The 144,179-nt window shown below is 40.5% G+C and overlaps 2 protein-coding genes and 1 long non-coding RNA gene across 5 annotated transcripts; 2 read left to right on the forward strand and 1 right to left on the reverse strand.

The window, feature by feature from the left end:
- The first annotated feature begins 17,559 nt into the window (after positions 1–17,559).
- On the forward strand, positions 17,560–62,787 carry LOC132820847 (protein SON-like). 2 transcript variants are annotated; one of them, XM_060833195.1, is made up of 12 exons: positions 17,560–17,668; positions 24,303–24,457; positions 25,516–26,781; positions 27,408–27,565; positions 30,007–30,138; positions 39,726–39,902; positions 40,810–40,920; positions 42,429–42,545; positions 51,900–52,047; positions 54,055–54,123; positions 58,476–58,591; positions 62,526–62,787. In XM_060833195.1, the coding sequence occupies exons 1-12, from the start codon at positions 17,589–17,591 to the stop codon at positions 62,670–62,672; spliced, it is 2,676 nt and encodes an 891-aa protein (XP_060689178.1). In that variant the 5' UTR covers positions 17,560–17,588; the 3' UTR covers positions 62,673–62,787. The 2 variants fall into 2 exon arrangements, with proteins under 2 accessions (XP_060689178.1, XP_060689179.1); XM_060833196.1 differs by lacking the exons at positions 54,055–54,123; positions 58,476–58,591; positions 62,526–62,787 and adding exons at positions 44,497–44,579; positions 46,408–46,515 and having other exon boundaries at positions 51,900–52,001.
- Positions 62,788–63,652: 865 nt separating this feature from the next.
- Positions 63,653–98,765, reverse strand: LOC132821151 (protein downstream neighbor of son homolog). 2 transcript variants are annotated; one of them, XM_060833747.1, is made up of 10 exons: positions 98,177–98,765; positions 93,324–93,404; positions 87,490–87,690; positions 84,218–84,396; positions 82,974–83,152; positions 82,003–82,099; positions 79,305–79,412; positions 71,212–71,410; positions 68,061–68,273; positions 63,653–65,501 (listed from the first exon to the last, which is right to left on the reverse strand). In XM_060833747.1, the coding sequence occupies exons 1-10, from the start codon at positions 98,528–98,530 to the stop codon at positions 65,364–65,366; spliced, it is 1,749 nt and encodes a 582-aa protein (XP_060689730.1). In that variant the 5' UTR covers positions 98,531–98,765; the 3' UTR covers positions 63,653–65,363. The 2 variants fall into 2 exon arrangements, with proteins under 2 accessions (XP_060689730.1, XP_060689729.1); XM_060833746.1 differs by having other exon boundaries at positions 82,003–82,129.
- A 121-nt stretch (positions 98,766–98,886) lies between these two features.
- On the forward strand, positions 98,887–113,175 carry LOC132820848 (uncharacterized). Its single transcript, XR_009645247.1, has 3 exons — positions 98,887–98,935; positions 111,398–111,557; positions 111,660–113,175. It is a non-coding gene; the product is annotated as an uncharacterized LOC132820848 (long non-coding RNA).
- The last annotated feature ends 31,004 nt before the right edge of the window (positions 113,176–144,179 follow it).

Raw genomic sequence — 144,179 nt, forward strand, 5'->3', positions numbered from 1 at the left:
TGAAAACTTGGCTTTACTACATTCTATCCCTGCATCCAAGTCATTAATAGAGATTGTAAATAGTTTGGTTTCAAGGACTGAACCCTGTGGCACAAGACCTCTTGGCAGGAACCATTTATTTTTACAAAAAATTGAAGATATTTTATGTAAGCCATCTTGAATCAAATTTGAACTTAGAATGTGAGAGAAAACTGGCTGCTAATTTGATGCTAGCACAGACTGAAATTATTACCTTTCTACTATGTGTCAAATGAGTGTGAGACTGAATATGAACAATTCACCTTGTCAAGCTGGAATGATGGTGTGAACTTTGAAATCAACCCATGAGAAAAGCATAAATTTAAAATTATGTACAATACTGATCTCATCAATGGAATATGAGTGGGGTAGAGAAGGACTGTAAGAATCAGTATTTCCTTTATTTTAAACTAGTTATTTTATGGCCCAGCAGTGGATCCCACAAGGACACCTAGCACCTCATCTTGCCCATGTTTCCCATAACCCTCCCTGACATTGGTTGACTTTCACTTTGTAGCCCTGTCTCCTGGAGTAGTAAACCACTGACAACGCATCATTCTTCTAATCAGTCTCAATTTCCTCATTAAAATTAAAAATCACACAACACCAGGCTATACTCCCAATAGGTTTAATTGGAAGCACTGGTTTTTGGAGCGCCGCTCCTTCATCAGGTGCTTGTGAAGGACACCATTGTAAGACACAGAATTTATAGCAAAGGAAGAGTTGCAGAGTTATGTTCTCATAAAATAACTCATCACCTTTGGGTTTAGACAGGTGAATCTCACTGGACTCCCTCTCTCGTAAGTATGCCTTTTTGGTAAAAGGATAAAACCTGCGCATGATACTCCAGGTGATATCTCACCAGGTTCTATTCAACAGCAGCAACCATTATTATCAATTATTATGATACTCAAATTCAGTCCTGATAAAGGCTGATATACCATTTGCCTTCCTGAAAGCTATTGAAGTCTTACGTTCGCATTCAATGATTTATGTAGAAGGACACTCAAGTTCCTTTGGACATCAACACTTCACCATGTTTCACTTTTTAAGAAATACTCTGTACCTCAGTTCCTCTACTTACAGTCTATCCAAATCCTCTTGAAACATTTTTGTATCCTCCTCATGACTCCTTCCCACCAAGTTTTGTGTCATCAGCAAACATGAAGATATTGCATTTGGTCCCATTGATTATAGATTGTGAACAACTGGGGCTGAAGTACTGAACCTTGGAATACCCACAAGTCACAGCCAGCCAACCTGACAGTAACCTACTCCCTATTTTCTGTGTCAATCTCCCATGTGGGACCTTAAGGAAATTATACTGGAAAAAAGTCTAAATCCGCCCCATCCATTGGTTTCCCCCTTACCGACTCAGCTAGTAACGTCCTCAACATGCTGTAATAGGTTTATCAAATATAATTTCCCTTTTACTGATTTATCTTGGTTGAGCCCAATAATTTTTTTATTTTCTAAGTGTCCAGTCATCGCACCCCATTATAATAGACTCTAATATTTTCCCTACTATAAGATGTAAAACCATAAGTCAGAGGAGCAGAAGTAGGGCATTTAGCTCATCAAGTCTACTCTGCCACTCAATGACATCATGACTGATACAATAATCCTCAACTCCACTTTCCTGCCTTTTCCCCATGACCCTTGTTTCTCATACTAATTAAAAATTTGTATATCTCAGCTTTGAATATACTTAATGACCCAGCTTCAAAAGCCCTTGTAGTTCCCTCTTTTTTTTCTGTCCTTTGTTTCTGAAATAATGAGGGTACAATTTCAACATTCTAATCTACAGATTCTGCTATGGTGTCTATAGAATTGGGAAAGTTGATCATTCTCCATTATCTACACAACCACCTCTTTCAACACTCACAGATTGAGCTCTTCAGGTTCTGTGGCTCTGTCAATATTCAGTTACATTAATTATTCCAATTTTATTTTTACATATCATACTTCAGTTATTCATCTACATGAGAATGACTGACAGTAATTATTCAGTTTCTCTGCCATTTTTTATATATTCTGAAATTCTGCAATTGACCACATTTGTCTCTACTGATCTTTTCCTGTTTATATACCTTAGAGCTGTTTGCTGCCCATTTTTATGTTTGTATTCTATTCGCCAGATTTTTTTGTTACTTGATCCTTCTTTATTGAATTCTAAAATGCTCATAAACCTCAAAATTGCTACTCTTTTAGCATTTTTTTAAATAATTCTCCTCCTTTAATCCAATCTAACCTTTAACTTCCTTTGACAAGCTCAGCAGACTCACTTGTGTTGCGCTTTTGTGTCTGAAAAGAATATATGTTTGTTCCAAGTCATGTATTAATTGATAACATACTGGCTATTGCCTTTGATTCATCATACCTTTTAATATATTTTCCCTGCTTACCAAAGCCAACATGGCAATCATCCCTTTTTTTGTTTGTTCAGATTTACAACCCAAGATTTGGATTGAAACACATTGCTTTTAAACATGACTGAAGATTCCATTTTATTATGGTTACTCTTTGTTCTTAATCATTGCACAATACTAGATCCAAACAGCATGTTCCTTAGTTTCTGAATATACTGCTGTAGAAAACTGTCCTAAACACATCCCAGGAAAATGTCCCCACCCCGCCAACATACACACCAATGCAGCTCACCAGATTTACCCAGTCTGTTTGTAGATCAAAGTCACCCATGATTAATACACTATATAATACTGGGTACTGTTCCCTCATATCTCCAGCAACAGCCCATTTCTATTTAAAACCTAATTTCGGTTCCCAGTAATAATTCACTAGGTTTGGCAGCAGCTAAATTTCACGTGCAGAAAGGAGACTTGGGAATTAAAATTGGATGAGCCTTTTGAAATGACTGACACACAAATACCCCTGTTTGCTATCAACACTCACATCTGGGGGATTATGCCAAAATTGAGAGAGCTGTCTGAAAGATGAGTCAAGCAACAGCTGACATTCTGATGGAATCGTACCTAATAAACAATGTTCCCCAGATACCACCATTACCATAAGAGAAAATGCTGGAAAATCTCAGGGTCCTTTTTAGCTTTAACAAAGGATCAGTTAGACTTGAAACGTCAGCTCTTTTCTCTCCTTACAGATGCTGCCAGACCTACTGAGATTTTCCAGCATTTTCTCTTTTGGTTTCAGATTCCAGCATCTGCAGTAATTTGCTTTTAACTACCGTAACCATCTCTGGGTATGCCCTGTTCCACCAGGAAGTGGTGGTTCAGTGATATACAATCAAGAGGGAGTTGCCCTGGGAGTCTTCAACATTGACCAAAATGTTGTATCAAGCCTAACATGGGCAAGGAAGCTTTCTGCTGATTATCATGTATCACCTCCACCAAAACCTCCCTGACTATTGAATTAGTTCTCCATGTTGAATACCACTTTGATGGTGGTATGCGCGCAGGATGTATTTGGGTTGGGATATTTTGATGCTTATCACCAAGACCATGACTGACCAAACTCGCTGAAGCCTAAAGAACATAACATGACTGGGCCTCAGGCAGGTCATGAAAGGAGAAAAATTTAATTGATCTTAACCTCACTAATATACCAGTGCAACAAATGCATCTGTCCATAACAATATCAGTAAAAATGGCCAGTGTACAATCCTTGTAGAGATGGACTCTCACATTGAAGATACATCCTATGGGTGGCATGGTGGCACAGCAGTTAGCACTGCTGCCTCACAGCACCAGAGACCAAGGTTCAATTCCTGCCTCAGGCAACTGACTGTGTAGAGTTTGCACATTCTCCCCGTGTCTGCGTGGGTTTCCTCCGGATGCTCCGGTTTTCTCCCACAGTTCAAAAATGTGCAGGTTAGGTGAATTGGCCATGGTAAATTGCCTGTGGTGTTAGGCAAAGGCGTAGATGTAGGGGAATGGGTCTAGGTGAGTTGCGCTTCAGCGGGTCGGTGTGGACTTGTTGGGCCGAAGGGCCTGTTTCCACACTGTAAGTAATCTAATCTAACTTTTTAGTAGTAAACTACCATTATGCTCAACCGAATAGATCCAGCAGTCCATGAATGGCATCCATGGGGTACTGTGGCTCGTCCACAGTAGAATTCAACCAGAACTTGTAAATTGATGGGCCAGCATATCTCCTATTCGACCATAAACACCACGCCATTGCATTAACCCTGATTAAATGAAACTGTAGGAGGACATGCAGGTTAAGCTGTGAGAAGGGATTACATGCATGCCAAACAACATAAGATAGAGTTATTAATCTCGTAACTAATGAATCAAATCCAAATTTGAGAGTCTTATTAAATAATTTAGTATAGGAAGTGGTTCCCCATCCTCAGGATGAAGTATTTGCAACAGTTGTTAGCCAGAAATGACAAATTCATAAGTGGCAAATTTGACTTCATAAAAGAGATGCCAGACTTCAGCCAATTGAATTCACTCCATTTGATATGCAGAAACATCTGAAGGGATGAAATCCTGCAAAGGCTGTGGTCCTTGACAACATTCCAGCAATGTTTCTGTGCTCCAAACTAGTGTCCCTAGCCAAGCTGTTCCACCACAGCTACAACAAGGATCTACCTGACAATTCTCACCATTCGTGACTCATCAGATTCTGAAGCAGTCCATGTTCAAATGCATCAAGATCTGGACAATATCTAGGCTTGAGCTGACAAGTGGCAAGTGAGGCTTTCAAAGATAGGTTAAAGATAGTGCAGGATAGGCATGTCCCATTGAAGGCAAAGGATAGGAAGGGCAAGATTTGTGAACCATGGATGATAGGAGAAATTATATGACTAGCCAAGAGGAAAAGGGAAGCATGCATAAGGTCTAGGCAGCTAAGAACAGAACGGGCCTTGGAAGAGTATCGGAAGAGTAGGACAAGTCTTAAACAAGGAATCAAGCAGGCTAAAAGGGGTCATGAAATAGCTTTAGCGAACAGAATTAAGGAGAATCTCAAAGCATTTTATTCTTATATAAGAAGCAAGCAGGTAACTAGAGAAAGGATTGGTCCACTAAAGGATACCGAAGGAAAGCTGTGTGTCAAACCTGAGAGAATGGGTGAGATTCTGAACGATTACTTTGTATCAGTGTTCACTGAGGAGAGGAACATGATGAATGTTGAGATTCGAGATAGAGGTTTGATTAGTCTGGATCACATTGACATAAGTAGGGAAGATGTGTTGGGTATGCTAGAGGATATTAAGGTGGACAAATCCCCAGGACCGGATGGGATCTATCCCAGGTTGCTGAGGGAGGTGAGAGAGGAAATAGCTGAGGCCCTGACAGATATCTTTGTGGCATCCTTAAATACAGGTGAGGTGCCGGAGGACTGGAGGGTTGCTCATGTTGTCCTCTTGTACAAGAAGGGAAGTAGGGATATTCCGGATATCTATAGACCAGTGAGCCTGATGTCGGTGGTGGGAAAGTTGCTGGAGAAGGTACTGAAGGATAGGATCTATTTATGTTTAGAAAAGAATGGGCTTATCAGTGATAAGCAACATGGTTTTGTGCAGGGGAGATCATGCCTTACCAACTTAATAGAGTTCTTCGAGGAAGTGACCAAGTTGATAGATGAAGGAAGGGTTGTTGATGGCCTTCAGTAAGACGTTTGATAAGGTTCCCCATGGTAGACTAATGGAGAAAGTGAAGTCACATGGTGTGCAGGGTGTTAGATTAGATTACTTACAGTGTGGAAACAGGCCCTTCAGCCCAACAAGTCCACACCGACCCGCCGAAGTGCAATCCACCCATCCCCCAACATTTACCCCTTACCTAACACTACAGGCAATTTAGCATGGCCAATTCACCTGATCCGCACATCTTTGGACTGTGGGAGGAAACCGGAGCACCCAGAGGAAACCCACGCAGACACGGGGAGAACATGCAAACTCCACACAGTCAGTCGCCTGAGTCGGGAATTGAACCCGGGTCTCTGGCGCTGTGAGGCAGCAGTGCTAACCACTGTGCCACCGTGCCACCCACGAGCTAGGTGGATAAAGAACTGATTGAGCAACAGGAGACAGAGAGTAGTAGTTGAAGGGAGTTTCTCGAAATGGAGAAAGGTTACCAGTGGTGTTCCACAGGGGTCAGTATTGGGTCCACTGTTGTTTGTAATATACATAAATGATCTAGAAGAGGGCACTGTTGGTCTGATCAACAAGTTTGCAGATGACGCAAAAATTGGTGGAGTAGCAGAAAGCATAAAGGACTGACAGAGAATACAGGAGGATATAAACAGACTGGAGAGTTGGGCAGAAAAGTGGCAGATGGATTTCAATCCAGACAAATGTGAGGTGATGCATTTAGGCAAGCCTAATTCTAGAGCGAATTATACAATGAACGGAAGAGATTTGGGAAAAGTTGATGGGCAGAGAGATCTGGGAGTGCAGGTTCACTGTACCTTGAAGGTTGCTGCACAGGTGGATAGAGTGGTCAAGAAGGCATATAGTATGCTTACCTTCATCAGACGCATAAGAACTGGCAAGTTTAAGAGCTGGCAAGTCATGTTAACATTGTACAAGACATTGGTTCGGCTGCATTTAGAATACTGTGTACAGTTCTGGTCGCCACATTACCAAAAGGATGTGGACGCTTTGGAGAGGATGCAGAGAAGATTTACAAGGATGTTGCCCAGTATAGAAGGTGCTAGCTATGAAGAAAGGTTGAGTAGGCTACGTTTATTTTCATTAAAAAAAGGAGATTGAGGGGGAGACCTGATTGAGGTTTATAAAATCATGAAGGGTATAGACAGGGTGGATAGAGACAAGCTTTTTCCCCAGGGTGAAGGATTCAATAATGAGAGGTCATGCTTTCAAGGTGAGAGGTGGAAAGTTTTAGGGGAATACATGCAGCAAGTACTTCACACAGAGGATGGTGGGCGTTTGGAACGCGTTGCCAGCAGAGGTGGTAGAGGCAGGCACGGTAGATTCATTTAAGATGCATTAGGGTAAATGCATGAGTAGGTGGGGAGTAGAGGGATACGGATGCTTAGGAATTGACTGACAGGTTTAGACAGTACATTTGGATCAGCTCAGGCTTGGAGGGCCGAAGGGCCTGTTTCTGGGCTGTAAATTTTCTTTATTCTTTATTCTTTGTTCTAATCTGCACCACACAAATGCCAGGCAATGGCCAACACAAAAACTAGACAATCTAACTCCCGTCCCTTTACATTCGATTGTGTCATCATCATTGAATCCCCAACTATCAACATCTTTGGGATTACCATTGATCAGAAACTCAACTGGACTCACCAAAATAACACAATGGCTATAAGATGCACTGCAGAAGTTCACCAAAGATCCTCAGACAGCAACTTCCAAACCCACAACCATTTCCAACTAGAAGGACCAGGAGTAGCAGATAGATGGGAACATCACCACCTACAAGTTCCCCTTTAAGCCACTCACCACCCTGACTTGGAAATATATCACAATTCCTTCATTGTCACTGGGTCAAAATCCTGGAATTCCCTCCCGAATGGCATTGTAGGTCAACCCACAGCAGGTGCATTGCAGTGGTTCAAGAAGGCACCTAGGGATGGACAATAAATGCCCACATCCCACAAATGAATAAAAGAAAACAATATGGAAAATTGCTAAGGTATGTCCAGTCCCCAAGTAGCAGGACAAATCCAACTCAATTGCTGCCCCATCAGTGTATTCTCCATTATTATTAAAGTGATGAAAAGTACTGTCATCAAAAGTGCTATGAAGCAGCACCTATTCAGCAATAACCTGCTCAGTGACACCAAGTTTGGGTTCTGTTACAGCTACTCAGCTCCTGGTTTCATTACTGCCTTGGTCCAAACATGGACAAAAAACAAAGCTGAAAGTAAGAGGAAACGTGGGGATGATTGCCTTTGACTTTAAGAGAGGATGCAGAAAGTGGGGCTTCAGTGATGGTAATACCATTGAATGTCAAGCTATGATGGTTACTTTCTCTCTTATTAGAGATTATTAACTGGCATTTGAGTGGCAAGAATATTGTCCATATCTTACTGAATTTGGATATCATAAAATCATAGAATCCTTACAGTGCCATTTTGCCCAACAAGTCCACACCAACCTTCCAAAGAGTAACCCATCCAGACCTATTCCCCTACCCTATTACCCTAAATTTATCCCTGACTAATGTACCTAACCTACACATCCCTGAACATTATGGGCAATTCAATTAACCTGAACATCTTTGGATTGCAGGAGGAAACCAGAGCACCGGGAGGAAACCCCCACAGACATGGGGAGAATGCAAACTTTTCACCCAAGCCACCAGAAGGTAGAAAAGACATAGATATTACAGAATGTGAACAGCAACTGATATTGCTGAACGTTGTGAAATCCTTATGTTTGACCTTATGATGAAGGTAGATCATTGATGAAGCAGTTGAAGACGTTTTGGCCTAGAACACTGCCTTGAAGTATTTCACTGAATGTAGTATCAGGTCCTTGCAAAACCTGAGTCAATATGAGTCAGGGAAAAGCTGCCTATTGTGTCGAGTCATATCTGGCACAAGGTTTATGGTTATTGTAAGTGAATCATCTCAACTCCAAGACATCAACGCAGGAGTTCCACGACTGCAGGTAGTGTTCTTTATTCAGCCAAAAGCCAACATTAAACTCGGTAACAAATTTTCATTCAACCTTTATTTACTTGACTCCCTCATGGGATTTGCGTCTTACTGACAAATTGAGAATTGGTTGCTCTCAAGATGCTGTTGAACTATCTTGTCAATATTGGCTTGTCATATGGTTTAAGAGTCAACTGCATTGTTTGGGTCTGGAGTCACATATAGGCCAGAGAATAGATTTTCCTTCCTAAAGGACATCAGTGAACCAGATGTGTTCTTACATCAATCTTGTAGTTTCATGATCATCTTTAACACAAAAGTCAAAAGTCATTGAGGATCAGTTGAAAATGTGGAGTTGAAGACGCAGTCACCTCAGGCATGAATTTATTGAAAGGCAGAGCAGGCTCCTGGGGCTGAATGGCCTATTCCTATTCCTAATTCCTATTAATGATGACAGTAGCTTTTGATTTCATGAATACTTAATTAAGTGAATTTAAATTCCCCAAGTGCCAATTGAACAGAAGCGTGTAGAGTATTCACTCCCCCTCTGGATTACTAGTCTTATAGCACAATACAGCCTTTTCTGACAGCCTTTATAAAAACATGAGATTTTGGTATAAATATAATAATTTACTCCAGAACATGCCATCTCTTTACACTGGAAATGGAACAACCACTTGCTCAGTACAGGAAATACCCATATGGTTAGGAAAAAAACAAAGTAGCTATTAGAATGTGTGAGACTTAGTGATATCTATTGTAATCATATTTCATGGTTTATTCCTTCTATGCATTTTAAATATTTGTCTTGAAGTAATCCTGTTTTAGCAATGTTATTGCTACCTTTTCTTATGGATTACTGCTTTTCTTGGGGGGGAAGGAATGTAAAATGTATCCCAGTCAATACGCAGATAATCGTAAGCATAGGTGCACTACGGGTCCGATGTCAATGTATACTACGCATTTTGACTGTGGCTTGGCTAACTTGAACTGGTTTCAACAAAATCTTTTGCAAACCCGTGACTTCAGTTATGAATGACTTAACTTGTTCAGCTGCATGAGTTGAGCCTGAGATTACAGTGACATTTGATTTCTTATAAAGTAACCTTTCATTACCAGTTCAAACTTGCCTTTGCAGTGGTTAGCAAATGGAGACAAGACATGACCAAATGAAGGGTGAATTTAGAAAGTAACATGTGTTTTTTCAAATTTGATTTTTAAAGCGTTTTGGTTTAATTCCCCACTCACTCTTAATTCTCACTTTTGAAATAGACTTTTAGAATATAAGGAAGGCATGCAGTCCAATGTGCATGAATTTTCCTGCAGCCGCTGGCACCCTGACATTAGGATTATATGTGGGTCCCAAGCCTGTGGTTTTCTGCAGCGTCCTTACTGCTGCAGGTTTACAAGAAATGGCCTCCTCATTTTCCTGAGTTTGCTGTTCAATTAAAATAGACAGTGGGTGAGAAATGGACATGGATGAAGGTGGGAATGTCAATTGGACAGCCTAGAGGAATGACCAACAGCCATGTTGGGAGAGGTGGGTGCTGCTCAGGTAATTTAGGGAGGGGAGGGTGAGGATAGGTGGGTTTGGGGAGTGTGAAGTTCAAAATGGAACCACTCACTATAGGGTGCTCCTGGCACATTCTAAAGCAGAGCCCAGTACTGACAGGATTCTAAACATAGAGGGGGACACACCTCCCCAGACATATGTTTGACCATAGTGGTCCCACTTTTAGCCTTTTGGATCTCTGATACAGACATGTACTCTGGGTCTGTGACCTTCAGCGGTGAAGGCTACTTCTGATGGGTGGCCACGCTATGGACATAGTGGAGTGGGGAGTACCTGAGAAGAATCTGAAATCCACCCCCACTGTCCCCCTCTCAAAATATAGTCAATTATTAAGGCCTTTATTGTTTTGGACTGCCTCCTTCCATCAAGTGGGCTGCAGCTAGACCCTGGGAGACTCCCGTGGACTCACCAAAGGGGCTCATGTCAACAAGCCATTCCCACGAGTTTCTTGGAACTCCAGTCTTGAAAGATCTGAGACCATTCCCTCCTCCCCTACCATGTCTGTGCTGTTATAAAAATAGTTTTGTTTGCTTTTTATACCTATGTCATGTATTTTAATTTCTTTATGTATCAGTAGGTTAAACCAACAGTCGTAACACTTTTGTCAGCCTAGAAGAACTAATCCTCATTAGTATTTGTTAAATACCAATGTTGTAGCAATGCTACCTAGTTCTACTTTGCTGAGAAAACTATTTTACCTGTTTCCTAGGTTTTGTTTACTTAATACATGATGTAACTTGAAGAAACACAATGCAGTCGATTTATGAGTCAACACACAAAAACAACAAACAAAGGTGCTTTTAGATGTGACACTAAACCAGGGGCTTGTCTGCTCTCTTAAGGCAGAAGTAAAAGTTCCCAACGAAAGCATTGTTTTGAGGTTGGGAGTTCTCCCCAGCGTCCTCTACAGTATTCAAAGCTCAACCGACATCACTTAAAACAAAAGCATAATCTGCAGATATTGGAAATCTGAAATAAAACCAGAAAATGCTGGAGAAACTCAGCAGATCTGGCAACCTCTCAGTGAAAAGAGAAACAGAGTTAAATGTTTTGAGTCTGATATGAATCTTCAGGGTTGGAACTCCAGTCCTGAAGATGTAAAACATTAACTCTGTTTCTCTCTCCACAGAGGCTGCCAGACTTGCTGAGTTTCTCCAGCACTCCTTATTTCTCTTAAAGAAGTTATTATTTACAATAGTCTCATTGCTGTTAGTTTGAGCTTGTGTTCATAAATTGACTGCTGTGGTCCTTGCAGTCTCTTCTTGGGCAATCTCTTGTCATTGAAGATGTCTTTCTCCCACTCGGTTTGGATAGATTCTAAGTTGAGGATGAGTCGAACTCGTGACCTATGGACTCTGCCACATGTCTGGTGGATGGTCCTGGAAAGGCCAGGTGGGTGAGATGTTTGGAGGTTTGAGTGCTTCCCTCCGAAACCTTAACTTTGTTCCTCCATTGACAATGTTTCTCAATGTGTTCATTGCCTTCCTGAATGAACCTTTTCCTTTCTGTCCAGAGCTAGAGGGCATAGGTTTAGGGTGAGAGGGGAAAGATCTAAAAGAGACCTAAGGGGCAACCTTTTCCCACAGAGGGTGATACGGGTATGGAATGAGCTGCCAGAGGAAGTGGTGGAGGCTGGTACAATTGCAATATTTAAGGGGCATTTGGATGGGTATATGAATAGGAAGGGTTTGGAGGGATATGGGCCGGGTGCTGGCAGGTGGGACTAGATTGGGTTGGGATATCTGGTCGGCATGGACGGGTTGGACTGAAGGGTCTGTTTCCATGCTGTACATTCTATGAATATGACTCTATGACTCTGTGGTCAGTCTCAAGGAAGTGCCAAGATATTTGTCCTCGAGACATATACTTTTGAGGACATCCCAAAAGCATACATTACAACATTGACTACAAAGAACTTTAACATGGTTTGGAATTCCTCCTCTGAAAGCACTCATTCCTTGTTGGAGTATAGTTTTATATAGTTTTAAGGGTATCAAGCATCTGTGAAAACTCTTCTAATCTTCAAATTTCATCTGCAAAGCTGCTAATTTTTAAAATTTATTTACAAAATGTGAGCATTACTAGCATGGGCAGTGTTTATTTACCATGTATAATGGCCCTTGAGAAGATAGTGCTGCTCTTAGCTCAGTGGTCTACGCGCTGAAGGTATTACTTTAGTGCTCTTAGGAAGGGGTACTGCAACAGAAAACAGCCATGATGGTGAAAGACTTGGAGAGAGACTTGCAGATGGTGGTGTTCCCAAGCATTTACACGTGACAGTGAATTATCCTAGGGCTTCTTGCATGCAGATAGCTAGGTTGAAATTGACAAAATTAAAAATCACACAATATAAGGTTACAGCCCAACAGGTTTATTTAGAAGCACTAGCTTTCGGAGTGCTGCTCTTTAGTCAGGTAGCTCATGGGGTAGGATCATAATACATAGAATTTATAGCACTAGATCATAGTGTCATGCAATTAGTACAATATATCGAACAAACATAGATTGCTGTGACATAGGCGCAGAAGGAATCTGCAGACAAGATGATTAAGAAGCAGATTTTAATGAAAATGAGTATTGGAAGGCTTTAGAAGAACTGCCACTGAGTTTATTTCTATCCTTGGTTCAAGTCCTTGAATATTATTAAGGCAGAGATGGATAGATTCTTGTTTAAAAAGTGAGTGAAAGGTGATCAAGGGTAGGATACAAAATGACAGTACAGTTAGATCAGCCATGATTTTATTGAATGGCAGAGCAGATTCAAGGGACTGGTTGGCTGAGTCCTGTTCCTGATTTGTATGTTTGCATGACCACAAAGTGCACTGTCAGAAAGGGTCATATGCCGAGGTCAACAATGCTAACTTTTGCTTTTCTGTTCCCAGCCCAGTAAGAGATACTGAGGTCATGTGTAGTGCGAATCCACTTACCCAGATGCCAACTTGTGTGAAATTGGTGACTTTTGTTGAATTTGTCATTGTCTACTTAGACTCAGTAATATCAGCTTCCCCTCTTTGGTTAGAAGCAGCATCAGGAATGCTATTATATTGTTGTCTCATGTATTACGTAACCACTGGTCTAAACACTGATTTTATCAAATTTTGACACAATTTCAGTTGGAAGTAGGTTTAAGGGGATAGACACTATGTCTGCAGTAGGGAAAGATCTTGATTTGTTACAACATAGTTTTGGGAAAGGACTATAACCTTGTATTGTGTGATTTTTAATTATATCAATTTCAACCTAGCTACCTGCCTCTCTCAGATATTGACTTGGAGAATCTATTTCAAAATCTCTGTCTTTTGAGATTTTTCTAAAGTCTTTCCTTTTTCTGTTTCTGGCAGTCATGGAGTGATAGAGTCATAGAGATGTACAGCACAGAAAAAGACTATTCAGTCCAACTCGTCCACGGCGACCAGATGAGTCAACCCAATCTAGTCCCACCTGCCAGCACCTGGCCCATATCCATCCAAACCCTTCCTATTCATATACCCATCCAGATGTCTCTTAAATGCTGCAATTGTACCAGCCTCAACCACTTCCTCTGGCAGCCCATTCCACACACACACACCACCCTCTGAGTCAAAAGGTTGTCCTTAGGTCTCTTTTATATCTTTCCCCTCTCACCCTAAACTTATGCCCTCTAGTTCTGGACTCCCCCACCCCAGGAAAAAGACTTTGTCTATTTACCCTATTCATAAACTTTTATAAGGTCACCCCTCAGCCTCTGACCCTCCAGGGAAAACAGCCCTAGCCTATGCAGCCCTGGAAGGATGTTGTGAAACTTGAAATGGCTCAGAAAAGATTTACAAGGATATTGCCAGGGTTCGAGGATTTGAGCTATAGGGAGAGGTTGAATAGGTTAGGGCTGTTTTCCCTGGAGTATCGGAGGCTGAGGGATGACCTTATAGAGGTTTACAAAATCATGAGGGGCAGGGATAGGATAAACAGACAAAGTTTTATTTCCCGGGGTGGGGGCAGTCCAGAACTAGACAGTTTAGAGTAAGAGGGGAAAGATATAAAAGAGACCTAAGGGGCAACCTTTTCACGAAGAGGATGGTACGTGTATGGAATGAGCTGCCAGAGGAAGTGGTGGAGGCTGGTACAATTACAACATTTAAGAGGCATTTGGATGGGTATATGAATAGGATGGGTTTGGAGGGATATGGGCCAGGTGCTGGCAGGTGGGACTAGATTGGGTTGGGATATCTGGTCAGCATGGATGAGTTGGACCAAAGGGTCTGTTTCCGTGCTGTGCATCTCTATGACTCTATGATTCTCTCTGCAGCTCAAATCCTCCAACCCTGGCAACATCCTTGTAAATCTTTTCTGAACCCTTTCAAGTTTCACAACATCCTCCAGTAGGAAGGAGACCAGAATTGCATGCAATATGCCAAAAGTGGCCTAACCAATGTCCTGTACAGCTGCAACATGACCTCCCAACTCCTGTACTCAATACTGTGACCAATAAAGGAAGGCATGCCAAACGCCTTCTTCACTACCCTATCTACCTGCAACTCTACTTTCAAGGAGCTATGAACCTGCACTCTAAGGTCTCTTTGTTCAGCAACACTCCCTAGGACCTTACCATTTAAGTGTATAAGTCCTGCTAAGATTTGCTTTCCCAAAATGCAGCACTTTGCATTTATCTAAATTAAACTCCATCTGCCACTTCTCAGCCCACTGGCCCATTGGATCAAGATCCAGTTGTAATCTGAAGTAACCTTCTTCACTGTCCACTACACCTCAAATTTCTCATTTTGGTGTCATCTGCACACTTAATAGCTATTCCTCTTATGCTCACATCCAAATCATTTAGATAAATGACAAAAAGTAGAGGACCCAACACCGATCCTTGTGGCGCTCCACTGGTTAAACAGCATGGAAACAGACCCCTTGGTGCTGTTCATTGTTTCACCTATATAGATTTCTTCTTCATTTTCTGATGTATTTCATTGTCAAACTATGCTAATGTAAATAATGCATCAGGATTCACCTTTTTATAAGTGCTAGTTACAAAATCTGAAGATGCTGGAAATGTAAATTGGGTGAACAGACAATGTTGCTATCTGAAATTTGTGGCTTTTTACAGTTGTTTTAATGCTCATTCATGGGACTTAGGCATCATTGGCTGGCATTTGAACTAAGTGGCTTGCTCGGCCATTTCAGAAGGCTGTTAAGAGTCAATCCCATAGCTAAAGATTTGGCGTCTCATTTGGCCAGATCAGGTAAGGATGGCAGATTTCCTTCCCTAAAGGACATGAGTGAACCAGATGGATTTTTACAACAATCAGTAATGGTCAAGTGATCAGAACATGCTAGCTTTTCTTTTAAGTCCAATACTTTTTGCATTCAAATTTCAACATCTGTTATGGTGGGATCTGAACCCACACTCCCAGAATTCTGGATTATTAGTTCCACTACCTTTCAATTTTTGGTAGATTAGAGAACTTTTTTTATTTTAACTTATTTTTCTATTGAATCTGTTAAGGGATATTATTACACACCTCTAGAGTCATAGAGATGTACAGCATGGAAACAGACCCTTTGGTCCAACCTGTCCATGCCGACCAGATATCCCAACCCAAATCTACTCCCACCTGCCAGCATCCGGCCCATATCCCTCCAAACCCTTCCTATTCATATACCCATCCAAATGCCTCTTAAATGTTGCAATTGCACCAGCCTCCACCACTTCCTCTGGCAGCTCATTCCATAAACGTACCATCCTCTGCGTGAAAAAGTTGCCCCTTAGGTCTCTTTTATATCTTTCCCCTCTCACCCTAAACCTTTGCCCTCTAGTTCTGGACTCGCAGGTGAGACTTGAACTTAGGCCTAGTCCAAAGGTAGGGACACTACCTCTGCACCACAAGAAGCCCCAGAACATCTATTGTTGAATCTGATCCTGGCGTTGTTGATTAATGGCTAATCATGGCATGTTACGAGCGGGTGATTACTCAATGTCCTTTGTGAGTGATGAATGCCGCAAGAGTTATAGATAATTCTAAAATGTTGCTTTTGGATAATAAAAATTATTTTTGAAACTTGTAAAGCAGATAAGACCATAAGACATAGGAGTGGAAGTAAGGCCATTCGGCCCATCGAGTCCACTCCGCCATTCAATCATGGCTGATGGGCATTTCGACTCCACTTACCCGCATTCTCCCCGTAGCCCTTAATTCCTTGTGACATCAAGAATCTATCAATCTCTGCCTTGAAGACATTTAGCGTCCCGGCCTCCACTGTACTCTGCGGCAATGAATTCCACATGCCCATCACTCTCTCGCTGAAGAAATGTCTCCGCATTTCTGTTCTGAGTTGACCCCCTCTAATTTTAAGGCTGTGTCCACGGGTCCTTGTCTCCTCACCTAACGGAAACAATTTCCTAGCGTCCACCCTTTCCAAGCCATGTATTATCTTTGAAATTTTTGAACTTTGAAATTTTTTTAGGGCACTATACTGTTCAATCATTACAGGAAGCACACTAGGATAAGTCCCACTGCACTTATTTTTCCAGTTTATATTAATGACATACATTTCAGGTCAACATTCTGTTTACATTTACTCTTGTTTTACCATGTGGGAGGGCTAAGAAGTGCAATGTGCAATCAGTCAACTCTGAAAAGTGTGGCACAGGTGTTGCTTAAAAGGTCAGGTAGATGAAGCGATTGGAAAGTTTGAGTGCTCCCTCCAGCAATCTGCATACTCCCAAAATTGTTTCTTGATATGCCCAGTGCCTTCTTGAATGAACATTTTGCCTATTGAGCATTTCCCTGTTCAGCCTTGACGCACCACTCTGCGTGTATCCCTCAGCAACTGGAACTTCAAATGTGCTAGCCTTCATAAAATATTAAACTATTAGCTGTTCTTAAATATTATGATTTGTCCCTCCCTTTAGTTGGAAAGCTCATTAGCTGTTCTTCCAGCCTATTTCTACCAAAATAGTAATGCTGGATTGGACGAAAAACCTTTCTGTAATGTTTGACTGTAAGATTCTAACAGGATAATTCCCTTTCTGAGCATTAATTAACTTCTATTTCTCCTCAGACATTTCTCTACCATGCTCCTGATATAAAACCTTGCTGCTCCCCCTAATGGTGGAGGACGTTAGAACAGGTAGGGTTTCCTCAGCTCCCACTCCCTAGTGGCAAGGAGTTGGTCAGAGCTGGGACTCTTCCCGCTGTGGTGATTGGCTGGCCAGATCAGTAGTGCTCCCCCTGATGGCTGGGAGGAGGCTATAGCAGGTAGTGCTCGCCTTGGTGGCTGAGAGGAGGCCGGAGCAGGTAGTGCTCCCCCTGGTGGTTAGGAGGAGGCCAGAGCAGGTAGTGCTCCCCCTGGTGGTTAGGAGGAGGCCAGAGCAGGTATTCCTCCCCTGGGTGGTTTGGAGGAGGACAGCGCATGCTCACTGTGCGAGGCCTCGGGCTGCAGAAGCGCCATGGCGACCAACATTGAGGAGATTTTTCGGTCTTTTGTCGTTAAGAAGATAAAGGAGATAGAGGATGAGAAACAGCGGAGGTAATGAGATGATCATGGACAAAGTAAACTCTGATGGAGTGGGAGTGACTGAGTTGTTGGAAATGACAGGACGAGGTTCGCAGTAGATTTCGGGCCTGATTGTGGCAGGAGCCCGCGTTTAAACATTCCCCACACTCCAACCCCCCCCCCCCCCCACTGTCCTTACCCCCCTCCCCCCGTCCTTACCCCCCTCCCCCCGTCCTTAGCCCCCACCCTTACCCCCCTCCCCCCGTCCTTAGCCCCCACCCTTACCCCCCTCCCCCGTCCTTACCCCCCTCCCCCGTCCTTACCCCCCTCCCTTACCCCCCTCCCCCGTCCTTACCCCCCCTCCCCCGTCCTTACCCCCCTCCCTCGTCCTTACCCCCCTCCCTTACCCCCTCCCCCGTCCTTACCCCCCGTCCTTACCCCCCGTCCTTACCCCCCGTCCTTACCCCCCGTCCTTACCCCCCGTCCTTACCCCCCTCCCCCCGTCCTTACCCCCCTCCCCCCGTCCTTACCCCCCTCCCCCCGTCCTTACCCCCCTCCCCCCGTCCTTACCCCCCTCCCCCCAGTCCTTACCCCCCTCCCCCCAGTCCTTACCCCCCCCCCCCCAGTCCTTACCCCCCTCCCCCCAGTCCTTACCCCCCTCCCCCCAGTCCTTACCCCCCTCCCCCCAGTCCTTACCCCCCTCCCCCCAGTCCTTACCCCCCAGCCCTTAACCCCCTCCCCCCAGCCCTTAACCCCCTCCCCCAGCCCTTAACCCCCCTCCCCCAGCCCTTAACCCCCCTCCCCCAGCCCTTAACCCCCCTCCCCCCAGCCCTTAACCGCCCTTAACCCCCCCGCCCTTAACCCCCCCGCCCTTACACCCCCCGCCCTTACACCCCCTGCCCTCACCCGCTCTCCTCTCCCCCCCGCTCTCCTTTTCCCCCCCGCTCTCCTTTTCCCCCCCTCTCTCCTTTTCCCCCCCGCTCTCCTTCCCCCCCCCCGCTCTCCTTCCCCCCCCCCCGCTCTCCTTCCCCCCCCCCCCGCTCTCCTTCCCCCCCCCCCCGCTCTCCTTCCCCCCCCCCGCTCTCCCTTTCCCCGCCCCGCTCTCCCTTTCCCCCCCTGATCTCCTTTCCCCCCTGCTCTCGTCCTTACTTCCCCTCATCCTTCCCCCCATTTCCTATCCCCATTATAAGATAAAAGGATATAAGCAGATCTCAAACCTTTCAGTTCATCTTAATTTAACTGCCCTGTACCATATGTATTGTACCTTGGATCTTCCAGCTCTTGTATGTTCAAGAAAATATTAAATCCTGTTTTAGTAGTTAAAAATGGTGAAGAATTGTTATGATTGTCTTTCATGATGACGTTACCCGCTCGTGTTTTGTGATGTTTTGAATGTAGATGAATAAAAGAAGGTTCATCAAATACTTATGGAGGTAGAATCCTTTTAGAAAGTTGTTTTCTGATGAAAAGTGGTTAAAGCTTTCAAATGTGAAATAAAAACTAAAAAGGTTCACTTGTTGCCACTGCAATTGCAGCAGGACACTAACAGGAAATACAGCCAGACATTGCTGTAGGTAGCTTCCTGCACCATAGAATAGGAGCAATGTAATTTGAGTTTTGCATATGTTTTAAATGAATTCAAATCCTGGGATCATGATTAATTTGCTGCCCTACTCCAAGCATTACACCAGCTGGTACTGTCCCCACGCTATCCCTCCTGCTCACTGCCATATTGTCTTAACTGCTCAATGACCCAGAAGTGAGGGGGAGGCTATGAGGGATTCCAGAGTCTAGATTAAAGTGGTGCTGGAAAAGCTCAGCAGGTCAAGCAGCATCCGAGGAGCAGGAAAATCGACGTTTCGGTCAAAAGCCCTTCAAGTCTATTCCTGATGAAGTACTTTTGCCAGAAACATCGATTTTCCTGCTCCTTGGACTTGCTGTGCCTTTCCAGCACCACTCTAACCTAGACTCTGGTTTCCAGCATCTGCAGTCCTTGTTTTTACCATGAGGGATTCCAGGACGGGTTGTGAACTGTGTGTGTGTGTTGGGCAGGGGGAGTGGTGGGTGCCCATGCTGAGTAGAATGTGGGTGCCCATGCTGAGTAGAATGTGGGTGGTGAGGGTTTCTTCAACAGCAGTGGACCACATATCTATATATGGGCAGAGCTGGCACAGTAGCATGGGCTGTACTGAAATAAAAAATATTTAGATGACCACAGGTCAGCATCTGTTAAAAGAGGAAAAAATATTTGCTGTTTTTGATCTCTTGTCAGCTGCTGCACAAAGTACTGGATATTCATTGTGATGTCAGTGGTTAGCACTTCTGCCTCACAGCGCCAGGGACCCAGGTTCGATACCCACCTCGGGCGACACTCTGTGTGGTGTTTGCACATTCTCCCTGTGTCTGCGTGGGTTTCCTCCCACAATCCAAAGGTGTGCAGGTCAGATGAATTGGGCGTGCTAAAGTATCCATAGAGTTAGGTGCATTAGTCAGGGGTAAACGCAGGGTAGGGGATTGAGTCTGGGTAGATTACTCTTTGGAGGGTCAATATGGACTTGTTGGGTCGAAGGGCTTATTTCCATACTGTAGGGATTCTAATCTAAATTCACTTTCTAGTGTTCTTAAATCTTATCACTTCAGTTAGCTTGACTGTACGCAGGGGTATCTTATGAAATTATTTTTCACACATGCTAAAGTACCTTCCCTGTTGCTTTTTCCTTCCTGTTATAGTACAACTGAGCTGCACACTTGCTGCTCCTTGGCCTCCGCCTCACTTGATAATTACCAGGTGGTGCACCAGTAGCACTGGACTGATGATTTTTTCCCCCAATTTTCCTTCCACAGCAGTGTGGCTGAAATTGGGAAGTTGGACTCACCACTAACATGTTGGCGCTCCAAGTCAATACGTACCTTCCTCATGAGTTAGACCTAATAATGGATGAATGCAACAGATGATTTTAAGGTATTAGTCTGCTGCTGCTGCTTGATAAAATAATCTGAATTCCAATGCGTATCCAACTTTATTAACTTGTGCTTTCTAGTTGCCATGAGTCAGTTATGGATATTTTGGGATTCTCCGCAGTTTATGAAAAGCATGATGGCAGGAATACACATTTCCCTTAAACTATGTAAGGTACTGAACAGTACAAAAAAGGTCTTGGTTCTAGTTTCACAATCAGCGAAAAAGAAATGGCATTCATTTTACACTATGTTTTGTGGTTGATTTTGGCACTAGTTTACAATATTTGGAGATTTTTGCAGTATGTGTATGCTACAAGGAGTGATGACTTATGTAAACCATGCAAATATTCATCCAGCAGCTTGAGGAATCCTGATTGAGGCAATGGTGTATAAACCAGGAGTTATGAATTAAAATATTTAATTAAAGTTAAGATAATTTACTGAAAATAAATTGGAAGAAACTAAAAAGAAATTAGAAATTGAGAGAAAAATCAGAGAAAATAATTTTTTCAAAAGAACATTATTAAATTTTGAAAAAATGAGATTCCACACCTATCAGAGAATGGTTACAGCGCAGAAAGCCATTTAAGCTGCAACACACTGCTTTCTGCAGAGCATTTCAGTTAGTCCCACTCTTCCATTGTTTTTCTGTGCCCTTCAATTTGTTTCTCACCAGATAATTATATAACATAATTTTGAAGTCTTTGGTTGAAACTGCTTCAACAACATTCTCAGGCATCATTCCTGCGCTTTGTGTGACAGAAAAAAGATTATTTTTTCTCCTTATGTGGCAGTTGCTCTTTTTGCTCTGAATCCTTCTTCAAAAGAGAACAGTTCCTGTCCATCTAGAGAGATCCCTCATAATTTTGTAAGATTTTGGATTGGTTTCTAAACTTTCAGAGCCAGAGTTGTTTGCAAGTTACCGTCCGGTTGAAAATTCATTTAGGCCAGTGTACACCAGCTCTTTCTGTGACAAGTTGAATGGCAATTACCAAGTGGTTTCTCATTAATTTATATCTTTTAATGTTGGTGTAGCAAAAGTTGTAAATGAATAGGGCAACAACAGAATGATGTATTTTCTTAGATATTTTAATTCATCTTTCATACAGTACCGGTGCATAGAGACAGGTCTAGTGACTGGTAACTTCTGCTGTTGTTCTGGGATTGCCCAGCCAGACTCTGAGCAATCCCCACTAACCCAGAATGAAAATCGGCCCTCCCTGGCCAGTTTTTCCTTGACTGCATTGACAGAGCCAAGCAATGGAAAATTGCAGCCAGTGTTTCAATAACCCAGGCAGTGTCCTCATTGCTAGTTAAGTGAGGTGTAGATGTGTGAAATTTTAGTGCTGTGCACATGTTTCACTGAGTAAAATGTAAGGGGTGTGTGTAAAACCTTCTTGTCATATGCCTATTTGAAATGTTAGCAACAAAAAAGTCACAGCGTAATTATAAAATTGTTTCAAACTTGGGTTGCCTCTCAGGAAATTTTTTAAGAAGGGATTTATTGTTGTTACAGCAGCATACAACAAAGCAAGAATTTGTTTCACTGATGACTGAACTTGGTTGGCGTTTTCTATGTTTTAAGGTGGCACTGGAGAGTGGCGACAAGATACAAAACTTTTCACTGTATTTTGTAACATGATACCCGTGATAATAAATCAATAATTTCCCTTTTCATGGTGAAATTGATTCTGTTGAATTTTTAATCCAAACGAATCTTTTCAAACTCTGCAGAAAATGGATTATTCCTTTGCTATATCATTTCCACCAATGAAAACAACAGCTTGCTGTTGATATGTCATTTCAAGGTAGGAAAATCTTCCATGGCTCTTCACAGGAGTGACAAAAATTGACATTGCACCAAAGCAGGAAATATCAAAATGGGCAACTAAAAATGTGCCCAAAGAGGGTACTAAACAAGGAGAGAGAGTGTGATTTGAAAAATAATTCTCAATACATTTAGATTTGTGCGCATACTTTTTGAAAGAAACAGACAATTTTCAAGATATTGTTGAAGTATCTTCAGTCTATTTTCAAACCTCTGATGTTCCAAGCTGATCCAAATACATTAATTGTTGTTGACTTAGTTTGGCCCTGCTGTGTTATATCAGGTTAGGAAACAGAAATGGGATTGGAAGCTGTGCACTCCAAGATCTGTTATTTCAAGATGGTTCATGCCCTTATGAGGTTTATATATTTTGTATTATAGAATCTTACAGCTCAGAGGGTGAGCATTCAGCCCATCGTGCCTGTGCCAACTCTTTGAAAACTGCCTGATTTAGACTAACAACAGCCTTTATCCCAAATCTCTGCAGATTTGTCCTTATCTAGTTTAGTTTGCGATTATATTCGATATGGATGGTTGGACCAAGGGGCCTGTTTCTGTGCTGTATGTCTCTATCATTGTGTCAAATTGCCTTTTGCACTTTTCTGTGTAATTGCACCAACCACTCTTACAGATAGTGTATTTCAAATATTAACAACTGTAAGAGCTTAAAAAAATCTAGAATGTACACCTTATTTCTATAACTTTTATTTGTATGTTATTAAATCATGTTCAAACTGCAGTAGGCACTTAGATTCCCTACAGAGTGGAAACAGGCCCTTCGGCCCAACCAGTCCATACCGACCCTCCGAAGAGTAACCCATGCAGACCCATTTCCCTCTGACACATACACCTAACGCAATGGGCAATTTAGCTGGCTAATTCTCCTGACCTGCACATCTTTGGACTGTGGGAGGAAACCGGAGTACCCAGAGGAAACCCATGCAGACACAGGGAGAAAGTGAAACTCCACACAGACAGTCTGCCCAGGCTGGAATCCAACCTGGGACCCTGGTGCTGTGAGGCAGCAGTGCTAACCACTGAGTCACTGTGCTGCCTGTTCTTGAATTGGAGATCTGTTCCTTGGTGACTATTTGATATTCTCTAGAAACTTTCTAATCCAAACTTACAGTTTTGAAGATGAGTATTATTAATAATCAGTGTAGTGTGCAATTTCATGGCATGGTTGGTGCGTATGGTATTGAACCTTTGAGTGGTCGTATTCAAAATGGCGATGAGACTGGCATAATCTCTATGTGCAAGATTCTTCTTAAAGGAACTCGCCAATGTTGTTGTTGTGCCTTGTTGTTCATTTATTTCCCTTTGTAAGTGTTCCTTTATGGCACAATAGAAAATATATTTGACCATTAGTTTTAAATTATACACTAGGTGTAAAGATATTCCGGAGGCGCTCATTAAGGTGAACTCCAAGTTACTTAGAGTAAGTTTTCTCCATGAGGAAAAGCATTTATATGTACTTAATCTTGGAAAATAATTTTAATTTCCCATAGTATTTGTAAATAAGTTAAATACCACTGCATGGATGTCAGGTTAGGACACAATCTGGTTGAGCTCTTGCTCTTCTTACAGTTGACAGTTGCTGTCAGATACACGCAAGGTGTGTGCATGAATAATCAAAATGGCCATTTCCATATGTGCGATGTAGAGATGTGTTTGAGAAGGATGTATAGTCAATAAGTCAGTGTGTAATACTTTGAACTTTACAAAATGCTATTTAAGTACATTGGGATAGATTGTTGAAAAGGTACTTGAGTTTGCAATCATGACTTTAGTTCCAGCCGTGAATTTGACCAACTGAGAAAGTATGTGGAGTTTCAAGTGAAGTTTTACCAATTGTGCAGTTTTTTTTAACTTTTCTAGTGGAAAAGTCACCAACAGGGCAAATGGTGAAATTAAACCAGTTGTGGAGGCAAAGATTCCTGAAGATGTGGCTGATACCACTGTGGAAGTCCAGATGGAACCCATCATGGATAACACCCTGCATACATTACAATGTTTTCAAAATGAAAATCCTGGTGAGTAGAGATTCTCTTTCTCTTCCATTCTTTACATTATTCTTTGACTTTTGTCTCTACTGAGATATAATGCCAGAATAAATTAATTATCTTTTTGGAGGGAATGTTTGTTTATAAACTTTCCAATGTGGATCTTTTTCTATGTATTATTATTTCTGCATGTAAAAGTAAGCTTTTATAGTACACTTTTTATAATAGTTTCAAATTACAGTTTTTAAAGTTAAAATCATTGCTTGGACATAAACTAATGAATGTGCTATTACCATATCAAAATGACATCTTTTGTCTTTTATTTGTAAGTATGTTTGTATTGACAGAAAACAGATTTGTCGCAGCTTTTTTGTAAGGATACTAACTTAAGAGGAAAACCAAAATTAACACTGTTATGAGAGGAGGGTGCTGAATAGTTAGCAAGTGTTGCCGTGGAAATGCAGCAGTTAATGATAACTGACACTTCACTGTAAGACTTTGTTTGAATTTTAACCCAAGCAGGATCTTGCTTGTTGTGAAAAGCTGAGTAACACGTGAAGTTAGTTGTTTAGCTGTTTCATGCAGCTACTATGCAGAAGTGATGCATGCTGTGTTTTTCATTAATGAATGCTGCTGAAATAACAAAAAGACGCTCAACCTATCTCATGAATGAATAATGTGGCACATGAATTTCATTGCTGGTATGATGCTGTGTACGTAGGTTGTATATCTCTACCAAATCTTCTGTCAGCATTCCTTTCCTAAGGAGAATCCTGACTTTTCTAACTTTTTCATTTAACTCTCAAGTCCCTCATTTTTGGATCCATTCTTAAAGGTCTTTTCTCTAGAGCCTTTGTATCCTTTTGTAGTGCGATGCTTAGGATTAAAGACAGTACTCCATTTAAATGAAACCAGTGTTTTATAAAATTCATCGTAGTGCCATTGCTTTTATGCAGTATGGTATACTTTTGATTGATTTTTTTACATGATAAGCATTAACGTTTAATAGAGAGCCAATAGAACTTGTGGTTTGATGTTTACGTTATTGGTTACCTCAAGATTTTCTTTTCTTTCTACACAAACTGTAGACAGTGCAAAAACGGAAGAAATTAAAACCCCAGTTGTTGATAACAAAGAAGATAGTTCACCTCCATTGAGACACAAAACCAAAAAACATAAACATAAACATCATCATAAGCACAAAAGTAAAAAGAAGAAGAAAAAGAGGAAGAAAAAGAAAGGAAAGAGAGACCACTCTAGGGCTCGCTCAGGATCTCGTCTGAGTCTGAAGCCACAGCCTGAGTCACGGTTGCAATCACAATCCCAGTCGAAGTCACCTTTAAACAATGAATGTAGCACTATAAAGAGTAAAAATATCTCTCTTTTGACAAAAGCAAGCAGAACTGGGTCAAGTAAAAATACAGTCGATGAAGTAACTGATATAAGTACTGTAGTACCTGTGGGAGTTGAAAAGGAATGCTCTGCAGCTGAAAAGCCATTGGTACAGGATCATTGTAAAAAAAGTCTACATGTAAAAAAGAACAGCGTTGCTGACATAAATTTTGGCAAGGAAACAGCTACAGTTGGAAATGTTTCCGGATTATTGGCTGCAGCATCAACTGTTGAGCAGGACCATGAATCCAAATTGGGTTTTACTAATGGTTCAGACAATGTACAATCAAAATCTACTCAGACTGTTGAAGAAAAAGTTAAAACTGACAGAGTTGAGGCAAGGAGAACGAAAAGAAGTCGGTCAAGATCTCATTCAAAGTCAGTGAAACATCGCAAGTCACAATTACATTCTCACACCCATCATTCTGTAAAAACATCATCGGGCAGTAAGCATATATCCCAAAGTTCATGTTCCAGGAAACAATCTTCACCAGTTAAACGTCGATCAAGGTCAACCTCCAAAGAACAGAAGAAGCACACAGAATCATCTCCAAAGTCTAAAAGGAAACAGTGTGATTCTCGCTCGAGAGCAAGGAATGAACAACGGTCAAAATCAAAATCTCGTTCTCCTTCAAGGTTACGCCGTAAATCAAGGTCACACTCTGCAACAAGGCCCAAACAGAAGTCAAAATCACGGCATTGTTCTAGATCATGCTCACGGTCAAAACACAGGAGTAGGACTCACTCAGGATCTCCTGTGAGATCAAGATCCAGAGTTAAACGGTCACACTCTCCAAGACCTAGATCAAGATCCAATGACAGACGATGTCATTTATCAGGTTCAAGACCATACCGTAGTCGGCTTGTGAGGACACGGAGGTCACCTGATTGGCGGAGGAGATCCAGATCTCCCTTAAGAAGAAAAAGCCCCAGCAGAACACCTGAACGCCTCACAGACCTAGGTAAGATGCAGCTGTTTTAATTAGTTTCCTGAGTTCTGTTATTTCTAATCCAGAAACAGCTGGTATTCATTTTTTCATGATGAGGGTAGAAGATCTAGAATTTACTTAGCAATATGATTATGATTAAAAATAATCAGTTTGCACTACCTAACAGTATACCTCAAATTCAGCAACTGTGCTCTACTGCATCTGTGTGAATATTTTTCATTTTCGTGTCTGCTATTTTACAATGGTTCAATTTGATTATAGTGTGTAAGAAACCATTTTAATTACACTAATATTGCCCAAATTTGCTTCAGATAAAACCTGTATGCCTAATAAAGAGGAGGGATTTCCTCCCCGTCAGCATCTGCTGGATTCAGTCCCAGGGCTCGCAACCTTAAAAGACGATGAGCTGGTCATGGACTGTTTGCCTTGATTTCTGAAAGTGGACCCTTTGCACTTTGTGCAATTGTGAAGCTTTCTTTAATTGATTACATTTATTTTCAACAGAATTGTAATTTCTCTGTGAATAGTGCTATCATGTTGTAAAAGACTGTTTTCAAACGAAAGAGAGCTAATATGTCAGTTATTTTGCTCTAGAACTGACGAATGAAAAATATACTGAGGATTTATGTTTCTTTCAGATAAAGCACAGTTGCTAGAGATAGCAAAAGCCAATGCTGCAGCCATGTGTGCCAAAGCTGGAATGCCTTTGCCAGCAAACCTGAAACCTGTTGTACCCCTTGTTAAAAATGTGATCGCCAAAAAAATAGGTTGTACGTCAATACAAGAACTCACAGAGGTAAATGGTTTTACATTGTACTTTCTGGCCTTCTGATTTCCCTGCAGTTTTCTTGATTTCTACAGATCAGTGATATCACTGGTGTCATAGTGGTTAACATTGCTGCCTCTCAGTGCCAGGGACTCGGGTTCCATTGCACCCTTGGGCGACTCTTTGGGTGGTGTTTGTATGTTCTCCCCACTGGTTTCCGCCGTGTGCTTCGGTTTCCTCCCACAGTCCAAAAATGTGGATTGACCATACTAAATTGGCCTGTAGTGATCAGGATGTGCAGGCCAAATGGGTTAGCCATAATAAATGTGGGCTTACAGGGATAGGGTGGGGTTCTGTGTCTGGGTGGAATGCTATTTGGAGGGTAAAGGCAGGCTTGGTTGGCTGAATAGTTTCAGTCTGCACTTAAGGGATGCTGTGATCAATGGCATAACGTTTGGAAGGTATGTGACCTATTGCCATATCTTTGCCAAAGTTTTTCTGAGCTTGTTAGTTGAAAGTACTTTTAATTTTGATGTTTGCTTTTCTTTCCACATAGTTGTTTGAAATTGGGAGCTGGAAGCTCACTGTCTAGATGCAAATGTGAAGTATGACTGGAGGGTAACTAATATCCATACTACAGTTGCAGTTGGGATTTAATTAGTAGTGATGGAAGGGGGAAGGGGTTAGTGAGGTGGGTTTTAAAATAGCAGAGGAGGTTTAACAAACAGTATGACTGATAACAAGCTTTGAACGCAGTGATCTTTCAAGGTACTTGCAACTGCAAATGACATAAGAGCGAAAACTCTGGAACCGGGAGAATATTTCACAATTCTGTATACAACTGTTGTGTAAACTGTACAGTTAGGTAGATCTGGATTTACAGTCAGCAATGAAACAATGATTGTCACAGCTGACCTCAAAATAAGCTGTCTTTAAAGGTGCAGTATCTCTATGGCATGGATTGTCCCTTTCTCCATTCAAATGAAAGCAAAATACTGTGGATGCTGGAAATCTGAAACATACAAAGAATGCTGGAGAAACTCAGCAAGTCTGGCAGCCTCTTTGGAGAAATGGTGAAGCAGAGTTCTGTTAGACTCTAAATTGTACCCTTTCTTCCAAATCCGTTTCAATCTGGCTTAAAGTCCAGAGTGATGTTGATCAAAGCAAGCAGACAATAACACTGAAATATTTTTACACACAATAAACTGGAAAGTGAAGATGACTGAATCCCTTAATATTTAAATTTTATAAACATTGAAATAAATAAGGACATACAGATGAATTTGGAGTGGAAGCTAAAATATTATAAACAAACTTCTTAAAAATATTTTCAAAATAAATAGTATGTTTTATAAAATGCATTAAAAAGAGACATTAAACAAAAATATTCTTCAGGTTCATTGGGGTTGTTTGGAAAGAATTATGAACTTAGTATTAAAAACCCAGTTACAAACCATTCAACAAGGTTCAACTATTTTGAAGGCTTTCACAGCAAGACTAATACTGAAAAGGCAAAGTTTTTTTTTAAATTCAGAGATTTCTACTTGATTGCAGTTTGCAGAGACCTCAACAGTACAACCTCTGGAGGTGTATAGAATCAATGTCAGCAACTTCTGGATTTTTTTGATTAACCGCACATGTGCCAACACCAGAAATTACTGTCATTTTCAGAGGAAAAATGATGACACATACTCTGTTTTCCCTGTCATTGCTAGCACAAATATCAGGCCACAAATCACATGAATCTGTAACTTCTAGGATTCTAAACAGTCATTAATATTTGGATCCAATTGATCCCACTGATTAAACTTGTCAGTTATTCATGGGATCAACTCAGCCGGGCTTTATTTTTGTTTCTTTTCAATGTTTTCCTTACACAGCTACTAACTCACATTGGAATGATAACACATGTAATTTGTCGCAAGTTTCATTAGAGATTTATCAACAGTGGGAGAGTTGGCTATTCCCTAATCCCTACCCTGTACATTCTTGTTTTCTTTCTCCATTTCCACTGTCCTTCCCTCACCTACCCATCTACTTTTAAAATTTCCTCATTGCTTTTCTGTACTTCCCACTACTTTCACCTTGCCATCCATTCTACCCTTCCACCATTCATCTTAGCCCACCGGTCTCCTCCTTCATTCCTTTCCCTGACCTTTTCCTTGTCTCCCTTCCTTCACCTCTACCCTGTCACCCACCCTAATCCTCCTCCCTCCTGCCCTCGTGCTCCTTCCCCACATCTTCCTCCCTTGCCCCTTATACTCTGTTCCCCCTGCCAATTTTTCCGCGTCAAGCTCATTTCCTTCTCTATGCATCCTTCATTGCCATCCTTGTTCTCCTCCCACTCTCACTTGTTTAATTCTCACACGTTAGGGCATTTCAGTGCCAACATAGGAGCTGTCCTTGTGTTGGAGATAATTAAATTGTATATATTCATCTTTTTGTGCATTCTCTGGATATTCCTTCCTTAGAAATGCAAGAAAATTGTTGAAAGCAATGATAATGAATTGGGTAACGAACTTCATGTCTCTGAAGAGGATGAATCATTCATTAATCAACCAATTAAAGTTAATGAACTGAAATCCATTTCTTTCAGCTTAAACGTAAGTAATGTATTTTGTAAACCATTTAGATGTGGTATTTCTCCATTATCAATCACTGAACATATCAAAAGTACCCTTATTGTTCTAATGGTTAAGAACAATGGCAGGTATAGCACAAAGCCATGCACACTAAAAGGTCCCTTGTTCAACATTAAGTCACATCACAATTGGCTCATCTCAGGCACTTTGACATTTCAGCATCCCCCATGGCAAATAGTAGAAATAAAATCGGTCAGAATCTTCATCATGGTCTGCTGTTCCTAATGGAATGTGCCCATGCGGATGTTAGGTCAGAATAGGATTGAGCTTGGCTTGGTGCCCTGCACAGTTAAGTGACTGCTGATGATAAATGGAATCAAATGTGAAGATTGAAGAGTTATTTATGGTATCTTAGGACTGAAGGTGTCCAGAGAATTATACTACAGAATAAAGTTAGCTTCAACAGACAGAGAACAATTTTTGAAAGAGGCATTTAGAAAATGCTGTATCAAGGCTAGCAAGCAGTGATACTACTTAAGAGTAAAACTTCCAATTTCGCACTCCCAGCCTGAAGCTTCCTCTAAAGGTAGCGTTTTATTTTAGAAAATTACTTGGATAGTGCCTGAAAAGTCTCCTTTTGGAATTCTGTTGGAGAATTAACCCTGAAGTGTCCACATTGAAAGTAACATCTGTGCGTTGTTTCAGTCAGGTCACACAAGTATTTTTTAAAACTAGAACATTTCAAACCCATTAACATAGACAAAGAATGGCATCAAATATGCTGTCGATGTTGAACATTTAGTTTCATTTATTTAATAGATCTTCTTCCACAAATGTGCTGCAGAAAAATATAACAGTCTTCAAAATCAACTATAAATAGAACTTAGATCTGTTTCTATAGGTCACCAATTTCCCGTTTTCCCGTTTCTAACTTCTTTTGTTAGTTTTACATTACAAAATCCTGTGTCTGTGTTTAAATTTAGTTTTGACAATTTAAATTTGTCACCCTGTATGATCACAATTGGCTCTGCAGCAACATCATTCACTGTCTGTCAGCTTAGCCACCCTATTGTTTTTTCATAAAGTTTTGAATGCTGTTAGGTAATTAATTGTTTAGGTTTTATGAATAAAATATCTTAAACTTTGAAATATTGTAATACAACATTAAAGCAATTTTTGTGGTATGAGCTTTCAGTGTTTTCTTTTTGCCCCTTCCCTGCTATACCCCACTGCTGTCTTTGATGAGCAATCAGGGTTCAGGCCCCATTCTGAATCTCCCAAAAAAATTCTCATTTAAATGCCCTTTTCACAAGTTGAGAGCCTCTCTACTATAGGTTTACTGTTAATTGTCCTTAGCAGCCACAACTTTTTCATTCTTTATTTTGCCCCCATCCACATATGGCTCATCAGTCAGTCCTGCTGAACAGGTGCTTTTACTTCCCAATGAAAGCTGCTTGGATTTTATATGTTGGGTATCTATTTACATTAATGACCCTGTAATGTTTTACATTTGCTTTTATTATTTATTGACTAATGGGATACTTTGCAAAGTAACTGAAATGAGTATTGAGATTCCTTGGGGTTATAAAAGCTGATATTGGAAGGACATGTTAAGGAGCCCTGTAGAAGAGGATTTCCAGCTTAATAGCTGTTCTCAGCTGGAAGGTGTGCAATATATAATTGCAGAGTCCTTGAAACAGAGAAGGATTAAAAATAACTCTCCGGTCTCTTTCTTGGATCACTGTCCTCTCACAGTGACCTAGAAAGTTAGTCATGTTTGAATATTGTTTAGAACAGGTCATATTCTTGGAAATAACTGATGTTATTCCTTGTCCTCGTTACTCATGTAGAACAGTCATGTACATTTGGCATATTAGAACTAAAAGTACTTTTGGAACCAATATCTCTCTGAGAATGGTATTTTCAAGCGAGATGGGAAGAATATTATATGTGTGTATGTGTGTGTCTCTCATGGGGGGGGAGTGTTAATAAAGGCATGTAATCTTGATTCAAAATTGTTTCTTAATATGTTTTTCTGCCATCCCCCCAGAATCCAGTATTTAAACCATTATCCAGCTACCCACAATAGAAACCTTTTGCAGGTGCTATGTCTACAGCATTGAAGATTGTGGTCCAAGCTTGGTTCCAGTGAGCACATTGATATTCATTTGGTGATGGGTTGTGTAGTTTCAGAGAAGTCTACCAGAAGCACCAGATGCTCGTTATTCTTTCTTTTTCTGAAAGTACAATGTTTTGATGAAGCAGTGGATCGACTACTTCAGGCGTGTTTTCCTCCAAGTTTGAAAATACATCCAAAACTGAGCCCTTCTTCAGATGTCTATTCGTCTGTTCCCATTTAGGCTGGCAAGAGTAAAATAGCTTATTCCAAACAACACAGCAGTTGGAAGTTGTCCCAGCTCCCAAGAAGGATAGGTGCATGTACCTCACTTTTGTTACAAACTGTGCTGTCCGTTAACATTGATGCAGATTTTGGGCACTGCAATCAGCTAACATCAGAAGAGGCAATTTCATTACCCTGAAAAAGACTTGCGTATTACTTCAGCCAGGATCAGCACATGATCTGTTCTGTAGTTTCCCAGTATGTTTGTGCTTTTTGTCTTGCTACTGGATGAAAAAAAAATCAATTTTACGATATTCATCAACGTGTAATACATTTTAGCTATTGTTTGACACCGCTAGTTTTTAATTTTGTGTGTCTTTCATTCCAGAACTTGTCATTTGAGCTGTCATCTCTGTAATAAAATTATTATAATAATATTCTGTGATTATAGTTTTAATTTTTTTTATTCCCCTTGCTCCCACCTCTCTGAAGATGCTATTCCAGGGTGGTGTACCATTCAATAAACCAATAACAAAATAATTATATCAAACTTTGAGGTTGGAGAAGGTCTAAAGTTCAGAAAGGTCTACCACTTTATCTCACATGTGATGACCAACTTTCTGGCTTCCTCATGAAAGTTCCAGCTGCTTTAAAATTGCTGTTGTACTTTACATGTGCGTCTTGCTAGTGAATTACAGCTACTATTTGAAACATTTGGAACTTTAATATGAAAGATTTCCTTCAGCACATAATATTCCAGAAGTGCAATTGAGAAATGGGCACCAACATGATAAAAGTATCAAGGGGTGGCTAAAAGTTTGGTCAGAGTTGCATTTTGAGGATGATCTGAATGGATAACATCAAGCCAAAAAGCAAAGCATAGGTATTGCTTGGGAAAGAAAGTCCAGACAGTCGGTCTTAGATAGCTGAAGATATGATTGCCAATGGAAGGCTGAAAGTGGGAGAGGGATGGTTGTGAGAGAAAAGAAAGATGTTCAAGATGCAAAAGTCAAATAAGGAAAGAGTTCAGGGACGATTGTGGGAGGAGGTTACAGAAGAAGAATGAATCAGTGCTGTAAAGAATTGAGACTATGTTGTTAGAGAGCATCACAACCGAGGCATATGTTGCCCATAGTGTCTATTACATGCTGATTTTCCAGTATCTTGAGTGAAATTTTTCCTTTTCTAACCTAGGGATGCTAATGTTAATTTTACTCCAGTTACAGTTTCAAGCATGTGCAGTAATCAAACTAAGTAATGATAAGAACTCTGGTCTACAGTATATGACCCACTACCATATTGTATGGTGTTTACCCAAAAAGTCATTTGGAATAACTAATCATTATTATTTCCTTTTATTTTTTACCCAAGTTAAATCCCATTAATATGTCATTGTTTTTTTAACCTTATCACTTTTGCTGCTTTCATAATTTTTTGCTGTCACTGAAAATTAACTGAAACATGTTGTTTTGTAGTTAGTTACTTCTCATTTCCTCACTCCACCCCAAAAGACAGTGGCCCACAATGGTGCAGTTCCTACTGCTAGCTAATGTGAAAACTTTCAGGTGTTTAAATGCTGGTGCCATCGATTATGAAAAGTCCCCATAGAAGAGTTCAATTCCTCACTTCTTAAGTCTATGCATGCAGATGTCATCATGTCAGTCAAAAATAGGAACTTTTTTTTCACTGTTTTATTTCCCTTGCACAGGAAGGATGATGCTAATTGTTTGCTGTGCTCAAAGCACTGGGAATGGGATTAATGACTACCGCTACCCAAGTGCTGGCACAGACACTATGATCCAAATGGCCACTCCTTGTGCTGTGTATTTTTGATTCTAGTCTATGATAATTTGGGACCTTTGTGGTACGTATGGCTTAAAATCACATGATGTACATTTATAACCTCACCAACCAGAGTACATGATGTTTTTAAACAACTTTTTGTTCTCGCCGCCTTTACCTGCTATTTTCATTTTTCTATGTGGTTCAGTGGAATGACAGAATTTTCAATTTAATTTCATTTTTCTTAAGTGAAATTCTTTTAACACTGCTGTGCGTCCATTATTCCTTTGAAGAATTGCTGTGCTAACATGCTTTCATTTTGTACTATAAATGACTGAACTCATTTGAAGAATGGTTTTTAGCACTGTAGAAATGTCTACAGAACACCCATCTTCGTGATGTTAATTATTCCAAGATTTTTAAAAATTGTGGTTTCTCCCCTCCCTGAAATGAGGCACCTATTTGGAAGTGACTACCCATCCTGTATTCCAGCCGCATCAGACTATTTGCCTTGGGGATGAGGCACTTGCAAGTCTGATGTTGTATCACTTAGTGTGATTTGCAGCACGTGTCTTGAATAATGATCAGTTGCAGGCCCCAACTGTAGTGGAGATGAGGGACCAAACACTTTTGCACCTCTGGCTGAGATTAAATAATCATAGCAATTGGAAATCTGGGACATACTTCTCTCTGTAGCTGAATGCCACATGAAATAATATTCTTGCCAACTGAAAACCAGATCCTGGATTGTGCAACATGAGGGAGAGATTAAATTTTGTATTTGTTTTTAAAGTCACTCATTAAAGATGATTCTACATAATTTCCAACTGAGTTAGATATCATCTTCATTGTGAAGATACTTATTCCAATGTTTCACAACCAAATGCTGGAAGAATCTCATTCAAATGTTTGGATGTAAATTATGTAGTTTTTGCCTTTCATTTCGCGGTCTGTAGACAGGGCCTATTCTATGTAGAAAGATTCTATGCACTTAATTTTTGAAATTAATTTTCCAACTGAGAGGTTCATGCATTTTGTGCACATCACAAAACAGAAAGAAGACTTTCTTGGCGGGAATAGGGGCGAGCAGTTACAGTTTTAAGTTACGTAATTCACTAAAGATTCTCTAATTTGAATTTTAGCAGAAGTTCACCTGACCTCTAACTTGATAGATGAGTGCTTAGGTTATGAACTGGATGATGCTTAGCATCCATGGATCCATACACCAGCAGGCATCATTCTCTTTAGGGAAAAGCGGAGAACAATAGAACAAAATAAAGCAATATAATTGACAATAATGGCATCACAGTTTTGAAGTTTTAAAGTTGGCTTGTTGACTGGTGATATTGGCAACTTATACCTAAAAGCAAAATATTGATTTTCCTTCTAATACTTTTACACCTATCAATTGAAATAAATTGTCAACAAAGTGCGACTTGAAACTTTTGTTTCTTATTAAAAGATTTTACAGTGATGACATAATGCCATATGCTCACAAATGTAACTTGTACTAATGTCCAGAAACATGAATATTCCCCTTAAGTCAACCTTTGCTCCCATCCTTTTCACTTACATGTTGCCCCTTGTCACTTTCAATGGAAATGTGTGATTTTCCACATTTATGCTGAAGGCACCTAGCTTTACTTCACCATCAACTTCCTTTACCCTATCACCCCTATGCTAACAGACTTATGTTGACATCAGGTTAAGCAGTATGTTTATTTTAATAGTCTAATCCTGGTTTTTATATTGCTCTGTGGCCTCCCTATCTCTCTAATCCTCTCCAGACCTATAATTCTCTGTGATTTTTCTGGGCTTTGCTAATTCTAGTCTTGTTCATCCCAACTGAATCTTTCTACCACTGTAGTCCTGCCTTTGTCTGCCTAGACATTTCAGGTTCTGAATACCCTCTCCCCAAACCTGTCTACTTCAGTGTCTCCTTACCATGCTTCTTAAAATCTCTTTGACAAACGTTTGGGTATCTGCCATAAAACCAGAAGTTACAGGAGCATGATTAGGCCTCTTGACCCATTGAGCCTGCTTTCCCATTTGATCGTGACTGCTATATTTTTCAACCCCATTCTGTTGCTTTATTACTGTAACCCTTGATCTCTTTTTAAACATGAATCAAACTTTCTCACAAATCTTCTCAAAACTTGCTATCTGTCTTTCTATTTATTAAAGATACTCAATGACTTGGCCTCCACAGCTTTCTGTGGCAATGAGTTTCACAGATTCACCACCCTCTGGATGAAGGAATTCCTCCTCATCTCAGTTCTAAAGGGTCGTCCCTTCACTTTGAGACTGTACATTTAGGTCATAATATCTCCTTGTGGAAACATCTCCATGCTTATGCTACCCTGGCTTTTCTTCTGCCCTAATATCTATTTGTTTTATGATGCTTTGATAAAGGGCATAGGCACATTTCATTATATTTGGACCTTCTAATATTTCTAATGGCAGCTGCATTTCAGAAAATGGCAATCAGAGTACCTTTGAAGTATTAAACACCTTTGAGATGAACTTTATGAGATGTCATAAAAAGCATAGTATAAATGCTGATACATTTGTTTTTAATTGGACAAAATGCTCTTCATAATCAGAACCATCTAGCTCTATGCCTTTACCCTTGCTTCAGTTCATCTGCTGCTCAAACCCTTATCTGGACTTGAGTTGTCCACTACTGCCCTTCAAATGCACCATCCATAAATTTGAGACCATCCATAAATTTGAGCCCATCCAAAACTCAGCCAGTATCATTTCCAGTTCGTACAAATCCCGTTCAAACGTCAACTCTGCGTTTGCAGATCTACATTGGTTTTATGACAAATAGAGCTTAATTTAAAACTTTACATCTTTGTTATCAAATTTCTCCATGGAATATCTTTCCTGTCTCTAACCTCCTCCAGCCCCACAGGCTTCCATGATCTCCATAGCTATTGAAGCTTTTCCAAATCCCTGATTTTTATATTTCTGCCATTAGTCTTCAGCTGCTCTATGGTAAACATCATGATTGCTTACCTAAACTGCTCCATCTCTCTACCTTTGTTCCTTTAAGATCCTCAAAAATCTATTTCTGTGACAAATCTTTTGTCTTAATATCTTCTTGGGTATACTGCCAAATATTGCTTGTATGAAACATCTTGGGACTTTATGCATCAACTAAAAGTTTCGTTAATCATTCATTGCACGACACATGCCCCACCTCATCCATATCCCTTGGTAAAGTCATATAGTCTCTGCTGAACACCTTGGAGTTGGTATGAGGCTGAGTATAGGAGTGATTTTGCATATACCCAATTGCAGCTTATTGAAATTGTATGTTAGGGTCTTAAAGGAAAAAGAAAAGTTCTTTACACAACTCTATTTTACCTTAAATTGGAACATGTGTGCTGAATTTTTAAAGAAGGTTTATTATTTGCATTGACTGAAAAATTAAGTGTAAATTGCAGTGAGGTGTCTGGTTATAAGTATGATTCAACATCAATTTGATAAAGAAATTGCATACTAATTTCTACAAACCCAGCAATGTAAACTAGCTGTTAGTACTAAAATAACAGAATGTTTCAAGCATGTTGGTTCTGAAAGATACTCTTACCTAAAACTATCCGAAATAATTGAAAATCTGTAGCAAATAAAACCAGCAATTGGCAGCAATATTTTTCTTCATTTACACATAAAAAAGACAGAATAAATGCTCTAATACTTGGTTCAGATTAATTTACAGCTGAAAATGTGTTGCTGGAAAAGCGCAGCAGGTCAGGCAGCATCCAAGGAGCAGGAGAGTCGACGTTTTGGACATGAGCCCTTCTTCAGATTAATTTACCTCAAGATTTAGTTATTTTTAATTTTAGAGGACACCAAGGTAGGAATTGGTGTCTCTGATATTATTTCCATTATAAGTCTCTGCCTGAAATGAATAAACTTATAAAGAACATAGTGCACAGGACTTAGAGGGATAAATTGAATAGGCGTTGTGTGAATGTTGAAATTGACTCTTATAATTTCCCTCTAAATCAGAATACCAATACTGCACAAAGTACATACCATGCATTGAGTTTATTGATGAGGAATGGAAAGATAGAAGATCAGTCATTAACTTACTGAATAGCGGAACAGGCTCAAGGAGCTGAAGTGATTTCTATTTCTTGTGTTCTTACATTAGTTATACAAGTTATTCTTCAACTTGTTCATGTTAGTTTAGACGATGGATCATAAATTACTGTAATTACCTGCTGTTTATAATTGCCTTTGATCGTTTAATTTCCAGGAAGTTTTTGGAACAGCAAATGTTTGTTAATGGGAGATGGACCTCTACAGGGCAATCTGATGTGCATGGCAAGTGGCTGTATAGTACCTTAACCATTCAACTTAAAGAATTGTTAATGAGCTGCATCAAGTCTGAATTCAGAATGCAAGTTAGAAAAAAAAATTGGAAGAAAAAGTGCATCAGTCAAAAGCTGAAGTAATGAGACCATCAAAATGGGTGCCTAGGCTGAAATGGATTAGCCCTGATGTACTGTAGCAAGTTTAACCCATATGTATGATGCAAGCACAGGAATGTCATACCAAGTGAATAGTTTAAATGGTGATTCAAATGTCATTTTCACAGTTTTCAAAAGAATGGCACACTAGCTACCTGATTTTTGTGTTTAACTGAGCATCTATACTTATCTAAGGTTGCACGTAAAGATTGGTGAATGCCATTAGCCTCAATGTTCTTTATAGTAAATTCTGACTCATTAGTGGGAGGAAGAATGGTTTTGTTTGTGTTTTGGTGACAAAATAAATCCATCATGTAGCTCGAAGAAGCGTACATTTCATAATTCTTTATCCAAATCTGGCAGAACTCTAATATTTGTAACTAATTTACCACAAATAGTTTAGGTTCGTCCTGCATGCATACTGAAGACAAATTTTTCTATGTAATTGTAACCTAATATTGAATGAATCTAATATTCATTGTGTTTTTCATAGCGTGCTGTGGAATTTTTTCTAATCCTGTCACACATGAGGCCTGCAATCATTGGCAACATTTGGCATTTTGAAATAATACTTTAAATATAACAGGGTTAATACATGAATGCATTTTATTTAAAAGGCCAATTCCTCACATAAAGACTTGAAAACAGAGTTTGACAAGTGAAGTTATTGCTATTGGACTTTAAAGATGTGAATATTATGCCAACATTAAAAAAAACTGATATTTTATTGTACCCGGTCTCCTTGTTTAGAATACTGTATTGAATTTGTTCATATGCATCTACCTAGTACAACATTTCCTCCTCCCTGAAGGGTCGCAAAGTCTGAACTTTATCACAAGGATTCTCGCATTTATGCCCTTATAGAAGATGGAACTAATCTTATCTCTTCAACTCTGTTGATGTGGAGTTAATGACATGATCAACATCAAAGCAACTTTGTTTAGAAGAGGAAAGTTTTCAATGATATTTTAAATAAATGGTAACTCTTCCTTTATCATCAGAATGCAACAGTGAACCCAGCAGCAAAAACGCAGGTAGCTTTAACTAAGGAGTTTCCAGTCTCCTCTGGCACACAACACAGGAAGAAAGAGGTGCTGAATGTTTATGGTGAGTGGGTTCCTGTCGAAAAAGGCAGTGAAGAAACCACTGATGATGTCTTTGCAGATGTCTCTACTCAGGTGAGAATTGTGCTGCTAACAGTTATGCATTCGGTTGAACTGTTCTATATGTGAGAAGTGTTCATTTTTTAAATGGATCTCAAGACTTTGTAAAATGCACAACAAATTTGGCTTAATCTGCACGTAGGAATGTATACATTTTAAATATTTACAGATGTTGAAATAATTTGAAACAAACAATTATAGTTCCAAGTTTTTATGCGTACATAGAAGGAATTCAGTCAATTCACTGAGAATTAACCAATATTGTATTTTACTTCATCAATCTTTGTCCAAAGAAAGAAAAATGGAAATAAAGGAATGCTTTTCATCTTTTTAAATGATCATTCTATCCCATGTATGTGGCTCACGTGGTTTACCCAGCCAAGCTGTGCACTTGAGAGTTGCGTGCTTAATAAGCAGACTATTCTGAATTACCTGACATCAACAAGGGCTGGACAGAGCTGTTCAATTAGATTTGATGCTCCCTGGTTGATTGTAAATGTTATTATAAACCTCTGGAACAGGTGAACTGGCCTTGAACCTCCTGGCCCAGATGTAGGGACACAACCACTGCATCACAAGAGCTGCTTCTCCTACGTTGAGGATGTAATAATTGGCCCTGGTTACCCTTGTCTATCAACTCTGTTTGGGAATGTGTGTGTTGGCCTTAGGTATCAGAAATGAACCCTGAATTCAAGTAGCATGTTGACATCCATTTGCTCATTGTTAAAGCTCATATGAATTAAGACCAGTACGATATTTGGCCCTTAAATGATTTGATACTGGTCATGTGGGTGAAATATCATAGTGTGATCTGCCTCCAACACAATGCCAACATTCAGAAAAAGAGGATGAATTTTTTTTGAAAGGGAATAGCACAGCAAATCAGGCACTAATGTGATAATATCAGTACTTTGTATTTCAGGCAGTAGATATCTCTGTAACAATGACTAAGAGAGCAACAGCTCAGAGACGACTTGTAAAAAATCCATATGATGTAGAGGCTATGTCGATGATCCTTCGGACACAGGAACAGGTATGCCTCGGAAATGTTTATGCTTTGGCCCGGACTATTGCATGAGGTTTGAAAGGATTATGATTTTTCTGAAATGAAAGCTTGAAGGTGGCCAAGGATATTTTAAAGTTAAAGATCACACAACACCAGGTTATAGTCCAACAGGTTTAATTGGAAGCACACTAGCTTTCGGAGCGACCCTCCTTCATCTTAGCGTTGCTCCGAAAGCTAGAGTGCTTCCAATTAAACCTGTTGGACTATAACCTGGTGTTGTGTGATCTTTAACTTTGTACACCCCAGTCCAACACCGGCATCTCCAAATCAAGGATATTTTAAGTTGACAATCAAGCTGCAGCACAGGATTTTTATTTGGAATGAAACCCTAGTGCAGTACAAAGGGTACGTTACTTTGTCAAAGATACTATTGATTCAGAAAAGAACAGGAATTTTTCAAATGTCCTGGTCAGCATTACTCTCTGATTTAGCACCAAAAGATTACATTGCCATTCATAACTTTGGAGATCTTGCTGTGTAGAAAATCTATACTAGTCACAGAAGTTCAAAATAACTCATCAATTTAGACAAACATCAACAGAGGGAACAAGACTAGCCCAGTCTCTCTTCAAGGCAAAAGTGAGGGCTGCAGATGCTGGAGATTAGAGTCAAGATTAGAGTGCAGGAAATACACAGCAGGTCAGGCAGCCCCTCCTGATGAAGGGCTCCTGCCCGAAACGTCGATTTTTATGCTCCTCGGATGCTGCCTGACCTGCTGTGCTTTTTCAGCAGCAGTTTAATCTTCATTCTCTCTTACAGCCTTCTCTGCCTTTCAATAACATTGTGGCTGATCTAATTTTAACCTCTACATTGTAGCATATCCCCAATAATCTTTTATCCCCATGGCAATCAAGAATCTATCTCCCTCTGCTATAAAGACATTGAAGTACTCTACATCCACTACCTTTTGAGCAAAGTAATTCTAAAGACACTCAATCCCCAGAGAGAAAAAAATGTTTCCTCATGTCTGCCTTAAAGTGTGAAGTAATTCTGAAAGATAAGGTTTTGCATTATTGTGGAATATCAATATGCCTGTACTTTTCTACAAAAGGTTTATCTTTAAAGCACTTCCACCTTGCCTCTGCGTGTACCTCATTTTAATTATTTTCATTCTGTAAATTTTTTATCTTTTGTGTGATGCTGACTTTTCATGACGTATAGTCACCATCTGGCACTTTGATCAAAAATCTACATGCTCCCTCTTCTCCCACCAGTGTCATCTCAACAAGTCAGGTTCATCAGGGAGGAGAAGAATGATGGGAAAGCTAAACCAAAAGGAAATGCTGCCATCATAATATAAAGCAATTAATTCTGGAGGAATTAAGAAACAATCTACTCACCATATTAATTTTGAATATTTTGCAATTCATTATTGGAACTGGATATTTATGTCTTCGGGTTATTTAGATTTGATAAAATTTTAAACAAGTACTTATTTTCAACATTTTAAAATATGTTATTCTCTTTTTCATCAGATTGATGTGTGGGCTCAGTCAAACTCTCTGCCTGGTCAGTTTACAGGCAGTACTGGAGCTCACGTCTTGAGCTATGAAGAACTCACAAATAGTGGCCCTCAAGCTTGGATCAGGAAGGTAATGAACACAGTTGTGTGTTAAATTCTGTTATCAATGTTGAAATTAAAATAACCATGTAAAGGAATTGTTGGGGAATGTCCAAGCTTATTGCGAGAGTCACGGTTTGATTTTTTTTCTCACTCAAAGAGCTGATGAGCAAGTTTTTGAAAGTTAAGGTTTAGCACACCATTAAACATGAATTTCAAAACAGCAGTTGAGGTATGAAGAAAACATAATTTGCATGAGTGAGGGAACTGTCAAAGCAATACTTTTAAATGTTAATAAAGGTGACCAGTCTGCCAAGTAACAGAACTAACTAATGAAATATTTATTACCTTTCCATTTAAGCAGAGCTAAACAGAGACAGACTAGGTTCCCCAATGTTGGTCACCAGGGAAGCAGGAATTTATGTAAGTGGGCATTGAAATCAGCTTGACTTTCAGCCTCCATGCTTGTCCCACGTTTTTTGTTTTGAAAGAGAGCAAGAGGAAGTGTATTGTGTCTGGTTCATGGACAAACAGTCACCCACTTCTGCAGACACAGACAGACACACAGTCTTATTCAGAGACAGACAACAGATTCCACCTCTCACCTCTCCTGGGACTTGATGAACCACTCCACTAATTGCACTCTGGTTTTTCAGAAGGCTGGCTCCTATGTGTGAGGATGAGGGCTGCCTTTTCTTCCATTTTTTCCATGCTCTGATGGACCTCTCTCCAACTTGCCCAATGTTCTGGAAACTAAAAACCAATTGCCACTGTTTTCCTTCCCACCATGTGCTGCTTGCCCGGTCAGAGATGTTTTCTGCCCACATTTCTTTCTAATGGACTCTCCAATGAGCCTGCCGACAGTAAATTCAAGTGAGTAACAACTGTGATTGGGCAAGGAGTTCTGCAGTATCTCTCAAATATTCACTGAGCTGTTCTTGTGTGTGTCTTAGTGAAGACTGCATTTAGTACTTTTGAGAGTCACATCATGGGCTGCTTGTTGAACAAGCCTGATTTTGAATCATATCTTCAATACTTAAAAAGAGCCAGTGAATGAGAAAAGTGCGTTGCAGTTTAATGTGAGTCATGTGTCGGTGAAGGTGTTTTGTCGATGTCTGATCAGACACTTGACAAAGAATAATCTTCCCATTGGTTACCCATTAGCTGACTTCCTGCCATCATTTCTGAGCATTCAATATAGAATATTGTCCGTGGACAGAGCTAATGAGGAGCTTCTATTTTAATTATTAACAACTTCAACTGCTTTTATTAAGAGTAAATCTTGTTACAGAGTTTGGCTGGGCTTTGAGGAAGATAATTGTCTTCAATTGCAGTATCCCAAGTATAAAACAACTATTTTCTCCCCAGAATCTGCCTCAATCTCAGGGTTCATAGACGTGATTGTAAACATAGGCGTGTTTGGTATAAACATTCAAACTTCCAGGAAATATTCATGTTCCTCAGAGTTTTCAAGTGCCATGTGGCACAACCTTTAAGAATTTGCGTATATTTAAGGATATATGCAAGACAAGTCCTACTGATTCATGACAACTTCTGTACGGAAATGGGTGAAAATTTGAATAGGAAAGTATAGACCAAATGCAAGCATGTTATGGCTGAAATACCCTATTTGAAATCACAAGAACATCAAAGGGTGGGTAAGAGGCTTTGGGAGGGAAAACTTTGAAGGATCTTTTGGGTTTTATATTACTTAATGCTTAGAATACCCATTAATCAGAACCATGTAGATGTGTGGTTTTATAATTTATACTGACATTTTAAAACGCTCTTGGCCAACCATGTGTTCATACGTAAAAAGTAACATATTATTTTCAATTGGTGTTGTAAGCTTAAACAAGGAAATAGAGCATTGAAAAGTAAAAGTAATACTTCGCATTTTGTATATCTTGACTGACACATGGTTGGTATTTGACCTCTATAGTCAATCCACGAGAGAAGAAAAAAACTAATGTCTGTTTCAGTTTATGTTCAGTGGTGTATCCAGTTCACAAACAAGAGATGCAGTTATACAAAGAGAATCTAACTGGAGCCTGAACCTAAATTGGTATGAAACTGTTGTTTCATCTATCTTTTATTCTATTTATGTTATGAACGCACAATATGTTTTTGTTCTTCAAACTAATGCAATTCTGCGTGGATGTTTATACACTGGGAAATTCTCGTGAAATAAGGTTTGGAAATTTAGGAACCCTAGAAATGACACTTGCTCACCTGTGTCTTGTCTGCAACAATTTTCATCTCTCTTACATTACTTTCTCTTTCCTTTGAAATCTATACTTCCTTTAGCAGTTTACCTTTTCCTCATTGTTATGTTCTCACTTTGAACTGCTCTGAAGATGTAGGCACCAATTGGCAAATTTCCTCCCTAGCGGTTTTCTTTGTATTCTTAAACATAAAATATGGGATCAAAAGTAGGCTATTCAGTTCATTGAGTTGTTTTGTCATTCAATAAGATCATGGTTGATCTGATTGTTCTCAACTCCACTTTCCTGCCTTTCCCTCATAGCTCTTAATTCCTTTACTGATTAAAAATCAGTCTGTCTCAGCCTCAAATATAGTTCATGACCCAACCTGTACAGACCCCTACAGTAAAGAAATCTCCTCAAAATAAATACCATCTGAGAAAAGAAATTCCATCTCATCTCTGTCTTAAAAAAGATCCCTTAGTCTGAGATTGTGCGAGAGTCTAGGACCAGAATGTACAAAGAGAAACATCCTTACTGTATCTAACTTGTCAATGCCCTAAAAATCTGATATGTTTAAATAAGGTTGCCTCTCATTCTTTTAAACTTCAGTGCATACAGGCCTAACCTCCTCAATCACCTTTTAAAATGCGGTCCCTCCATACCTGCGATCTGCCTAGTGAATCTTCTCTAGATTGCCTGCATTGCCAGTGTAGCTTGTATTCTATAAAGGGCTCAAAACTGTTCACACTGTTCTATTTGTAGTTTGATTAGTGCATAATATAGTTTTAGCAAGACATCCTCATTTTTAATACACTGTGCTGTTTAAAATACAGTGTTTGATAAATATTCAGATGGCCTTTTGTAAAGAGAGTATGTTCCTTTGAGTGCAACTTCACCCTGTTACTTCAGCCCTGGAATCAGATTGGCACTGTTTTTTGCCATGTTGTACTTTCTCTTGCTGAAAGCTGGCAGAACTTGCCTAATGATGACAGCTAACGTTTCCTATCAGTTAAGAATGAAATAGAATCATAATCTATGTTTTGACACACTCTTAAGCCAAGATAGCTATGTTTTCTACTGTCCTCATACTTCTATAGCTAAAACTCATTTTATTTTGTTCTCTTCTAGTTCTAAAAGGACCTTAAAATTATAATCTTTTAGATCAAATGAAAATACAGTTTTCTCTTTTCTTGAAAATGCCTTGCTTTTCTATTATTTACAATAGCCATTTTATATCAGCACCAGTTAAATAAGGCAGTATATGATGAACCTTAATCATATATCTGAGGTATTTAACTGGCTGCTATGTGTTACGAGTGTCTTTTATGGGGGTGCTTTTTTGGAGCACTATTTGCTCCATAACAATTTGAATATTTGTGTTCTCTTTATACTATAAAATTTTCTTTTCTCAATACTCAAAGCAATTGTTTGAAAGAAGCATGAAATATATTTATGGTGTCACATCATATGTCATTAGTTTTAGTAATGCATTAAATGTATTCCAGTCTACTGTGATAGAAAATTTGTGAAGAGAACACTTTATAACAAATGATTTGATTAATATCTACTTGTTTTCTGTCTAAATTGTATAAAGTTAATAAAGTATCTGACTTGGATTTGTGAACTGAATACACGTTGGAGATACTGAAACAGATGTTGATGATAAAAAATTCTATCATTACAAAGCAGGTGCAAAAGCAGGAAGGAACCCTGGGCGACTTTGGCTGGGGTTTGTATCATTCTCTGCATGGTTGCCTCTTTCTTTTGTGAGGTTCCTGGAAGAAGCAAATGGAAGTAAGTAGAAACCAATCCAGGTTTTTGGGATGAGGCAGTTGGTATATCAGATCTTTGGTTGATTTGGAGAACTATATTTAACTGTTGATAGATTTTGCATGCATTTTAATATTTATTGAACAAAGATATGTTCAAATTCCGTTTAATTGTAATGCAAAATTGATTAAAATTCTTGGATGCAATTTATAGAGCAATTAAACTCATAGGTGTATTAAAAAAGTTATAAAGTAAATTAATTCAAGTGCTAATCTATGTAACAACAATAATTTTTTTCCGATCTAAGCCCTTTATAGGTCTGGCTTCCCAGATTCACCATTTAGTATTTACAGTTGGTAATGATGCAGAGGTGCTTTAAATTTAAAAAATAATGTCCTTACTAAAACAACTTAAGTTAGTACTGGTTTAATTCAACATTGTAATAGGATTTTGAGAGTTTGCTGTTTCCTGAACTTAAAATGATTCGAAAGCCTCAATGTCAATGCTTTTACTCCAGTGTGATTCAGTACCTTACATTGCATTGTTGTATTTGCTCTGACACATTGGGCAGGCTGACTGGTGTCTAAAATGAGCCTTGATGCACCACTGAAGCCTTTTCCCAGTGAGGTCCACACAATAGCTAGACACCATCATCAGATATATTAGGTTTTACATGAATATATTGACTTGACCATGTAACAAATAGAAGACCTTTTGCATCTGTTACCTTCTGTTTTCACTCGTTCTCTGACTTACCTGTTTTGTTGTTTTCTCCAAATTTTTCTGTGTGGTGATTCCAAACAATTATTGCAGGCGCTGCTTATTTTCAAAAGACAGTGAAAACAGGGTAATCAATGCAAAAATATTATTGGCATTTGGTAGAAGAAATCAAATGGTAAGAAATCAATAAATCCAGATAAAAACTGTTGGTGTATGGAAAGAGGTCTGCTGACTTAAAGTACTCTCTTAGATTTCTAGATCCCATTTGAGCTTTTTAATGGTGACCAAGGTACTCTTATTTTTAGTTGTGGACAGTAAACCTGCAAATTCTTTCTTTGATATACTTATTCGTTAGTTTGCCATCAGAATAAAGTATGCTTTTGTATTTGCTCCTGTCTTCATTCTATACTAGGTCATGCTTGAATTCCACCCACTATTGTATTCACCATCTACAAAGCACAAGGTCAGGAGTGTGATGGATTACTCTCAAACTGCCTGGAAGAGTGCAGCTCCAACAACACTCAAGAAGCTTGATGCCATCTAGGACATAGGTGTCTGCTTGATTTACAGCCTTACTGCCTCCAGTTGTCACACTCTTCACCATTGATGCCCAGTGGCAAGAGTGTGTACCATCTATAAGATGCACTGCAGCAACTCACCAAGGGTCCTTTGACAAAAATGTCCAACTCTTCCAAGTCTATTATCACCGAGAATAACAAGAGCAGCAGATTCACGATGCATCTGCAGGTGTCATTTTGGTGAGGATGAGGCATTGTAGGCTTTTCCTTCCTTGGTTCCCTCACCATCTGCCAACTAGCTTGATCATTAGAACTGCTGCAAGCCATTCTTTGGTGGTGGATGTTGAAATCCCCTACCCAGAGTACATTCTGTGCCCTTACCACCCTCAGTGTTTCCTCCAAGTGTTGTTCAACATAGGGGATACTAACTCATCAACTAAGGGATGATGGTACATGGCAGTCACAGGAACTGACCTTGCTTCTGTTTGTAATATCAGATTTCATGGTGTCAGGAGTCAATGTTGAGGACTCCCAGAACAGCTCCCTCCCGACTGTATACCACCTCTACTTGGCCGGTCAGTGGAACAGAACATAGCCAGGGATGATGGTGGTGATGCCTGGACTTTGTCTGTTCACAACCATCAGTAGCATAATGGGGAGGTGTCATTAACAGTGTTATCAAACACCACCTGCTCAGCAATAACCTGCTCAGTGACGCCCAGTTTGGCTTCCACCAGAGCCACTCAGTTGCTGACCTTGTTGATCCCAGCCTTGGTTCAAACACTGACCAATGAGCTGAATTCCTGAAGTGAGGTGAGAGTAACAGGCCTTGATACCAAGGCCACATTGCCCACGTGTGGCATCAGGGAGCCTAAGCAAAACTGGAATTGAAGGGAATTGGGAGGGATAGCTCCAAAATCATATCTGGCACATAGGAAAGTAGTTGTGATTGTTGGAGGTCATCTCAGTTCCAGGACATCCCTGCAGGGCTTTTCAAGCTAGTATCCTAGGCCCAACTGTATAAAGCTGCTTCATCAATGACCATTCCTCCATCATAGGGTCAGAAATGGGGGTGTTTGCTGATCTTTGCAGAATATGCAGTACCATTCATGGCTCCTCAGATATTGGAGTCATGCAAGTCCAAATGCATAAGGGTTGGGCAATATCCAAGCTTGGGCTGAAAGTGGCAAGTATTATTCAAGCCACAGAAATGCTGGGCATCTCCAATAAGAGACAAACTAATCACCAACCCTAGACATTCAATGGCTTTACCACCATCACTGAATACCTGACTATCAGCACCTCTAACCAGAAATTGAACTGAACTCACAATATTTATTTAATTCATTGTCGGAATGAGGACATCACTGGCTGGGCCAGCATTCATTGCCCATTCCTATTGCCCAGAGAGCAGTTAAGAGTCATATGTAAGCCAGACAAGGTGAGGATGGCAGTTTCCTTAACTAAAGGGCATTAGTGAACCAGATGGGCTTTTTCAGACAATTGACAATGGAATCATGGTCCATTTCAGATATATATTGCATTCAAATTCCACCATCTGCTGTGGCGGAACTCAAACTTGGATCTCCAGACCATTACCTGGGTCTCTGAATTAACACTCCAGCGATAGTACCACTTGGCCATTGCCTCCTGCTGTAAAAAAACGTGTCTACAAAAACAGGACAGACGCTAGGAATACTACAATAACTAACTCACCACCTGAATCCCCAAAGCTTAGCCACCATCTACACGCACACGTCAGGAATGTGATGGAATAATCCCCACTGGCCTGGATGAGTGTCACTCCAACAGCATTCAAGAAGCTTGACACTATTCAGGCTAAAAGTGGGCAAACGTGAGGACTGCAGATGCTGGAGATTAGAGTCAAGATTAGAATAGTGCTGGAAAAGAACAGCAGGTCAGGCAGCATCCTGCCTGAAATGTTGATTTTTCTGCTCCTCAGATGCTGCTTGACCTGCTGTGTTTTTCCAGCACCATTCTAATCTTGACACTATCCAGGGCAAAGCAGTCAGTTGATTGGCGGCACGTCCACCTTCAGTCATTTCAGTACCAACACTCACTAGCAGCAGTGTGTACTGCTTATAAGATGCACTGCAGGAATTTACTCAAGATCCTTAGGTTGCCTCTTCCAAACCCACAAGTCCTTCCATCTAGAGGGACAAGGGTAATAGAACACCATCACCTGCAATTTCCCCTTCAATGCACCCACCATCCTCACTTGGAAATATTATTGCCTTTACTTCACTGTTGCTGGATCAGAATCCTGGAACTTTCTCCCTGCTGGCATTGAGAGTCACCCCACAGCATGTGGACTGCACCGGTTCAAGAAGGCAGTTCACTCCCAATTTCTCAAGGGTGACTGGTGACAGGCAGAAAATGCTGGTCAGCCAGCGATGCCATTATCCCATGACTGAATTTAAAAAAAAACATCACCTGCAAGTTCCCCTCCAAGCCATAAGCCATTTTGACTAGAACTATGTGACTGAAACTTGATTATCACTGGGTCAAAATTCTGTAATTCCCTTTCTAACAGGGCTGACTATGGGTGTCCCTACCATAAGGACTACAGTGATGGCCTACTATCACTGACAGCACAGTTAGGGATTGGCATTAAATGTTGGCTGAGTCAGTTTTATCTACATTCCCTTGAATGAATGTAAAACAATTTTTTTCTAAGTACTGCTTCAAAAAGTAACTACGTGTATCAATAGAGAGGTTCTCCCATGTGCTGTGAAGGAGTTTTAATTGGCATTAGCTTGTGTTAGTATACAGGTGCTGGCCTCAGTGGCATCAACCTCCTTGATAGTGTAATGCAGTATGGCAGGACCCTGTTTTGAAAGGGGCTTATGGCTGAACCTCCTGATGTCTCCTGTTACAAGGCATCATGCCACATCTGACAGAGAAATTGAGATCCTGTGACACACCTGGGTCCATAATTGCTATTTGAAATTTTGGGGACTGTTTGGATGCTGCCTGCCCAGAACTGCTTCCCCAGGTCACACACAAATAATCTGGCTGCTGATGCCTTGCAAGACAGTACCATCTGTATTTATGGCTCCCATCTTTTTGCTGGTGCCCATGCAGCCTGATTTAGAGGCCTGTCTAGAGCTCCACAACTGTTTGATCAGATTTAACTGATGTCCTGACCTCAAAATTGCCAAACCCTCTTCATCTGCAGTCAGGGTGGCTAAATGAATATCAGGATAGATCCAGTGATATCTTTCTTGTTACTTGAATGATTATGATTGAGCACAAAAGTTTGTAGATTTAATGCTGCGCAGGTAAACATGAAATGTGGATAACTTCTCAAGGGATCCTATCATAATTTTGCTGAGTGCCTTGTGTCAAATGTCATTCTTTGTTGTTGTGATGCATGACGAGTAGCTGCCTTGATAGTCAAACTATTTGAAAGTTCACCACGCAGTCTTTTAAAAAGAAACAATTGAACATGGCAAAGTTTGTATTGCAGTCTGCCTTTTCAGTATATTTTTCATGACTCCAATTTATATCAGTCTAGTACTTTTAACCATTAACATTTAGAAATAATAGCATTTGGCCTCCAGATTCCGTTTCATGCATTAATTGTTACTAAATTAAAAATATCTGAAATGTTGTTGAAGTATTGGTATTCTGCAGTGCCTGGTGATCTTTTGAAAGGCATGGTTGGGAGATGGAAAGAAAAAAGAGGCGTGATAGTTCACAGACTGACCTGTGACCTTCCACTTCTGTGTGAGGAAACTTGGTGCGAGGTCAAATCCTTATAGTTGCCTTGTTACCATAGTTAGTCTCAACCCTACTTTTCACTCCACGCTGACAGCAGAGATCTAGGTATGTAGCCTTATTAAAGGAATTTTTAAATACATATCTTTAATCTGCATTTTAAATGTTTGCAGAGCTGACTTTGCAAGGGTTTTTTTCATGCACGTGCCCTTTTCCCTAATACTCTTCATAGTTTGGCCACTGTTTAAAGAAACTATTTTTATTTCTGTTTTGGAATGTCTGATTTATATTTTAAAATATTCCGAGTATGTATGCATTTCTGAGTTCCACAGATTTTGTGAACTAATCTGACTGATGTATTCAATTTGAAATGCTGATTATGGCCTCTTGTTAAGATTTGTTTTTATTTAACTGTCTACATATAAACAGGATCAGTTCCTGAAGGCTGCACCTTTATCTGGAGGAATGGGAGCACATTTGATGCAGAAAATGGGCTGGAGGCAAGGAGAAGGGCTGGGAAAAAACAAAAATGGGCCAGTAGAACCTATAGTCGTTGATTTCAAGATTGATCGTAAAGGTGATTGATGCTCTTTGGTCTTCAGTTTATTCATATAGTCGTAAATACAGTTGCTTGACAGCAGCAAAACTGAAGTGGTAGTCTCCTAGACATTGTTAATGTGGAAGTATACACTTTTCATGCAGAATATTAAGGTCAAAGTCAGAAGCATGATAACTTACAAGCCCATTCAGATCAGTTTTATAAACATTAACACTACATAGAAATGATACAGGAGTAAATGTCTTTGTCAAAACTGCTCCTAGAATGGTGCTTTGTGTGTCAAGAGCACATATTAGGACAGCAGTCATATACAATCCACAATTTCTCACTTATCAGGATGAATAGAGAAGGTGACCAAGCATGTTGATGAGGGTGGGGCATCATCACGCGTGATGATGTGGTATTCATGGAGTTCAGTAAAGCCTTTGATAAGGTTTCACATAGTAGGCTTTTGGAGAAGATGTGGAGGTATGGGATTGAGGGTGATTTAGCAGTTAGGATTAGAAACTGGCTTTCTGTAAGAAGGCAGCGGGTGGTGGTTGATAGAAAATATTCAGCCTGGAGTCGGTTACTGCTGGTGTGCCATAAGGATCTGTTTTGGGACCACGCTGTTTGTCATTTTTATAAATGACTTGGACGCAGGCACAAGTGGATAGGTTACTAAGTTTGCAGATGACACTAAAGTCAGTGGAGTAGTGGACAGTGTGGAAGAATTTTGCAGGTTGCAGGGGGACTTGATAAACGGCAGAATTGGGCTGAGAGGAGGCAAATGGCAGATACATGTGAGGTGATTCGCTTTGGGAAGAATAACAGGAAGACCGAATACTGGGTCAGTGGAAAGATTCTTGGTAGTGTGGATGTGCAGAGCGATCTTGGTGTCCATGTACATACATCCTTGAAAGTTGCCAAGCTGGTGATAGTGCTGTTAAGTTAGGTTTTATTGTTAGAGAGATTGAGTTCCGGAGCCGTGATGTCATGCTGCAACTGCACAAAATGCTTGGAATATTGTGTACAGTTCTGGTTGCCCCATTACAGTAAGACTCTGGAAACATTGGAAAAGATGCAGAGGAGATTTACCAGGATATTGCCTGGTCTGGAGTGAAGGTCTTATGAGGAAAGGCTGATGAACATGGGTCTGTTCTCATTGGAGAGAAGAAGGCTAAGAGGGGATTTAATAGAGACATATAAGTGATCAAAGGATTAGATAGAGTGGACAGTGAGAGTCTTTTTCCTAAGATGATGACGAACATTTGTACGAGGGGGCATAGCTGCAAATTGAGGGTGATAGATTTAAAACAGATGTCAGAGACAGGTTCTTTACTCAGAGAGTGGTAAGGGCATGGAATGCCCTGCCTGCCAGTGTAGTTAATTCAGCCACTTAAGGGGCATTTAAACAGTCCTTGGATAAGCATATGGATGATGATGGGGTGGTATAGGGGAGATGGGCTTAGGCTAGTTCACAGGTCAGCAACATCGAGGGCCGAAGGGCCAGTTCTGCGCTGTGTTGTTCTTTGTTCTATGTGTCATACGAGGGCCCTCATTAATTCATTTATGTAATCTTGGGTTTCTGCCACTTTATGCCTGTCTATTCATTCCTTTACTACATCTCTGTACTTTAGTTTCTAAATCCACATACTGGAATATATGTACTGAGTGCCACAAGCTGTTCCTCTTCAGGGACAAGAGAAAGGAATCTCTTTTCTAAGGAATAAACAAAAAAACACCACTGTCTTTGAAATCTTACGGATTTCTTTGAACAGATGTATTGCCATATTAACTTTGACCAATAATAGTGTAATCAGTGACTCAGTATGTTCAATGTTGTATTGATTTGTTGTATTATGCATTTTGGATTCTCAAAAAATTAAAATGAACTTGATATTCCAATCTTTGAAGTTAGCAGTGTTGAAAGTTAACATTATAGCAAAATCTCCAGCATCTTCAGTCCTCACTTTCTCCATTATAGCAAAATGAGTTTTGTTCTTTTCTTGCACAGATTAATGGCTTTTATTTATGCCATTTTAGGTCTTGTAGCCGAAGGTGAGAAAATGCACAAGAAACCTGCAAACTTTGCCATAATGAAGGATCTGTCAGGTATAAATTCCTGCGTGATGTGTAATCCATTACATATTGATATTTTGTTGATATGAAAGCAAAATATTGTGGATAATAGAATTCTGAAATAAAACAGGCAGATCTGACTATGTCTGTGGTGAACTGTTTAAAGACGAAGACTTTTCTTCAGATGACTATTTATCAAAAATCTTGAGGGTTGACCAGAAACTTAATTAGCTTGATCACATAAGTACTGTGGCTACAAAAGTAATCAGAGTCTGGGAGCTCTGTGGCACATAACTCACTTCTTGACTCCCCAGAGTCTGCTGCCCATTTTGAGTACACAAATCAGGAGTGAGAGAGAATACTTTCCACTTGCCTGGAAGCTCATCAACTTCACAATTTATTCATTCGGACGATAATTGTCACTTTGCAAGGCCAACATTTATTGGCTATCTATGACTGTCCTTGAAAAAGTGATGATGAGCCACCTTCTTAAACTTATGCACTCGTATCCGGAGATAAACCCACACTTGTTTTTACTTGAAACAATGGAGAGCACCAAATTGCAATGGTCAGAAGAAACCAACCGTCACATCACTTAATCCGGACGTAGTCTCCTTAACACTATCTTCCAAACTCATGACCACTATCTCCCAGAAGAACAAAGAGACATTGCAGCTGCAAGTATCTATCCATATCTCACACCATCCTGTCATGGAATTATATTGCTATATCTCACACCATCCTGTCATGGAATTATATTGCTATATCTCACACCATCCTGTCATGGAATTATATTGCTATATCTTTATGGTCACTGAATCACTATCCAGGAATTGTTACCAATCAGATGTGTGGATTTATGCTGTGAAAACTCTATTTATATGGTGAGTCAGTGGTTTCTAGACTTTGAATATTGATAGTGGGGGATTCAATTATGGTAATACCAGTGAATGTCAAGGGATGGTAGTTAGTTTGTCTTTCTTATTGAAGATGCTTGGCATTCATGTGGCACAGATGTTACATGCCACTTTTTCAGCCCAAGTCTGCATCTTGTTGCATTTGGATATGGTTTTCTCCAATATCTGAGGAGCCACAAGCGGTGATGAACATTGTGCAGTCATCAGCAAAGATCAACACTTCTGACCTTATGACCTTCTGACCTATTCATTGCTGCACATTCCTTTTTGCTCCTTGCCTTCCGTGTGCCTTTGGCTGTTCTAGTGCACCTCCATGATGGTTGAGATTCTAGTGGCTACAACGTGGCCTGGCCAAACCTGATGGTGGGAATGCAACTGGATGTGCAGGATGCCATTGAGGGCAGAGCTTCAGATTGCAGTATCTTGGTATGGACATCAGCAGACTGGGAATGGCTGGCTTTATTGTCAAAACAGTGATGAAAGTGGCTGAGAGAGACAGTAGATTTGGGTTCCATTCAACCACTGCGTTTCACCCTTGGTGATATTTCCCCCAGTAATCAGCTGGAGGACAGACTGTGGGGGAAGGAGATGTTTTTATTCATTTTATTTTATATTCAATGTTTAGTGAGTTTTATTCTTTTGTCTCAATTTTAGGGCTTGGTTTACTTAAACTAACTGGCTACGAATTAAATAGATACACAGCACAACGGCGGTGTGAAATAACTGAAATGCATTATAGTCCCTGACAAATAAGGACAAAAAAGCTGAAATAAAAATAGAAATGCTGGAAAAAAACTCAGCAGGTCTGGCAGCGTATATGGTGAGAGATAGAAAGTTAATGTATCAAGTCCGGCATAACTCTTTAGAACTGATAGGAGCTTGAAAATAGTGTTTTTTATCTTGTTGACAGAAGGAGGAGGAAGAGCAAGTTGAACAGTTTGTGAGGTTGCCCAGAACAAAAGGCAAAGAGAATGCTAACAGAGACCTCGAAGTGTATAGTACAAGGAAAATGTGAAGCTGTTTTTTTTTCGAAGGGAGAACAAAAGAACAGAATATTACGTAAATAGAAAAAAGCAGCAGAAAGCTGCAAGACGAAGGCACATGTACACAAAATTCACAAAGCTGGTACCCAAATGTGGCAGGTAGTCAGGAAGACGCGTGGAATATTGGATCTTATTTCAAGGGGGTTGGAGTATAAGAGTAGGGAAGTCTTACTGCAACTGTACAAGGGATGCTGTGAGATTACTTTAGCAAGTTTGGACCCTTTATTTAAGGAAAAACATTATTTCATTGGAGGCAGTTCATTGAAGATTCACTAGGTAGATGAGCCTCAGTATGGAGACATTGTCTTATGAGCAAAGGTTAAAGAGATTGGTTCTGTCCTCACTGGAGTTTAGAAGAATGTGAGTGATTTTATTGATATATTTAGTATTCTTAGATGGCTAGGTTGACTAAATGCTCAGAGAGTGATCCCCCTAGTGGGAGAGTGTTGGACCAGATGCATAGTCTCAGAATAAAGGGGTGGTGATTGAAAACTGAGATGAGGAATTTCTTCTCTGAGTGTTGAAGGGTTTTGGAACTGTTTGCCAAAGAAAGCTGTGGGGGCAGTGTTCTTGTCTATATTTAAAGTTGAGATAGATTCTTAATCGGTATGGGAAATTAAGAGGAAAAGGCAGGAAAGTGGGTGTGAGGAATGTCAAATCAGCCATGGTCCTATTGAATGGTGGAGAAGGCTCAAGGGTCCAAAAACAGTTCACTCTTGTATTTATTTCTTATGGTCCTATGATGTGAAAAGGAGAAAATGGGATGCTATGCTGAAAACAGACTCTTCACAACAGGGTGATGTCAGAAAAGTAGAAGAACTATGTCATGCTCTGGAATGTGGAACTCACTGTTGAGTCCTGAAGGCTGTAAAGTGCCTAAGCAGATGAGGTGTTGTTACTCAAATTTGCATGGAGCTACACTGGGGCACTTTAGCAGTGTTTGGATGGAAATGTTAGTATTGGAACAAGGTGGTTTATTGTAATAGCAAGGACTTGAAAAGTTGGTGTCATTCCTATGGAGGTTTTCCATTGTGGTCATGCCATCTGCATTGGGTGTCTAAAGCTGTGGTGTTCTGTGGGTTTTGCAGCTTCAGCATACAATTTCTGAACTGCAGATGATGTAGAACATCTGGATAATCCAGTGAGAATTACCCGAATGGTTTATTCTTGGAGGCAGTCACATCCCTATGCCTGCAGGTCAGGCAGATATGGGGATCCAGCATCTTTTGATAGAAGAATCTCAACTATTGACTTCTATCATTAAGTACGAGGAATGTGCAGTCTGGGTCAACGAGCAAAATCACAAAGCCACTTTAGTGGAGGATGCCCGTCAAAACAAGACAGGGGGTGGGGCGGTGAATGTAAAGGAACGTGGTAGTGAAAGGGGGACAGTATAGTCAAAATGCTGTCCTCTGCAGCCCCAGACCCACATTCTGAAGGTTACGTCACTTACCTGAGAAAGAACATCTCACAACTGAAGACAAACCTTGGGGCAAAAGGATCTGGTGATTATGGTCCATTTATAAACCAATGACATGGATAGAACTGGGAGTGATGTTCCACCAAGACAATTTGAAGAGTTGGGGTCCAAGTTAAAATGAAGAACCTCAAAGTGATCATCTCAAGAATGTTGAGGCATTGGCACATAATTGGCAACAGTCAAACAGACGATGTATGGCTTTGTGGTGTGGGACGAAAGGTTTTCAATTCTTAGGCCACTGGCACCATGCGGAAACAGGGAACTGTTCCTGTTCTGAAGCAGGGTCATTGGACTTGAAACGTTAAATCTGCTTTCGGTGCACAGATGCTACTAGGTTTTTGCAGCAATTTTTTTTGTGAACTCTTCTTTGGGAATGGGCTCTACTTTTACCAAGGCTGGGATCAGTGTTCTTGAGAATCGTATGACTAAGTCTGTGAAGTAAATCATACTGTATTTTGGAGTCTGCTCACCCATATTGTGCTATTCTTTAGTTTCCAAGGTCACATCACTCCCATGATGCTCCAACTAGAGTTCACCCCACTTTATTCAAGCTTGCTTTAATAGTGCTCAGAAGGTACAGTTTTGAACCCATTGCTAATGTGCACAGTAAATGATTGACACATGAGACACTGGCTACAGGCAGCACAAAAGTTGATTTGCTATTTGTGTTTCTTTGAACGCAGCATAGGTTAATCCTACCTTGTGATTTCTGTCCAGTTTAAGCCCTAACTGTTTGAATTTTAATGTGTTGCTGCTTTAACTTGAAATTGTTATATTTGATTAGCCTATTTTAGAATGAATGATTAAATGGGGCTTTTGTGGTGCAGTGGCTGTGTCAGCCCCTGCCTGACCCTGGAGGCGGGGGTTCAAGTCCTACATGCTCCAGAAGATTAAGAAAATAACTGGGATGATTAAATGCCATTCTTTTGTTTGTGTTTTCCACAGGAAAACATCCTGTTTCTGCACTGATGGAAATTTGTAACAAGAGAAAATGGCCTCCACCTGATTTTCTGATGGTCCATGACAGTGGTCCTGATCATTGCAAACATTTTTTGTTTAAGGTGAGCAAATAGGATGTTTAAATTCTCACTTAAGTAAAACATGATTTGTTGAAGCTTTTCATCTGGCACTCATCAAGATATATTACAATACAGGTTCAAGGGGATCACCAACATTTTATATTGCATGGGCAAAGAATACATGGAGAGTGTACACTATTAATGCAGATTGACAGTTACCGCTAGGCTTTGTTTAAAGTTTAAATCAGGCAGTAGTAATTTGAGTGGTCAAGGCATTGTTAAATGACAAATGAACTGTCAACTGTTTTGTTGAATTGAAACAGGACATACATGTTTTATCTTCAAAGAACAAAGTCTTGTGCATTAATATGTAGCTTCCAGTATAGGCAAGCCCCACTAACAATTATAAATTGGTTGTTAGCAATTACAAACAGGATTATTATTTAGTAAATATTGTTAAATTGCCAAATCTAACGTTAGCCACAGCACTTTGCTGATGTTGGGCGATTGTGAACAGTCAATACCTTTTCCTGAACATTATTCTCCTCATGCAGTATAAAGGTTGGTATTCCCTGTACTTGAATTTGTGAAATGTGCTGATGATTGCAAGATGAAAAGATTTGATAAAATGTGCATTTTTTTCATCAATCCTAAAGCTGTAATGCTAAAATTTTGGGTTGGTAATTGAATGTCCTGAGAATCACAAAAGGTACGCCTTTTTATGTGGAGGATGACTGCCACACAACTTGAATAAGAAAATTACAGTAAGTTGAACTGCAACTATTTTCAAATAGATGTCATAGAGATGTGCAGCATGCAACAGACCCTTCGGTCCAACCTGTCCATGTTGACCAGATATCCCAACCCAATCTGGTCCCACCTGCCAGCACCCGGCCCATATTCCTCCAAACCCTTCCTATTCGTATACTCATCCAAATGCCTCTCAAATGGTGCAATTGTACTAGCCTCCACCACATCCTTTGGCAGCTCATTCAATACTTGTACCACCCTCTGCGTGAAAACGTTGCCGCTTAGGTCTCTTTTATATCTTTCCCCTCTCACCCGAAACCTATGCCCTCTAGTCCTGGACTTTGCCGATTTACCCTATTCATGCCCCTCATAATTTTGTAAACCTACATAAGGTCACCCCTCAGCCTCTGACGCTCCAGGGAAAACAGCCCCAGCCTAATCAGCCTCTCCCTATAGCTAAAATCCTCCAACCCTGGCAACATCCTTGTAAATATTTTCTGAACCCTTTCAAGTTTCACAACATCTTTCCGATAGGAAGGAGACCAGAATTGCATGCAATATTCCAACAGTGGCCTAACCAATGTCCTGTAAGCTGCAACATGACCTCCCAACTCCTGTACTCAGTACTCTGACCAATAAAGGAAAGCATACCAAATGCCTTCTTCACTATCCTATCTACCTGGGACTCCACTTTCAAGGAGCAATGAACCTGCACTCCAAGGTCTCTTTGTTCAGCAACACTCCCTAGTACCTTACTATTAAGTGTATAGGTCCTGCTAAGATTTGCTTTTCCAAAATGCAGCACTTGTATTTATCTGAATTAAACTCCATCTACCACTTCTCAGCCCATTGGCCCATCTGGTCAAGACCCTGTTGTAATCTGAGGTAACCCTCTTCGCTGTCCACTACATCTTCAATTTTGGGGTCATCTGCAAACTTGCTAACTGTACCTCTTATGCTAGCATCCAAATCATTTACGTAAATGCCAAAAAGTAGAGGACTCAGCACCGATCCTTGTGGCACTCCACTGGTCACAGGCCTCCAGTCTGAAAAACAACCCTCCAGCACCACCCTCTGTCTTCTACCTTTGAGCCAGTTCTGTATCCAAATGGCTAGTTGTCCCTGTATTCCATGAGATCCCCAACCTTGTCAAAACGCCTTACTGAAGTCCACATAGATCACATCTACTGCTCTACTCTCATCAATCCTCTTTGTTACTTCTTCAAAAAACTCAATCAAGTTTGTGAGACATGATTTCCCACGCCAAAGCCATGTAGACTATCCTTAATCAGTCCTTGCCTTTCCAAATACATGTACATCCTGTCCCTCAGGATTCCCTCCAACAACTTGCCCACCACCGAGGTCAGGCTCACTGGTCTATAGTTCCCTAGCTTGTCTTTACCGCCCTTCTTAAACAGTGGCACCACGTTAGCCAACCTCCAGTCTTCCAGCACCTCACTTGTGACTATCAATGATACAAATATCTCAGCAAGAGGCCAAGCCATCACTTTTCTAGCTTCCCACAGAGTTCTCGGGTACACTTGATCAGATCTTGGGGATTTATCCACCTTTACCCTTTCAAGACATCCAGCACTTCCTCCTCTGTGATTTAGACATTCTGCAAGATGTCACTATCTATTTCCCTATAGTCTATAAGTATTGATGCAAAATACTCATTTAGTATCTCCCCCATTTTCTGCAGCTCCACAGAAGGCCGATTTGCTGATCTTTGAGGGGCCCTGTTCTCTCCCTCGTTACCCTTTTGTTCTTAATGTATTTGTAAAAACCCTTTGGATTCTCCATAATTCTATTTGCCAAAGCTATCTCATGTTGTTGCATTAGAGCCAGTCTCAATGCCAGAAACTTGGCTGTTCGTGCTATGTTTCCCTGAGAATCCATCATCCCCAACATTTTCCAAAACAACATACCTGTTTGAAATGGGTATATCCACGAAAGGCTCCTGCACTAGATGTCTACCTCTCTTACCTTTCCTGGAATTAACCCATCTATGTGACTGTATCTGAGACTTTCCCCTCTTCTTATAACTGCCATCCATCACATACTGTTGCTGTTGCAAATTCCTCATTGCTTCTGTCTCTCCAACCGATTTGATCAGATTTGTGGCAGATATAATCTGCAGTAACCCTAAAATTCTCTTTAAAGTCCCACATCTGACAAGAAGTACATATCACTGTACTAAAGGCCATTTTTGCTTCTTCACAATCTATAGGTCCAGAATGTCCCAGGTTAAATTAATAGTTATGGCTTATATTTTAAGTTTAATCAAGAGACATATCTCCAAAAACATATAATCAAGAAAGAGCCCACTCTACCCACTACTGCAGATTCTGTCAGCCACACTTAAAACACTGATTAACTTATCTGATTCTGCGTAGTGAACTTTGCCCAAACAGGTTCCTCCAAGATTAGTTGTGAATTTCACTGTTTGTTAATTTTCCCAGATGCACTCCAATGTCCAGCAATACATGAATTCAAAACAGCAAAGGCAGTAACTGTGTAGGTTCTCTCTTCTGCACTGACCTCACCATGTGCTTCCTTTCTCCCTTTTCAAACTGCTGTTGTTTTGACTTTTTTTTCCCCCAAAGTTCCAAAACAATACAATAGCATATGAAACATTAATTGCTGGTCCTGGAATTCGAAAACTCCAGCACCTAAAATACCTCAAAAAAAGAGCAGCTGTTACAGCCAGAAATTTTTCCCATCCTCCATCATCCAGAATCTCGTTAGTTTCCCAAATTTAGGAGTGCAATAGAATAGAAACGAAATTTACATTTTCTTCATTCTAGTGCAGCGTAAGCTTTGTAAAACTATGTTAACTGAAGAACTCCAGACCTGTTAACAAGCTATAAATTATTTATGAAGCGAGTTCAGCCAGCTTGCTATGAAGCAAATTTAGATAATAAATCAGGAAGAGAAATGATTGAAAATTACTCTTCTAAAAGTTATGAATGCATTAACCGCCATATATCTAGAGGCTTGACTTCCACTGTACTGGATATTTCTGTATATCTCAACTACAAACTTTATACTCACAATACATACTTTTTGTCAGGTGAGCAATAGCCTAATTTGATTGATCAAGTGATCAAATTTGATCTTTGCAAAATCTGACTTCAATTTGGATCAAAAAGTTTAAAAATAAATCGAATTGCAATTATATCTACCTTAAAACGAATCTAATTTTTACTATATGTGTTTGTGACAGGTGATGATCAATGGCACAGAGTACAAACCCAGCCTACCTAGTCCTAACAAGAAGCATGCTAAGGCCTCAGCTGCCACCATTGCACTGCAGGCTATGGGGCTTGTTCCAAAGGATGGTGGTACTTCAGCCTCAGATAATGCTACATAAATTATCATTCAATATCTGCCATTAGGTTGTTCAATTGTGTAAATAAAAATGTTTTGTTAACTATTGTGCAATTTACTCTTTTTACAAAAGTGATTAATTCCTCTCCAAACTCAGCAATGCAAGATTATCCCATTGTACATTTGTAAGTACCCATCTTCAATAAAGCAATTTGTGGTTCTTTCAGTAGTAGCACTTTTATGTAAAATGGATGGCAATGTTTAGATTTTAAAAACTTTGCTAACTAGTCTGAACTTTTACAGGGATTCTCCTGAAGCACTTGTTCCTCTACTTCAAAAAAAAAGTGAAAGAATAGGCCAAAAAGCTAGAACACAGCTGAGCTATACCCGAACTATATTAACCTGCCCTGGTTAAGTAACTCATTCAAAAAAAAACTTTACATCTCAGTTTTGCAATTAAATTGATCTAGCCTCAGTTTATTGGGAGATTTGTCCCAAATTCAAATCATCTTTTCTGTGAAGTTTCTGTTGCTGGAGTGTCAAATTTACTGTCTGGATATGCACTGTGAATTAACTTTACAATTTTCTTGGTGAAAACATCTTTATTTTGGTCCTCATCACAGCAGGAAAGAATTGACATGTATACATATGGCAGCTAATCAACCTAGATTCATAAAGGAATCTGTGTCGTACAAATGCCCAAGGTATCTGAAGGTTAGTAGAACAGAAGAGCTAGTATCCAGAAAATAGTCAGCTATACTCACTTTGATATTTCATCTTAGTGGAGTACTTGTTTTGTTTGTTCTATTGGATTTAAGTACATAAAATTACTAACACTGCTGGAGCAGTATAGACACATTTGCTGCTGTTGACTCTCTAACTTTGAGAAAACGTCATGGGAGAATGTTCAAGTAACAATAAAATAGTTTTGATATATCAATTCAATCAGATTGCAAATGAACAGCGTAATAGTTTGTGTGGTAGATAAGTGAGTTTCAGCAAAAAAAACCCAACAAATTTCAGTAGTAAGTATAATCCTTTATAAACAATATACTTAGGCAATTATAAAGGCAATATCTCCAAAAGTGCGTTTAATATCTTTAATTTGAGCAAAACACCCAGTTTTCAATTAAAACCTAATTGTTCTTAAGTCCATGTTTTTCAAATAAGTAAAAACTAAGTAATTACAGCAAACGTTTTATTAACTGGCACTAGTGGGACAAGGAGTATACATTTGGTCAAAAGGTCCACATAAAAACAGTCATAGAAATTGCAGGAGATATACACACTTATTTTTTTATTTATAGCATAAATCATATTTAAGGCAAAGTTGCATTATTTAAAACTTTCTGGCAGGGAGCCTTCTCTCTCAGACGACTATACTCACACTGTGATAATACAGTAAGCTTGCAGTATTTCAAGTGTATAACTTGTGCCAGTTAAAAGTAAGTTTGCTGTACTAATGTCTGAAGTTTGCACTTGCTTTTTAGACATTTGTTTGCAAAATCACTGACTTCACAAAGCTGATATGTTTTCTACAAACTGAAATGTCTTTAGCTGCATCACTATTGTTCACTGGTTAGATCAAACAAGTCATTCTTGATCACAGTGACATGCATACAGGAAAGTGAACAGACTGCAAACATCTCCTTTACAGATAAAAGGAATGAGCAAAATGCCATATGACATTCAGATTTAGAAAGTTTAAAAATATGTGGTTCCTACAGCTTCTTTCCGGAAATGGTCAGAAGGGCAGCTAGTCTCCAATAGGACATGCATAAGCTTTTTGTGTGGTACCCTTGACTGTGCTGACGCATAACTGAAAAGCCAATTCGGCTATCAGGCTTATCCTTTGTTCAAATAATGTTTATACAACAACTGACAAGTTTGAACAGGTGAACAACCAGATGAACAATGGAGTGACTGACGTAGAAATTGCATTTCGTAAAGATGTCTATTATTTGACTAAACAGGTGTTTAAACAAAAAAGCTGAATGATTAAAATTAAAATTTTATCCTACTCAAAAAGGTGAATAAAACAACCCTCTGGAGAACCTCATGCAAACAGATGACAGATTATTGTGAAGCTAGACACTGATACGAAACTAAATTTTTACAATTCAATCACATCCATAATCAATCAAGTTGAAGTGAACTTGACAAGATTAATCAACAGTTGAATATTTAATACGAATGAATGTGAAAGCTATCTGCATTATAGTCCACTGTTAAAAACCTAACATTAAACAAAGGAAATCAAGATTCTGGATACCAGTTCATGATTTGATAATACAGATTTACTCAATTTAAAACAAAAATTAAATGCAATTTTGTTAAACAACCACTCTGCCTCTTAAAGACAGCAGTTGTCAAACTACTTAATAATGCCACACCTTTTCCAAAGGGCACAGATCTCATTTGCTGCCTTTCTAGTTAAAATCAGAGGTGGCAGTTCAGATATCTGTGTGAGGCGACCAATATTAAAAATATGAAATACATTTATTAAATGCATTAAAATAAACAATATCATAATGTAGCCAATTTAAATGTACAATACTACATTAAGAACAGGCCAAGGATATGGTCACTTTGTTGACCCCTCATTGCTTTAGTCAGCTTTCACACCTGAAACTCATTTGTACTTTAGCCTTGCAACTGTATGCTGCTCGACATGGAGAATAAAAGCATCTAGTGAAAGAACAATCACAGTTACCATTAAAATTGCTAGCACAGTTTACAGTTTCCAGGTATATGTGTACTCATTCATTTCAAGATGCTTCAAAGAGGATTTTCCAAATGTTGGCTTCTGCATGAGTTGATTCAATGTTTCAGGATGTAGACCGCTATTGCGTAATTCATCTGAAGATAGCTCCTGTGAAAATCAGAGGATCAGACTGCTTTATAACAGTAGAATGCAAATAGCAAAGTATTCAAATTATCATCTGCATGTTAAGCACAGAAAATTGTACTTTGTGCCTTTGGTAGGTGGCAAACAATTAGCACCAGGTAAATCAACTGAACTCTAATTGCTGAAAAGAGACATTATTATAACTGAAGCATTTTGTCTTGTCCTAATCAGAAGGTGCACAAAAATGAAAGGATGCTGATTAGTTAGCAAGACAGTACTAAATCTTCAAGGCATCATTGTGGCCAAAGTATAGGAGAGATATTTTTAAAAATGCAAGATTTGTCATATTGCATGCATTGGCATGGAATGAGTTGTTGTGTATGAATGTATGTCACTTTAGCTATTAGCACATTCAGGATTTTTCTGCAAGTACTGCCCAGTCACAATCAAATCTATCTCCCTCTCTGTCTGTGTATTTTCTAGTATAAAGGATAGTATTTGCATATCTGTGGCACCAGTTTGAGTTGAACAGTCAAAACTTCTAACATGACTCATTTACAATCACAAAGACATATCTTCATACGTGGAGATCTGCTTTACTGAAACAAGAAGGTTTGCGTTCAAATTTTGGACTTCTTTTGTACTAAAAAACATTACCTGGAAACTTGGGGAACTGGTAATTCCCTGTGCTTTCTCCAAGTAAATGCCTTGGCAATGAGAGTCAACTTACCAACCAATCAGTACCCTCCCCTGTATAACAGGTTGTAAGAGTTTTAAATTTGTCATTCTTGCATTTGTCTTGATAAATGCTAGATGAAAAGTTATAGGAACTTTTTTTTGGTAATATTCAAGTTTTGTATTACCAAGGGTTGGTATTAACAGATTGCAGATATTCCTAGAAATGACAGGAATCCAGGAAAATTAGTAAAAGCATCCTTGTACTAATTCCAGGCCTCGTGGAAATCATCTGTGACGTCCTTTTGATTAACAGCAATTCTGTGGCTGTTTTACCCAAGTATTTATTAAAGCCCTAAATCAGATACTAGGCCATTCAACTTGCTATTTGCTGGCCAAGGATAGAACTCTTATGTGTACTGCACCTTGCATGATTGGAATTTCTAGTCATTGTTAAAAATGTATAAAATGCAGCAGCCTATTTAAGGACCCACAAAGACAAATGAGATATTGATCAAAACTGTCCTGGAACTTGGCTGAGAAAGAGATGGAAAAATATTTTTCTTGAGGGATTGCAAATCACAAGACCAATAATTCATGTTATGTTTCTGGTGAGCTGAGTATTGAAATTAAAACTATTCATGTTAACTTGATGTTTTCTAGCATGTGGATATAACAGGAAAATGTTAATGTAGTAACACATTGCAATGCTTTCTTACCTCCCCATTAAACCCCACTGACTATCTCATCGTTTTTTTATTCCATTTTATTTTAAAAAGTTGACGTTTGTTTAGCTAAATGTTAGATCCCTTGAGATTGAGGACACATGTTTGAAATTTATGTCACAGTTGTACAGGATGTTAGAGAGGCCTCTTCTGGAGAACTGTGTGCAGTTTTGGCCACCCTATTATAGGAAGGAGAGAATTCAGAAACTATTTACCAGGATGTTGCCAAGAGTAGAGAATTTGAGATATAAAAATAGACTGAAAAGGCTGGACTTTCTTTACTGAAGCATGGGAAGTTGAGGTTATGAACCTCAATGAGGTCACCCATCATGAGGGACATAGATAAGGTGAATGACTAGGGTCTTTTGCCTAAGATGGGGGAGTTCAAAACTTGGCGTATTTTGAAGATGAGAGGATGAAGATTTAAACAGTACATGGGGTCAACATTTTTTTTTGTTTTACAGTGTGACTTGTGTGTGAAATGAACTGCTAGAGAAAGTGGTGGATGCAGGTACCATTACAACGTTTAAAAGGCATTTGGATAAGTTCATGAACAGGAAAGATTTGCAGGGATATGGGCTAAGCACAAGCAGGTTGGAATAGTTTAGGAACATTATCGGTGCGGTTGGACTGAAGGGTTGTTGCCATTCTGTAGATCTACAGTACCATTACAACCAATGAGAAGGAGCTGCTTAAACAAATATCTTTGCAATGGCTGTCCTACAACCATTGCATGGTAATAATGGAGTAAACAGCCATGAAAATGAATCCAACTACTGTAACAAGTTAGTCCTGTTCCTAAAGCAGCCAATTCATACTGTTTACTGTTGCCATCTTATAAATTTTGACACTAGGGAGAACTTTAATGCTGTTATCGTTTACATGCTTCCAAGAGGGTAAATGTTGGTTTAATGTCTCATCTGAGAGATAGTGCTCTTAACATGGCACTGAAGTATTTTAATGGAATATTAGTTTTCATTTTGATTTTCAAGTCTCTGGAGATGTTCCATAAAACTGATTTTCAAACTCTGAGAATGTCATAATTAGCAGATCAACCCAACACTACTCCCAACAGTTTTCATCACAGTGGACAGAGCTAGGTGCTATCACAGCATCGCAAAAGGGAAAAAATGTCTTTCAAAAGCTCCAGACTCTTTAAACATGAAAAATTACAATCCCTTACCTTGTTTTCTTGTTGCTCCATTTTAAGAGCAACATTAAAAACCGAAGTTGGCTCATGTGCAAGAAGGCTGGCTGTGAATCTTCCTTTCTGTGCCGACTTCAACATCAGTGTCAAAGAATGCAGTGAGTGAGGCATGATGGGACCAGTGATCTCAAGGCTGTGGGAGTCCATCATTCCAGAGTGATTTTGTGTCCTTACATTAATGCTTCGGGCCTAAAAAAAATTGAAAAATCACATTGTGTACCAACACATTTGTTTCTCTCCTGGTAAGCAGTACTGGTGTAATGGCAATATCAGTGGATTAGTAATCCAGAATCCCAAATAATGGTCTGGAAATCCCACTGCAGCAGACGGTGAAATTTTAATTCAATTAAAAGTTATTTGTTGTAAAGAATCTGCTTCACTAGTGCCCTTCAGGGAAGGTAAATTTGTTACCCTTACATGGTCTGGCCTACATGTGACTTCAGACTCACAGCAATATGATCGGCTCTCAACCGCTCAATGAAACGGTCCAGCAAATCATTGATCTGTATTTAATCGCTACAAAATCTAATAAATTCTCGCACGTGTCTGTTTGCCTTGTCCTAGGATGGATGTGTTGACCCAGTCAAAGTGATGTCCTTCCTCATCTGTATGTAAAGGTACTAGTGAGAGTGGGTCATGTCTTTTTGTGCCTAGTTTTCTGCCTGTTTGTCCAGTGTTGTTTTTGCAACAGTTCTTGCAAGGTATTCATATAGTATCTTTACATACAGTTGAGGAAAGACACCACTTCAACTGGGACAATACAGCCATCCTAGGTTAAGCCAAACAGAGACACGCGCAAGAATTCCTAGAAGCATGGCAACAAACACAGAATTGGATCTTATTTACCACCCCCTGTGAAAAAGAACAGGAAATGACACCACTAGCCCAAGGAAATCTAAACACAAAAGCAGGCCATACCACCAGTGCTTCATCTGGAGGCTCACAGAGGACATTACCCAATATGGTGATGAAACTGAACCTTTCAGCTCAGCGAGCAAACCTACATCCATACAAAGCCCCGTTTGATCCTGCAAAGTGTTCCTAATGAATATCCGAGTCTTTTTGTCCTACAAGCAACAGCCCAACATTGTTATTCTTACAAACGTTTCATTCAAATATCTGAATCCTGGGATAACTGAAAAGGAGGAACTTACATCACACCAGTGATGCTCCTTAACCAGCACAACTTAAAAGGGATTAATTACTTTAAGTTATTTGATGATTGCCACTACAAGTGTGTGTGTTTCAAGTTGCAAAAGTCAAAAAGAAGTGGTGAAGCAAGTTTCCTTTTTACTAGCTTCAATGTTTCTGCACAAACCAACTTGCTAGCAGATTTTGGGTACACCTTGGAATACAGCATCATTTCTAAACAAATGAATTGCAAAGCAGTATGTTCCTGAGAAAGGAAGCAACATTAGCAGGTATGGGTGTCATGGGAGCAATTCTTAACAGCAGTGAAGATCACTATGGGAGGCATTGGCTTATTTAAGGATATTTGCCGGAAAACAGACTTACTGTTCAAGCCTTTGAGCAAGTACAGCATTGCCACTGATCAAGATGATGACCATCTTGATAAGCTTATGAACCTAGCTCCCTCCAGGCTGAAGTTATTTGCAACACTTTTTTAGATTGCCAATCACTGTTGACAAAGGAGTGGTTGGGAATGGCAGTCACTAAAGCTCTCCAAGCAAACATTCTCCCCTGCCAGAGACAAGCAGCTAGAAGTGCACTATTTTGGTAAGATTGCAGGTTTTCCATTGTGTGGAAATTGCTTAGTGGATATTGCATGTCATTGCAAGCTACTTGTGCAACACAACACCCTGTCCTTTTTGGGAGGCAATCCAATTTAGCCACAGTACCTCATTCCATCCTATGCTTCCACATTAATTAAAAGGATGTAATATTTTATACAAATTGTATTAAGCCAAAAGTTCTCATGAAGACCAAATTATGTTTCACCAACAGTTGAATAAAACATTCCCTACTTCCAAAAGAAACACCAACCATATGCCTCAATTAGATAGTTTAAGATCTAGATATGCCAGTTGAAGACCAGAGCAAACCAATCTCAAACTGGTTTATCTAGCAGCTATAGCAGGCAAATCTTCTGTTTCTTCAGTACTTCTTTCACATGATTGGATAAGTCAGAAATCTAAGGTCAATCATAGGAACATGATTTATTCTAAGAATGACTATGGAAAGGACAACAGGGGCTGCATTTTGAATTAAAAATAGTAAATTTTAAGGTAGCTGTTGATGCTGTGATTGGAGATAAAACAAAAATCACTTCATACACTCAAAAGTGATTAATCTGAAGCACATTTTAACTGATGCACAGAACACCACCTTGCAGCTAACATCTCCTCTGCAAGATCTCAGGCACCACTCCTCCCTGACACTCAGGAATCATGATGGGTACCTTTTATCTTAAATAAAACAAAGAACCATGGATGCTAAAAATCTGAAACAGAAGCAGACGTTGTTGGAGACTGAAAACATCTGTGGAGCAAAAGTAAACACTTTAGATCCAGTCATCATTCTTCAGAACACCATTTTATCTTAGCTTCCTGAAAATGATTGGCAAAGTAGTAACAGCAGCAAGGATTTAAAAGAAAACAGAAATCATGCAAGTTCCAAAGTAATACATGCTCTGTAGTTCATGCTCATTTATAGAATAATCACGAATGTTTAGCATAGACTTCTAACAGTAACTTGTATTAGGTATGGAGGGAATATTATATACGAATCTTCGAGTTTTTTTTTATAAAAGTGCCAAATAAAAAATGAAAGTACACAGCATTGAAGGGAACGTAGCTGCATGGGAAGAGAGGCTGTCTAGTTCACACAGCAAAACAAAACAGTAAAAGGTTTTATTCTCACATTGGCAGGATATAAGTAGCGGCATAGCACCCAATTTTGATAAACAATTTGGACATAAAAATGAGGGGACAGTATTGAAGATACCCAGGAGAAAGGTTTTTTGTGTGAACTGGGCTGCACAAAAAAAACATGAAATGAGGCAAAATGCAGATAAAATAACCAAAATCATCAAATGAAATATACAATATACCATGATAGGCACAGTTCCCTTCATTAAAGAAAATAATTCTACACACTTGAATCTTACCTTTAATGTTTGCATGGTGGCTCCTCTGAATGCAACAGGTGCTAAGAGAGTTGGTGGAAGCCCTGCCTGGGGCCCTGATCCAGCTACAATACTCTTGTTGTTTATCAGGAAGTTTAGCAAAGTGAAAGTATGAAGGCCTTTCACCAGTACAGCTGATTCGGGCTTATGGTCCATTCGCACAACATTGTGTTCCTTACGACTTCATTAAGCATTAACCATCAAGGAAAACTCAACTAAAATGGAATAACAAAATGCTGGATTTCATTTCAGTGGGGACTTGTAAATTCCTGCACAAGTTACAAGATAACACTTTTTAAAAGGAGGTAGGATCTTTATTTCTCCATAAGTGAACTATGAAATCAATGTTGGAAATATTCTGCATGCTTGGAGACAGAACAGTCTGTATTTGGTCTTCACAATATACAGACTATTAGACAGTCAGCGGCAAATATTATGAACTAAATAGAAAGTAGCAAAATGGAACACTATTTGGACTCTTGGTCATGAGAATGGAAGAGTAAAATGACTAGTGTTGCAACTCATGCACTTGCATGGAAAAGGTGCTGTGTGAAGAGGTGCTGGGGTTAACGGAGTAGACCAGGTATTGTGAACGGAAGAGTGACTTCGGTCACTGATAGTGAAGATTATAGAAGACCCAACCACCTGCCTTTCTCAATCACTCATCCTTACCATCAGTTTGGATTAGAGTGATGCTGGAAAAGCACAGCAGGTCAGGCAGCATCCAAGGAGCAGGAAAGTCGACGTTTCGGGCAAAAGCCCTTCTTCGGGAAGGGAGGCAGCGAGCCTGCAGGGTGGAGAGAAAAATGGGAGTGGGCCGTTTTTACCATCCTTACCATCACCCAAGCTTGGTTAATTTATTATTTTCCCACATTCCTTCACCTTCTTATCCTTTTCTCTCTCCCTTTATGGTATTCTCAGAATGTTGTTTTTAAAAACAGCTTTCCTTTTCACCTTTAAGCAGGTGGGCAAGGGGCCAGACGCAGCTAGGCGGTAAGGTGGTAGAAGGCGAATGGCATTTCATGGATATGGGCTTAGCACAAGTTGGGGGAAAGTAAGGTCTGGTCAGGATGATCAGCAGATGGTTCATGTGGGGGAGGATTGAAATTCATTAGTTACCAATGAGTTGAAATAGCTTTTGATTCCTCAAATTTTCCTGGATAACTGTTAAACTAAACATCTTAGAATCATCTTAAGTCTCCAATTTGAAGTTTCCAAATGCAGGTTAATTGCCCAGAAGTTTCAAACTTTCTAGCCAATTACTGTAGTCAGCTGCTTTATTCCTTCTGCAGCGATCCTGACAACTCTACACTGCCACACAATCATCTTCCTATCAGGTGATCAGGGCATAAAGTCTGCCAAGCAGCACATTTCATTAATAAACTCGAAGGGTCACTGGCCACATATAGCTCAGAAATCAATGTAAAAAGTAACAAGCGGTTTACAGCATTATATCAAATCAATTTGTGATCAACTGACTAAAAGATATTAAACTTGCAAGATTAACAAACAAATATTAGACTATTCATATGCTTACAAAGACTATTTGTTGTTTTCTTCTTTGTGGAAAACCGCCTGGCATGTGCAATTCAAAGATGGACAAACCAGTTTGATTAATTACTGCTCCAACATCTTGGTGGTAAGTTCACAGAAGGTTCAGTTGGCTCGGTCCTGGGATGAGGAGTTTATATTAATGAGGAAAGGATGAGTCTATACTCATTGGAGTTTAGAAGAATGAGATGAGTTTATTGAAGTTTAAGAGATTCCAGGAGGGTGTGACCTGGTAAGTGCTGAGAGGATGTTCTCGTAGGAAATCTAGAGGTACAGGTTAAACAAGTCTCTCACAGAAGACAGGAATGAGAAGCAATCTCTTCTATTGTGTTGTTAATGTTTGAAATTCTCTTCCCCAGCAAGCAGTGGAGCCTTAGTCATTAATTATAGAAAATGCTGAATGAAATATATTTTTAACTGGCAAGTAAACCAAAGGTTATGCAAGGAGAGTTAGGAGTGGGGGAAGGGGTGGTGGTGAATGGAGCAGAAAAGAGGCTGAATGTCCTTTTCCTGCTTGCATTTCTTATTTATGCATCCGCAAAGGGTGATAGAAAGGATCAAGTTTCCAAATACATTCAACAGAAGGCTTACTATTGGCATAAGACGAATTGTACCCCCACATCTGCGATACAAGCACACATATAAGGAAGACTCAAATTCACTGGAATAGGTGTTGAGACAAGGGAGGTCCTCACTGGCAGAATGCCTGGAGACAAGCAGCCAGAAAGAGCATGGAAATAAAAAGACATCAGTTGACTTCAGGCCATACTATTAGCTTGTGCCACAAGAAACAGGAATAGATCAAATAGCCAGTCAAGCCAGCTCAAGCCAACTTCCACTTTCTTACTCACTCAAACCTTTACTGGGCTCATTAGGGAGCCAAAATGAAGATAGAGTGAATGGCAATAAGGGGTGAATCTCTCCTGGGATGAAGTCATTCCTAGCACAAATGGAAAGTTGTAGCTATTGAAGATCAATCATCTCAGATCAAGGACATCGCTACAGGAGGTCCATATAGCAGCGTTCCTAGTTCCATGGACCTTTAGCTGCTCATCAATAACCTTCATGCTACAAGGTCAAAACTGATTGGCAATTGCCGTGTTTAGCTCAATCTGCATATCAAAAATGAGTCTGTTCCCACATGGAGCAAGACCCAGACCACTTTCAGGTTTTGGCTAATAAGTGCATATGGTAAGTGTACTACACAAATTTCAAGCAACCCTCTCCAACAAAATTGCCTAATCTAACCACCTTCCTTTGACATTGATCATAGAATCCTTACAGTGTTGAAGCAGGTCACCCAGTCCATGGAATCAGTTCCTGGACACAGTTGGAGAGTTCACAAGGTCTCCAGGGAGCAGCAGAGCCCGTCAGGATACATGAGTATATGGTTTATATTTTAGATCCAGTTTCTGGACGCGGCCAGAGAGGTCACATATTTGGGCAGTTGCTTTACCCGAAACACTATTCGGGTAGGATCTCCCACCCATCTTCCTCTTTTAATCAAAAAAACAAGTTTGTGCGTCTTTTGGTAAGATGACAAATATCTTCTTTTTTGTTTCATTTGATTTTGTTTCCGACAGTCTATTTGGGAATTTAGAATAGCAGGAATGGAGGTTAGGGCAGTTGAATGTTCCTCTTGCAGTATGTGGGAACCTGTAGTGTTCCTGCTGTCTTCACTTGTAGGAAGAGCACCCAACTCCAGCTCCTTGAGGACAGTGTTAGGGAACTGGAACGGGATAAACTTCGGAACATTCAGGAGGCGGACGGGGTAATTGAGAGGTATTATACGGAGGTAGTGAAGAAGGTAGATGGGTTACCGTCAGGGGTAGGAAAGGGTACCGACAGCCAGTGCAGGGATATCCTGTGGTGGTTCCCCTCAACAACGGGTATATCATTTTGAATACTGTTGGGGCAGGGATGTGAGAGACTTACCAGTGGTAAGCAGTGGGCATAGGTCTCTGGCGCATGTTGCTCAGAAGGGAAGGGGGAAAGACGAACAGAGCTTTAGTCATTGAGGACTCCATATTTAGGGGATAGATAGGAGTTTTTGTGGGAGCAAGAGACTCACGATTGGTGCGACGCCTCCCAGGGCTTGTGATGTCTCTGATTGCGTTTTCGGGATCTTTGAGGGAGAGGGGGAGCAGCTTCAAGTCATGGTTCACATAGGCACCAATGATATTGGTAGGAAAAAAGGTGGCGATTGAAGAGAGAAATTCAGGGAGCTAGGGTGGAAGATGAGAGCTCGGACAAACAGTTATCGTCTCTGGTTTGTTGCCTGTGCCATGTGCTAGTGAAGCAAGGAACAGGGTGTGAGGGGAGTGGAACAAGTGACTGCAGCGATGGTGCAGGAGGGAGGGGTTTGGATTCTTGGATAATTGGAGCTCTTTCTGGGGAAGGTGGGACCTCTACAAACACGATGGTCTTCACCTGAACCACGGGGGTACCAATATCCTGGAGAGGAAATTTGCTAATGCTCTCGGTGGGGTTTAAATTATTGCAGCAAGAGGATGGCTTCCTAAATTGTAATTCCAGTGTACATGAGGTTGCGGGTAGTGAGGTCAGGGATAGGTTTACAAGATTGCGAGAGGGCACCGGCAATCAGGATGTTGGCTTGAAATGTGTGTACTTTGACGAGAGGACCATCTGGAATGAGGTGGGTGAACTTGCAGCATGGGTTGGTACCTGGGATTTCGATGTTGTGGCCATTTCAGAGACATGGCTAGAGGTGGAACAGGAATGGTTGTTGCAGATTCTGGGATTTAGATATTTCAGTAACAACAGAGAAAATGGTAAAAGAGGCGAGAGTGTGGCATTGTTAATCAAGGGTCGTATTATAGCAGCAGAGATAACATTTGAGGACTCATCCAGAGGTAGTTTGGGCTGAAAGTTAGAAACAGAAAATGAGAGGTCACCCTATTGGGAGTTTTCTATAGGCCTCAGAATTGTTCTAAGGATGAGAAGGGAAGGATAGCAAAGGTGATTCTCGATAGGAGAAAGAGTAACAGGATAGTTGTTATGCGGGACTTGAACTTCCCCAATACTGACTAGGAATACAATAGTGGAAGTAGTTTAAATGGGTCAGTTTTGTTCAATGTGTGGAAGGTTTTCTGACAGTATGTAGACAGGCCAACAAGGGGCAATGCCATATTGGATTTGAACTGGGGAATGAACCTGGCCAGGTGTTAGATTTGGAGGTAGGTGAGCACTATGGCAATAGTGACCATAATTCGGTTATGTTTACAATAGCAATGAGCTGGGAGAGGTATATACTGCAGGGGAAAAAGGTGTAACTGGGGGAAAGGCAATTATGATGCAATTAGGTAAGATTTAGGATGCATAGGATGGGAAAGGAAACTGCAGGGATGGACACACTTGAAATGTGAAGCTTATTCAAAGAACAGCTACTGTGGAGTGTTGATAAGTATATAACTATCAGGCAGGGAGGTAGTTGTTGAGAGAGGGAGCCATCGTTGACAAAAGAAGTTGAAGCTCTTGTCAAGAGGAAGAGTTATGTGAGGATGAGGTGTGAAGGCTCTGTTAGGGGAATTGAGAGTTATAAGTTAGCCAGAAAAGATCTAAAGAGAGGATTAAGAGGAGCCAGGAGGGGACATGAGAAGTTGTTGGCAGATAGGATAAGAAAAACCCTAAGGCCTTCTATAGGTATATCAGGAATAAAAGAATGACTAGAGTAAGATTAGGGCCAAAGATAGTAGTGGAAAGTTGTGTGTGGAATCTGAAGACCTGAGAAAGCACTTACGTTAGTGAGAATACAGAGATACAGGCTACAAGATTAGATTGGATTGAGGTTGACAAAAAGGAGATTTTCACAATTTTAGATGAGAAAATAGATGAGATCCTACCGCCAGATGGGATTCTTGGGGTAGCCAGAGAGGAGATTGCGGAACCTTTGGCTTCAATCTTTATGTCATCATTGTCGACAGGAGTAGAAGACTGGAGGATAGCAAATATTGTTCTCTTGTTTAAGATGGGGAGTTGGGACAACTCTGATAATTATAGGCCAATGAGCCTTACTTCAGTTGTGGGTAAGGTGTTGGAAAAGATTTATAATCATCCGAAACGGAATAATTTGATTAGGGATAGTCAACATGGTTTTGTGAAGGGTAGGTCGTGTCTCACTAACCTTATGGAGTTCTTTCAGAAGGTGACAAAACAGGTCATAGAGATGTAAAGCACGGAAACAGTTCCTTCGGTCCAACCTGTCCATGCCGACCAGATATCCCAGCTCAATCTAATCCAACCTGCCATGACCCGTTCCATATCCCTCCAAACCCTTCCTATTCATATACCCATCCAGATGCCTTTTAAATGTTGCAATTGTACTAGCCTTCATCACTTCCTCTGCAGCTCATTCCATGCATTATCACCCTCTGCTGAAAAAGGTTTTCCTTAGGTCTTTTTCATATCTTTCCCCTCTCACCCTAAACCAATGCCCTCTAGTTCTGGACTCCCCCCACCCCAGGGAAAAGACATTGTCTATTTATCCTATCCACATCCCTCAATTTTGTGAACCTCTATAAGGTCACCCCTCAGCCTCCAATGCTCCAGGGAAAACAGCCCCAGCCTGTTCAGCCTCTCCCTATAGCTCAAATCCTCCAACCCTGGCGACATCCTTGTAAATCTTTTCTGAACCCTTTCAAGCTTCACAACATCTTTCCAATAGGAAGATGACCAGAATTGCACACAATATTCCAACAGTAGCCTAACCAATGTCCTGTACAGCCGCAACATAACCTCCCAACTCCTGTACTCAGTACTCTGACCAATAAAGGAAAGCATACCAAATGCCTTCTTCACTATCCTATCTATCTGCGACTCCACTTTCAAGGAGTATGAACCTGCACTCCAAGGTCTTTGATGAAGGTAAGACAGTTGATGTGATGTGACAGTAAGGCATTTGATAAGGTTCCACATGGTAGGCCAATGCACAAAATAAGGAGCTTCGGGATTGAAGCTGATCTAGCAGTTTGGATCAGAAATTAGCTAGCTGAAAGAAGAGAGAGGCTGGTGGTTAATGGGAAATACTCATCATGGAGCTCAGTTACCAGTAGTGTGCCGCAACGATCTGTTTTGGGCTACTGCTGTTTCTCATTTTTATAAATAATCTGGATGTCGGTGTAGAAGGACGAGTTAGTAAATTTACAGATGACATCAGAGTAGGCAGAGTTGTGGATAGTGCCGAAGGATATTGTGGGTTAGAGAGGGACATAGGTAAGATGCAGAGCTGAGCTGAGAAGTGGCAAATGGAGTTTAATTAGGAAAAGCGTGAGGTGGTTCACTTCGGAAGAAATAACAGGAATACAGAGTACTGGGCTAATGGTAAGATTCTTGGTATTGCGGATGAACAGAGAGATCTTGGTATCCAGGTGCATAAATCCCAGAAAGTTGCCACCCAGGTTGATAATGTTGTTAAGAAGGCATAATGGTATGTTGGTGTGTATCGGTAGGGGGATTAAGTTTCGGAGTCACGAGGTCATGCTTCAGCTGTACAAGACACAGGTAGGACCATGCCTGGAGTATTCCGTGCAGTTCTGGTCACCACATTATAGGAAGCTTTAGAAAGGATTCAGAGGAGATTTACTAGGATGTTGCCTGGTATGGAAGAAAGGTCTTACGAGGAAAGGCTGAGGGAACTGAGGCTGTTTTCGTTGGAGAGAAGATGATTGAGAGGTGACTTAATTGAGACGCATAAGATAATCAGATGGTTAGATAGGCTGGACAGTAAGAGACTTTTTCCTCAGATGGTGAAGGCCAACACGAGGGGACATAACTTTAAATTGAGGTGGTATAGATTTAGGACAGATATCAGGGATAGTTTCTTTATTCACAGTAGTAGGGGCATGGAATGGTCTGTCTGCAACAGTAGTAGACTCGGTATCCTGCTCAGGAAACCAGAGCGCCCAGAGGAAACTCACAGACACAAGGTGAATGTGCAAACTCCACACAGGCAGCTGTGGGAAGGTGGAAACGAAGCCGGGTTTCCTTGGGTTGTGAGGCCGCAGTGCTAACCACTGAGCTGCCCATTTAATTGCATTAGCAATGTCCAAATCCCATCCCTGCCCTTCAGCAGGTGGACTGCAGTGATGAAAGAAAGCTACTCATCATAATGTTCAAGGGCAATAACAGATAACATTGAACGAAATCTACATTCCATAGATACACAAAAAAAGGAGCATATTTCTAGTTCAAGAATTGTTACTGTCAGTGTTTTTTGATTACATATAATATTTTTGCAAACAGAACACATTTGAAACCTGTTAAACTTAAAAATTTATGACAAACTCTCCTCAGTAAATTAACAAAGTCTGTTTCTAAAGAAAATCAAAGCAGTGCAAATGCTGGAAGTCAGAAACAAAAACAAAAATTGCTGGAAAAATCCAGCAGGTCTAGCAGCATCTGTGGAGAAAAAGCAGAGTTGTTAACATTTTGGGTTCCAGTGACCCTTTTTCAGAAGTGTGTTTTAACTCTTCATCCAACACAAAGTCAGGGTTTAAAAAGGATACAGTTTAATGGATACAGAATCAGGCTTCTTAATTTTGTCCTGCACTCCCATCTCTTTGAGCCAGGACATCCCTCCATCATCATCATCATCACTACTACCAGCTGGTTCTCTACATTAACATAAAAAAATATTATTAAAGTGTCAGTTAATCCTTCATGACTTGAGATGCATTAATGTCAAAATATTTAAAAAACGGAATCATCATATTATGGTGTCATAACCACTTTAACCTAGTTATATAAATTTGAATATATCATTTGATGTAGAATTCAATTACTTTTCTTGGAGAGAAGACCACAGTTCTGAGGAGTCAGTGGATTCTAATATTGAAAGCTTTCTGTCTGCACACACGCTGTCAGACCCATTAGGTTTCTCCAACACTTTGATTTTATTTCAGATCTCCAGCATCTGCAGTTTTTTTTTAAAAAGTTGATAATTGGCTTCCATGACTCTATAAACTTAATTACATCCAGTATACATTTCTTCAGCTTTCAATTGAGTGCCGGTTTATTAAAACATATTGGTGTATTAATGAATTGTATTTGTTTACGATTGTACTATTGATTTATAGTTACACACTACAGTATCTGGACTACTTTTCTGTTTTGATAAAGAATCCCAACTAAAACCATTAACTATTTCTCATTTTTCTGAATGTCTGCTTCCCCAGCTTCTACTTTCTTTTTTAAGTTAAAAAAAAACTATCACTGGACAACCTATGATAGCATGCACTTTTAGTTTGTCCACATTGTTTTGATTGGTCAGTTTAAGAGTCTATGTCAGTGTAGGACCATTGTCCCTTTATTCCAGGTGGTTTCTAGCAAATGGATCAAAAATTCATTCCACTCAGAATTCTAATATTAGAACAAATTTTTTTTTTTTTTTAAAAAAAGCAGTCCGTCTATTGGTAGATTAATTTGGTGGAGAGTATCTGGGTTCAATTTTCAGCATCATGTTTTGAATGACTATAGGTGGGTGAATATAGGAAATCAGGGTGATTTTTTTTCAAAGAAAAGCAGGATGAGATGCATAGCAGATATGTCGAAATGTTTCAGTTTTCTACCTGCAAGAAAAAAATGAAAGTTAATTTTCCTCACACAAGATGCTAACTTATTTCAAAGAATGATGCAGACGGTGTTTGGGTACAGTGCCAACCTTTCATGTAGCTTATCGACGTGCCTGTACCTCTTGTATACATGTATTGATTAGATTACAGTGTGGAAACAGACCCTTCGGCCCAACAAGTCCACACCGACCCGCCGAAGCACAACCCACCCATTACCCTACATTTACCCCTTACCTAACACTACGGGCAATTTAGCATGGCCAATTCACCTGACCTGCATATCTTTGGACTGTGGGAGGAAACCAGAGCTCCCGGAGGAAACCCACGCAGACACGGGGAGAACGTGCAAACTCCACACAGTCAGTCGCCTGAGTCGGGAATTGAACCCGGGTCTCAGGCGCTGTGAGGCAGCAGTGCTAACCACTGTGCCGCCCCAAATGAATGATAATTGCTCACAAACTATTTGACCACTTGGACAAAATGGAAATGGTAGCAGTGATAACACAATTGGACCACGAATTGACAGACCTGGCAAATGCTCTGGAGGTATTGGTTTAAGCTCCATCATGACAACTGGTGGAATTTAAATTCAGCTAATAATTTCAACTTCAGCAGATAGTTAAAATTTGAATAATCCTGGAATATGAAGCTCGTCTCACCAGTGCAGAAGTGATTTACAGCTAAAAGGCAATTGGTTTCATAAGAAAAAAACACCACCATTCTTTGGTATAGTTGAATCCACTGGGAAATGTCCATTTACTATTTATGAAATACACAAGAAACATGCTTAACATTTAAAGTGAGTGCAGATACGATGATTTTTATGAAGAAAATCTGATTAAAAAGGTAAAAAAAAATGAGAAATGAGAAATTTGAAGATGATCCTGGATGCACAAGCAGCACATTTCGGTTTTTGGGGTCACTTTGGTTCAGGATGGAGGCAAGTGGTTGGAATCAAGTTTTTTTTTAGGAATTTTAAATGAATGACTAATTTGTGGAAAAACTTTCAGGGAAGTGGTTACTGTTAATGACTGTTCATTTTATACCCAGTTGGAGATGAGAGTATTGGCTTGCTCACATGCCAATATTTAGCGGCAGCAACAACAATGCTGATGGAGGAAAAGAAAACTGAAGAGTGGTAAGAGGATCCCATCAACAAATAATATACTTTGATTGGAGACAGACAATGGTGTGGTGGTGGAAGAAAGGAAGCACAGTTGGAGAGAAAACACTTAGACATTCATATCCAATGACACAAAACTCAAGGCCAGACTTTTGAAATAAAATTGTATTGATATTCCTGGGGCTTAGTTTTACAAATGGATGGTTTAATGTAGCTTTATTCAATGAGGAGGTTTGATTCAGTTAGAGGCTTTGGTGACAGAATTGCTGGAAGTCCTACAATAATAAAAAAAACAGCTGCAATAAAGATACTGGAATTATCACAAATGTTTTGCTTGGTCTGCATCTACTCCATAAAAAGACATTAATTTGAACTTATTTTATTTTAGGTGTTATTTTAAAACTTAAATTTTCTTTGAAATGTGACTGTCAAAACATTTAAATTCAACTGATATACAAGATGTGTGCTAATAACATTTTTCACACCAATATGGCATTAAGGTAGACTTACTTGAGAACATCGGAGTTTTCTTCCTGTGTTTCAGGACCTAGAGTGTCTTTTCTCACACCTGTAATTCCATTTTTTTCTTTTTTCCCATTTTTATCATCTTCCAATAAGGGCAAAGAAAATATGATTCCTATGTAAAGACAGCATCATCATCATCAAGTACAGTATTGTGATCATGTTTGTTGCTGTTTTCAATGACCAATCAATCTCAACTGGAATATCAATAAGTGTCAACTGGAAGATTAACTCATCTGAGTGAATTGGGCAGAAAGAGGAGAAACATTACATAATGGAATATTATATGAGCAGTCTCAAAGAAATTTTAGATGTTAACACTGTGGAAACATTCAAAAATTCATCTCAGAAAGCCACTCAGATTTGTATCAATAGAATGCATGAATCAACATTGATTAAGCTCTGGTTAGAACATTGTATCCAGGAGGGCTGGTGAGTTTGAGTTATGAGAAGAGTTTGGTGCAGAGGATACTGGGGTGGGTTGTGGAGTGAGGAGGGAAGGTGAACATGATTGAGATGTTTAAAATTGTGGAGGGGCGCAGACAGGGTGGACAAGAGGAAACTTTTCCACTTGTTGGAGGGATCATTGGTTCTTGATTGAGGGATTGATTTAAGATAAGGGGAAGTGATTTAGAGGTGGTGAGGATTTCTTTTTCATCCAGAGGCTAGTGGGACCATATAACTCTCTGCCTGTAAATGTGGTAGAAGCAGAAACCTTCATATCATTTAAGTAATATTTATTTGTGCACTTGCAACACCAAGGCACGGGTCAAGTGCTAGAAAATGGGATTAGAATAGTTGGGTGGTTGTTTTTGGCTAGCGCTGACTTGTTGGGTTGAAGGGCCTTTTCCTGTGCTGCAGATCTCTTGTCACTGTATAACATGAGGGCCAACCCTGGACAGAAGGTTTTAACAGGGATTTTCCCAAAATAACAGTTTTACATATACATTGGATCTTACCTTCATTTTTCATAGCTTCTCTGAGACCCCTTGTTGTAGGTGAAATAACAGCTGTAAGCACACCACTTCCTGCAACTCCTGGTGCCCGGAACAGCACTGTAAATTGATAGGTGCAGAAGTAGAAATAGGGGCAAAGTTTGGCTCGTAGTAAATTGTATAATGAACTAAAGCTGAGCGACCTAGAGAAATTTAACAGAAAAAAGTATCAACTGAAACTAATCAAATTTATTTTTCTCTCAATCAAGTTCATTCGGCAGGCACTGCCAAAATTAAATTTTGATTTCTCTAGGAATTGGATTCCTATACAGTTTCTCAAGAGACCATTCAAGTGCGAGCTTAGGCAGTGTATACCATTCAACTTTTAGCTATTTTGAATAAAGCTGTTTGAATATGTTAAGACACATTTTCAGTGCAAGTGGGACTTGAAACAAGAATTTCTGACCCAGAGACAGGATACTATCACTGTGTCACAATAGCTCATACCATTCAATTTGCAAACACACATGAAACTGTGATTGGATCAGCAGCAAAGGAAAGAAAGATTCCCCCTTTTTAAATAATGCCAGCCATTTAAGAATGTCAAAGTACTTTTTAATGAATATAGCTTTTCCTCTGTATCGGAGGGGGCTCTGTTCGAGACCCACCACAAATGATGAAATTCATGAGTGCAGAGTTCGTTAATAAATAAATTAAAAATCAGATTATGCAATTTTTGCCTGTAGGTTCGGAACTTTGTTGTTACTTATTTCTCGGTGCGATAAGCAAATTTGTGATTTTGCAGAAACAGATGGTTTAATTTACATTACATTTGTAGTGCTGTGGTGTAATAAAATATAACTGCTAGGTTGTCCAAAATTTTTAACCACAAATAAACAAAAAACAGTTTCTAGGATGGTACTGAAAGTGGAATCTTGACCAAGACATGAGAACTTTCTCAGATTCTGAATGGAGGAGCTCTTTATGTTGACCTTAAGCAAGCTGACAAAAAAAAATACAGCAGGTAGTCCCAAAAGTGAGACAGACTCAGAATTTGACAACTGAGAAAGCTATTCAATCAATATGATGGCACATGGAGTAATAAACCAGCCTAGACCTTTGGTGTGCAAGAGTTCTCTAACAGGTATGAAATATGTCAAAATGCTTCAGAACAATTTGTACCTGCACATGAATACATTCCAATAGACTTTCGATCATTTGATTGTTAAGCATTATACAATTGAAGTTCATTAAAGAAAACCCCATACCATTCACTCATCAGCACTTGTTGGAGTTCCTCATCTTGTGACCATGGACTGTTCTTGCCTGCCATTTTCCGCTCTGCTCCTATTCGAGGAAAAAGTGATAGCCATGGCAGTGAGGGGTGAAGCCAGTACACAAGACTCTGCTGGAATGCACAGCGTAAATCTGTGCATGACCTTGGGTCCTAGGCATAAATAAAAATGAAAATGTTAAATTATGCTAAGAAATCTAAGGTAATTATCAAGTTAATTAAACACAACCCAATTTCAAAGATATATACATGGCTTGGGTGGGGGATGGTGGTGGAGGAGATTCAGTACGTTTAGGTACTATTTACATCATTAACATTCATTGGGCCAGTGTTTCTCTCTATTTCTCCATATAATTTATAGAACAGAGTTCCTGTGGCACATTGGTAATGTCCCAGGAAACCCACGGTCAACTGACATTTACTCCTGAGGTGTGTAGCAATATCTCTGAACAAGTTCATTTAAAGTATCTAAAGTGCTGGGTTCACCGGCCCTCGGTGGGTAGTGCTTGTTCATTGTACTTTAAAGAGGAGCTCTTCTGAACTGAGACACCCGGGTCAAGTACCACCTGCTTCAGAGGTGTGTAGTGACATCTCTGAACAGGTTGATTACAAAAATAGATTAAAATTAAAAAAAAATTAAAAAAAAAATCAGCTTAATGAGGCAAAGGAGGAAAACTATAAAGAAGCAATACACTGCTGGAAGTCAGCCCCTTTGAATTTCAACTTGGGCAATTAGGTAGGGAGCACACCCTCTTGTAAATGAACTTTCCAGGCTGGGTAAAAGTCTCTGAATATCCAGAGCAATTTTATTACCTCTTTTCATCCATCCACTTTTTAATCAGCATAACGACAGATCCTATAAATCCTTTCTCGCCAGTGGTTAATTTCATTTAGAAACTGTTATCAGGTCGCCCCTCAACTTCCATCTTTCCGATGAAAACAATCAGACTTTATCCAACCTCTCCTCATAATTAAAACTCTCCAGGCAAAGCATCATTCTTGTAAACTTTCTCTGAACCTTCTCCAAAGCACCCATGCCCTTCTGGTACTGTGGTGACCAGAAATATATGCAATACTCAAAACGTGGCCGAACTAAAGTTTTGTACAGCTGTAACACAACTTGCCAACTTTTATATTGGATGTCCTGGCCAATGAAGGCAAGCCTGCTGTATGTCTCCTTGACCACCTTATTCATCGGTGTTGCCACTTTCAAGGATCTGCAGACCCATACTGTATTGATGTAATACTCATTGTTTGTAACTGTTGAATTACTTTTTAAAATGTCTTCTATTATTTCTAAGAAAAATGCCATACTTCTGCCACAACATAGTAGAAGTTTCTGTTGGCAAGGTACTTTTTACTGATCTGATCTTTTTAGCTTCCCGAGCAACAATTATCATTCACACTGTGTTCAGCATTTCTGAGGGCAAAGAAGCATGTTGTTTTTGAGCTGATCTCTATGTTCAAAATTGCTTTACTTGGAAGGTAAATTATCTGTTATGTCTTGGTCCTTCAGTTTTTCTTCAAACCTTGTGCCATTAGCCTTGCTTCAGCCTTTTAAGTCCCACCGAGATATGTTTTCCACGCATATCCATCTATGCAATAGGGTTACCTGCCCTCTATCTGGCACCTTGGTATACACCTCAAATTTGCTTCAACTTTGTAACACTTGCTGTTTCGCAACTTTTATTTGCTAGTCTTCTATATTTGTTGCAGCCACTAATATGATCTGATGACACAGACTTCTGCTGCTGGTGGCATTTCTGCTGTGTATGATATTCCTAGATATTGTTAAGCTCCATTCACTGTCTTGTCTTTACCACTTTCTAGAACATTGATCTTCCTCACCTATTAATACGATTCCTTTGAACAGTCTGATCTCATTCTAGGTGTCAGATAGGGGACAGCTAGCCCAATCACATAAATGAACGTGCATAGAAAAAGTGTCTCTTGGTGGCTGAACTCTTTCTTGGGACACCTTTACTTCTACAACCATTGTCCAAGTTTAAACTATTCTTTATCTATTTAAAAAAAACTTAATTCTCCTGCAATCAAAGGGCTAAACCGCTTGCTCTTCATCATGCATTTCCAACTTTTATTCTATTTCCTAGTGACCTTCCCACTCTACTTATAACATTCACACTTTTCCATTGACTGGACCTTTCTGGCAAATATTTGACTTTAGTACCCAATTTTGAGGCCTCATTTTGATCATCAGACAAAAGGTCAATTGCAACAGTTTGATTGTTATAGCTGTGGTACCATATTTGATTAGAAACCTGTCAATATGACATTTCTATTCAAAAAAAGGGAGGCAAAAACTGATTAACTTAATATCTATTGTTGGAAGTAAGGAATGTAGCAGCACCTTTGGAAAAATCATAACATGATCAAGCAGGTTCAGCATGACGTCATGAAAGGGATATTATGTTTGAGTTGGAGCTTTCCCAAGCAGGTTTCAACCAGAGTGGATAGTGGGGACCTGGTGTGAGCGAGAGAGAACAAGAGCAAGAACGAAAGGAAGGGATGCTTTCAATTTCCAAGATTTTAATGCTTTTGGCACTTAGTTCTGCAACACTCCAACTCAATCTGAGCTATATCATCTCTCAGAATTTCCGTACTTCACTGCTTTTAGCACCGCCCAGTATCAAATTCTTTCCCCTAATGCTTCAAAAAGCAACAATGTCTGGCACAGTCAAAATATGCAGCACTAGATTTTCCAAGTTGCAAAACCTTTCCTGATATTTTAGCTATATAACAGCCCAAACTCCATTTCAGTTTAAAGCAGAAAAAGAAAAATATGAACTCCTACTTTATATAAAGGCATACATAAACCCCTTCATTTTTTGCCCAATTATCCATTAATTGACAAATTTCCATCAGCCATTTCCTAGTTCCATTTAGTGATGGGAATCCCTGCCAGATCCTACTAGGTGATAATATCTGACCCATCAGGTTTTACATCTTTCAAAATTTTAAGCACCCTATAAGATGCAACTAATGCTTGAACTTGGTCTCTTTGTGTGCCACATTCGTCAAAATTAATTTTGCCTGGTGTTAATAAATTAGTTACTTTGACATACAAAGTGCAGCAGAAAGAAATATCAACACTATCAGCTTGAATCAGAATTTGGGTCAAGTCTTATCACAATCTAAATTCAGAATGAAGTGAATTTAAAATTCAAATTTCCTTTGATTGTAGTTTTCACCGTTTGACAATTTTATTAGAAACAATTCATTTGATACCTCTATATGCAGAGGGAAATCAATCACTGAGGAACGACAGTGCTGTATTAACCCTTTGGCTTCCTCTGATGCTTTGAGATGACCTGTCCAAGTAAAAGGATGAGGAGATTTGAAAAGTACCCACGTCTTGACACTCCAATCTGCAGGAAACTCTTTAGGCAAAGATGTGTGTTCAGAAAATGCATTGGAACTTTGCAAGTTCTGGGAAAACAAAATAAGAAATATTACAGTCAAACTCTGAATAAAAGCTAGTGTGAGAAATATAAAACTCCATTTTTCAATGTCCTTTTGTACTTTGGATATTATTTTTTTTCTAATAATTAATACTTCATGCTATTTATAACAGGTGTGATCAAGTTTTTGAGCTGCAGCATTTGGCTCTGGTAATAGCAGAATCCATTGCATTATACTACTCATTTAAAAAAGTATCCTAGAGATTTTCAGTGGACATCAAAACTCACACTGAACAGTAATCAACAGTTTAATGGGGAGCAGTTCAGATGGCTTAATGAACAGTGTCATCCAGAGGCACACAGAATCTCCAGTGAGTTTCCAAGTTTGTGCCAAATTTGTTTCCAAGTCCGCACCTCTCCAAGGGGAGGCAGCGGTATAGTCATAATGTCATTGGACTGGGAATTCAGAACCTAGACTGATGCTGTGGAGATATGGGCTCAAGGCTCATCATGGCAGATGGTGAAATTTGAATTCAATAAAGATATGTAGAATAAAAGCTGGCCTAACCATTGTTGGTTGCCTTTAAAAATAAGGCAGGAACACTTCCATGACAAATACAAAAGAAATCATACTTTCACCATCCCTTTATCCTGGCAACATTCGTGTTGATACCAAACTCCAGTGAAGAGCTAGCGGTAATTAATTAAACAAACAGTGTTAGACCTCATCTACGGAGTATTGTGTACAGTCATGGGTGCCACATTATAGGAAAGATGCGAAAGCACTGGAGGGATTGGAGTAGCAATTTACAAGAATGGCCCCAGGAATGAGAAACTTCAATTATAAGGATAGACTGAAGGAGTTGGGACTGTTCTCCTTGGAGAGGTGACTGAAAGGAGATTCACTAGAAGTTTCAAAATCACAAGTGTGCTGGATAGAGTAGTTAGGGGAGATGCCGTTCTGTTCATAAAAGTAACCCAATGAGAGGGAATAGATTTAAAGTGACTTGCAAGAGAAAAGGTGATGCAAAATATATTTTTTCCCCCCAGTGAGTAGTTTGGATATTGAATGCACTGGCTGGAAAGGTGATGAAGACAGGTTCAAGCGAGGCATTCAAGAGGGTATTGGATGATTAGTTGACTATAAGTAGTGTGCTGAGGTATGGAGATAAAGCAGGAGATTGGCACAGGTTAATGGTACATGTTTGAAGAGCTGGTGAAGACAATGGGTTGAATGATCTCTTCCTGTAATAATTGTGATTATATCATCACACAAAGGCTTCTTGCTTCGGCTGATACAGGTGTTATTGCCTTCTTTTGGATAATTCCCTGTGTTTTCACAAGATGCTTAGCTTTTTCTTCCAGATGGCATCTTTCCCCAATAATCAAAAAAAAATGCAAACTAAATGCATTATTGCTTTAGCTTCAGGGTAAATACCAGCTTCTTAAACTCAGTCTCGCTGGATTTCTTACTGGAGTGTAATACCTTAGTCTCCTCAGGCACACACACTACTTGTTTCTCTTGTGGATTCAATTCCAGCCTCGGGTGACTGTGTGGAGTTTGCACATTCTCCTGGTGTCTGCGTGGATTTCCTCCGGGTGCTCCGGTTTCCTCCCACAGACCAAAGATGTGCAGGTTAGGTGAATTGGGCACACTAAATTGCCCATAGTGTTAGGTGCATTAGTCAGAGGGAAATGAGACTGGGTGGGTTACTCTTCGGAGGGTCAGTGTGGACTTGTTGGGCCAAAGGGCCTGTTTCTACACTGTACGGAATCTAATCTAAGCAAAGTCTATCCAAGAGTCTTCTGGGCCAGAAAGGCCAAGTTCAAGGCTGGCTATTCCCAACGTCTTCTCATTTGGGGAAGCATGATGGCTCAGTTGTAAGCACTGCTGCCTCACAGCGCCAGGGACCCGGGCTTGATTCCAGCCTCAGGTGACTGTCTGTGGGGAGTTTGCACATTCTCCCAGTGTCTGTGTGGGTTTCCTCCCACAGTCCAAAGATGTCAAGTTAGGTGAATTGGTCATGCTAAATTGCCCATAGAGTTAGGTACATTTGTTCGGGGGAAAATGGGTCCAGGTGGGTTACTCTTCGCAAGGTCTGTGTGGACTTGTTGGGCTGAAGGGTGTGTTTCCACACTGTAGGGAATGAAATCTAATTAAGAGTCTCCATCCACCCATGGACATGGTTGCTGTGAGGCAACAACAGGTTTTTTCCCCCATACATTTTCTAATGGACCAGGTACTGTTACAAAACTTCAATATAATGCATGTAAACAGGCCTCCAGATTTCTCAGGTCAACCACTCAAGAACAAATAAAAACACATCCTCCCCATTTCTTAACACAAAACATATTCAACTTAACAGCTTTTAAAACAAAATGTAGAACAGAGATGGTAGGTTGAGGGGTGACATTATAGAGGTTTCCAAAATCATGAGGGGCATTGGTAGGGCAAATAGACAGTCAGTCCAGATCTAGAGGCCATAGGTTTAGGGTGAGAGGGGAAAGATATAAAAGAGACCTAAGGGGCAACATTTTCACAGAGGGTGGCACGTGTATGGAATGAGCTGCCAGAGGAAGTGGTAGAGGCTGGTACAATTGCAACATTTAAAAGGCATTTGGATTGGTATACGAATAGGAAGGGTTTGGAGGGATGTGGGCCAGGTACTGGCAAGTGGGACTAGATTGGTTTGGCATATCTGGTCGACATGGACAAGTTGGACTGTTTCTGTGCTGTACATCTATGACTTTATGTTATTACATATTGCTGAAGCAGGTGGGCTTTGAACCAGGGCCACCTGGTTTCAGAGGTAGGGACATTACTACTGCACCACAAGAACTTCCCAAGCTTAATGCCATATATTGCTCCTAATGCTAGTAAGCAAAATCTGGCACAAGGGCACAACAAAAAACAATTTTGTGCCATTCTGTGTTGAAGAGATGGTGTAATTGAGATAGGGAAACTATCAACCGCTAGACATAAAAGTATATTCAAAGTTTGGGAGAAGATTTGTAGCTCGGGTGCTTGTCGTTGTTGTGGTTCTGTTCGCTGAGCTGGGAATTTATGTTGCAGACGTTTCGACCCAAGTCTAGGTGCCATCCTCAGTGCTTGGGAGCCTCCTGTGAAGCGCTTCTGTGATGTTTCCTCCCGCATTTAGTGATTTGTATCTACCGCTTCCGGTTGTCAGTTCCAGCTGTCCGCTGCAGTGGCCGGTATATTGGGTCCAGGTCGATGTGCTTATTGATTGAATCTGTGGATGAGTGCCATGCCTCTAGGAATTCCCTGGCTGTTCTCTGTTTGGCTTGTCCTATAATAGTAGCGTTGTCCCAGTCGAACTCATGTTACTTGTCATCTCAGTGTGTGGCTACTAAGGATAGCTGGTCATGTCGTTTCGTGGCTAGTTGGTGTTCATGGATGTGGATCGTTAGCTGTCTTCCTGTTTGTCCTATGAAGTGTTTTGTGCAGTCCTTGCATGGGATTTTGTACACTACATTGGTTTTGCTCGGAGGATGTCACCTAGACAGGGGGCAAAACATCTGCAACACAAATTCCCAGCTCAGCGAACAGAACCACAACAATAAAAGTATATTAATGAGTGCTTGGAGAAAACAAGCAGTCCTTGTCAGCCATCTCTTTCTTCAAGTGGATCACAGACGATGGAGGAAGCCTGCGGGAAAAGAGTTCCTTAAGATTGCAGCTAGTAAAAGGGACCAAAATGTCCAAAGTCCAAAGATGTGCAAGTTAGGTGGACTAGTTGTGTAGGTTAGGCGCATTAGGCAAAAAGTGAGGCCTGCAGATGCTGGAGATCAGATTAGAGTGGTGCTGGAAAGGCACAGCAGGTCAGGCTGCATCCAAGGAGCAGGAAAATCAACGTTTCAGGCAAAAGCCCTTCATCAGGTTAGGTGCATTAGCCATGGAAAATGCAGAGTTACAGGATAGAGTAGGGGAATGGGTCTGGGTCAGGGTCAGGGTCAGATGCTCTTTGGAGGATTGGTGTGGACCTGTTGGACCGAATGGCCTATTTCCACACTGTGTGGATTCTTTAAAAATAAGGCTACCAAGGCAAGTTTACTTAGATAACCATATGCTGTGCCAGTCTCCCATTAATCCTCCATCATCAGTGGATGCTATCAACTATCTTGGAGTTGTTTACTTTTACTTTTCTGTTTAGCTAAAGTTTCTAATGCAAATTGTTTCAAGGGGCAATACAGACATAATAGCAAAGTCCTGAAGAATGCACAGCAACAGAGAGGTGAACAGAGGGAATGAAAAGGAGACAGAAGGAAGGCAAAGAGGATTAAGGGAACATCTCTTGGCACTTGCAAGGGTATGACTGTTTGGGATATGGTAGACCAGGAAAGTGGCTCCTCAGTGGATAGTAAAAGGTCAAGGTGAGACAAGATTCAAGGCTGGGTGGGGGACACAAGACGAAGGTGAGGAATGAGAAGGAAATGTATTTTTAATGCAGAAAATGAATGATCTGGTATACACTACCCACATTAATACTGGAAGTGAAAACAGTCTCAAAAGGAAATTAGTTTGGTGCTTGAAGGAAAGTAATCTCCCTGATATAGGGATAGCATGGGACTGACTGCACTGCTGGGCAAACAGCTGACATGAACTTGATAGGCAAATGGTCTCCTTCGGTGACATGAATGTAAATGACAAAGTGACCACAAGCATTCCCAGGACGTTGGTTTTGCTGCTGGGCCAGTGTTTATTGTCAATCCCTAACTGTTGTTGAGAAGATACTGGGAGCTGCCTTCTTGAATTGTAGTCCAAATGATAATTACTCCCACAGTGCGATGAGGGAAAAAGTTTCAAAATTTTAATTCAGTCACAAAAAATAAATATGTGAATCCAAGTTAAGATGATGTGACTTGGATAAAAATTGAATGTGGTTTGCATCTGCTGCCCTTATCCTTCTTGGTGGTAGAGGTCACAGCAGAGCGGTGGGCAATTAGCATCACCAAGAGGACTGGACAAAGTGAAGGTGTTGAAATTGGCAGAGACTGAGGTACATTCTTTGTAACTGAGTGAAATTGGTTCTTGCTCTACTACAGAGTAAGGAGCAAGCAGGCAAGTCTCTATATGGTAAAGTTTTTTGTGTGCTTCTGTTTTACTAATATATAAATTCAGGTCATAGATCAAAGTAGCAGTATTTTGGAGCTCCTGATACAATTATGATCAAGGGTTTTACTTGATGCTTCAGCAGCTTTTACTCAGTTTATGAGCTAGAGGCTAGCCTACAGAGAACAATCATGCATCAGGGAGAGGTAAAGTTATTGAATTTTCATGTATCTGCTGCCCATGTCCTCCTAGATGATCGTGGTCATGGAAAGTGTTGTGTCTGTTGTAGGTGGTGTACACTGCTGCTATTGCATGTCAATGGTGGAGACACCAAATATTTGCGGCATGGTATCAATAATGAGGGCGGGTGTGTTCCAGATGGTGTCAGCTTAAGTTTGTTGGAGCTATTCTTCTTCAGACGAGTGGGATTATTCCATCATACTTCTGAACAGCATTCTTTCTAATTTTCTTACAGGCTATATGAGTCTCTGAGGCCTACAATGTGTAAAACTCAAAATACACAAAATACTGTCCCACGAACTTTTCAGTAAACAGACAATGCATATTGCAACGATAAATAAAGTCTTAACCTTTGTTAGTTCAGGAGCTGACTGTTGAGAAATTAATTCTTCGCCTTCCCACACAGAATCTTCATCTTTTATAGGGGACACCTTTTTAGCCAAAAGAGAATACAATATCAAAATGTGATAAATGAGTTAATGTATACTTTAGGATAACATACAATTGGTCTATTCTTACCAGGAGATCTACTGTCACAGTGTTGTTTGAGTGTCTTACATCATTCTCATTCATTGCAGCTGATCTGCAACCATTTTGCTATGTCATCTAACTACATAGATCAACCCTTTTTCTGCTTCATCCATTTGAAGAATTCTGCAGATTTTCAGCTGATCAAAATACTAATACTTTCTCCATAACACGTCACTGTGGAGTTATCTTTACTTTTACAGTTTCAAATATGTCTTTACGGTTTTTTAGGGTTTTTCACAACAACTATCTTAGCACGCTCATTGCAAGGACCATAAATTTTCTTTCACCACAATCTTCACTTATTGCCCAGGTTTGAGGCATTCAGAAAAGTGGACAGAATGTCCTTGAGATTTCCCCCACTTATAATCTTGATTTTTGTTAACAGCTGATATGAACTTGATTCACGAAATTATACCTGGCTACTTTGATCCTTCTATTTTCTGCACCACATCAAACATGCACTATAAATTTGCCTTAAGTAGATATCTACTCGTTATTGTGTGACACCGTCCACTTCAATCTTTATTCCGTTTCTTCTAAAGTATTGCCTATAATCTTAGTCTTTTTGGTCATCACACTTAAATCAGATTTCAAATGAAAATGTAATTGGCTTTTTCAACAAATATTTTCCACAAATAGTGGTATAAGTATGTCACAAGCAATGTTTTTAACACTATTTTGCCCTGGGAAGTACATCTAGCTGACTATTTGTTGTGTGCGCAAATTGAATAATTTTGACAATAATACTCAGCCTGGTTGTACAACTCGCTTCACTTGAAAAACACTGGATTGGCTCTCTTTTAGCACAATGCTCACTACGTGGTTTCGGTGAATATGTGGGTGTAGATTTTACATAGTAAATTGAAATAATCCTCCATGGGTATTTTGCAGATAAATAAAGTCTGAACTTCAAGGAGAATCAAATTTAGGAATGCAATTGGAAAATTTTAAAATATCACATAGCAATGGTGTTGTAAGCTTTTAACTGCAACATATCAAAAGTTCCCTCACTTCTTCAGTTGCATTTTGATCTCCATCATAATGACAGATTCGCTCGTTGTTTTTTTGACAAAAAAAGTGTTCAGCAACAAGAATAATGTTACTATTTAGATCGATGTCATTTTGTGATTTTAGATTAAATGTTGATCCATGGAAGGTCAGTGTGAAGCCACTGGCTTTGTGAGGTGCTTACTTGCCCTGAAGACACTGGACTCTGTTCTTCATAGAGAGGAAGAAGAAGAGAGATTTCTTTATGTGGATATTTCCATGATTCAATGTTACCTCATGCAGTGGGATCCAATTTAAGATTTTTTAAAAGAAGGTTTTTAAATGAATTTGGGATGCCCTCTGGCACGTTATCATCCTCAGCTGACTCTAGAACACTACCTTTTGTATACAGAAACTAATCACCAATCCAGTAAACTGAGCTCTGGATATGCATGCAATTTAGGTATCTGGCAAGATTTTGTTAAGAAACTTCGTAAGAGATTTTATGCTGGTGCCTTGTGTTGCAGATAGATTAAATCATCAAAAATGTGAATGCATCTAGCTGCCTTGAGGAGGCAAAATTATTCCTTAGTTACAAGTGTAGAGAAAAATGATGCAAGAGTCACTTATAGCTCGATGTTTGCTTTGGGACAAGCTCATGCTTTCTCCAAAGCTAGCAGGAGAGTCTGTTGAATGCCAAATGTGCTTTTGCTTGGTAATGATTGATTTTATCATCCAACATTTTGGTACTGACAAAGTATTTCCAATCTAGCAGAACAGTTGAACTGAGTAGAGTGCAGGATCTTGGAGTGAGAAAAATGAAGATTGGTACTAACAATGCAGCCTGCTTACCTCAAACAGTAACTTGAAATGGATCACAAGAGTCACCATCATACAAAGAACATGCCATTATGGAGCTATCAAAAACTATTGAGAGCAATTTCTCAAGGCAGTTGAATTCCTCCATTACATTCCAAAGATCCTTCTGGCTGACAATATTAGAGTCCTGGGTCAGGTCAGTACGTGTTCAATAGAAGTCGATCTCCTGTTCTTGGCATTTCCATTGAAGTTGTCAGATTTCATTGTCAACATCATGCTATGGTTGCCCCAAGATTTGAGAATTTCTTTCCCCTTACATAGGTGAAAAAGGCATCTTTGGATCCTGGCAAGAAAGTTGCTTGTGCCCACATTATGGCAAGAGTTCAGCAATCTTCTTGATTAAGCATTGACTCAACTAAGATTGCATCAACTTTGTCTCTGGACAGCAGTTTGAGTGTCACTTCTAAATAGTGTGGGAAGGTCATCAACCAGCAAAAACCCATTGACTGCTTCTTCATTGAAGGTTAATTGGATGATTGGTTTACAGAACGTATTCATCTGTCTCGAATGTGGGCTTTTTAAAAAAGTGAGTAAAGACGATGTCTTCAACGTCTAGATGATATGCCAAGTAGACAGATTTCAGTGCTTCCAATTCCACCTCAAAGTCCCAGGTGGCCTCCTTCTTCCATGATCGCAGCTTCCCTTCCCATGTGGTTGACAATGCCCTCCAGCACATCTCCATTTCAGCACCACCATCCTTGAACCCCATCCCTCCCAACGCAACAAGGACAGAATCCTCCCCTCACCTTCCACCCCACCAACCTCTGCATACATCGCATTCCACAACCCTCAAAGGACCCCACTAAAGATATATTTCCAACCCCACCTCTACCCGCATTCTGGAAAGATCATTCCCTCTGCAACTCCCTCGTCAGGTCCACGTTCCCCCCCACCAGCCCATACCCTACTCCTGTCACCTTTCCCTACTACCGCAGGAAGTGACCTGTGCCCACACCACTCCCCTCACCTCCGTCCAAGGCCCCAAGGGATCCTTCCACATCTGTCAAAAACTTACCTGTACCTCTACCAATGTCATCTATTGTATCCATTACACCCGGTGTGGTCTCGTCTACATTGGGGAGACTGAACCTCTTCCTGCGGATCGTTTCAGAGAACATCGCAGGCACACCCGTACCCACCGCCCGTGGCTGAACGCTTCAGCTCCCCCTCCCACTCAGTCAAGACATGCAGGTCCTGGACCTCCTCCACTGCCAAATCATTACCAACCAACACCTGGAGGAAGAACGTCTCATATTCCACCATGGGACCCTGCAACCACATGGGGTAAATGTGGATTTCAAGAGCTTCATTTCCCTCACCCCATATTATCCCAGTCCCAAGCATCCAACTCAGCACCACCCTCCGGACTTGTCCATCACTCCCTCCTCTGACCGATTACTTTCTCCCTCATGTTCACCCACCCATCGCTTTTTCAGCTATCTTACCCCACCCCACAAGCCTCATTCCTGATGAAGGGTTTATGCCAGAAATGTCGATTCTCCAGCTCCTCCGATGCTGTCTGGCCTACTGTGCTTTCCCAATAATACGCTCTCGACTCTGATCTTCAGCACCTGCAGTCCCCACTTTCTCCAGGTTTCAAAGCTTTGTAAATTACTTCTAGCCTCTATCACTTGACTGCAAACCCGCTTTTAGATTCAAAGTGTCATGCAGCTTTCCAAGCTTTTAAAGTAGCCATGATGCTTGGAGAGTGATGACTTGTCCTGCAAAGACAACATTGCCTTCAGTAGATTCTGGATTACCTATTTGTTTTTAATAAATGTGTAAGGACCTCCACAGCAGTGTCCTGTACACTCCTGAAGGTCACCCACTTACCCTCAATACAACTGAGTGCACATGTTGAGTACACAGGAAGTCTGTGATTCTTCCGTGAGTGCTTGTTCCAGCTTTGAGAAATCCAAACACTTTTGAAACTTCATGCCCTGGGAAACGTCTAGCCTCTTGATGTTTGGCTTCGAAATGCTGATAGCGGTCAGTGTAGAAATCAACAACACGAGTTTTGTTACAGGCACATCTTGGTTGCCACTCTTCCCGGTGAGAAGAGATTAAGTGACAACACAGAACAGGTCAAGATCCAAGAAATCATTCAACCCGGGAGATAAAAAGCTGTTTGTAATTAAGAACATGGACTCAAAACACATCTTCAGTCAAGCGACCACTGCTGACAGCGTCTTTTCCTTCACTTGTGGTGAAGTCGAAAATCTTATTAGACTGGAGCTGACACTACAGTCAGTCAAAGGAGGAAAGCTCATCAAGCTTCAGTGTTAACTCTTCACGGATGTTGCCCGTCTTCCTCCTGTTGCCTCTAACGTCCTGTTACTATACAGTAAGTGTAAAGTGTGTTACTGTAGTTCTTTCTCGTGTGAATATCGATAAACGGGATTAGTTACTTAAATGAGCTACTGCCCTCTGCGGGTTCCGCAAAACCCCAACTCAGCAATTCTCCAAATTGCAGGCGGCCAATCCCCGCTGTCGAATTTGCTAAAAAAAATTATAACAGTTTGAATAAATTTAAGCTCCTCCCCTCAGTGAACAGAAAGTAATACTGGTTTAAAAAAATGTGGGAGAGAGGATGGAGCAAATGGACCACGCAGATCCTCAAGAGTCTAGGAATAACTATATAAAGCAGCAGCAATAAGTTTAATTAATTTGCTTCCAAAAGGACCACAGTATTGAATTATTGCAGATCCGGAGCAATGGAACATACTTAAACGTTTCATATTTAGTGGAACAGTCACTCCACCCGTTCTGCTGTGTCACACTTTCTAACTCGGACAACATTTCAAACCTGAGCATCCTGCTTACTCCCCGGTTCAGTTCTGTCGGCGGCGGCGGCCGGGGCTCTCCACTCCCGGGCGGAGAGTGAGCGGTGTAGCGGGTTGTCGGACTCCTCAGGCCAGCCGGTCCCGGCTCCAGCCCCCGGCCGGCACTCGGTGTTACCGATGTTGGCGAACGGGTTCCTCGCCCTCCTCTGCCGCTTGCCGCGGGGGCTCGGCTCCTCCCCTTCGCCAGCGGGCGACGGTGGCTCCGAGGGGAGGCCGAGCCGCGGAGAGCTGCGGGCCCGCTTCTTCCTCAGCCTCAGCGTCTCCGACGGCTTCTTAAAGCTGGGCGAGTAACCGGCCACCTGCACGGCCACCGACATTTTAAATCCCGGTTAAACTCCGGCGCGCGGAGCCTTTCCGCCCGAAATCCGGCAATTTATCGATATACCTGACGTTTCACCTTCCCCCTTAAATATTTACCCGAAAGCATGAATTAAAAATCTTTCCCGGTTTTCAGTCCCCTCTTTTTAAAAACAAGAATCGGTGAAAGGTCCCCGCAGCCGGAGGAAAGCTTTTTGAAATTTCGCGCGAACGACCGGTTGGAAATTTCCCGCCGAGGTGGAGCGCATGCGTAATACAAACCCCACCCCTCCGGGTGGGTGCAGCGAAGTCTCCGCGCAGCCGTACTGCAAGTCCCACCCCCCAGGTGGGCGGAGCGAGGTTTCCGCGCAGCCGTAGTGCAGTCCCTGTCAGAGGGTGTTCCAGAAGGATCCGGACAGCGAAAGGTAATAGTGATGTGGAGGAGTTGGTGTTGGACTGGGGTGGACAATGTTAAACAATCACACACCAGGTTACAGTCCAACAGGTTTATTTGGATCCTGTCTCACTGTTACCTGATGAAGGAGCGGCGCCTCGAAAGCTATTGCTTCCAATTAAACCTCTTGGACTATAACCCCTGGTGTTGTTTGATTTTTAACGGTAATTCTGTGAGTGTGTGTGTCTTCATAGCTGTTTAAATATGGAACAAAAAGATTCTTTGGCCCATGGTGTCCCACCAAATCCTCAATCTTAGTGTATCCAATCTGTTTTCATAGCTGGAGCGTTCCAGGCCAGGCAACATCTTGGTGAATCGTAACAGAATCCCTACAGTATGGAAACAAGTGCATCCCTGATGAAGGGCATCTGCCCGAAACTTCTATTCTCCTGCTCCTCGGATGCTGCCTGACCTGCTGTGCTTTTCCAGCAACACACTCTTGACTCTAATCTCCAGCATCTGCAGTCCTCACTTCGGCCAACAAGCACATACCGACCCTCCAAAGAGCACCCCACACAGACTCACCCTCTTCCCCCCAAGCCAATGCTTTTCTCTGTTTTCCCACATTTCCTGTGGTTAGTTCACTAAACTACATGTCCCCTGACACTTCATGCAATTTAGCATAGCCAATCCACCTTAACCTGCACATCTTTGGATTGTGGGTGGAAACCAGAGCACCTGATGGAAACCCATGCAGACGCGGGCAGGATGTGCAAACTCCACACAATCGCCCGAGGGTGGGATTGAATTCAAGTCTCTGGCTTTGTGAGGCACCAATGCTGAATACTGTGCCCACCCCTCTCTTCAGCACACTCTCCAGGGTTGCTTGTTGCACTTACTAGAGCTGAAAATGTGTTGCTGAAAAAGCGCAGCAGGTCAGGCAGCATCCAAGGAGCAGGAGAATTGATTTTTCAGGCATGAGCCCTTCAGGAATGAGGGGAGGGAAATTGCTGTCTTTGAAGAAGGGGGCCATCTGGGTTATTCGGTATTGGAACTGGTCCTCCTGGGAGCAGATGCGGTGGAGAAGAAGGAATTGGGAGTATGGGATGGCATTTTTACAGGGGGCAGGGTGGGAGGAGGTGTAGTCTAGGTAGCTGTGGGAATCGGTCGGTTTATAGTAAATATCCTCATTCCTGAAGAAGGGCTCATGCCCGAAACGTCGATTCTCCTGCTCTTTGGATGCTGCCTGACCTGCTGCGCTTTTCCAGCAACTCATTTTCAGCTCTGATCTCCAGCATCTGCAGTCCTCACTTTCTCCTGTTGTACTTTCTAGTCCAGCTGTGTCCTAACTATACATCTTCATTGTGTTCTTGTATTCAATGCCTTGACTGATAAAGGCAAATGGCCCATTTTCCTTTAAGTAAAAGCAAATAACTGAGAATGCTGAAGATATAAACAAAGACATAATGTTATTGAGTCATAGAGATGTACAGCATGGAAACAGACCTTTTGGTCCAACTTGTCCACGCCAACCAGATATCCCAACCCAATCACGTCCCACCTGCCAGCACCTGGCCAATATCCCTCCAAACCCTTCCTATTCATATACCCATCCAGATGCCTTTTAAATGTTGCAAATGTACCAGCCTCTACCACATCCTCTGGCAGCTCATTCCATACATGTACCACCCTCTGCTTGGAAAAGTTGCCCCTTAGGTCTCTTTCATATCTTTCCCCTCTGACCCTAGACCTAGCCCTCTAATTCTGCACTCCCCCACCCCAGGGAAAAGATTTTGTCTATTTATCATATCCATGCCATTCATGATTTTATGAACCTCTATCAGTTCACCTCTCAGCCTCTGATGCTCCAGGGAAAACAGCCCCAGACTATTCAACCTTTCCCTATAGCTCAAATAATCGAACCCTGGCAACATCCTTGTAAATCTTTTCTGAACCGTTGTGCTGGTGAAATCCAGCAGGTCTGATTGCAGAGCAGTTCTGATGAACGGTCACTGATTAAACATTAACTGCCACAGCTGCTGAGTTTCTCCAGCAATTTTATTTTAATTCTATATTCTTTCTTTGCCACCTTATCTTATCCTGCTGCTTTTATGGACATATGGACCTGCACACCAAAGCCTGTCTGATCATCCCACGGTTCTACCATTCAACACTATTGTTTGTCTTGTTTGTTCTCTCAAAATGCATTGTTACACTTTTAAGGATTAAGTTCCATTTACCACAGTTTAGCTCATCTGACTAAGCCGTCTCTATCTTTCTGTAGTTAAAGGCTTTCTTCCTCACTATTTAGCACACCAATTTTGTGCCACTGCAAACTTAGTGAGCATACCTCCTGCATTCACAGTGTGTTGTACTAGGAGATCAATGGCTTCATTAGATCAGATTAGATTACTTACAGTATGGAAACAGGCCCTTCAGCCCAACAAGTCCACACCGATCCGCCGAAGCGCAACCCACCCATACCCCTATATATACCCCTTACCTAACACTACGGGCAATTTAGCGTGGCCAATTCACCTGACCTGCACATCTTTGGACTGTGGGAGGAAACCGGAGCACCCGGAGGAAACCCACGCAGACACGGGGAGAACGTGCAAACTCTACACAGTCAGTCGCCTGAGGCGGGAATTGCACCTGGGTCCCTGGCGCTGTGAGGCAGCAGTGCTAACCACTGTGCCACCGTGCCGCCCTAGTCTTGAGAATCAGAGCAACTGTTTTATCCTGGGATCTACTTGTAAGTATAAAATGTAATCCAGTCTGAACAATAAAAGTAATTGGAAATACTTGAGTGATCTCCTGGAGGACTAATTGGTTTATAACCAGAAAGTGGGTGAGTAAGAAACGTACAGAACTGACTTGTCACTATTACCATCTCCTGCTCACTCCTTGAATGATGCAGGACAAAACTGGAACATATTGTTCAGCCAAGGGCTGATATTTATATCCCATAGCGGGTTTTGAGAAGATTCGTAGCTCAGGTTGAGGTTCTGGATGTAGATTTGCTTGCTAAGCTGCCAGGTTCATTTCCAGACATTTCGTCACCCTATTAGGTAACATCTTCAGTGAGTTTCCAGGTGAAGCACTATTGCTAATTCCTCCTTTCTATTTATATGTTTGGGTTTCTTTGGGTCGGTGATGTCATTTCCTGTGGTGACATCATTTCCGGTTCTTTTTCTCAGAGGGTGGTAGATTAGGTCTAACTTGATGTGTTTGATGATAGAGTTCCGGTTAGAATGTTATGCTTCTAGGAATTCTCGTGCATGTTTCTGTTTGGTTTGTCCTAGGATGGATGTGTTGTCCCAGTCAAAGTTGTGTCCTTCCTTATCTGTATGTAAGAATACTATTGAGAGAGGGTGATATTGTTTTGTGGCTAGTTGATGTTCATGTACCCTGGTGGCTAGTTTTCTGCCTGTTTGTTCAATGTAGTGTTTGTTACAGTCCTTGCATGGTATTTTGTAAATAGCCACCAGGAATTAGCAACGGTGCTTCGCCTGAGGCCCACTGAAGATGTTACCTAGTAGGGTGATGAAACGTCTGGAAATGAATCTTCCAACTCAGCAAGCAAACCTACATCCAGATTCATATCCCATGCTATCAATGCATCAAAACTCTTCCAAAGAATGTTCAAGTTGGACATGAAATAAAAGATTTAGCAACAGAACTAGGCTATTCAGCCCATCAAGTCTTCTCTACCATTTGGTTATAGCTGATACTTCTGAACCCCATTCTCCTACGTTCTCCCAATAACCCTTGATTCCCTTAGTAATGAAGACCTATCTCTCTCTCTCTCTCTCTATTAAACACACTGTGACTTGGCCTCCATTGCCTTCTGAGTCAATATGTTCCACAGATTCACAACCCTCTGACTGAACAAGTTCCTCATCTCTTCTAAAGGGTTATTATTTTATTCAGAGACTGTGCCCTAGTCTCTCCTTCTAGTGGAAGCATCTTCTCCACATCCACTATTCTGAAACCTTCACAATATGGAGATCCTCGTCATCTTTCTTGACTCCATTGAGATTAGATCTAGAGTCCTCAATCACTCCTCATTTGACAAGTTCTTCATCCCCAAGATTATACTTGTAAACTTCTTCTGAATCCCTCCTGCACCAATGCATCATTTGTTCAATATGGGGCTCAAAACTGCTCACAATATTTCAAATGTGGTCTGACCAGAGCCTCACACAGCCTCAATAGTACATCTATTCTCTTGTATTCTAGCTCTCTTGAAATGAATGCTATAAATACATTTGCCTTCCTAACTACTAACTGAACCTGCATGTTAACCTTGAGAGAATCCTGAACCAAAACATTGGTTAGAACATTGAACATATTGTACTATTATTGTACTATCCCATACTTCTTTGGTCCTCCAATGTTGTTGTTTATCCTCTTACCATTGAGTGCTGACAATTTAATCACTTTGACAGTACTCATTCAAACTACATTCCCAAGATCTGTTCTTTATGAAAGGTCTGAATTTTGACATAGCGTCTGCTGATCCTCTGCTGTAACTTTGGTGGCAGATTTGTAGAAATCTGAAGCTTGCAGAAATTGAAAGCATTTTGTTACTCACTGTTGCTATTTGTATGCAAGTTAGGAGTAGAAGTAGGCAATTTGGTTCCTTGAGCCTGGTCCTCTCTTCAATAAGTTCATGACTGATCTGACTGTGGTGCCATGTCCACATTCTCGCCTATCTGGGATAGCTTTTGACCACTTCAGTCAAGAATTTATTTACCTCTGCCTTAAAGTATTAAAGGAATTGGCCTATGACTCCACTCTGCTCTGGGAAAGAGAGTTCCAAAGACTCAAAGAAAAAAAAATCCCTCTTAACTCTGTCTTAAATGGAATACCCTGGATTTGTCAGTTTGGTTCTAGTTCTCGTCTGTCACACAAGGGGAAACATCCTTTTGTCAATTCCATCAGAATCTTATAGGTCTCAATAAGACCATAAGACATAGGAGTGGAAGTAAGGCCATTCGGCCCATTGAGTCCACTCCACCATTCAATCATGGGTGATGGGCTTTTCAACTCCACTTACCCGCATTCTCCCCATAGCCCTTAATTCCTCATATATCCAGATTTGATTAGATTAGATTACTTTTTAGATTAGATTACTTACAGTGTGGAAACAGGCCCTTCGGCCCAACAAGTCCACACCGACTCTCCGAAGAGCAACCCATGCAGACCCATTCCCCTACACCTAACACTACAGGCAATTTAGCATGGCCAATTCACCTGACCATCTTTGGACTGTGGGAGGAAACCCCCCCAGACACGGGGAGAATACTCCACACAGACAGTCACCCAAGGCAGGAATTGAACCCGGGTCTATGGCGCTGTGAGGCAACAGTACTAACCACTGTGCCGCCCTTTGGGATAAGAGATCAGCTCTTATTCTTCTAAACTCTATCCATGGCCCAGCCTGCCCAGCCTTGATGTAAGGAGAGCCTGACTACAAACATGATTGGTCTCATAGAATTCCCTTGTCACGTCCACCAACCCACCCTCCCCTCCTTTCACCTTCCCCTGCCACTGCAAGAATTGCAAAATCTGTGCCCACACCTCCCCCTCACCTCCGTCCAAGGCCCAAAAGGAGTCTTCCACATCCATCATAGAGTTACCTGCACTTCCACACATCATTTACTGTGTCCATTGCTCCCGATGCGGTCTCCTCTACATTGGGGAGTCAGGACGCCTACTTGTAGAGCGCTTCAGAGAACATCTGCAGGACTCATGCACAAAGCAACCCCATTGCCCTGTGGCCGAACACTTTAACTGCCCCTCCCACTCCGCCAAGGACATGCAAGGTGCTGGGCCTCCTCCATCACCAAACCCTAACTACCCAACACCCGAGGAAGAATGCCTCACCTTCCACCTTGGGACCTTCCAACTGCACAGAATTAATATGGATTTCATCAGATTCCTCATTTCCCCTCGCCTCTCCTTATCCCAGATCCAACATTCTAACTCTGCAACGCCCTCATGACCTGTCCTACCTATTCATCTTTCTTCCCACCTATCCTTCCACCCTCCTGTCCTATCTATCACCATTATCTCCACCTTCATCTACCTATCGTACTCTCAGCAACCGTTCCCCTAGCCCCAAACTCCTCCCATTTATCTCTCTACACCCTTGGCTCACAAACCTCATTCCTGATGTAGGACCTACGTCCGAAACATCGATTCCCCACTCCTCAGATGCTGCCTGACCTGCTGTGCTTTTCTAGTACCACACTTTCAACTCTGATCTCTAGCATCTGCAGTGCTTACTTTCTCCTCATAGAATTACCAAGAGGATTGGAGAACACAAGGAACCAGTGTCAGTAATTTCTCATTTGGTGCCTGGGCAGGAAATTTGACTAGAACCCTTCTTGCCCTGGACTTGACTTTGGCAGATCTGGGAAGATACAGTACCCTCCAACCTGATTAAATTCCCTCCCTGTCTGCAAATATGAAAGGCATAAAGTTCCCCTTATTTTCATGTATGATTTCAGTCAGCATCCTTTTTATTAATCACAAGAGTTACCATTCCCTTAACATGCAGTTTGTTCGTTGCCACAGACAATGCATCATGAAGGTCTACGCCCATTACCCTGTCAGCAGTCCTCCATGTTATCTTTATTTTAATACGTACATTAACTTGTGGTTATTTGGTAATAAGGGCTTTCTTCTAGCTTGTAATTTCTGTGAAAAACCCACAGATAGAGCAATCCTACAATGAGAGCCATACCGACAGAAGGAACATCATTGACCAAAAATTGGCACCTTCAAGTAACACTGTCATTGCCTGTAACATTTCAAAGGAGTTTTGCAGTCCAATCCAAGCTGGTATTCAAATTTGTGGTTTTCTGTTGAAAATTGCACAACTTTGCCAAGCTGCAGATTGAGCCTCTACATTGACCTGGGCAGCAACTCGATCGTGGAGGCGACGCAGAAAGTAGTGCCAGACTATGAGAAACTAGCTCAACAACAAACATTACACCTAAACAAAGCTTTCCCATCGTACTCAGCTTACCTATGGATTCAATCTTTACCACTTTGTTTCCAAATACCATGTAATTTCCTTTCTTCAGTTAAATTTATGGGAACTAGATTGTGAGCTCTGACCTTCCACAAGCTGGGAGGTTAGTTTTCTGTTCACAACTCCTATGGCTTATTAAAAATAACTGCAAACCGTTTGATTTCATGAAATAAAACTTGAGTCTAACTCAATTGCAGGATCCTTTCTACTGAGAAAAGTAGCCCAAATAAACTGAAACGTGATGAACATTAAGTGTGTCATTATTTCAAAGAGCTTTTAGCAGTCATTCCTCCATATCCGCGAGGATTCCATTCCTGAAAACCCTTGCAAATGATGAAATTCGTGAATGTGGAGCTCTTTTAAAAACAGGTTGAAAATAGGATAAAAATGGCAGCTATACAATTTTTGTTGATACATTTTTTTGGCACAAATAGGTGAATTGACAATTTGTGACTTTGCACATTTGACGATTTACTGTACAAGCAGAATGTCTTCTCTGTGGAATGCATTCCATAGAATTGTGAAAAGAAATGATGTAAATAATGTTAACAACAACTTGTTTTTAGATCACGCCTTTACTGTACCTATAGAAAGCTGTAAGAGACTGAACAATCAAACTAGTTGGTAAGGAAAAGCCAGGGATCTGTAGACCGGTGAGCCTGACATCAGTGGTGGGCAGGTTGTTGGAGGGAGTTCTGAGGGCCAGAAAAACAAGGACTGATTAGGATAGCCAACATGGCTTGGTATGTGGGAAGTTGTGGCTCACTAACTTGATTGAGTTTTTTGAAGAAGTAATGAAGAGGATTGATGAGGGCAGAGCAGTGGATGTGATCTCTATGCACTTCAGTAAGACATTTGACAAGGTTCCTCTTTGTAGACTGGTTAGCAAGGTTAGATCACATGGAATACCGGGAGAATAGCAATTTGGATACAGAACTAGCTCAAAGGTAGAAGACAGAGGATGGTGGTGGAGGGTTGTTTTTCAGACTGGAGGCCTGTGGCCAGTGGTGTGCTACAAGGATCGATGCTGGGTCCACTGCTTTTTGTTATTTTTATAAATGATTTGGATGTGAACAAAGGAGATATGGTTAGTAAGTTAACAGATGACACTAAAACTGGAGATGAAGTGGACAATGAAGAAGTTTCTTGAACAGATGGGCCAAAAGGCTGAGGAGTAGCAGATGGAATTTAATTTATATAAATGTGAGGGGCTGCATTTTGGAAAGGCAAATTAGGGCAGGACTTATACAGTTAATGGAAAGGACCTGTGGAGTGTTGCTGAACAAAGAGACCTTGGAGTGCAGGTTCATTGTTCCTTGAAAGTAGAATTGCAGGTAGATAGAATAGTGAGGAAGGCGTTTGGTATGCATTCTTTTATTGGTCAGTGAATTGAGTATTGGAGTTGGGAGGTCATGTTGCGGCTGTACAGGACATTGGTTCGGCTATTTTTGGAGTATTTCATACAATTCTGGTCTCCCTTCTATAGAAGGATGTTATGAAACTTGAAAGGGTTTAGAAAAGATTTACAAGCATGTTGCCAGGGTTGGAGGATTTAAGCAATAGGGAGAGGTTGAATAGACTGGGGCTATTTTTCCTGGAGCATCTGAGGCTAAGGGGTGACCTTATAAAGGTTTATGAAATTATGAGGACCATGGATAGAGTAAATAAGCAAGGTCTTTTCCCCAGTGTGGGGGAGTCCAAACTTGGAGGGCATAGTTTCAGGGTGAGAGGAGAAAGATATAAAAGGGACCTAAGGGTCAGTCTTTTCATGCAGAGGGTGGTGTGCACATGGAATAAGCTGCCAGAGGAAATGTTGGAGGCTGGTATGATTACAAGATTTAAGAGATATCTGGATGTGTATATGAATAGTAAGGGTTTAGAGGGATATGAGCCAAATGCTGGCAAATGGGACTAGATTTATATAGGACATCTGGTTGGCATGACTAAGTTGGACCGAAGGATCTGTTTCTGTGCTGTATATCTCTGTGACTCTAGAAGGACAAAGGTTGCAGATATGCAAGAGCATCGCCATCTGGGGATTCTTGTCCAAGCCACATTCAATCTTGATTTGGAACTACGTTGCCATTTTGAGTCATAAAGGTGTACAGCATGGAAACAGACCCTTCGGTTCAGTTCGTCAATGCTGACCAGATGTCCTAAATTCTTTGCTGTTGCCTTGTCAAAATTTTAGAACTCTTTTCGTCAAATCCTGACAGTGTGAAAGTGAGCCATTCTGTCCATTGAGTCCACAACAGCCGTATGAGGACCATCGTACCCAAACCCACTTAATAGCACTGTATGTATATTTCCTGTGGACTGCAGTGGTTCAAGATGGCGGCTCAACCCCACCTTCTGATGTTTCAAGATGGCTGTTTTACATCTTAATAACATTCCTGGGTGAGCTGTGCAGTGACACAATGCATTCAAGCACAAGTGCTGTGCTCCATGGAATATAGGTTCAGTTCTTGAACTTTGTAGAATTACATTGATGTGGTGTGACACTTAGTGGAAACCTCCACTCTCATAAAGGCGAGACAGTTGATTCCAACGTGCATTTATTACCTTTCAGCCATCTTTTGGCCCATGAAGTTAAATCTAAAGTCCAAAGAAGTCAGGGGAGACTGGAAAAAATCTGAACATGACTTTTAAACAATTAAACATTTCTAAACATCATAGGCTGGGAAATCTGCAGAGTTTATATGATCGTATTGTGATACGAAGAGACATTGACATATTCAGGTGTAATTTTTTGTGAAATAATGGTTGAAGGTTTTAATTTACATTAAGAGTTTAAATTAAATGTTTTTACATTAAGACTGTCAATTAATTATTTGAAGTTTTGGTTTTCATCAAAATCTATTAGAAGTGTAATACATAATCTGTTCTTCACTGTGACACTGGCTCTCAGTGTTGATTTCAAAACTTATTTCAAGAGTGAAATTTAATACAATATTTTTGTCTATAAATGGTTGAGTATGATTTACTTCAGATGGGAATATTTTGTAAAAATAGAATAATGTGAACAAATACTGTACATTTGAGATTAATGGCACCCCTGTTTCATGGGATTTCTTTGGACTGACTGCAGATCATAAAACACAAACCGGCTGGATTCCATTAACTGAAATATTTCCTACACATATCACATCCATAGACCTGGAAAGTTTCACTGTTTTAAAATCTGTCTAATTTCTTAGAACAAACTTAACTCTACTGAGAATGGCTTCTAGTTACTAAGAATGTTGTGCTTATTATAAAAGTCCTAGGGAGAAAATTTTAAAAACAAATTTAGAATAGCTTCTAATTACTAAGAACAGTTTACATATTGTAAACCTACTAGGGAGTAAATTCAAAACACTTCTATGCTCCATTCCACACTCCATCCAGTGTTCTGAGTTATGAAATCTGAATAATGACAATTTAAACTCATGTCTCTCAAGGCAGAGTGTACTTATAAAAAAATTGATATTTAGGCAATATTTGGGCGGCAAACAAAAGCTTTGTCAGAAAGATTTTAAGGAGAGGTTGAGAAAAGTGGTGATGAGATGGAGGTGGATATTGTCAGTGTGCACGTGGACCTGGATATCTTGTTCTTGAATGAGACCGTTGATGGGGAGCATGCAGATGAGGGATGGCAAATGGCCAAGATTAGATGCTTAGAGGCTCTAGAAAAAATAATGAGGCAGCAGAAAGAGAAGCCATTGCAAAAACCTCACTGAACTAAATGGCTGAAGGCTATCCCAGCAAGCTATATGAAGGCCAATCATGGCAAATTCCGCAGACAGCTGAAGAATAATGAAGAAGAGTAGTATACCACAGTCACACTTACTGTGGGTAAAATTATAATTTTGATTAGGACTAGTTCACTGATGTGGCAGGTTGAATTTTGATTGTGGAGGTTCTAACATGGAGTTTGATTAGATTCCCTACAATGTGGAAACGGGCCCAATGGCCCAAACAGTCCACACCGACCCTTCAAAGAGTAACCCACCCAAACCCATTTCTCTCTGACTAATGCACCTAGCACTATGGGCATTTTACCATGGATAATTCATCTGACCTGCACGCTTTTGGACTGTGGGAGGAAACCGGAGCACCTGGAGGAGACCCACGCAGACACGGGGAATGTGCAAACTCCACACAGACAGTCATCCGAGGCTGGAATTGAACCTGGGGCACTGGTGCTGTGAGGCAGCAGTGCTAATTGCTGTGGCACTGTGCCGCCCCATGATCATGAATACGAGAGGCAACATCATGCAGAAGAGTTTTACAGAGAAAAGAGATGTTGGAGATCACTTATAAGGATAGATGGGTCAAGGATCATTTTATCAGAAGTGGGATGATGACAGAGTTAAAAGGGTGGGAATGGTATCTGAAGAGAAGGAGCCTTTTATATAATTGCCTATCATTTGAGCTAGGAAGGGAAGTCATGTGGTTGCCAGTTTAATACGAATAACATTGTAACAGCAGGACTTGAGTATCATGGGCTGCTGAAATTTGGAGAGGGCATGATGGGTGATAGAAGGTGAACTGTTAGCAGCATAGTTTGGATTAAAAAATAATTTGAAGAGGGCTAATTTTAAGAAGTATCGACAATTCAGCAGAAAAAAAAGAAAGCATTTGCAATTATGGAAATGTTCCAGAATATATAAAGCAACATAAATTATGACATATCTTTCTTTGCAGGGTAAAGTTGCGTGAAAAGGAACATTATCTAATCAGAGATGAACATATATAAAAACAATTCATTCTCGAATTATCTTCAGAAATTGTACTTGGCAGTTGCCCCGCCCCATCCAGCCAATCCCATTTTTGACATAAAATTCCCAGGGAAATTTGTGACAATAATAAATGCTGCTTTAATAATATAGCCGACTTCCCAAGAATAAAGAAAAAATATTCAGGAAATCTGGCAAAGGGAAAAATTATCCTGGTGGGACAAATGTTAGATTACAGGATATGGACAATCCAGCAATTATTACAAAGGAATTTATTGAGTTGATCTTCAACACAGAAGTTGAATAAGCTTAAACAGATTAAATTGTATTAGCAGGTTCCCTGATAGGACTGTTCAGTAGGGTTCCTGGTGAGCCATGGTCATCAGTAATAGTGGGCAAAATATTCCCAAAAATCATCAAAGTGTGAATTATGGAGAGTTTGTAAGATCTAGTGAGTGATCGCGTGGATTTCACCATGGCTCACCTCATTATGTATTCAGTAGGCCTCCATGGCACCTCACACACAATCCTGTAGTCACCAGTGGTGCAAGTGCCATCTTCCCTCACTAGCTCTCACTTACCCCAGTACTCCCAGACTCCTCACCTTGAATGCCCGCTGTGTTGCCTACTCACTCACTTAGAATATTTTACCATCATTTCTCAATCTGTACCAGCACAGCTGTGCCAGCCAGTGTCACCCCACTCAATCCTTCCCTTTGTCTCATTCAAGGTAAAAACATACCACATTAGGGCAGAAAAAAGCCAAGATAAGTGATGGGGTATCTACATGTGCTTCCTCAAGCCCTATAAGAAGAGGTTCTTCACCCTCGTGGGAAAGGATCGTGACTGCTGCTGTGATGATGTTGACACCTCCATGTCTCAGCAATTAAGTAAGATTCATTGACAAGTGCAGTGTTCTCCTGTTCCCGCCACTGTGAATGTTCTTAATATGTCAAAGCTCTACTCCTGTTTGACAACTCATTCTCTCTCAGCTCCTGCAGGCATCAGTGCCCTCTGTGTAGTTTCTGACATGAAGAGACCAGCTGTTCAAGATATCACTCCTCCACCTCTGAGAAATAAGCCACAGCTCCCTGGGTAAGGTACACACAGCATGTCTCAGCCTCTGGGATCTCCGGACTGAAACTCTAAGATTAACAGGCTTCACATTCTCTCTCTACTCCAGCTGAGGACACTATGTGGTGGGAAGAAAGAGAGGAAGAAGAAGACTTTCTGAAGGCACATTGATGGAATGGGTGTCATTTCCTTGTAAATATATTTTCACGTTTGTAAAATAAAATAAATAACTATGGGTACTGGAGATCTGAAACAAAAACAGAAGTTGTAGAGAAACACATCAGATCTGGCAGCAGTTTGGGAATGAGGCAGAGTTAATGTTTTGAGTCAATTCTGATGAAGAATTGTTAGCTCTGCTTTCTTCACATTTGTAAATAAATGTTCATTTTTCTTCATCAGCTTTGCGAATGAAAGTTATTTAAAGTGCAGCTACAAGAATGAAGGTACGGAAGCTAGTCATCCTGAGTACCACATAATGTTGAAACTCAGTTTGAGTGACAGTTCTCATTTCTGTAGTGTCCATGCTAGCCTGGAACTTTGTCGGGATTGAATGACAGACCATCAGATGTTTTGAAGACTTCCATCCATTTGTAACCTTAACTTTAATTGAATGGCATGAACTGCATAGAACAAACAAATTCAAGCAGTGTCCTCTGGATGGTAACAGTACAAAGTCCTAGACATGACTTGCATGGAAACCTGATATTTAAGGGCGATTCTGTGTCTTTCATTGGCCCCAGTGGAAGGAGATATCACATTGCAGATACACTGGACAACATGACATGGGTTTCTGAATTCCAACTCTGGACAATGTATAATGCCACTGCCCCTTTCTCATCTACATGGCATTCTGTGGAAGATAAGGGACTGTGGCTGCTCTGCGTCATCACTGTAAGACTAGGACACCTATGACAGCAAACTCTGCTGTAGCGAATTACTCCACATCTACTGGAGATTTAATATTGCACCTGGATTTCCAGTCCTTGTTCATATGTGTAGCAGCCCTTAGAGTAGTGACCATGTGGACAACCACAGCTTATGTGCCTGATTCATTTGGGCCAGTTCCAATGAGCATCTGTAACCAATGCCAGAAATAAAGGAACTGTTCAATAATGTAAGATTTAAAATAACATCCTCCACCAACTGAGACTTGGAGGGTCCCAACAAGCAGGCCAGTGGAGTGCCAGTACGTGAATGTTGAACATCATTGTTTTAATTCTGACATCTGTTGATCAAACCTTTATGTACACATACAGTAGGAGGTTGTACGTCTGGCAGAAATTGCCACAGTTCCCCCTGGAGGCTTCCTGCCTCTATTCCTGATGAAGGGCTTTAGCTCGAAAAATTGATTTTCCTGCTCCTCAGATGCTGCCTGATCTGCTGTGCTTTTCCAGCACTGCTCTGATCTCAACTCTGGTTTCCAGCATTTGCAGTCCTCACTTTTGCACAGTTCCCAAAAATGTCAGCATTGCTTATTAGGGTTGGAACATTGTAAATAATTAAACAGTTAATCAATAAAAGTTGTATTTCCATTATTTGATTGCAGTTAACATTCAAACAGATTAGAAAAGCTTCAAAAAGTGACAAAAGTTAGTCATTGCTGCAGTTGTTCCTGTAGGTTGACCCATTGCTCTTTTTCATTTTGATGAGTATGATTTAAATTACAGAGCAGAAAGAAATGTATCAGTATTTTGATTTTAGCAACCACACCTATTAACATTCAAATGATTAACCAATATAATGTTAATAGTTTAAACAGATACTTTCTATGTGACATTTACATTCCTATCGCAAATATAGTCCAAGGTGTGAAGTAAACAGGTTTGGAATCTGGGAAGGTGATTATTAGTTTAGCACGCAGCCTCACAGCTATTGGTGGGAATTGATTCAGAATCTTAAATGATATGTTCAAGAGTATTTGGGCCCAGTATCTTTAGACAACACAGTAGGACAATGCATGAAGTCTACAAACAGCATTTTAGAAATAAAGACTATAGGAACAGAGTAACTCATTTGACCGTTTGAGCCTGCTCCACCATTAAATATGATCATGGCTGATAATCCAACTCAATACCTTGTTCATGCTTCTATTATTTCCTTTGATCCTTTTAGTGAAAGATGATTTCATTCAAATCAGTTCCGTTGAACGAGGCTCACAAATCCTTCCTGTGTTTCTTTGACTGATGTTGTCACCTCACTCACCTGTCACCGTTCCATCCAATCACATCAACCTACCCACTTGTCACTCTACTCAATTGCCATCCATCCACCTTTCTCACCAACCACTCTGAGAAAAAGTGAGAGGTGCTAGAGATCAGAGGCAAAAAGCACAGCAGGTCAGGCAGCTACCAAGGAGCAGGAGAGTTGACATTTCAGGCAAAAGCCCTTCAATAGGACGATCCTGGTGAAGGGCTTATGCCCAAAACATTGACTTTTCCAGTGCCACACTTTTCAACTCTCATCTAGCACTCTGCCCACTTGGTATCTTACCAACCTCCCGTCTCATTCTTTTGCCACCTTACCCATTTACTAACTTCCCACCCTACTATTCTATTCTGTGTCACCTTCAGATTTGGAAGAAGGTTGATGTTGAGTTACCAGTTTGAAATCAGATGCAGAGGATTTTTACCAGTATGTGGAGTATAAATATTAACTGACGAACAAATGCTGGGATTTCCTTCTATTCTTTGCCGACCAACACTAGTTCCTTTCAGTAAACAATGGAACCACTGAAAGATGAAGACAAAACTACAGGTTACAGTTTTACTTGAAGAATGACAACTCTGACAATGCAGATCCCCCTCAGTAATGCTCTAATTGTTATCTTCAATGATTTGCTCAATCTTGGAATGGTAGTCAAATCTAAGAGCTTCTGATGTGGTATTGGTATTAACATGTGAGCCAAGGCAACTTATATAGTAAGAATATGAAGTTGTGAAATATGTTTTTGGAAATACAAAGTAGAGCATAATAGCTTTTTACTTTAGAAAAATATCAAAATGTTATGGATTTTTTAGTCAATTGCATAGAATTTCAGTGTGATGTTACAGCCAACTTTGTATTCCAAATTGTGGTTAAAATAAATTAATATAAATTGGCACCATATTTCAGGTTGCATCCAATTAACTACAAAATAGATCAAAGTGGACGCAATTAAAAATTACATGCAAGATTATAAAAGGGAAAATGCTGAGGAATGTAGAAATGGCAAAAAAATGTCTGAAGAAATAGAAGTTATGTAATCAGACTGGAGCACTTTCACTTACTTTTCAGCTTATGTAAGTAAGCTGTCACATATCTTGTTCAAAATGAAACTTTAGAAACTGAAGTAATAACAATGTAAGACTCAGTCAAGATCAGGAGAATCAAGCAAAAAGAAACTCAGCAGGTCTGGCAGCATCTGTGGAGAGAAAGCAGTTAATGCCACTGTATGTTTCCCTTGAAGCAACTGTGGGGGTTGGGGATGGAGGTAGGAAGAGAATAACACATCTCTGAAACATGGTAATGCAAAGAAAGTCTGGAGAGAGAGGCAACAGTTTTTATTGAGTTTTGTCTCAAGCAGCTCAGTGATGCAGAACTCTGTGCTCTACAGCCCCTTCCCTGGGATGCACACCGAGACAAACATTGACTGCACCTGGAAGACCAGCAACTCAGTGAAAGGTGCTTCTTGGTTTGCCTGGAACCTGTTGGTCTTCCAGTGCAAAGAGTTGACCTTGTCTGAGGGTTGCAGACAGGCACATTCCAAGGTCCAGGACAACATACTGAGGGATGCACTAAAGCTCATGGCAACTGCCACAGGGCACAGTGGGGAAAGACCACCACTTAAGGTTTTTCTGCTAAAGTATAATGTTGGTCCATTCAGTTATCAAATCCTGCCTTTGACTCAATGTATGTAAATAGTGTCCTGCATGAGTGGAAATTGTTTTTTTGCAACTGCAAGGAAAGTCATATTCAAAGGTTTGTTTGTTCTTAACATGAAAAGACTGTACAGAGCTGCTTTAGTACTTGTGAATGTACACACAGATATATTTTATGAATAAAGTCTATTTTTGCAATAACAACAGTTAATGTTTTAAATCCAGTGATTCTTCTTTAGGATTCCAATTCACTGGACTTGAGATATTAACTGCTGATTTTCTCCACAGTAATTTCTATTCCTGTGTGTTTTAGAATTTCAGCACATGCAATTCTTTGTTTTATTATACAAGAGTGGCAGAAAAAGGGTATGGACGCTAAAGAGAGAATAGGCATTTCACCTGCTTCAGGGGTCTGCAACCTTCAGCTCCGGAGCTACATGTGTCTCTAAGCATCTTATTTGTGTCTCCAACCCTTTCCAAGTTGGATCAAATTAATGTATAAAAGGCGCCAAAATAATTGAGCCAAGCAAATTAAGAGTTTTTTTTACGGGGAATAAAAGACAAATGCACTTTACAGTTTCAAATGATTATTCTAATAAAAATGTTATCAAACTTTAAAAGAATGTGTTTAAGTGGTACAGTTCAAACATATTATCTTTTAAATATTATGCGTTTGGGTTGAAGGACAGGTTTCATGGTTACAACCATTATTGTTTCTGATGCAGTAGAGATGATAAACTAACATGAATACGCGATTAGAAGCATGTTTTAATATAAGAACCATTGCCAAAAAAAGAGTAATCTATGCAATTTAAGATAAATGTTTATTTAAATATGATTTTATTATAATTGGTATTGTTACATTTGTATTGTTACATAAATGCAGTATATATTTTGTTTTATCACATATGCATGTTCTGCCTTCTGTAACAGATTTATGATAATTTGTTAATTAATTAGTTTGGAAATCCCAATTTTTATAAAAAAATCTTGTAGCTTGCAGTACTTTTCATTATAGACAAGTTATTTCAAAGACTCTTTGGGAAGGAAAGATTGCTGATCCTTTACTATCTGAAGGACTGCAATACAAAGCTTTTGGCTTACTTTCTATACAACTTTACCACTAGGTGTAGTAAGTGGACTGTGATTCTGGCACAGGAAATGAGGTTCAGATCTGAGGGACTTGTAAAAATTAATCTTTAAGCAGCAGAATCAGGGAATGCCTTTTAAGTTATACTTAAATTAATATTTTCATTCATTTCTTTGGTATAAATGCAGTGGCTCCAGGTTTCACTCCCTGCTCAAATGCCCAGAGGCAGGAGAGTTCCTTTAAAATTTCTTTAAAAGTGGTTGTTTGCACATCTCATTTTCAGTTTAGGGGACTGAGCTGAATCAGGAGTTGGTTTTGGGTAGCAGTGAAGAGCTGAGGAGCTTGCTTGTTCCCAAAGTCGGACTGGTCAGAAAGCCTCCCTTGGGATTCCAACATTGTCTCCAAAATGTAAATTAAAATTATAAAATATTCGTCCAGTCCTGACTCTCATATCCCCTTCACTTCTGAATCCTCACATACTACTAATCACACCCATGCCAACCCAAACCTAATAATGCCTTACCTATATCTAATATTGATCTCTCATGGCAATTTATGCCCCCATATCAACTTAGTCCATACCTCCACCTACCTCACTTTCCCACTTTGCCTAGCATGCCACCTCACCTATTATCTACAAGTACTCATACATACAGGCAAATACAATGTTCTATTACTTAAAAGTTCCATTTACAGACTACACTCTGTTGAAAAATGCATTCTCATTCATAAAAACACATTTTGGCAAGCGTAGAAAGTTCTTGATACTTCTAACAAGTTGGCTAGTTCCAAGTGTTTTGTGCAACTTGTACACACAGGTTAAAAATACAAAAGCACACTCCATCCTCAAAATATCCTTACCCCCTCTCTCATCCCAAACAATATCTGGCTGTTCCCAGCCCCAAAAAAGGTGTCCTGGCACCATCTCCACCTCAGATCTCCAAGGGGAAACCCTGACTGGCTATTGTAATGATTGTAATGAGGTCCATCAGATGGAACTCATAGAATATGAGTTGCTGATTGGACCAGGTTAACAGCCCCAATCTGGAAGCTCTGGCTGACAGATAAAAGCAATAGTATCAGAGGTTCTGTTCAGTCTGAGAGCTGGCTCTGAGGAAGCTGGACCAATTTCAAGATCTATCCACATGTAAATCAAGGGTGACTTGATGGCAGGATATTGGCCTTTGTGGATTTATGTGAATGGCAATGAGGGAAAAGTATGCACCTGAAGAAATTCACTCGCAGCAATCTTCTTTGAGTTAAATATTTCTGGCATCGTGCCGTTATTTGGGAAGCTTGACTCATTTGATCTTGCTTTTGAAGACTGGGCCCAGTATACGGGAAGAATGTATTCTTTTTTCTGGGCTAATGACATTGGGGCAGATGAAAAGCAACAGATAATTCTCTTGACAGATTGTGGATCCGTTGCTTTTTCGGTTATTAGGAGCCCTAACTTTCCCTGAGGCACCAGATGTGAAAACCTTTCAAGAGTTGATGGATTCAGTTAAGGAATATTATAACCCCTAGCCTCCTCTAATTCTGAGATGCTATTGATCTTACTCAGCAATTTGAGAAGCAGAGGAATCTGTATCTGGAGTTTTGACTAGCTTAAGATGATTTGGAGAAGCATGTGACTTTGGTTTAACCCTCAATGAGACGTCGAGAGACCATTTGGTATATGAAATTAATGATGTAGCCACTCAAAAGCTGTTGCCCAGAACTTTAAACAAGCACTACAACTGGCTTTATCATTGAAAAATGTAACAAATTGAGCATGTGATTGTAGGGTATTTTGATGGAAGTGGACACCCTCATCAGGCTGACTGAACCTGGGGAATAGCATTTGAGTGAAGGCAATTGCAGAGCCTCACTCAGGACATATCCTGATCAAAGGGACACTAGGTCAGCCCACAACAAAGCCCCAAAGCAAAGTGAAGCCTTGGCCAAATGGTATCTGGACTTGAGACAGCAAAAGAGTCCCACAGGACCTAAATGGAATAAGAAAACTCATAGACCGGGATCCAGGAGAGTGCGTACCCTGGAAAGTCCACCTACACCTAGTTTGGAACATTTCAATTGCTTAGCAACATCTGAGTAAGAACCAATAAAAGTAAAAGTGTGGTTAAATGGTCACCCGTTCTAATGGAGGTTAATACCTGCATGCTGTATCAGTGATCGTAGAACCAGTGTTTAACAAAATCTGCTCTGGATTTCAATCCTTAAGTTTGTGTCAGACCTTGTCTGGACTGAGAACCTATACCAGTGAACATTTACAGATTAAGGGTACAACTTTGGTTCCGATCTCTTTTGAGAAGCACTTGGTTCAGTTACCACTGATTGTAGTAAAAGGCTCGGGCCCAAACTTGATGGGGCGAAATTGGTTAAAAAAGATTCACCTTGATTAACTCAATATTTTTTCATTAGAAAATGGCTACCTGTGTAAAGTCCTTAATAAGTACTTGGAAGTTTTTCAGGAAGGTCCAAGGACTATCAAAGGAGCCTTGGATATCTTGCATGTTGACCAGGAAGTAAATCCATGGTTCTGCAAGGCCTCCCAGTACCAGTTGCCTTATGGGCAAAAGTAGAGGTAGAAATCAGAAGGATGGAAAAGCAAAGAAATCATCAAACCAGTCCTGTTTGCGGAATGGGCAGCACTGGTCATAATAATAACGGACCACAAACCCTGTTACGTCTACTTAAAGAGGACAGGCAATGCCGCCCAGAGCTTCAAGCCAAATTTAGTGGTGGGCTCTAATGCTAAGTGCATATAATTACAAGTTGGAACTTGTAAATAGCCTTGAGCTGCCCACAAATGCCAGTACTACCACCACTAGAAGATCCATAATAGTTTTAAATTTTCTGGACACAATTCCAGTCACAGCTGATAATATCAGACTTTGGACACAGAAAGATCTGGCCTTGCAAAAGTGAAAGAGTTGGTGATGATAGAGTAACCCAAGGATTGTCACAGTTAGAATTGAAATCTTTTTGGAGCTGGAGACACCAGATCACAGTAAAGGATAGCATATTAGGGGGAGCAAGAATGACTGTCCCAAGCAAAGATCACCACCGGATACTGGCTGAATTCCACCAGGGTCATCCATGGGTTTTCAAAATGAAGATGTTGGTGAGAAGTTATGTCTGGTGGCCAGGATGGATACAGACATAGCTGCGTTGGTGGGGCAGTGTCTAGAGTGCCAATAAGGAGAGAAATTGCTGCCAGCAGCTCCCTCACAATCATGGGAATAGCCAGGCAAAGCCTGAACTTGGTTACACCTCAACCATATAGGTCCTTTCATGGGCTCAATGCTTTTAGTTATTGTGAATACCCACTCAAAATGGCTAGATGTGCATAGAGTTCACTCATCAATCACTTGGATGATGATAGAAAAATTGCACGCATCATTTCCAATAGACGGACTCCCAGAAGAGTTGGTCATAGATAAAAAGGCATCGTTTATCAGCAGGGAATTTGGGTATTTCCTAAAGTCAAATGAGATTCGACATGTAAGGACAGCTCCATACCATCCATCATGCAATGATTTTGCAGAAAGAGCAGTCGAAACTTTAAAGGGAGGCCAGAAGAAACAGCCTACAGCTTTACTAGGTACCAAATTGCCCTGGTTCCTATTTGACTATTGGAACAGCTCTCATGCAACTCCAGGATAGCTCAAGCAGATTTGCTAATGGGAGAACACTCTACACCAGGTTAAACCTTATCTTATTGTTTGGGGGGGTGGGGAATATATGAAATGGCATCAGAAAGGCCAGTTCCGGACACAAGACTCTGCTAGGTGAGAGAGATCATTTACTTAAGGGGACAAGGTTTGGTGTAGGAATTACTGGAATGGCCCTGCATAGGTCAGAGGCATGGTCAATCTGAGGTCAGCTCCAGTGACATATAAAATTCGGGTAGGTGCGATGATCCTGAACTAGCAGATGGACCATATGAAAGCTGCAAACTTGCAAACAGTGCAAGAGCAAAACATGCCTGGCTCCTCGACTGCCTTTCTGACTGTTCGAGAACCAGTGGATTCTCCATCTCCATCAAATGTTGTAAATGCCTTGAAATCTGAGATGGACATGTGGATGTTGCTGCCTCAATGCTTTTGCTACCTGAGAAGAGAATAAATTTCTTCCTATATACTCTGGGTGCAAGAGGCAAGCTACTGTGCGTTACTTACTGCCCATATCAGAGGCAGAGTTGGAGGAACTTGATCTGGTGTGAAAATATCCAATGAGGAGCTACCAAAAAAGCACAGGGCTATGTCCTCAGACTTAGAGGGGGAGGGATGTAGTGATTGTAATGAGGTCAGCCAGGTGGACATCATAGAATATGTGTTCCTTGATTGGGGCCGTTAATCGGGTCCAATCAAGGAGCTCTGGCTGACAGATATAAACTAGAGTGTTCTGTTTACTTTGAGAGCTGGCTCTGAGGAAGCTGATTCAGTGTCAGGATCTTTCCTTGTGTAAATAAAGGGTGACTTGGTTCTGGGACACCGATCTCTCTTGAGTTATTTCAGCTACCTGAAGGAAATTCACTGAAGATGGACATTCTTTTATCTGTTGTTGTGGCTATGCTGTTATTGTAAGGGAAAGTTTTGTCCTTTTTTGAAGAGGGATTGTAAGGCAGAGGTAACAAACTGGCCATTGAAGACTTCTTGCGTAAACAGCTTGGGAAGCCCTGTTTTTTTGTTAACTGCCTGGGTGTGGCCAGCTCTCATACATCCAGGTTTCTGGTTTTAGGTGTTTTTCAGTGACTTCATAGGATATTGGAGTTTCAAAAGAGTTGGAAGCTTCAGTGAATGTCTCATGGCTGCTACTTTTCTGAACCTTCACTTGATATATTTTTTTCCTCCTGGATTGGAGAACTGTATGTGAGAATCTGTATCTGATCAAAATCTGATTATCTTAATTGCCAGCTACCTCCACAAAATATGCATGTTATAACTTTGGAATGCCCCCTCTCAGGATTTTCAATTCATCCCACTACCACTTGACCAATGTACTAATTGATGAGTGTCAGATAGCAACTCAAACTACTTCTATACTTGCTGAGGTGGTGTAGATTGAAACCAGGTCTCTTTTGCCAGAACAGTTCAAGGTCATCCTGTGAGTCTTTTCAGGAAGAAATTTACCAGCTATGTTTGAATGGCAGAGCAGACTTGATGGGCTGAATGGCCTAATTTCTGCTCCTATGTCCAATGGTCTTATGGAGTCCATCTGTAATCTCTACCAGTGAAATTCACACCAGGAAGACTGGCATAGCAGTCATCCAAAGTAATCCAGAGGCCCAGATGAATCCTCTTGCAATATGAGTTCAAATTCTATCATGGGAGCTGGTGAAATCTGAATTTAATGAATAAAATTTGGAATTAAAAGCTGTTTTCAGTATTGGTGACCATGAATTGGTTGTGGTAAAAACATATTGAGTTCACAAATGCTATTTATGGAAGGAAATCCTCGCCCTTACCTGATTTTGCCAGTGAGGCATGCATTGCATGAAAGAATAAAGGAAAACTAAGCAGCTTTCTGCCAAACTGGCTGCAGCTACTGGAACTGCACTCTGTACAAGCACTGGGATAAAAACCAAAGGAATGGGCAAAGATGATTAGTTGATATTTATATTCAATGTAGCATGCTTTGATATTTCAGATTTTGTTTAGAATATTTATTTTGTGGTGGCTTTTAGTTTAGCATTGATGCCAAGTTGATGCTATGATGTTTAGTGATGGTGGAATGGTAAGGCATGGGCCTGTTGGTGAATGGGAAATATTAACATAATTTTTTTTAATGGAAAGTTGTTCCTGCAAGATCAATATTTTCTGTCCATCCAGATTTTCCCTTGAGAAAGTGAAAATGAAAAGTCTTCTGAATCGAGTACCATTATATCAACAGTGCACTTAGGAAAGGAGTTCCAGGGTTTTGATCTAATGACAGTGAGCACTTCCAAATCAGGGTATTGTGTGTCTTGGGGAAAACATGTATTCATATACATGTCCTCTAAGTAGTGGAGGTTGTAGATTTGAATGGTACTTGAATTATTAGTGTATCCTGCAGTGTATCCTGTGCATTGTACTTTTGATGAAGGGAGTGAATATTGAAGGGGGTGGTGTTGATCAAGTTGGCTGTTTTGTCTTGGAGACTGTCAAGTTTCTTAAATTTTGTATCCACAATATGGCTGCTCCAGTTCCATTTTTGATTAATGGTCAACTCCAGAATGTTAATATTTTGGTTATCAAAGTTAGATGAGCTGATTAAAGGAAATCTGACCAGAAAAGGCAAATGTTAGTTGTGTATTCCTCTCTCTTCCTCCTCCTTCTCATTATTAGTTGTATGTCCCTGTACTCATGAAAGTAAGGTTGTGTGCCTGTTTAGTGCTACAACGCTCCGCTAGAATGGTCCTGGGAGTCAAAGAATTATTTAAGTATCCCTGTGGGTGCTGTGTGGCTTTTCATTGTGACATGAAAGTTTTGTTATCTGCACACTGCCCATGTGTTTGGGTTGTGCTCTGAGATCATGAGCTATATTGTGAGATAACCGTTGTTGCCCAGTACCCATCCTTTTGTTTGGTATCGTGACTCATAAACAGATGTCACAGACTGCTATAGATTGATTCATGACAATTGCTAGGATACTGACATTCCCAGCAAATATCTGCAAGTTGTCCTCCAAGCCACATACTATTTTGACACAGAGCTATATTGCAGTACTTCACTGTCATTGAGTCAAAATCCTGGAATTGTTTTCCTGATAGCATTAACGGTGGGCCTATAATCGAAGGATTACAGCAGTTCAAGAGGGTATCACCATCACCACATTGTCCTGTGCAATTAATGATTCACAATAAGTGCTAGTTTAGAAAACAATGCCCTTATCCTAATACAATGCACTGGGTTTGGTTGCCTGTAGTTGAGGCAATGAGATCCCATTTCAACTGCAGCACATCTCAGCATTGAAATACTCTTCCATGAAAAGAAATAAGCATTTATATAATACATTTTATGTCCACCAAATGTCCCAAAGTACTTTATAATGGAAGTATTTTTGAACTGTAGTCACTGTTGTAATTTAGGAAATCTCCTATTCTAAATGCAGGCTCAGATCAAGGATGTGTTACTAACGGTTTTGAAGTTGACTGTGAGAATGAATTTTTGTACTGAATGGCAACTTTCATCATGGGCAAACATAAAATGTTTGCTCCATCTGCTTGTCTCTGAAGGAAAGAATTATGCAGTAAATCCTAAGGGATCCGCCCACAAATTCACTTTAAGTACACCTTCGTGATAGCTGAGGAGGCCCCATTCCCTCATGGATGCATCTCAATGTAACCTGATTTGCCTACAACTGTGGTCAATGTCGAAAACACCAGTTTAAATGCCAAATGAAAACACATTAAAATAGTAGATGTGTGAAAAACGTCTGTTTTCAATTTGTTCACACTTTACAACAGACTGACCTTATAAACAGCACTGAAAACTGTTGAGAGTCAGCTCAGGAAAATCTCAAAAATCTTTTTCCACTTAGCCTGCTGTCATCAGACTACTGCGATACAGTGTTGCCAATTAACTATATTTTTGGCATTTTTTGTGCTATAGTACAAAATCATTTGTGGCTATGGGTAGAGAAACAGGTAGGTTAGTGGGCAGGTATTCCTCAGACTCTTCAGGGTCATTGGCAGCCTTGATTGAAGAATGCATTGCATCAAAAATTGCCTCATCTGTCAATTCCAATGTGCAGTGTACAGCATTATCCTTTTCTGTATTAGTTTCCCTTGGATTTTCCATGCCAGTATCCTGCTGGCAAGGACATGATCTTTGGTCTCACCCTACCTGCGTTGTTCTTCCTAGCTTGCACTTGTCTGAAACTGGTATAGTGGAAACAATTGGCAATTATTGTCTTCCATAACCATTTTCCATTCCATCTGCTCGCTGGTAAAAAAAAAGCTAAAATAGTCCAGTTTTAGCTGCATAAGAAAATAGTTCTTGATGCATGTTTGTCCAAGACATGGATAAAACTATTTTGGAGTCAATCATCTTTTCATTGCTGATGTAACTATGCCCTCATCACTTAGCATCCTTGAATTAGTCCATCCATTCATCAGTGCAAGTGAATTCCATAAAGAACATAGAATATAGAACATAGTACAGGCCCTTTGACCCACCATTTCTGTACCAACATGATGTTATTCTAAATGAATCTCATCTGCCTAGTCCCTATCCCTCTATCCTCTGTTCATATCTAAAGGCCTCTTAAACTTTGTTGTTATTTCTGATTCCCTGGCAGCATATTCCAGGTCCCAACCACCCACTGTGTAAAAAACTTGCTTCACACATCATTTTAATTATTTTAGCACAGCATCATTCAGGGTCACCTCAATATATAGACAGATGAGACTTCTTAAGATTGAGGTTAGGAATGTAGATACTACAGTAACATGGAAAAAGGGCTGAAACAATGGTGACGTGGAACTTTGATCCCAGTTATCATTCAGACCTATGATATTATCACTCTGTTCTTCAGAGATGATGGTGACTTGTAATGGTCACGGTTATCATGAATTGTGATGCATGCAATATATCACAATCTGACCCAATTAACAACAACTTTATTTAATCTACATTTGTTTTAAGGCAGTGCAGTGCTTAAGTATTCCAATGTTTGTATTTTATAATAGTCCAAATATATTTTTAAAAATAATTATGTAGTGCAGTTTGTTTACTTGGGCATTAAAGGTAAAGGTGAAAAATGCATTGATCAAAGACAGACTTAGTTTTTGAGGGATTTGGAACTTTTAAAAATTCACTTGTGGGTCGCGTGTATCGCTACCTATCGGATATCACATAAGAGCATCTGTCAGAAGTAGCTTATCATTTTTCCTTGTTGGAACATTTTTGTAATGTTGATATGACAACAATAGTGGTAAACTTCAGTAGAATATCAGTTACACTAGAAACATAGTAGAAAATTGAATGCACCTCCTATAGTTCAGCTCAGTTTTCTATTTTGGACTGCCAGATCCACACTTATAGGGCTTATACACTGATGAAGGGCTTTTGCCTGAAATGTCAATTTTCTTGCCCCTCGGATGCTGCCTGACCTGCTGTGCTTTTCCAGCACCACTCTAATCTTGATTTTAATCTCCAGCATCTGCAGTACCCACTTCTGCCTACATAGACAACTCAATCACAAGGTTTGGACAGCATTGTCTTTAGCAATGGATACTTACTGGTTGTCCCTGTAACCCTGTTACATAGAATTGTCTAGCATTTACAACACAGAAACAGATCATTCTGCCTATCTGGTTTGTCAAGATGATGGCAGTGTGGGAGCATTGCATTCGAGCTCCTGAGCTCGTTCACGTCCATCTGCTTTTCTTTCTTTTTTTCTTCTTTTTTTTAACTTTTACTTTTTCTTTTTCTTTTATTTCCATTCATCTTCTATGTCTTTTGCTTCAGCGGGGCATCAGTGACAGGTCCTGTCCAGGCATGTTCTCAGTACCTGGCAATTGGGGATTGCAAGCAAGTCCCGCCTGAGCCTCTTCCGGAGGGAGCAGGAGGAAGTTGGAGGCAGCAGCTTCTGCGATGACATAGTGGCTTTGTCGCGTCTGGAGCATCATTGTTTGAAGTCAAGCACAATGCAGGAAGAGTGAGTGGTAAGGGAGGTCCCCTTGTATCTGCGGTGGCAGCGGTGAGAGCAGGTAGCCGAGGTCTCTTGGAGAGCCAGCTAAGTGGAGTAAATCAGGGGCCCCAGCATGGCTAAGCACTCAAGAAAGACTGTTGAAATTTTAACTTTATTTCTTTGGTTTTCTACTTACGCAATGATGGTCTGTAAACTTTAACTTTTAACTTTGTTTCACTCTTTTACTATGTTGTATCTAAGATTTTGTACCTCGGTTTCTTTGTACCTAAGATGGCGTCGTATGTGGCGATATTGCACACTTTTCAATGTACTCCTGCACTTGAGTACACATGACAATAAAAAAACTAAATCTAAATTTTATTATTCCTCCCAACATATACTTCTTTTCTCTATCAGTACTTAATTAACTTTCTGCTAAGTGTAACTGTGCTTTGCCTCAACCATTTTGTGTGGTAGAATGTTCCATATTTTAACCACTGAATAGAATTGTTTCCCTTGATTTTTTTTCTTAGATGTATCTGAATCAGCCTGGATAAAGAATGCAACAGGACTCCATAACCTTCTCTTCAGTGTGTGGTATGTTCAGCAGATCCGAAGGCCCACTGCAAAGTTTGAGCAGTACTTTTTCATTTTCTAGCATTTTCATTTGTTTTACTCTTTGGTACTTCTTTAAAGATGGTTTATTTTAGTAATGAGCCTGACTGTATAGTTAATACAGCAACACTTTGTCCTGATTTACAAATTAGAATTGCACATTTCTGCTGTAAATATAATGGAAATGTTAGCTAATTTATACAGATATAGCTTACCAGTAGTTTACGATTTGGCAATTTTACTACTGGAAATATTTCTGTCCTGAGGGTTTCAATTCAATGTACTGAAAAAGTAAAACATTCTTACAAAGGTAAAACGGTTCTTTGATCATTGTGCATTGTTGACTGAAACTTGCCAGAAAGACAAAATGATTTTTTTGACTCAACATGCAGCAAGTGTGTCCCAATTCAAGATGTAAATGTTTGCTGAGCCAGGTTGTTCTGCTATAATGTGTGTTTCGTTAATGCACATCCACTATAACGTGATTGACAAATTTGGTCAATGTTTCTATAGCACAAACTTTTAAAACTTGTATTGGTTATAACATGATCCCGGTCCCATTTGTTTAAATAGTGCTGCTTTAACATGATTTTCCTATAACTTGGGATTGCACGAGAACAGGACTACCGCATTATAGCAGAACTGACTGTAAGATTTGAAAAAAGTTCTGTCAGTAGTCTACATTCTAAAATAAATGTCTTATTAATAAGATTAACCAGTGCTTGAGTGCATCTTATTAATTAAACTAACTGGTGCCTGATTAGTTCCAGCACTATTTGTTTTCAACTTGGCTTGTGTAATTTGTCCTCATAATTATATTATGGGAGTGCAAGTATCATTCTGTTCTCCCTTCAAGCCAGTATATCCTTTCTATGGCGTGATTACCAGAAGAGTTCACAGTCATAGAATCATACAGTATGGAAAAGACCCTTCAGCCCATTAAGTTTGTAATGCTAAAAATATGCTATGTTTTCCCAATTTCCTGCATGAGGGAAGTTTGGCAAGTAATAGCGAAGGCAAACAGATTAGGGGCTTCTATTTCAGATGAAGTACAATAATAGGAAAGTCTTGTTAAAACTATACAAGACACATGTTGGACCACACCTAGAACAATGCCATCCAAATGTGAACTAACTAGACTTGTATATATGAGTTGTGGATTCTATCTCCTTGGATTCTAGCTGCCCACTTATAAAGGCTTAGTTTTTCCTTTTGTTTTTGAACTTGTTTCTGACAATCAATGTAATGATCTATGTACCTATGACTCCAGTTTTTCATCACTTAGAAAGTACATGGTTCTAACCTTTTTTTTCATTTTCAAAGTGGATCACCTCACATTTGTTTACACTAAAATCCAGATGCTTAGGTTTTACCCAGTTATTTATTCCACAAATACTTTATGTAATTTCAGACTTCCATCTAGTCTGCTTAAAATGTATTTGGCAATTTTGATAGATTTCTTCTGATCACATTACCTGTACTATTCTTAATTATGATTAATATCTGAGGAACCAACTTTAGTTCTAAAGGAACATCATCATGTCCATGCATCAAAACCTTGAAATGTGCTGGACATTTTTAACTTGTGATTCCAAAATTTGTTTTTGAATAGAGAGCTGATGCAGCCAAAAATGGCTATGGACGTACATTAAGTGGCTCTCTGGAGAAAAAGGCCTACAGACTGCCACACCTATGGATATGAAGAGAAATACAAACAATAGCTCTTCAAAGTTGGGAAGGGATGGGTCAAAACAGACTGGACTGTGATTGCCTGTCAATAGCAAGCCACGCTCTGTGGATTATGTCCCAAAATCCAACATTTTATATTTTCCCTTTGAAGAATACACAAGGACAGGAATTAAAAAGCTAGTTTTGACTTTGGGTGGAGTATGCTAGTGGTCTTGAATATTCTTGTGAGTAAAAACAGGGGGTTCACATATTAGCATGCTGTGAATTCACAGTCAAAGAACTACCTCTTAGTGCCTCCTATGTTGCAGGTAAAGACTTTCTCTCACAGAGTGTAGTAAAGCAACCAGACAAACAGTGTCAGGTCGACAAGATGACTCTCTATCACACTGAATGATGGAATTCAATCAAAGTTGAAAGGAGTCATAACGTCAAAACCTGAAATAATCTGCAAAACTAAGGACCATGAAACTGATTGTAACTACTAACATCAATGTTACCAGTAATCTCCATTGCAATAGTTGCAATGCTGCACCATACTCTTTTTGTGTACAATTTCAAACATAAAAGTTCATTTGAATTGGGGTAAAAAATATCCACAAATGAAAAGATCAACTTTTAAACTAACCTTATTACAAGAGGGTGGGTGAATGAAGACAATGAGCCAGTTTGTGTTTCCTCACCTGGGAGTTAATGATTTGGAGTATTCTGCCTGGATTCATAACAAATTCGGAAACTTCACCTGGACTCTGGGAATAACAACATCACTATTCACATCCTGCTAATTATAGTTTTTGCCTGTTTAGCTTGATTCTTTTCTGCTGGGGTTTCTGCTGTGTTTAGTCAGAAATTGATGAAGCCCATACCAATGAATATTTAAATGTTCCCAGGTATTTCCAGCTAATGTCAATACAGGACTATAAACAGGTCACAAATGATTGTGGACTATATGCTGAGTAAAGAAACACATACAGAACAAGATATTAGTTGGAAGCTATCCATCGTTTCCACTCACTACCTTCCATGCTGAATCACCGCCCTCCCTCCCTCCACCATCCCATTGCTCAATCTTTACAACAAGTTTTTCAGTCTGAACAATTTGTTTCTTTATTCTCCAGCTTCTCATGTCCTCTGGAGTCACTCATTCACGTGCTATACAATTCACTAGAAATTGTCACCATCACTGCTCCCTGTAAACATTATCTTAAAATGTATATATACTGTGATTTGGTATTGTCCAGCAATGGGTACATGAGAGTAAGGTGCTATACTTCCTCTGTTACTGTGACAAAAAGTGTCTTCCTTGTATCATTCCTTGATAAAGAATTCTTACAGTACACACTGAGTTCCTGTTCCTTGATAATAACATTAATAATGAAAGATACAGTTTAGAAATTTTGTAAGTCAAACTCAGTTGTGTTACACAATACTTGTCAAACAGTTAGCCCCAAACTCCATTGCTTTTAGTCGTGCCCACAAAGCAGTTATTTTCCTAAGTTTCGAGGAGTACAGAAGCTCCATTACCCTGGAGCCTCACTAAAGTGGTTAATACGTCTGAATTCACATTGTACAAAGGAAATGAGTAAAGAGCACAGTCTACTTAGCTACTTTCGATCATGGTAAAATTATACCATTGTAAAAATATTTAGACACTCTGATGTAGGAATGTTTTCCTGGGGTTTTATTTTACTCTGGTGGACACAGTTGTTTTTACTGGAAGTAAGACAGCTATATGAACAGGGATTTAATGCAGCTTTGAAATAAATGTCGGATTTATTTAAGGGTTTAATTTCCTCCATGATATGTTGTTTAATAGGACGGTTTAAATTTGTACACTTATTTTAACAATAGCTATCCCATTTATTTTAAAATGGTCAACAATTGTGTTGAAATGGTGCAAAGTGAGAGTTTTCAGGTAAATTCATCAATCAAATTTTCCAACTGACCAGAAGAGCTTGAATTTGATTTTATCAGAGCCTTGTTCATATTTAACATGGACCCACCAATTGGACAAAATCTCTTACTACTAGTCCTTTTAATACTGTCTGTGCCCAAGAAGGAATGTGACAAATATGTCTCTGGAAGCAGAAAAAACCAGACTTGCTCATCTTCATAAAGCCTGCATATATTTGCGATTGTGATTCATGGCAATCATTGGATTGCCATGACCCGGACCGTCTCAAACTCCTCCCTCCCCTTCCTAGACCTTTCCATTTCTATCTCGGGCGACTGAATCAACACAGACATTGCTATAAATCGACTGACTCCCACAGCTACCTAGACTACACCTCCTCCCACCCTGCCCCCCGTAAAAACGCCATCCCAAATTCACAATTCCTTCGTCTCCGCTGCATCTGCTCCCAGGAGGACCAGTTCCAATACCGAACAACCCAGATGGCCTCCTTCTTCAAAGACCGCAATTTTCCCCCAGATGTGATTGACGATGCCCTCCACCGCATCTCCTCCACTTTCCGCTCTTCTGCCCTTGAGCCCCGCCCCTCCAATTGCCACCAGGACAGAACCCCACTGGTCCTGACCTACCACCCCACCAACCTCCATATATATCGTATCATCCGTCGTCATTTCCGCCACCTCTAAACGGACCCAACCACCAGGGATATATTTCCCTCACCTCACCTATCAGCGTTCCAAAAAGACCACTCCCTCCTTGACTCCCTCGTCAGATCCACACCCCCCACCAACCCAACCTCCACTCCCGACACCATTCCCTGCAACCGCAAGAAATGCAAAACTTGCGCCCACACCTCCCCCCCTTACTTCCCTCCAAGGCCCCAAGGGATCCTTCCATATCCGCCACAAATTCACCTGCACCTCCACACACATCATTTACTGCATCCGCTGCACCCGATGTGGCCTCCTCTATATTGGGGAGACGGGCCGCCTACTTGCGGAACGTTTCAGAGAACACCTCTGGGACACCCGGACCTACCAACCCAACCACCCCGTGGCTCAACACTTCAACTCCCCCTCCCACTCCACCAAGGACATGCAGGTCCTTGGACTCCTCCATTGCTAGACCGTAGCAACACGACAGTTGGAGGAAGAGCGCCTCATCTTCCGCCGAGGAACCCTCCAACCACAAGAGATGAACTCAGATTTCTCCAGTTTCCTCATTTCCCCTCCCCCCACCTTGTCTCAGTCAAATCCCTCGAACTCAGCACCGCCTTCCTAACCTGCAATCTTCTTCCTGACCCCTCCGCCCCCACCCCCACTCCGGCCTATCACCCTCACCTTGATGTCCTTCCACCTATCGCATTTCCAATGCCCCTCCCCCATGTCCCTCCTGCCTACCTTTTATCTTAGCCTGCTGGACACACTTTCCTCATTCCTGAAGAAGGACTCATGCCTGAAACGTCGATTCTCCTCCTCCTTGGATGCTGCCTGACCTGCTGCGCTTTTCCAGCAACACATTTTCAACTCTGTCTTTCTTCTTGGCTTGTTTCCTTCCCACCTTGCCTCTCGTGATGGACTTAAAGGGTCAGCTCAGTGACACTGCGATAATGTAAAATAAATATTGAAATAGAATTCTGAATTCTCAATAAAAATTAAAGTCCAAAAGACAATAGAAGAAACTTCCCAAAAAATCTATTTTAAATAAGCACATGAAAGAATGAATAAGTGAAAAAGACAATTGGTTTTGATATATCAATTACATAAGTTGATTCCTAGAAACATACAAACATAGAAAATAAAAGGAGTAGGCCATTCAGCCCTTTTAGCATGCTCTGCCATTCAATATGATCATGGGTGATCATTCAACGTAGTATCCCATTCTCACTTTCTCCCCACACCTTTTAATTCCTTTAGCCCCAAGAACTATATCTACCTTTTTTTGGAAAAAAATTGATGTTTTGACTTCTACCATTTTCTGTGCTGGAAAAGCCCAGAGGTTTACCACTCTAGGTGAAGAACTTTCTCCTCATCTCAGTCCAAAATGGCTTACCCAGCATCCTTGATTATGAACCCAGATTTTGGACTTCATGGTCATCAAGAACATCCTTCCTGCCTTTACCCTGTCTAGTCCTGTTAGAATTTTATAGGTTTTGATGAGATCCACTCATATTCTTCTAAAATGTACAATTGGAGCAAGGCTTTCCTGTTTTCTAATCAGGTTGCTGTGAGGGACAACATGCCATTTGATTAGTTCACCTCACACCACCTAAATGTCCTCGGTTTAAATGTTGTGAGGAGGTGACGGAATATTCTGTTCCTCCTCCAAAATAAACTGCCAAGTTGCAGGATTGGTCTGTCAATTTGTATATTGGATATTTGGGCTTCTTTATCTGTTACATTGAGTACTGTCCCTGAGCTGGCTTGAAGAGTATCCTGAACAGATCATAGTAATCCAGAATCTGGCCAAAGTATGCAGGTAGCCAAGTTAATTACATATGAACCTTGAAGGTAAACATTGCCTGTTTATCTGACTGTGGAAAATATCAGCATGAAGCATGATCATTTGCTTTGGACCTGCACACGAATATCTCAAAAGGTAATTGTTTTGTTGTGAACTGGATCAACATTGGCTGATCTTGCCTGCCCTAACTCAAAGTTTGCAAGACCAACTGCAGTACAGTTACATTTCCTTCATTGAATTGAGTTAACTCAGTGGAGACTGGATATAAATCTGAAACCAGGCAATTATATTCAAATGTCAATATGATCTAACTTAATAATTTACAACATTTCCAATTATTATATTTTCATATGAATAATCTTTAGTAAAGGAAACGAGTTTTCCCATCCTTTCCTTCAATCTGAACTACAGTTAATATTCTCAGGTGTGCTTTGAAAATGTGATAATCCTTGTTGCCTTTAGAATGGTGCAATTGTATGCTATCTAATAAATTTTATGACTATGAGTTACAAATGTTTGCTTTTGTTTGTAGAAATTGTCTTTACTTGTCTTTTCATCGACCCCAGGTTTTGCTTTCAGGCAGTCTCAGTGTTGTATTAGCCACAGGTATGGGAAAAACTAGATGGAACTTTTGGAAAACACAAGGACATAAATGATTAGTTGATCTGTATTTACATGGGGAAATTACAAGCCAAAAATGAAATTTTAGCTAATGCTTTAGGCTTCTGCTTTCTAAGATACTTGGAGTAATGCATTATTTAGTGCAAAGTGATTCATAGGAGTTTGAGCTTCTCACACCAAATTAAAATGTATTAAAAATAAATCAGGAGATGCAGACATTAATTCTGACACTACTGAGGTACTAGCTTATGGAGTGTCCACCTTCCCCAGAACTAGTCCCAACAGCCCTCCCGCACTATTCAGTGATCACTACTTTTAGGGTCTTGTTTGCTCGTTTTCTTCCCTGTTTCCTAAAGGTCTGCCCGTAGAATCACATCCCTCTTCTTATGGTTACCATCAACATGGACCAGGACCTCACGCAGAGGGAAAATTCAATAATACTCGGCAATCAATGTACTGGTTATACTGAACCACCATGTTGAAGTATTACAAGTTGCTTTGGACTAGTGTGTCTCATCAACCATTTTGTTTCTTCTGGGCTGGCTATTCATCCTCAGCCCCTCCACCCATCAAAGGTCACAGTAGCTACTCAATGATGTCCTTGATGCCGGTACAAGGAAGGAAGGTGAATTCATCTTGCACTTGATAGGGTCTCCAGATAAAAGTCATGGATGAGCCAATAATTTTGTCAATTCTCAGATGGGAGGTGCAGCCAATTAATGACTATTATTTGGTTTGAGGTAAGGCTTCTGGTCTTTTCTGGAAGGAAGTTCCGTTTCCTTCTTTATTCTTTAACTAGATTAGATTAGATTACTTACAGTGTGGAAACAGGCCCTTCGGCCCAACAAGTCCACACTGACTCGCAGAAGCGCAACCCACCCATTCCCCTACATTTACCCCTTGACCTAACACTACGGGCAATTTAGCATGGCCAATTCATCTGACCTGCACATCTTTGGACAGTGGGAGGAAACCGGAGCACCCGGAGGACACCCACGCAGACACGGGGAGAATGTGCAAACTCCACACAGTCAGTCGCCTGAGTCGGGAATTGAACCCGGGTCTCTGGCGCTGTGAGGCAGCAGTGCTAACCACTGTGCCACCGTGCCGCCCACAGGATGAGTGCGCCACTGGCATTCCCAGCATTTATCGCCCATCTCTAATTGCACTTGAACTGTTGGCTTGCCAAGCTATTTCAGACAGTAGTTAAGAGGCAAGCACGTTGCAGTGGACCTGGAGTCACATGTAGGCCATACTAGGCAAGGAAGGCTGATTTGCTTTCTTAAAGAGCATGGGGAACCAGATGGGTTTCAACAACAATTGAAGGCAGTTTCATGGCACCATTGCTAAGATTAACTTTCACTCTCAGAACTTGTTAGCTAAGTTTAAATTCTGCCTGCTGCTGTGGTGGAATTTGAACCCACAACATCCGTATGTGCACCTCCGGTTAACGAGTTCCCCTGAGAGTTCAGGTTCCTCTAGCTGGCAACACGTCCTATGTATGTGGTTTTCTAGGACATAAGAAGCCTCTTGAAGTGCATGACAGAACAGGTTACGTGTTCCATTCAATAGAAATTTCCCACTTGTTAGTATTGGCAATATCACCATTATTTATCAATGATGTAAACAAAAAAGTTTAAATATGCTATCAGATTATTAGTTTAATAATAGTAAGAATGTAATTCTTAACTTAGTTTAACACACCTTTCCAGCTTAAAGAGTAAATAAAGAAATGCAGTATTGCTTATAAATCAATAAACCTTTGATGGCACTCCTTGATGTTTCGGTTTCGGCTCCTGACTCATTGTGTGATTCTGCTCAAATGTGTGGCTTTTCTACCACTACTCCATTCCACTCCCCTCTCTCCACCCTCCCACCATAGGGACTGGGCCTGGCTTTACCCACTATCACTTCTCTCTCTTATATGTTGTGTTGCATCTTGCATATTGTGTAGTTCTGCTGTAAGTCCTGGCTTTATCTCCTGCCAATTCTCTTGCTCTCATAGATATTAACACACAGAATGAAGCTATTTGGTTATTGTGAATCTTCCAGGCAAACAAGATTGCATATCTGAGTCAAAACGTGTGGCACTAGAAAGGCACAGCAGGTCAGGCAGCATCCGACGAGCAGGAGAGGTGAAGTTTCAGGCGTAAGCCCTTCATTAGGGATGTGAGAATTCAGGACAAGCTTGTTCCCCTAAATGGCAAGGGCAGCACCTTCTGGGAAGCCTGAATGACAAGGACTATTAGATTCCCTATAGTGTGGAAACAGGCCCTTCGGCCCAACAAGTCCACACCGACTCTCCGAAGAGTAACCCACCCCCGTCTGACTAATGCACCTAGCACTATGGACAATTTAGCATGGTCAATTCACCTGACCTGCACATCTTTGGATTGTGGAAGGAAACCGGAGCACCCGGAGGGAACCCATGCAGACATGGGGAGAATGTGCAAACTCCACACAGACAGTTGCCCAAGGCTGGAATCAAACCTGGGACCCTGGTGCTGTGAGGCAGCAGTACGAATCACTTAGCCACTGTGCTGCTCTATCAAGATAATGAAAAAGAAGGAAGCTTAAGCCATAGAGTCATAGAGATGTACGGCATGGAAACAGACCCTTCGGTCCAACCCGTCCATGCTGACCAGATATACCAACCCAGTCTAGTCCCACCTGCCTGCACCCGGTCCATATCCCTCCAATCCCTTCCTATTCATATACCCATCCAAATGCCTCTTAAATGTTGCAATTGTACCAGCCTCCACCACTTCCTCTGGCAGCTCATTCCATACACATACCACCTTCTGTGTGAAAAAGTTCCTGTAGGTCTCTTTTATATCTTTCCCCTCTCACCCTAAACCTATGCCCTCTAGTTCTGGATTCTTCAACCCCAGGGAAAAGAATTTGCCTATTTACCCTATTCATGCCCCTCATAATTTTGTAAACCTACATAAGGTCACCCCTCGGCCTCCGACGCTCCAGGGAAAACAGCCCCAGCCTAATCAGCCTCTCCCTATAGCTCAAATCCTCCAACCCTGGCAACATCCTTGTAAATCTTTTCTGAACCCTTTCAAGTTTCGCAACATCTTTCCGATAGGAAGGAGACCAGAATTGCATGCAACATTCCAACAGTGGCCTAACCAATGTCCTGTACAGCCGCAACATGACCTCCCAACTCCTGTACTCAATACTCTGACCAATAAAGGAAAGCATACCAAATGCCTTCTTCACTATCCTACCTACCTGTGACTCCACTTTCAAGGAGCTATGAACTTGCACTCTCTTTGTTCAGCAACACCCCCTAGGACCTTACCATTAAGTGTGTAAGTCCTGCTAAGATTTTCTTTCCCAAAATGGAGCATCTCGCATTTATCTGACTTAAACTCCATCTGCCACTTCTCAGCCATTGGCCCATCTGGTCCAGATCCTGTTGTAATCTGAGGTAACCCTCTTTGCTGTCCACTTCACCTCCAAGTTTGGTGTCATCTGCAAACTTACTAACTGTAACTCTTATGCTCACATCCACATCATTTATGTAAATGATAAAAAGTAGTGGACCCAGCACCGATTCTTATGGTACTCTGCTGGTCACAGGCCTCCAGTCTGAAAAACAACCCTCCACCACCACTCTCTGTCTTCTACCTTTGAGCCAGTGAATAGCAAGGGTCTTTTCCCTAGAGTGGGGAGTTCAAAACAAGGGGACGTATATTTAAAGTGAGAGGAGAAAGTTTTAAACAAGACATGAGGAGAAACCTTTTTATACAGAGGGTGGTTCATGTATGAAATGAACTGCTAGAGGCACAATTACAACATTTAAAACAAATTTGGATAAGTAAACGCATGTAGGAAAGGTTTGGAGTAATATGGGCCAAACGTAGGTAAGTGAGACTACTTTAGTTTAGGAACATGGTCAGCGTGGACGAGTTGATCCGAAGGGTCTGTTTCTGTGCTGTACAGCTGTCTGAGTCTATGACCCTCTGGATGAAAATGTTTTTCCTCAAGTCTCTTCTAAGCTACTTATTCCTCACTTTGAGCCAGTTCTGTATCCAAATGGCTAGTTCTCCCTTTATTCCGTGAGATCTAACCTTGCTAACCATTCTCCCATGGGGAGCCTTATCGAACGCCTTACTGAAGTCCATATAGATCACATCTACCACTCTGCCCTCATCAATCCTCTTTGTTACTTCCTCAAAAAAACTCAATCAAGTTTGTGAGACATGATTTCCCACGCACAAAGCCATGTTGACCCTCCATAATCAGTCCTTGCCTTTCCAAATACATGTACATCCTGTCCCTCAGGATTCCCTCCGACAACTTTCCCACCACTGATGTCAGGCTCACTGGTTCCCTGACTTGTCCTTACTACCCTCTTAAACAGTGGCACCACGTTAGCCAACCTCCAGCCTTCTGGCACCTCACGTGTGACTATTGATGATACAAATATCTCAGCAAGAGGCCCAGCAATCACTTCTCTAGCTTCCCACAGAGTTCTCGGGTACACCTGATCAGGTCCTAGGGATTTATTCACCTTTACCCGTTTCAAGACATCTAGCACTTCCTCCTCTGTAATATGGACATTCTGCAAGAAGTCATCATCTACTTCCCTACAGTCTATATCTTCCATATCCTTTTCCACAGTAAATCCCCCATTTTCTGCCAAGTATATTGCATTCAAGAGAACAGAAAGAATAGGAGTTTGCTTAAGAAAGGAAATTAGGAGAGCAAGGAGAGAACATGAAATATCTTTGGCTGATACGATCAAGGAAAACTCAAAACATTTTATAAATATATGAAGAGTAAGAGAATTACCAGGAAACAATTAGAGACCAAAGGGTCAATCTGTGTGTGGAGCCAGTAGACATGGTGAGGTCATAAGTGAATACTTCTCAGCTGTATTCATGAGGAGAAAGACATTGTAGCTGCCAATTGAGGTTCTAGAACAGGTAAAGTCTAATAAGGAGAAGGTATTAGATGACTTAGCAGGCATACAGGTGCAGAAGGGTGCGATTATACTGGGGAGGGTGCAGATGAGATTCACCAAGATGTTGCCTGGACTTAAAGAGTTATGAGGAGAGACTGAATAGGCTTGGTTTGAATCTTTGGAACAGAGGAGGCTAAGTGGTCTCTGATTGAGGAGTACAAAATAATGAGAGGCATAGACAGAATAGATCATGAGAATCTCTTCCCCATGACAGACATGTCTAAGACCAAAGGACAAATGTCTAAAGTGAGGAATAAGTAGCTTAGAAGAGACTTGAGGAAAAACATTTTCATCCAGAGGGTCATAGACTCAGACAGCTGTACAGCACAGAAACAGACCCTTCGGATCAACTTGTCCACACCGACCATGTTCCCAAACTAAAGTAGTCTCACTTACCTACATTTGGCCCATATCACTCCAAACCTTTCCTATATGCGTTTACTTATCCAAATTTGTTTTAAATGTTGGAATTGTGCCTCTAGCAATTCATTTCACACACGAACCACCCTCTGTGTAAAAAGGTTTCTCCTCATGTCTTGCTTAAAACTTTCTCCTCTCACTTTAAATATACGTCCCCTTGTTTTGAACTCCCCACTCTAGGGAAAAGACCTTAGCTATGCCCTTCATGATTTTATAAACCTCTATAAACCTCGCCCCTCAACCTCCTATGCTCCATGAAAAAAAAACCCAGCCTATCCAGCCTATATTTATATCTCAAACCCTCCATTCATGACAACATCCTGATACATCTTTTCTGAACCCTCTCCAATTTAATAATAGCCTTCCCATATCTGGGCAACCAGAACTGCAATAGTACTCCAGAAGAGGCTGCACCAATGTCTTGTACAACCTCAACATGATGTCCCAACTCCTATACTCAAACGTCTGAGCAATAAAAGCAAGTGTGCTAAATGCCCTCTTAATAGCATGACTATCTGTGACATGAATTGTAAAGAATTATGTACCCGAACCCCTAGATCTCTCAGTTCTACAAGATTACTCACAGCCCTATCATTAATTGGATAAGTCCTGCCCTTGTTTGTTTTATCAAAATCCAAATTAAACTCCAGCTGCCACTCCTCAGTCCATTGACCCAGTTGATCGAGATCTCTTCGTAATCTGAGATAACGTTCTTCACTATCCAGTATGCCATAAACTTTGGTGTCATCCACAAAAAACTTATAAACCATGCTTCTGACCCAATACCAATTGCACTGGTTGAACATCATTGGTCACAGGCCTCCAGTCCAAAATATATCCCTGCATGACCACCCTCCATCTCCTACTGTCAACCAATTTTGTATTCAATTGGAAAGCTCACCCTATATCCCATGTGATCTAACTTTACTGATTAGTCTACCATGCAGAAGCTGCTCAAAGGCTTTACTGAAGTTCATATAAACAATGTCTAATGCGATCTTTTTGGTTACGTCCTCAAAAGCTCACTTCAAATTTGGCACCAAAAATAGATTACCTCAAAGTTATATTGAAGTGCACCACCTATAAATGCACTTCAGATTGATAATTACCAATACAATGTGCAGAAAATTAAAAAAATGCTAGATCAAGATTGCTGATTTGCTAAATAATTTATGCATTCCAAAAAATACGGCAACAAAACTACTCTTTCTGATATTGCAAGTTTTCAAAGAGTTTCACGTTGTAAATGAAACAAACACTTCTTAATCAGTGCCTAAGGGATCTCTGCTACTTGCCAGCACTTAATGGTTCCCAGTTATTACTTTCAGATGCTCAATGTGACTTGTTTCATCCTTGCTGCACTTGGTGAAGGGCGGAAAGGCCACTGCAATCCATCAAAAGAATTCTGCAGTTCAATGATCTAGTGATTCTTCTGAAAGTTTTATTCAGTGAATTTCTTTCCCTAGTTTTCAAAGAAGCAAACAGCTCATATTTCTAAATTTTTTTTGTCTTATGGAAATTGAAACTCCAGTTTCTACAAATTCTACCATGACACCCGGAAAGTCAAAATCAATAAGATCAACAAACAGCACTAAATTGTATCCTAGACTTGAAACTCAATGCATGACAAACCTTTCAGATCAGTGAAAAGGTATACTTGCTCAAAAACATCCGATAGAAGCACAGAAAACCATTTTGGCAAATAAGTTTTTTTAAAAACATGAACACATATTTGGATTTCTGCATGCAACCATCTTGTACTCATTAGCTTCACAGTTCACGGAGCAGTTTAAAAACCTAATGTCCCAACAGGATATTCCTGTAAACTTTATTACAATCAACATTTTAAATTTGCATGTAACTGAGATTTAAAAAATCAGATAAATCCTGAAATTACAACATAAGCTCTGAAATTGTGGTTATTAAAGTTAAAGTAGCAGCAAAGTCGCCATAGTCCTACTGGACCATAGGCTGTGCTCTCATTATATAGAGACAAATAGCCTGCTTTAGCCTGAGGGTCACCATACCTCGGGAGGGGCTGAGGAGGAGAGTCCTTCATGGTAACCTCTGCCAGGAATTGAACTCACACTCATGGCCTCACTCGTCTTCCAGCCAACTGAACAAAGTGACCCCCTTTAAAGTAGTACTCTTTTGAACTAAAGAAAGCAAATTGGCAACATGAGATCTACAGTTTTTTTTCTCCATTTCAAAGAGAAATATTTAACCTGGGAGTTCAATGTTTGATATAAACTTGCATTCGATAGTTAAAGGCTTTTTCTCTGGTGGTGTTCGGCAACTAGTGAATGAAATGTTAACTCTTATGGGGCAGCACGGTGGCTCAGCGGTTAGCACTGCTGCCTCACAGGGCCATGGACCTGAGTTCAATTCCTGCCTCTGTGTGGAGTTTGCACATTCTCCCCGTGTCTGCGTGGGTTTCCTCCGGGTGCTCCGGTTTCCTCCCACAATCCAAAGATGTGCAGGTTAGGTGAATTGCCCATGCTAAATTGCCTGTGTGTTAGGTGTTAGGTCTGGGTGGGTTGCTCTTTGGAGGGTCGGTGTGGACTGGTTGGGCCGAAGGGCCTGTTTCCACACTGTAGGGAATCTAATCTAATCTAAATGAGGAAGGGCACAAATTTCCTGAATTTCAGTGAAAAAAAATCATTCCTGTTTCTATGGTGTTTCAGCTGAAAGAAACTGCATCTAAATGCACCCAATATAGTTTCAAAATTGCTGTCTTCCATCATGTCATATCTAAGAGATTCTCAAATCTGCTGTTCTTTGCTTCCCTTTGTTATACAAAACAATCATCGGAAAGGCTGACTTCTTATGAACATGTGGTGCAGGGGGGAGCTGAAAAAAGTTAGGGTATGTAGATCAGCAATGTTAAGTGTGGATGTCTGTACCCGGAAAAGGTAAAACGTGAAGAAGCCGAACAAAACCTCAAGATATTTTTAAATCATGAAGGTGATCACTATCAAACACCAGACATCTCTAACAGAAACTTTGAAATCCCGTTAAGGTGACTGGGTTTGGCTGTACTTTATGTGTATCAGTGCAAATTTATTCTTGGCATACAAGAATCTTGTGGGAATTTTACATTTGAGGGGCAGAGCTACATGAATTAGTAAGCATGGATGGGAAATGGCACAAATAATTGAGGAAATTTTCATATAAACCTGGAGTAAATCAGTGATGCATACATTTCCTTGGGTGTAAAGACTGCTCCAATGCACTCAACTCCTAAAGGAAGCAAATTCCAGGAACTTCTGTGTTCCTGTAATAGTGTAGCATAATCACATAGCTTACGGGATTATATTTTTCAATATTACTATGTCTTATGAATATGAGAACAGATGTGCCTTGTAGAATCTTAAAATCAATATGTTAAATTTCAACAGGCATGAAGTTCAAAAATTAAGCAAGTGATTAAAATATGGAGCACGCTGAGAGGGTGATCGAGGCAAACATTTAATTTGTGGGCAGCACGGTGGCACAGTGGTTAGCACTGCTGCCTCACAGCGCCAGAGACCCAGGTTCAATTCCTGCCTCAGGCAACTGACTGTGTGAAGTTTGCACATTCTCCCCATGCCTGCGTGGGTTTCCTCTGGGTGCTCTGGTTTCCTCCCACAATCCAAAAAATGGCAGGTTAGGTGAATTGTCCATGCTAAATTGCCTGTAGTGTTAGGCGAAGGGGTAAATTTAGAAGAATGGGTCTGGGTGGGTTACACTTCGGTGGGTAGGTGTGGACTTGTTGGGCCAAAGGGCCTGTTTCCACACTGTAAGTAATCTAATCTAAACACCTGGATGGGCACTTAAAATGCCAGGGCCTAGTAGGCTATGGACCAAATGCAGATAAATGGGTTTAGTGTAGTTTGGTGTTTGTTGTTTGGCAAAATATATGGTGGGCTGAATAGGCTGTTTCTGTGCTGTGTGACTCTATGACTCTGTTAGTCCAGCTATAATCCATAATAGGCCAGTACTAATCCAGTAAAACGTAGTTATCATAGGCTCTTGTTTTACAATTAGCTGAACTTTGTATTTTTAAGGTTAGCGTTTATGCATTTTATTATTTAACTTTCGATTAAATGCTTTCTGGAACACAGAAATGGTGCTTTCCAAAGATTTAAACCTTAAGGAACAAATTGTGCTTTCCAAACATTATTTCCCTGGGAACCATTCAAAGCTTATACCTTTGAGAATACTTGTTCTCAGTAACTTAGCTCAATCATTTTATGAGGAAACTTGGAAGTTTGTTGAAAATAAAAAGTATAGAATCAAAGTATAAAACATTCCAGCTTAGCAGTATCTTCAGATCTGAGAACAATTCTTGTTTAAGTGTGTCAGGACAATCTAATATTTGCAGCTTATTAGCTTCTGTTGTTGCAATATTGATGACAATCTTTTTCACAATATTTATCTTCAAAAAGATTGCAACATGGAACTGTTCAGATTTCTACAACATTTGTTTACTTCTGGAAAGCCAGGAAAGTAAAAATATTATACGAAACTTGTATTAAACCTCGGTTAGACTTGTAAAAACCCTTGGAGTGCAGCGTATAGCTTGAGTCACCATATTATAAAGGAGATTTAGAGGGTCTAAGACCACGGGAAAAGAATTTGCAAGATGATATCTTTTTCCAATCCCTTCCCAGCACTGCAACAAAACTTCAAGGTTATATCTCCCAGAAAAGGTGGACGGTTTGGATATTTAATCTCTGAAAAAAGCAGGTGGTGAACACGTAGAGCTCTTTGAAATTATGAAAGGTTTTTGATAGTTTAGACACAGAGATAATGTTTCCTGTTTTGGGGCAGAGGAGTACTAGAGGTTGTCAAAACAACACTCATCAAGAAAATAAGTAAGATGTTCAGAGGTAACTTCTTTACCGAGAGAGTAATGACAGCGCAGAACTTGCAATACTGGGAATTTTTGTAGTCTATATATTCAATGCATTTAAGGAATTGCTGGATAAAGAGAAAGAAATTGAGACTTGTGCTAAAATGATTAGTTTGTAGGGTGGTATAACACTTGGATGGAAATGTCTGTGGGCTAGTTGGTCCAACTGGCCTTTTCCGATATCTTATCTTCCATGTCAAGCAACAGAAAAACTGCAATTTGTTTCTTGTTGATCTGGGAGAAGAACAACAACTAAATTCAATGTAGGGTATTCTTTGATC

This window comes from Hemiscyllium ocellatum, chromosome 12 (genome assembly GCF_020745735.1).
Source record: "Hemiscyllium ocellatum isolate sHemOce1 chromosome 12, sHemOce1.pat.X.cur, whole genome shotgun sequence".
NCBI classification, from domain to species: Eukaryota; Metazoa; Chordata; class Chondrichthyes; order Orectolobiformes; family Hemiscylliidae; genus Hemiscyllium; species Hemiscyllium ocellatum.

Excerpts from the sequence above, each read along its gene's own strand:
- LOC132820847 (XM_060833195.1), top strand. The coding sequence starts at position 17,589 with ATGGCGACCAACATTGAGGAGATTTTTCGGTCTTTTGTCGTTAAGAAG. Across the intron at positions 26,782-27,407 it reads TGAACGCCTCACAGACCTAG|ATAAAGCACAGTTGCTAGAG; the intron begins GTAAGATGCAGC and ends TGTTTCTTTCAG. Across the intron at positions 52,048-54,054 it reads TTTCAAGATTGATCGTAAAG|GTCTTGTAGCCGAAGGTGAG; the intron begins GTGATTGATGCT and ends ATGCCATTTTAG.
- LOC132821151 (XM_060833746.1), bottom strand. The coding sequence starts at position 98,530 with ATGTCGGTGGCCGTGCAGGTGGCCGGTTACTCGCCCAGCTTTAAGAAG. Across the intron at positions 71,411-79,304 it reads GATTCTGTATCCATTAAACT|TCGTAAGGAACACAATGTTG; the intron begins GTATCCTTTTTA and ends TGCTTAATGAAG. Across the intron at positions 65,502-68,060 it reads TGGAGCAACAAGAAAACAAG|GAGCTATCTTCAGATGAATT; the intron begins GTAAGGGATTGT and ends TGATTTTCACAG.